Raw genomic sequence first — 122,510 nt, 5'->3', positions numbered from 1 at the left:
CAACATTTTGGTTCATCTGATATTATTAGCCAAAAATGAGACCAAGAATAAAAGACACAATCATAACAAACCCCAAGATGGCAATTTGTTTCATTGCGGGAGACTCCCTGCACTGGGCTCTGCTAAGAAAAGATACCTACCATGCTGTGGGTAATTTAAGGGATTTTTCAAGTGTAAATTTTACTATCTTCCAAACTCACCTTCCATTCTAACTTAGACTATCAACCCTGTGTAAGGGAAAGCTTCAAGGTACCTCAGGGTGGACAGTGCTGTCAGCATGACAATATTATTTTCTGGTCCTCTCCAGACACAGGTCTCTGATAATCTTAAGAGGACAATTAGCTCCCAAGGAACCTATTAGAAGAAGGTGAGCAGTATGCTAATAACTACCTCACAACAGGCTTACCGGGAAGGGGGAAAAAGCCCTGATTTGAAGCATTTTCCCATTTCCATGATGTAAATAGTCTCAGTATTTACTAATCATCACCAATTTCAACTGCCACCCTCAAATCACTGTACAGGACAATGGGAAAGACACTCCCAGTAAGCTCTTGCTAGCTGATGTGAGCTGATAATGGTGTGCGGACTCCAGAGCACAACCAGAAACCCGTCATAAATCTGTTAGTTCTAATCAGTTCCCATCCATTTCTTCCCCATTGAATTCCTTATTCCTATTCAATCAGACATGGGGATTCTGACCTGTTTATGAAATTGTCTAGCTCCGAAGAGCCTCGCTCACTCAGTCTCCCACCGTCCATCTGCCCATTTGTCACAGTGTAGTTAGAATGTGGAAAAATAAATCTATATCCAAATATTCTTTTTAAAATAAAAATAAAGGCTGTGTAGAATAACAGAATGGTAGCAGTAAAAAGGCAGGACAGAGCTCATCTAGAAAAACCCTCTCATTGAGATGAATAAACCCAAGCTGCAGTTAAGTGACTTGCTCAATGCCACACGGTTGATTAGAGGTGAAACTAGATCCCAGGAGACCCAGGACTCCCTGTATCCTGTTGCCTCCTCCCCAAGGCATTCATTCACATTTTCTGAGGTGTGTGAGGTGTGGAGAGGTGAGAACTACTGTCAGCAATTCCTGGCGTGGGGATCAGAAGTTCCCGCCCGAGGTGGCAGGACATGTCCAGAGCAGAAGATGTTGAGGATTTCACATGCTGTTATTCTGGCCATTCTCTTCTTGTGGGTATTTGGTTTGTTCCAAGGTTAGATTAGCTGGCCTTTTGTTAAAGTCCCTTTTTACTCTTAAAAGAAAAAAGCAAACAGTGCTTACTGTTGACATGAAAAAGAAAAGATGTAAGCTTTGAAATGATAGAATTAAGACCAACAAGTTAGAAAGAGGTGTGAACCAAGGACCTTCCCCTAAATGGAAACCTGATGCTAAGCTAAATTATGCATTGCAATTTTTTAAATCTTATACAGGGGGTAAAAAAGTGTCTTAAGTTTCCAAATTTTCTATTATGGATATGTGTATAATTAGAAAAAATTAGAAACGTTAAAAAAGATATGTTAAGGCTTTGCAAGTAAAGTCTGGCTGAAACATGCCATCATTTGCTGGGCTGGTGTTTAACCAGGGGTTACTTACTTTTCTCTGTTGAAAATTATGAACTCCTTCTGGACAGACTCAAGATGCTCTTGAAGAAGGCACATCTTCCAGGTGAACAGATGGGGGTGTGGTAGGGGAAGAGAGATGCAGTTAGCAGACCAACGAGGACCCTCAAACAACCAATAACCTACTGTCTCTTCACCGAATGACTCAAATCTAAGACGCACCAGTGTATCTTCAAAGTGAACGCGATCTGAAAGTGTGTGGCAGGAGTGAGACCCCAACCAGAGTAATAGGGGAGCAAATAAGGAAGAAACAGCAAAAGGATAAAACATGTCAACTACATTCCCCACAATGAGCCAGCAAGGAAGCCATGGGTTATGGTTTATGAGCTTGATGTCTTTGAGCCACTTAGCCCATGAAGAAATCAGGGCTTCGAAGTGGGTGGGGAAAAGGGTTTACTGAGCTGGTTGCCTAGTCGCCAGTCATCTCCTGGCTCTCTTATGAAAGGTCTGGAGGTTCTACTTGGATTTAATGAATAGCCTGGAAACATCTCTCCACATTGAGTTCTGGTGGAATCATTCCCTCAACAACTGTACTAGAGTTGATTATATCTCAGGTGCACTGAGCAGAATCTTCTTTGTGAGTCCCAGACAAGCAAAACATTTGCTTTGACTCAGTACTGTCCAGCTTTCAACATCTCTTGATGAGTTTTCCATCATACTGAGAAAATTTAACCTCAAAACAGTGATAATCATCAGATCCAGGGCACTGTAAGACCCAGATCAAATGTTTCAAAAGTCTGCAGTGAAATACTTCCAAATTACTTCTGATGGAAAAATATTCCCTGAGGGAAAATACTTATTTATTCATTCATTTTTTTAAATCTAGGAATTAGGAAATTCAAGTCTTCACATACTGGAGAATTTTGTTTCCTGTGTGAATGTTTAGGTGATAGAAGAGGAAAACAAAAAGGAGAGGAAATTTTGGAGAAGTGGGGAGGGGAGGAAGACAAAGGGAAAGAAGATTCTGCTAAACTTACTCTTGTTCTCAAAATGGGGGATTTGTAACCCTGAGGGTTTCTACTGTCAGTCATGGGGGACATGAAACTGTGGGATAAATATAACCTGATACAGCTTCTTGGAAGCAGCTTTACCCCAAGATTTTTATTTAAAAATTTGTATATGTTTATATAAACACATACTATTATACAGCTTATTCATAGTATTCTTAGAAGCATCTTTATTACAGTTGTTCGCTTTTCCCTAGTTTTATTGAGATATAATTGGTATATAGCCCTGTATCATTTTAAGGTGGACAGCATAATGTCTTGATTTTCATATATTGTGAAATGATTACCACAATAAGTTCAGAAAAATCTATCATCACATAGATTAAAAAAAGAAAAAAGAAGAAAATGGTTTTTCCTTGTGATAAGAACTCTTAGGATTTACTGTCTTAACATTTTTCTATAGATCATACAGCAACTTTAGCTACAGTCATCATGTTGTATATCATAACCCTGGTGCTTATTTTTCTTATAACTGTAAGTTTACACCTTTTGACCCCCTTCATCCAATTACCCAATCCCAGCCCCCTGCTTCTGGTCACTCCAAAGGTGTGTTTTCTATGAGGTTGTTGGTTGGATTGATACCACATACAATCATAGTATTTGTCATTCTGTTTGACTTATTTCACTTAGCATAACACCCTCAAGGTCCATCCATGTTGTTGCAAATGGCAAGATTTCTTTCTTCTTAAAGGCTGAATAATATTCTGGTGTGTGTGTGTGTGTGTGCGTGTGTGTGTGTGTGTGTGCATGTGTGTGTGTGTGTATGCATACTACAACATCATCCATTGCTGTTTCTTTATCTTTGCTATTGTAAACAATGCTGCAGTGAACACAGGGGTGTAGATGTCTCTTCAACACAGTATTTTTGTTTCCTTTCAATGTATCTCAGAAGTGGAATTGCTGGATCATATGGTAGTTCTATTTTTAATTTTTTGAGGAAACTTCATACTGTTTTCCATAGTGGCTGCAACAATTTACATACCCACTAACAATGTATAAGAGTTCCTTTTTCTCCATATCCTTGCCACAACTTGGTATTTCTTGTCTTTTTGGTGTGTGTGGTGACAATTTTTTGTGGTTTTGATTTGGATTTCACTGATTATTTGTAATGTCAAGCACCTTTTTTTGTGTACGTCTTGGTCTTCATATATCTCCTTTGGAAAAATGTCTAGTTAGGTCCTTTGCCCATTTTTGAGTTGGATTATTTGGGGGGTTTATTGCTGTTTTTGCTTTTGAGTTGTAGGAGTTTTACATATTTTGGATATTAACACCTTATCAGATAAATGATTTGCACATATTTTTTCCCATTTCATAACTTGTCTTTTTATTTTACTGGTAGTACTTCTTTTGTTGTGCAGAGGCTTTTTAGTCTGATGCAATCCTACTTGTTGATTTTCTATTTTGTTGTGAGTGCTTAAGGTGTTATATCCAAGAGCTCATCGTCAAGGCCCATGTCAAGCAGCTTTCGTCCTACTTTTTCTTCCAGGAGTTTTATAGTTTTTGGTCTTAAAGTCTTTAATCCATTTTGAGTTAATCTCGGGGAGTTAATTTTTTTTTTTTTAAATTTTTTTTTTTTTCAACGTTTATTTATTTTTGGGACAGAGAGAGACAGAGCATGAACGGGGGAGGGGCAGAGAGAGAGTGAGACACAGAATCGGAAACAGGCTCCAGGCTCCGAGCCATCAGCCCAGAGCCTGACGCGGGGCTCGAACTCCCGGACCGCGAGATCGTGACCTGGCTGAAGTCGGACGCTTAACCGACTGCGCCACCCAGGCGCCCCATCGGGGAGTTAATTTTTATAAGATCTAGGGGTCTAGTTTCATATTTTTTACATGTGTATGTCCAGTTTTCCCAGCACCATTTATTGAAGAGACTGTCTTTTGTCCACTGAATATTTTTGGCTCCCTTGTCAAGCATTAGTTGTATGTATTTGTATGGGTATATTTCTGGGCCCTTGATTCTATTCCATTGGTCTATGTGTATGTACCATACTGTTTTGATTACTACAGCTTTGTAGTATAGCTTGAAACAAGGAAATATGATGCTTCCTGCTTTGTTCTTCTTTCTCAAGATTGCTTTGCCTATTTGGGATCTTTGGTGGTGCCATATAGATAGGATTTTTTTTTTCTACTTCTGTACAAATCCTATTGGAATTTTGATAGCAATTGCATTGAATCTTTAGATGGCTTTGGGTAGTATGGACATTTAATAATGCTAATTCTTCCATTCCATGAACACAGGATTCCTTTCCATTTATTTGTGTTGTCTTTAATTTCTTTCATCAGTGTCTTATGGTTTTCAGTGTAAACATCTTTCACCTCCTTGGTTAAATTCATTCTTTAAGTATTTTATTGCTTGTTGATGCTGAAATAAATGGGATTGATTTTTTTTTTCAGATAATTCACCGTTAGGGTATAGAAATGCTACTGTATGTTAATTTTGTATTCTGCGATTTTACTGAATTTATTGATTAGATCTAACAGTTTCTTGGTGAAGTCTTTACAATTTTCTGTATATAAAATCATGTCATCTGCAAATAGGCAATTTTACTTCTTCCTTTCCAATTTTGATGGCTTTTACACCTTTTTGTTGCTTGATTGCTCTGGCTAGCACTTCTGTGCTATGTTGAATAGGAGTGATGAGAGTGGGCACCCATGACTTGTTCCTGATCTTAGAAGAAAAGCTTTCAATATCTCACCACTGAGTCTGATGTTAGCTGTGGCCTAGTCATTTATGGCTGTATTAAGTTGAGATATGTTCCCTTGATACCTAATTTGCTATGAGTTTTTATCACGAACAGATGTAGAATTTTGTCAAATCCTTTTTCTGTGTCTCTTGAGATGATGTGATTTTTCCTCTTTCAATTCAGTGTGATATCTCGCATTTATTGATTTGCATATGTTGAACCATCTATGCGTCCTAAGGATATATTCCACTTGACCATGGTGAATGATCCTTTTAATGTACTTCTGAATTTAGTTTGCTTGTATTTTATTGAGGAATTTTGTGTTTGTATTCATCAGGGATATTGTCCTGGAGTTTCCTTTTCTTTTAGTGTCTTTTTCTGGCTTTGGTATCAGGGTAATGCTAGTGTTATAAAATTGGATTAGGGGTGTCCCCTCCTCTTTGGTTTTTTGGAAGAATTTGAGAAGAATTGGTGTTTATTCTTCTTTAAATGTTTAGTAAAATTAACACCTGAAAGTATCTGTCCTGGGCTTTTCTTTGGTGGAAGAGCTTTGATTACTGATTCATTTTCCTTACCAATAATTGGCCTGTTCAGATCTTTAATTTCTTTCTGGTTCAGAATCTGCAGGTTGTATGTTACTAAGAGTTTTCCTTAGTAAAAAAAACCAAAACAAACATTTCTTTAGGTTGTCCAGTTTGTTTGTGTATAGTTGTTCATAGTGGCTTTCTATGCTCCTTAGCATTTCTGTGCTATCAGTTGTAATGTCTCCTCTCTCATTTATATTTTATTGATTTGGGTCCTTTCTCTTTTTTCCTTGGCTAGTTTAGCTTGTTTTTTTTAGGTTGGATTTTTTTTTCTTTGAATATAGTTGACCAAATTTTTTTTTTAGTATCAAAGTATTACATAAAATATAAATACATAGGCATACATAAATTATTACATAATATTTACACATATATGTTATATATGTATAAAACGTATACAATATTTTATATATGTTTATATATACATATATTATATATTAACAAAATATTTATATAAACATGCATAAAATATAAAATATATGTAAATATTATATAATAATATATTTCTATATTCCTATATAATATATAAACACATATATAAAGATATATGCATATATAAACATATAAAACGATACAAAAATATAACATTAAAAACTTTGAAATATTAACATTTAAAAATATTTTAACATTAAAAATCAAGACTGTAATCAAGTAAAACGCAGAAATGCGTGTGAATTTTTTTTTCTCTATCACATAAGTCTATTTAACTTAAAGATATAATAAGACAGATACTCAGAGGGGAGTTTGTGATATGGCAGTGCAGACCCCAACAGTCCCACCCCTGGCCCTTGAAGGGTTCACATTTAACGTGTTCTCTTTCCTCTGCTTTAGGTGAAAAAGTTTAAGATGTGTAGTGACATGGACGATTCAACAACAGTAGCCAAAAGGGGAAAATGAGGGGAAGGAGCGGGAGGTGAACAGACTGGGGGGATGAATGTTTGTCTTAAGTGGCTGAGAAGGAAAGGTTGGTTAAAGCGCTTAGAACTTACTTCTCAGGGATGAGCAGAACAAACTGCGAGCAGACCAGGATGCAAGGAGGGGGCACCAAAAAAAATCTGAGGGGTTTGGAGCACGTGGAAATCAGATGGTAAAAGAGGACTTAAATCATTTGCCTCAATAGCAGACCACCTACACAGTATGTCTACCTTTTTGGTTCTATACTTTATAGAACTATACTTCTATACTTTAAAGCTGTTGATGAGCAGAGAGGGATAAAATAGGGAACATTCTAGAAGCAAAGAAGCAGAGGCATCTGACATGAAGGAAAGTATGAACGTGGGAAAGAAAGAAGTTAGGAGTCAGGACGTAGAATGGAAAAGTAAAACATAATAACAAATCATTACATGCACTAATTGACTCAGAAGAAGTCTATGAAATGGGTGTAACAACATCAACTCCATTTTATAAATGAGAAAACAGGAGGAAAGGGAAAAATTTAATGCTTTTACTTTATTTAATCATATCCTGGATTCTATACCAGTGGATCGCAACCTTAGAACTTTTTAACTCAACCTGAAGAACTTCTTAAAATACTGATGCCCAAGCCACACTCCCAGATTCAAATGTAACCGATCTTGGGTGGGATCCAGACACCAGTATCCTAAAAGAAGTTTTCCCAAATGGGTTATATGTGATGCTAAGGTTGAGAAACACTGATATAGCGGGGGCCTAGAAGTCCAAGGGGTCATATGATAAGCTTTTGGCATTATTAAATCTACAACTTAACCCAGTTAGTGGGTACTATGCCTTACTAACATTATCTTACTTCCTTCTCAGATCAATTACAAGGTGTCCTGTTACTATTCCTATTTTTTATCCATATAATAAAGGCATCAATGCTTACAAAGATTACACAAGTTAATGTTAAATCATTACTCCAAAAAAACCACATAGCTGTTTACTCAGTAACCACTACAGCCACTGCCTCATCTGGACATGACAGGAGGTATTCACAAAAGATGACAGCTCTCACTGAAAGAAGGGATGTGTACCCTCTAACAGATTTCAAACACTCTATTGAAGATCAACAATACCCCTGCCCCTCTGCTAGTTGTATTAGCATTGAGTATTCAACATGTTGAAACCATCATTACAGATAGTTACACATTCCATCTTTTAACAAGATAACTCTACCCCTTTATTATCCTCATTACAAGTTTAGAACATTTCAAGGCTGCTGCTTTTCTGCTCAGTACTAAGACAATTCTACTTCTTAGTCTAGAAACACAAAGACCCTCCCAGCAGTCCGTGAAAGAAGTCTACAAAAGAAGAAAATGTTCCCTCTTCTTTAGAGCCACAGATAAGAGGTCTTCATCATTAAGGCAAAACAAAAACAAACAAAAACAACACAAAAAACATATTCTAGCAGATATTTCTAAAAAAGTCTCTTGTAAGATTTTTGGACATAAGAGGTTGGTAGTAAGCCCTGTGAAAATAAATCCTACCCTCTAGCATGTCTCGATGCTGAGTGGAACTCTTACTGAATAACACGTTGGCCTGGTGATAGTATTTACATTTATATCACTTTCTCCTAAGACATAAATATCTGCATAGATTACCTTTACACGTTCAGAAGGCATCTGAGGCATGACTCCCTTCACCCCTTTTCCCACATGAAAAAGTTAAAAAGAAAAGCAAAACAACTCTACTAGAGTTATACCTATTTTTGTGGGTATATACATAAATATATATTTATATTTATACAGTTATTCATTTAGATATGTGTATTTATATATCAAGTATTATATATTATTGTATAAATATAAAATATATATAAAATCAAATATATTAAAAAAATTACAATGTTTTATTTTCCTATACACAAAATACGCAATGTAGGGCTCTTCCCCTTAATAAAGGTTTTTAGGATATATATATATATCCAGAGGATATATATATAATGAAAATTATCTCTCTCTCTTTCCCTTGCATCTCTTAAAATAATTTAACCAAAACAAACAGACCAGATAAAACAACAGGTTAACAGGTTTGCAGGATATTTAAAGTACATCTTTAAATGGAAATGATGGCTCCATTAATAAAATTAGTTGGGCTAAAAATTATGTTAAAGATTTCCATTTTGATGAAATGCAAATGAGAAAATGGATGGAATGAGGAGAAGATAAGCTGATGGTTTTGTCGTGAACCTTTTTTCCCCAACTGGGAAGCAGGATTTAAAGACTGAGTGAGTAGTAGGAGACCATGAATTATCACTAAAAAGATCACAGCTGAATTCCTGACCTCTTTTCCAGGCTTGTGGCTTGAGTAGGGTTTTCTTGTCAATACACCTGAGTCTTTTCTAATATGGTGCCTAAGCAGTGATGAATCAGCTCCTAGAGCAGTACAGTGAGTTTGAGCTACAGTGGGACAGAAATGGAGACTGGGAGGGATACAGGTAAGCATTGATGTTGCTGTGGTAGGCATTCTTGTGAGATTTGGTTGGAGGAATACGATGCCTTGGGATATGTCTCTGGATGAGATTGAAGGGGCAGAGGGTGAGCAAACAGCACAGGCCTCTTGAACACAGCATGGGTATTTCCTACCAATGGCAACCATCTGTCATTTCATTTCTTTTAAAATAATGAAGGCATATCTATACTCTCAGGATATACCAGTTCTGAAATGCCCTTATTCTTTGTTTTCTGCTTGGCTACCCCTATTCAACCTAGAGGAACCAGATCAAATGCTTCCTCTTCTGGAAAGCCTTTCCTGGACCCTCATTTAGGATCCCTAAATAATTCCAGAGCACTTCGTACATCTAAGGGTAGCAATGACTAGCAAGACAGAGACATTTCCTGACATAGCAGGCACTTTATAATCATGTATTGAATGAATGAATGAATGAATGAACGAATGAATGAATAAAGGAACAGGGTAATACTGTAATGAGTGGCTAAGATTGATCCTCACATTTTTAAAAACTTGATGTCAAAGAGTAGAGATAGAGTACTCTTTTGAAATTCACGATCCTTCTGATTCTTCTTTGGGATAATACTAACCTTTATTTTGAAGCTAAATTTTATTTTTAAACATAGGGTACAAGATTAGGAGGAACTAAAACAAAAAATTAGAGTAGGCAGTGCCAAGCTCCCATCAACAGAAACATAAAAAACAAGCAGAAACTGTCAGAGCTAACTTTGTCAGAATTTTGGAATGCAATCAAAGGTTTTTTAACCAAGGAAACACTAAATCAAGAAAAAACGCAACTTAAAAAATGCTCCTGGTGTTCAAGGGAATCTCTGTCAAAATATTAGCTAAACACAAGCTAACATAACAGGAACTGCAGGGATGACACATGACAAGGAATACAGTGTTTGCAAAAGTAGTTTGCAAAAGTTACTTAAAAAGGGACAAATATAGCCTTCAACAATCGTAAAACAGCAAGCCCTATGGAAGGAGAGAATACTGCCTTACGATATTCAAATGTCAAGTGTTTGACAATGAAACCACAAGGCATGCAAAGAAACAGGAAAGTAGGGTCAATTCAGAAGAACACAATCAATTGACGGAAATCATCCCTGAGGAAGCCCAAACAGTGGATATACTAGACAGAGACTTTAAAACAACTATCTTTCTTTTTTTTAACTTTGTTTATATATTTTGAGAGAGAGAGAGATAGCAAGCGAGCACAGGGGAGGGGCAGAGAGAATGGGAGAGAGAATCCCAAGCAGGCTCCATGCTGTCAGTGCAGAGCCCAAGGTGGGGCTCCATCCCATGATCCTGGGGTCATTACCTGAGCTGAAATCAAGAGTCAGATGCTCAATTGACTGAACCACCCAGGCACCCTGAAAACAACTATCTTAAATATGCTCAAAGAGTTAAAAGAAATCATGGGAGGAAACCATATGTTAGGCCACAAAACATTCTCAATAAATTTTAAAAGATTAAAATGTTACAAGTTATCTTCTCTGACTACAACAAAATGAAGGTAGAAATCAACAACAGAAGTAAAACTGGAAAATTCACAAATATGTGGAAATTAAATACCACATTCTTAAACAACAATTGTGTCAAAAACGATCACAAGAAGTAGAAAATACTCCAAGATAAATAAATAAAAACAAACAAACAAACCCAAGATATTAGAACTTAGGGAATGCATTGAAGATAATGCTCAGAGGGTGTTTTATAGATTTAAATGTCTACATTAGAGAAGAAGAAATATCCCACATCAGTAACCTAACTTCATACTCTTATGAATTAGAAAAAGAAAAGCAAAATAAACCCAAATCTGGCAGAATGAAATAATAAAGATGAGAGCAAAGACAAATGAAATAGAGAATAAACATAATGGCATCAAAAGTCATTTCTTTGAAAAGATTGACAAGATTGGCAAATGTTTAGCCATATATAAAAAAGATGCAAATAACTGAGCTCTAGAAGAACACAAATTACCTACCTTGACTTCAGAAAAAATAAAATATCTCACAGACCTGTAACAAGTAAATGGTAACCTACAAGTAAGAATCCGAAATGCAAACTTTCTAACAAACAAAAGCCCAGAATCTGATGTCTTCAGCAGTAAATTCTACTGAATGTTTAAAGAAGAAATAACACCAATCTTTCTCAAACTCTTCTGAAAAGACAGAAGAGGGAACACTAACTCATTCTATGAGCCCAGCTTTACCCCAATAGCAAAACAGCTAAAGACATCAAAAGTAAAGAAAATTATAGGACAATTTTCATTATGAATATAGATGCAAGAATCTTCAACAATATACTAGTAATTGGAATCCAACAGCATATTGAAAGATTATACACGATGAGCAAGTGGGATTTATCCCAGGAGTGTGAGAATGGTTCACCATAAGACAACCAGCCAACATAACACATCACATTAATAGAACTAGGAAAAGACAAATGCACAAGATTATCTCATTTGACCCAGAAGAGGCATTTGACAAAATCCGAAGCCCTTCAAGAGAAAAACATTAAAAAACTAGGAGTTGAAGTATACTTCTTCAACAAGCTAAATGACATTTACAAAAAACTCACAGCTAACACAATTCTCAATGGTAAAAGATGAAAGTATTTCCCACTAAGATCAGAAAAAAGACAAAGATGCCTGCTCTTACCATTGCTATTCAATAATGTCCTAGAATTTCTAGCCAGAGCAGTTAGGAAAGAAAAGGAAAGATTAGGCATCCAAACTGCAAAGGCAGGAGTAAAGCTATGCTTATTTGCAGATGACATGGTCTTAGAGGTAGGAAGTCCCATAGAACCCACAAGGAAGCTGTAAAGCTGATAAATGAATTCAGTAAAATTGCAGTAAACAAATCAACACAGAATAATTGGTTGTGTTTCTATACACCGGTAATTAACAATCCAAAAAGGAAGTTAATAATTCAATTTCCATAGTGTTCAAAAGAATAAAATACTTAGGAATAAGTATAACCAAGGTGAAAACTTTGTACTCTCAAAAGTACAAAACATTGCTGAAAGAAATTAAAGAAAAAACAAATGGGGTTTAGGTAACAAAAACTTAGGGAAATAAATAGTGGTGGTGGCTGTACAACATCACGGATGTACTTAATGCCACTGAATTGTACACTTAAAAATGGTTAAAGTGGGAAATTTGATGTTATACATATTTTACCCCAATAAAAATTTAAAAACAAAAGAAAATGAAGGGGCACCTGGGTGGCTCAGTCTGTTAAGGACCTAACTCTTGATTTTAGCTGAGGTCACGATCTCAAGGTTTGTGACTTCAAGCCCTGTGTTGGGCTCTGTGCAGACCACGCAGAGCCTGCTTGGGATTCTCTCTCCCCCTCTCTCTCTGCCCCTCCCCAGATCGCACTGCCTCTTTCTCTCTCTCAAAATAAATAAACGTTAAAACAAAACAAAAAGACCAAGAGGATGTACACTTCTCTGATTAGAGATGGAAGAGCCTGTTTTTGTTATAGGCAAAGCCACTTCTTGGTAAATGATTTTGAGGTTGATGTGAAGCCTGGAAGAAAGAGGAAACAGTTTCCTTCTTTTGCATGGTTTTAGAAAATGCTAAGCTCTGTACTGTGGGTAAGTGGCTTATAGCCTTTCCCATCAGGACAGAGGCTTCCAGGGGCTGGGTGTGGGGAAGAACTAGGATAAGAGGTGGCTCCGGGAAGAATGTCTGGTGGGGTAGCATGACCTTGTAACTCTAAGAACAGCAGTGCCTAATTTTCACTGTCCAGTTATAAAGTTTTCTTTCCTTCCAGTATCCCGATGCTCTTATTTATTGAATCTATACTGTATTAATACTCTTTTAAGGCATTACCATGAAGACACTGGTGGGTAAGACCGGGTCTTCTCCCACAAGAAGAATTCATTTTAGTGGGACAGAAAAAGAAACACAAACACATAAATACTTATAAATTACGTTAATGTCATGAAGTGATTAGAAATAGGGGCTGAGAAAGACAGCAGTTGTGAAGGACCTTATCTTCAGAAACCTCCTATGTGAAGAGCTGAGAGTAGAGCACTGAAGGAAAAGGGAAGAGCAAGGGTCCTAAAGAAGGACAAAACCAGTAGTTATTGAGGGTCAGATACCTATAGGATCTTTGTGGTTAGAGGGTTTTGAGCGAAGACAAGAATGACATAGTACAAGGATGGATGGAAAGGTAGACATACCAGGTAGAACGTGTGAGGCACGGTCAAAGGTTATTCACAAACTGCTGCCATCACTGAAACTTTAGAATACTTGTAATAGATATGTTCTCTTGGTCTTGGCTACATTTGGCGGCCTGTTCACAGAGAAGCCTGTATAGGCAAGCTCTACAGGTGCATAGGCAGGAGCAAGTCTGGAGAAGCTAGTTGGTTATGATGTGAAGAACAGATCATTAGGAGGAAGGTGTGGCGAAGCAACAAGTAAGATGAATCTGACAGAGCTGAACATTCCTTGGAGGGCTGCAGAAAATATTTACAGGTGGGCGTTTGGCAAGAGGCCCATTCTGTGAACAGAAAGGATGTGGACTTTGGTAGATTGGCTGTTACAGGATATAGTGGCCCTGGATGACTGGAGACATTAAGGACATTGAGAATATTTATTTGTTTGCAGAGCTACCTTCGAGGACAGGGATGTCATTGAATGCAGGGATTCTGTCTCATTCATATAATCTTCAGTGCAATGGGCCTGGCAGATAATATATACTCAACAAAAGCAGCCTAAATGAATGGATGGATGAAAGGATGGATGACCATTAGGTGAGTGGTGGGTAGGCAGGGGGAAGAATGGATGGGTATATGGATAGATGGATGACCATTAGATGCAAAGGGAATGTTTACTACTTCACCATCATTATAATACACAGAACCACATGTGAGTCTCAAATTCTCCTAGTCCCTGCAAGTGACTGCATTGAAATCTGAGCTCCAACTAACAGAGAATAATATAGTCACAAAACAAATTTAACACAGCCTGAAATCCAGCCATAGCATCCATAAGAATTCAATTTTTTCTGTGAATAGACACTTTTCACTTCTGCTTGGCCGGATATAATGAAATTTTGCTTGTGACAAAGAACAAGCACCACCTCTAAGGTTGGAGGGGGGCCCCAAACAGCCACGTGTGTACTTTAGAACCAGCCCCTTGCCTGTAATTTTAGGAGGAGTCACCTCATTGAGGCTTGGCCAATTGGAGGCTCCCCAGGAAATTGTAAAATTTGAAATGAGAGTTTGAAGAGGTCAATGACCGAATACAGTTAATGACAGAGCTAGAGAATCTGCAGTGAAACATTGCTGCTTGGCTTGGGTCCCCACAGCTGCCCCTGCCTGCCATTTCAGAAGACCCAGGGCTCAGTGACTCTGTGCATTCACAAAGCAGAAACGGGGCGTGTTGAGGGGACCTCCCACCAGAAGCTCTCCCATAAACCATGGCCATCAGGAAGAGTCCCATGACTCTGAGTCTGGCGGGGACCTGCTTACCTGAGAGGATTCACATTTCCTCATCTCCTTCTCCTTCTTTGCCAGGCGCTTCTTTTTCTTGTGAAGAGGTTTGGACTCCAAAATCATTTCTTCAAGTTCAAAGGTGGGGTCGCAATTCAGCCTGCCTTTCTGCAAGAAAGACAAGTTGGCTCACTCCTTTGATTCCGTATCATTCTACAAATACACCAGGACAAACGGCAAGAATAACACCTAGTTTTGATGGAGCCGTCCAAGAATAAGGAGCTGTGATTCCTCCTTGGTTTCAGATAATTTATTGCCAGCATTGTTTTCCATACTCTTTTTTGATTTTCTATTTTGTATATTTTCTAAACTCCCCATGAGCCCTCAGTGAGTGAGAAAGGAGATCAAATAATAGTTATCTTCCTAAAGTTTGAGCTTGTAAATTAGGTTTCTCAAAGTGTGTTCTCATGATCACATAGATCAGAATCACCTGAGTTGTTTGCCCAGCTTCTCGTTTCCCCAACCAGACCTCCAGAGTCAGCGTTTCTGAACATGAGGCTGAGGAAAGTACATTTTTAACAACCTCCCCAGGTGATTCAGATTGACAATAAAGTCAGAGAATCATATGTAGAACCCCTCCTGAGGCAGCATCAATGGCTAATTGCTGTGGTGTGGCGTGTAGGAGGAAGAACGGAAGCAACAGGAGATGGGTCTAGATCTCCATGGTGTCATGCGTCCATCAGCCATGGTACACCTGCCCCTACCAGATTCTGCAACGTGGCCAACTGAGATCTAGACCTACCCTCTTGTTCCATGAGGTAGCAACTCCTTGCCCCAGAACTCCACCACACTGCCCACACGTGTCGCCCACCTTGCACCTTCAGCCGACCCACCCATCCATGCCTCTATTTGCACATGAAAGATCACACCCCCACAAGCCCACAGCTTGCGCCTCCCTTGGGCTGAACAGAAAACTCTGAACTGTCTCAACTGTCCCCTTTAGGAGTTCATTATCCTGCTGATCTACCTGATACTGAATGTGTAGAATTAGACTAGAAGAGGGAAGCTAGAGGCCTCATGTGGGCCCTGTGGCCGAAGCTTCTGGACTCCAGCTTTACCAGCAGTCTGCAGAAGGCCACAGATGTCCCTCAGCCAGGTAGTCATCCAGTGGGAATTATTTCCCTTTGGCTATTAGTGCTTACAGGTATGGCTCTGTGGCAGAGAACCACCTAAGGAAGAGGGGTGAATGGTAAAAATAAATCCAACATTTTCAATGCTGTGACCCACAGAACTCCATGGACACAAATTTCTATATCTTTGAAATCAGAGAAAACACTGTTTCCTCAACGAGAAAATTCCTGGGAATGACTATCTGGAGGACTAGAGCTTCCTTCCAGTAGAAGCATGCCACAAAAAATGGTTAGGAGCTGGGACTCCAGACACAGATAGACCTGGGTTAGAATCCCACTTGGCCACTTGCTAGCCACGTGAACTTTGGTGGCCCATTTACCATCTTCTCATCTGTAAGACAGGAGTGGGGCTGTCTTCGGACACCGGTGAGGTTATCTAATGAGACTCTGTGTGTAACTGAATGAGAGTTCTGATGGGTTGGTTAGGATTGACTCACATTAGGAATAAAACCTGGAATAAGCCTCTTCTGCAAAACTGCATCCCAGTTCATGTCATTCATATATGGGAAGTTCTGAACGTCGGACAAGTGAGAGAATCGTTGGTCTGGATTCAGCTCAAGTAGCTGCCAACGGAATACAAATACCAAGATCATCATGAAAGTCAAAGTGGGGCAAAAAATCATACAAATTCCTTCTAAAAAAGGTTTCAGGTGTAGAACTGAAGGAAACAAGGCAGCGTCCCCCTTCCTTCACCCTATAAACAAATAGTATAGGTAATACATACATAAATAATGCGATAATGCATGAATAGAATAAGATATAAGTTGGTTTTTGCAGTGTGGTGAGTGAAAATAGACTGTCCTACTGAGTCAATCATACCTTTGATTCCTGACTCCCCTACTTTATTTATTTATTTAAAAAAATTTTTTTACATTTATTTATTTTTGAGAAACAGAGACAAAGCATGAGCGGGGGAGGGGCAGAGAGAGAGGGAGACACAGAATCTGAAGCAGGCTCCAAGCTGTCAGCACAGAGCCCGGCGTGGGGCTCGAACCCACAAACTGTGAGATCATGACCTGAGCCCAAGTCGGGAGCTCAACCGACTGAGCCCCAGGTGCCCCTGACTCCCCTACTTAATTAACTATGGTCAAGTTTGTCCTCTCAATCTTCATTTAGTATATATTGAAGAGGATAATTGTCTATTTCATAAGGTTGTAGCTAGGATTAAATGAGCCATGTACACAAAGTACCTAAGAGAAGGTCTGTTCTTATTAGGTGGTGAATGCTCATGCATTTCTATAAATGAAATTCATTTCCTACTAAAAGTTTTAGCTGTTCATATTGCTAATTCATCATCAAATAATTAATAATTATTAATAATTAGTAGCGATTATTCTTGCTATTAATATTATAGCAACTGTTAATATTAATACTTAATAAAAATATACTGGGTGTGACAAAGATGCAACCAAGGTTACTGTTTACAATTTTGGGTTTTACTAACAGGGATTAAAGATTTTCCCCTCACATAACCACTTAGAGCCAGTATCACATCAGTCCTGTGGCGCAAATGGGAAATGTCAGTTCTCCTTGAGAACATTCCTGGAGACTATAGCTGTGGATCATCAGGGTGTAATTGTGGGGTGAGGAGGGCTCTCTTGGAACTGAGGAAAATCTGATTATGGAAAATTCCCCCACTATTCTTGACATTATCAATATCCCTATTCCAAAACAGGGAAGTTGACCCCAAAGACAAGAAGTCCAAGTGTGAATCTTCGGCCCTCAAAGCTCTTGTCCTTAACTGGCCATGACTTGTGTAATTTTCCCTCTTTGAAGAAAACCAAGCGCATCCTCTGGGGCTCCTCATTCTTTGTTCCATATAATCATTCAATACCTATGACTTAGCTGCTGCTACAATTGCTACTAATCTTTTCCGTGAACATGGAAAATCTGACGGACACTATGGACCTCATTTATTCAAGTACCAGATTTTCCCACCTGTCAGACTCTGTGCTAGATGCCGAGGACAACATGGTGAAGAAGCCTGACATGCTGCCTCCTCATGTGGCTTAGAGGACAATAATCATTAACCCAAGAATCACACACATGCAATGCATAGTTTCAAATTAAAAACAATGATATGAAGGAAAGACATTGCTATGTGAGCTTATAACAGAGGAAAGCTGCTTGAGGAAGTGATATTTAAGCTGAAGTCTAAAGCTGTGATTCTCAAACTGTATAGAAGGGCCAATTATTTCTGTTTGTTTTAATTTCCAATCCAGTGAGATCCATACATGGTCTTACTGTGCATGGCTAATATGCAGAGTTACACCATGCACAACTTGTGACTTGTGTTACACCCTGTTCAACGAGATGAGTCCACTGACCATGTACTCAGAGGCATCAGCAGTATCAAACTGATACAACAATCTCTAAAGGCTTCTCTCAATTTCTGGACTTCCTGTGGACCAGTAGGAAGCAATGCATGAGCTTGAACCAGTCAATGAATCCCAGTGAGTAGCACTGATTTTTATAAAGGAGGGAGCTGGTAGTGCTGGGGATGGAAGCACTGTTCCAGGCAGAGGGACTAGCAAATGCAAAGATCTGGTGGTGAGAAATTGACAGATGCTGGTGAGGAGGAGGAGGAAAAGGAGAAGAGAAAAAGAAGGCTGAAGCAGTTTATGTGTAGTCAAAAGGGGAATAAAAGTCCAAAATAAGGCTTGAGTGGCTTAAAGGCTTTAGAACCTTTATACCATACCAACGATTCTGATCTTTTTTCTGAGAACAATGAGAAGACAATTAATTTTGCTTTGAACAGATCGTTATGGGGCAGGGGGGAGAACAGACTGGAGTGTGAAAAAGTGTACAGGACAAACCAGTTATCAGGCAGGACGTGATGGCAGTAGGACTGGGGGGATAGCAGTAGAGATAAAGAGAAGTGACAGATTCAAGAGATATTTACGAAATCAGATTACAGAACTTAGCGATGAATTGGAAACGGGGGAGATGAGATGGACCATTTCTCGTTTCTGGCTTCCATAACTGGATGGATGCAGAGGCCGGTCACCGAGAAAGGGAACATCACACAAAGTCCAGGAGACAGAGGTCAGGGACTTCATCTTGGACATAGTTGAGTTTGAGATGGCTGAGCAAGAGGACACCTGTGTTGCCTTCATGAAACCATGTGTTTGAAAGCTGTTCGGTGCAAAGCCCACTCTAGAAATGTACATTGTCATGACCGCCTCCAGTATTGCAGACTAACTTCTTCCCTCCAACCAGAAAGCATGCTTCTTTTTACCACTTCCTTTTGTCATGCTGTCCTCCTTCTTACCTTCTTAAGTAGTGACACCATTTCCTGTGACCAGGCAGAAGGGTAAGTCACAATAGCCGTCTCAAACATGTGCGCGACTTCCTTGCTGGACGCACCGGAGCGAATATGGTATGGTCTCTTGGGGGAGAGAAGCAGTAAGAGTCTTCATTTTTATAGGGAAAGAAAAAAATGTTGCTTTGCAAATGTTTCTGAGCTAAATTTTCAAGGACTAAAATCTCAGTATCATTTTCTAATCCCTTCCAGCTGATTGTTGTTTTCATATGCAAATGTGATCTGTTGCCAGCTCTCTTAAAAAAAAAAAAAGACACCAGAAATCTATAGTTTCTTGTGAAATCTCAGAATTTTTAAAAGTAGCTAAGTCCAGGGGCGCCTGGGTGGCGCAGTCGGTTAAGCGTCCGACTTCAGCCAGGTCACGATCTCGCGGTCCGTGAGTTCGAGCCCCGCATCGGGCTCTGGACTGATGGCTCAGAGCCTGGAGCCTGTTTCCGATTCTGTGTCTCCCTCTCTCTCTGCCCCTCCCCCGTTCATGCTCTGTCTCTCTCTGTCCCAAAAATAAATAAATGTTGAAAAAAAAGTAGCTAAGTCCATTGGGCCAAATGAAACATTTCTATACGCTAAATCCACCTCTGAGATACCAATTTGGGACTGTTTTGTAAGGTAACTTATACAAGTATTTACATAAAACATGGGACAAGTGTTCAGTAAATGGAACTTAAAAAAAATTGTCCCTTACATGTTGATTATAAGGAGATCCAGCATTTTACTCTGCATCTCCTTGCACTTGTTTGAATCAATAATAAGTTCAAGATAGAATGTTACCCACAGAGCTTCATCCTCCGCCCATAGTGCTATAAGTTGCTAGTTCCAAGGAGAGGGGTAGGGAATTTTATGATAAGGCAAAGTACTTTCACTTCTGAGAGAACCAAGTTCTTCTATATACTTAACTTGGGGGAAAAGAAATCAAAACAGTGGCTTTGTCATATTTTTCACAGCTGTCCACTAGAGGGCAGTCTTTACCTATATTAATTTCTCTATTTCATAAACTAGATTTGTAGGATTTAATCTTTTATGCGAACTGTGAGCTACTTAGGGCCAGAGATTATCCCATACTCATATGTGTGTCCATTGGACCTAACAGGTGCTCATTACATGTTTGTTGAATGGACAAAATTGCCATATTAGATTAACCAACAATGGGACAGTTAATATGGACATGTATATTTATCAAGTGCCTGGCCCTTCAAGATACTTAATAAGTGATTGTGGGCCTATGAAACAAATTGGAAGAAATAGAAGTTTATTTTTTTCCTGTTATGAATCAGTATTTAAAGGTAATGTAATGGGGAGGGGGTGCCTAGGTGACTCAGTCAGTTGAGCATCCGACCCTTGATTTCGGCTTAGGTCATGATCCCAGGGTTGTAGGAGCGAGCCCCACATTGGGCTCCGCACAGAGCCATGGAGCCTGCTTAAGAAAGATTCTGTCTCTCTTTCCCCCTGTCTGCCCCTCCCCTTGCTCGTGTGCTCTTTCTTTCTCTCAAAAAAAAAAAAAGTAACATAATTATAGATGGCTAACAGACACATGAAAAGATACTCCATATCACTCATGATCAGGGAAACACAAATCAAAACTGCAATGAGATATACCTTCACACCAGTTAAAATGGCTAAAATTAACAATACAGGAAACAACAGGTGTTGGCAAGGATGCAGAGAAAGGGGAACCCTCTTACACTTTTGCTGGGAGTGGAAACTGGGGCAGCCACTCTGGAAAACAGTATGGAGGTTCCTCAAAAAGTTAAAAATAGAACTACCCTATGACTCAGCAATAGCACTATTAGGTATTTACCCCAAAGATACAAAAATACTAATTGGGAGGGATACATGCACCCACATATTTACAGCAGCATTATCAACAATAGCCAAAGTATGGAAACAGCCCAAATGTCCACAGACTGATGAATGGCTAAAGAAGTAGTATACACACACACACACACACACACACACACACACACACACAGGAATATTACTCAGCCATCAAAAAGAATGAAATCATGCCATTTGCAAAGATTTGGATGGAGCCAGAGAGTATCATGCTAAGTGAAATAAGTCAGAGAAAGACAAATACCATATGATTTCATTCATGTGGAATTTAAGAAACAAAACAAATGAAGATAATGGGTAAAAAAAGAATGGCAACCCCAGCAACAAACTCTCAACTACAGAGAACAAATTGGTGGTTACTGGAGGACAGGTGGGTGGGGAGATGGGTTAAATACGTGACGGATATTAAGGAGTGCACTCGTGATGAGCACTGGGTGTTGTATACAAGTGGTGATTCACTAAATTCTATACCCGAAGCTAATATTATGCTGTATGTTAACTAACTGGAATTTAAATAAAAACTTGGCAGAAAAAAAAAGGTAATGTAATTCAGTGTTTGAGCTTTGAAGGCAAAAAGGAATTGAGTGCTAAATTAAGGCACTCGATTGGAGTTTCAGTTCCTTCGTCTGTAAGATGAAGCTCCTTTATCTGTAAAATAAACCTCCACGTGAGATTGTTGGAAAAACTGAATCACATAACATGGGTAAAATTCTCCACAAAGCAGCTAACACATATCACACACAATGCAGGAGAGAGATTTTCATCACTCTTGAACATGGGGTAACAAGGGTGGATACCAATGTCAATAGTGAACACCAAGGTGAGTCATGGATAGAGGTGATGTGAAGAAAGGCTTAACTCTGCACATGGTATATCAACGTCAAGTTACTTGGGGAACCACAGACTGCTAGGAGTTGACCTCTAAAAAGGAGACTGGCCAGACTTTATTTCTTTTATCCAAGGTCTAAGCATACACAGTTGTATGTATTTTCTTCCCACAAGGCTGAATAAAGGGACTATAGGTAATTCATTTGTCTTGGTAACAATATAGTGGAAATAACCCATGGAACTCAATCTCAGAAAAGAAATGCTAGGTACCTGGTCACCATACTCAATGCTTATTGGCTGTTTGCTAGCCAAGGGCAATGTGGGTCACTACGTGTGACTCATTCCATGTACACCATTAAGAGCTGGGACACGTTCGGCACACTTCGGCTTCCAGGATTCTATGCATGCGCACATACATCGTTTCTTGTTTCTAATTTTCTTCATTTCTGCTTCTAAACTTACTGTTTCTCAGACAGCTAGAAACATAACATGATTTGATAAATGAATACATTAACTGATGAACGCCACAGGCAACTAACTGGTTTAAGTGGGCTTTTTTTCCATTTACTTTAGAAGGCCATGTGACTGAAGCTAGTATTAAAAAACATCCTCATGGTCTGTCCACTTATTAAAAATAGTCAATCACCATCTTTGCCTAAAAAATAACTTATTTTTCTAGTTCAAAAATTTAAAATCCATGTTCACTCATCAGCTACCAGAATTGTATATTTATTCATTTTCCAAATATTTATTGAATGCTCATGATGTTCCAGCACCTCTGTTGGGCACTGGGGATTCAATGAAGAATAAGACACATTATTTCTACATTGGTGAAGCCTATAGTCTATTTACAAAACCTGTAAATATTTATATTGACTGAACACCCCTAAATCAATGGAACATATACTATAAAGTAATACAGTATGCAATGACAGGATATATGAAATAATTCTTTGGCAGCATATAAAAGCAAGAATATGAAGAATGCATAAGGTGGCAATGGTAAAACATTACATGGGAGAAAATGAGGTGTGATTATAGTCATATTTCAGGAGTACAAAAGCAATAGAGTTAGTTGCACCTAAGGATGTACAATTAGTGTAAAACTGTGTGTGTACCCATCAGAACCTAACAAGGATAACACAAAGGCAGAAAAGGCAGACCAAGCAGGTTAATAGTTAAGAGACCCACCCATTCACCAAGACTGCAATGAAGTTCAGAAACCACGGAGATGTCAAGCATATCTTTGAGGCATGTATCTTTCTGTAAGTGAGAATTTGTAAATGTAGACAAATCATTGTTTAGCACCCTTCCTCTGTGGCTTAGTTGTGTTGATAGTTGCAATTAAATGTGATTAGCATTTTGAAACAAAATTACCTGTAGCCTACATGGCGATTCTTTCTGAGAATGTGGCAAGATTGATATGTAGTGGCTTATTCCCCCATTCATTCAATACACACTTGTTATGTATCTATCTAAAGTTAAATACTGGGAATAATACTAAACTGTATAAGGTACATGTTTCATCTTTCATGAATTTGTAATCTAGTAATATAGAAGAGATAAAAACATAAAAATAGATAGGCCTTGAAAAACTCACCAGAGCAATACTTGACAGAGTGGATTTAAATTCAACAATCTAATAGTAACTTTCCTTCAACTTTCCAAAACAAAAGAAAGGAAGAAAGAAAGAAAAGAAAAGAAAAGAAGAGAAAAGAAAAGAAAAGTGAATCTGACAGTGTTAATACAGCACATCACAGGGAAGTACCACAGAGGTAACATGATATGGGAGGGAGGTAAAAAATATTCTCTTGGCAAAATTCTCTCTAGGCATTTTCTTAGTTTAAGGAAAGTCTTCTTTAAAAGGAAACTACTCTCATTTTCCACTGAACTCAGAACCCAGGGGCCTGATGACAGAGAGGAACCAACAAGACAGGGCATGAATTGTGTTGTGTTAATAATTCACACTTGCCTTAGGGAAGCATGTCTATGTTAGAGTCCTGTACTGTCACACCAAATGATTTTCTTTAAACAAACAAATATATTTACACAAGCTATTTAGTGAGGTGCACTGATTTTCCCTCTCTGGCAGTTTATAATATCCATATTATTTCATTTTATCTGCGTTTAATACTAACTCACATGCTTGGCTCCATACGTGGGAGAGTGAATGTGCAGAAGTCCCAAGCATCACATGGCATAATGCTTTCAGCCTGCAAACAAACTGCTTGAGTTTAGCAAAAAAAAAAAAAAAAATCCATTCTTCCATTCTAAAAAGGAAACTTGACGGAAGAGGAACCAAAGAAAACTGCGATTCTCCCATACCCGGCCTCTGAGGAGCTCATATGCCGTCACTCCCAGGGACCACCAGTCAACAGCAAAGGCATAGCCCGTTTCTCTTCTGGAGTTGAACATCTCAGGTGCTGAAAACACAGAGAAGTCAGGTCAGTTTTATTCCCTGATCCATTAACGGATCCCTTTTCCCAACATGTTCCTCCTAAGGCACATTACCAGGGTAAATAAAGGAATAAACACTGTTTGGATGTTTATCATCCACTGCTAGATTGCTCACAGCAGGCAAAAATGTCTAATTTCCTAGTCTCAGTAGACTAATTCATCAACCCACATACGGGCAAGCACAGACCTTGATGGGCAAATTCTGCTCTTGTTTATATCATATACCTATTAAAAATTGGATCCCATAAGGCCTCAAATGTTCAGATGATGCTAAAATTCAAATGGCCAAGAAGATGGTATTTGTTGTCTTGATTTGGAAGGTTGGTACTAAAGGACCTTTATTTGTATTACTTCTGCAAACGCACTTAGAATTTGGTGCACCATACGTCGGATTACCTCTGCATCTTAGAGTCGTTACAAGACACAAGGACGGCATTTACAGCCTGCTATTACAGGTGATGAGGGAGCGGGAGAGAGGGGGCTGACATTCTGGATGATGTAAGGTTTTTCATTAGGTGTGAAACTCACACTTAGTAACATGGTTGTTTGAAAGGACTCTTTCAACAACAAAGCAAAGCTACAGTCAATTTTGGCCCCCATTGGTGACCCCCTAGTTATGCATTCTCCCATCCAAGTACTAACCAGGCCAGACCCTGCCTAGCTTCCGAGATCAGACGAGATCGGGCGCATTCAGGGTGGTATGGCCGTAGACTAGTTAGTTATGCATTCTCTAAGCGCTTTGACACACTGTGGACCTTCTCCATACTCTTCCAGGAACACACCTAACTCGTGAGGGATGAGGCACAAAGCAAGAGTGGCTTGCTCACCGTTACATTTCTAGTGTCATATTGAACGTGGCATGCAGAGTCACTCAACAAAACGTGTTGAAAAAATAATGACGAGTCAAGTAAACAAGCAATGGTGGCAATTATTAGCTCTGGAGCCATGCTGTCTGGGTTCAAAACCTGCCTTTACCACTTGTTCTGACCTTGAACGAGTCAGCTGCCTGAACTTGAGAAATCCTCATCAGCAAGGTCAGAATAATAAGCAGGAGATCTTTCTAGAGGTGAGAGATTAAATGAGATGCCAAAATCTCAGTTCAGTGCCTGGCACCTAGAAAGTGCTCCAAACATCAGTGCCCGTTCTGGAGACGCAAACGTTCGTAGGAATGGGCATTTTACTTGTCAAAAGCTATACACAGCTGACCCGAGCCTCTGGTAGTAAGGTGTTGCCTCTGGACAAAGGAAACCGGTGTGACATGGGGCCTGCACAGGGGCTGACCTACCCAGGTACTCAAGTCCCAAGCCAAATCCTGTGGACAGAATGTTGACGTCACAAGGCCCAGGACTGACCCTAATGGGAAGAGCCTGTGGTAGCAGAACTAGGCAGACCTCATTCCCTCGTACATTCATCTCCCACGCGTGAATGCATCCTTCCTGCAAGTCCTAGGTCTCCATGCAGTTCAGGAGACAATGACCCTGACCCCACAGTCTGCCCCCCGCCCCGACCCCGCCCCCGGATGGAATGGGCTTTATTTTCCCTTTCCCTTATCAGTACCTCATAGTTGTCATGTCAGATACTCCCCTGGGTGACAAGCCACAGGCATCTCTGAGAAGTAGCAGAGAACTCTGAGGGATAAATAGGCCATTGTGCTAAGAGAATACCTAACATCTGGGTGTCTTCAACTTGGGAGTGTTACAAACAACGCTGCCATGAACATCCCTATACGTGTAAGACTCCTTAAAGTCCACACATCTGTAGGGTACATTCCTGCAGGGGGAGATGCTGGGGGATAGGACGCGCATCTTCACATATTTAACCCGGTGGTAGTACCAATTAACACCATGACCAGCAGTGTATGAGAGGGTTTTTGTTTTGTTTTGTTTTGTTTTGTTTTTTTTCTCAGCGTCCTTACCCATACTTGGTGTTAGCTGACTTTTTGAATTCTGCTAGTCTACTAAGTGCGTACTGATCTTTCATTGTGGTTTAAATTGGCAACGTCCTGACTACTAACAAGCCTGAACACATTTTAATGTGTCTATTTGCTATCTGGATTTCCATTATTTGGTTTTCAGGTTTTAGAACACCTAGATATTAGATTCTCGGTCAAGAAATAAAGAAGAAGCAAGGGCCCAAAACCTAATCCATAAATGTAATGCAATAGAAATAATGAGTGAAACTTACAAAAGATAGTCTAAATTTCATCTACCAAAAAAATCTGTGAATAATAAAGGTTTTCTGAAAACAAAGATATAGACCTGCATCTCATGTATTCAATATTATTATAAAGCTACAATTAAGATTTGAAAACCACATAATGTAGACACTAGTATATAAGGATATTTAGTTCATGATGAACATACTATAAATCAATATGAAAGGGTCTTATTTGATATGTTGTCTCAAAACAATTATTTAATGTAATGATCTAACAAAAACCAAAGTCAGATCCTTATGACACATCTTTAGTCAGGATTATATGTAACTGGAATAAGGAAAAATATAACTGAATAAGTGAAAATATATAAATATATATAAATATATATTTATATATATTTATATATATATAAATATATAAATATAAAGTGAATATAAGTGAATAAGTGAAAATATAACAATAATAAAAATATTAGGTAATCATATCCAAAATCTGGAGGTAAGAAGGTCCCACTAAGAATAGCATCAAAGGTAAAAACTATAAAAAAGACCAATGGTATGATGATATTAGAAAATAGTTCTTTATATGAAAAATGTCATAATAATAATAGTAAATGGAAAATTAGGATATCATATTTATAACACATGGGATACCCTGTAATATTCTGAATATATAAGGGGCTAGAATTGTTATATAATTAATAACATATTATTTTATATAATTAATAAGAAATATCAGGATAGGATAAACATATTAACACCCTAATAGAAAATGAGCAAAGAGCATGCACAGACAATTTATAGAATAAGTCAGAGAAGTGTAGTATCAGTATCATAATGAGGGATCATTTTAAATCATCTTTTCAGGAAGATTAAAGATATTCATTGTTCAGCCCTGCTGAAAATGCAGGGAAGTGAATATCCTCAGACACTTCCAGAATGAATGAACAGAAATCAGTGTAAGTTTTCAGGAGGAAACACATTAACACATAAATAAATATCCAGTGACCAGGAATTCTTTGAGTGGTAATTTATCATAAAGATAAACAAACTACAGGACCTATTTCTGCTAATAGGAGTTTTATTACAAATTTACTTGTATTTTTTAAATTTAAATTTTAGTTAGCATACAGTGCAATATTGGTTTTAGGTTTACATTCAACACCAAGTGCTTATCACAACAAGTGTCTTCATTAATGCCCATCCACCATCTAGCCCCTCCCTCACCCGCCTCCCTCCATTAATCCTCAGTTTGTTCTGTATCTTTAAGAGTCACTTCTGGTTTGTTTCCCTCTCTCTCCTCCTGCCTCCATTCCCGTATGTTCATCTGTTTTGTTTCTTAAATTCCACATATGAGTGAAAGAATATGTATTTGTCTTTTTCTGACTGACTCATTTCACTTAGCATAATACCCTCTAGCTACATCCATGTCATTGCAAATTGCAAGATTTCATTCTTTTTGATGGCTAAGTAATATTCCACTGTATATGTATACCACATCTTCTTTATCCATCTATCAGTCGATGGACATCTGGGCTCTGTCAAATAGTTTGGGCTCTCTCCATAGCTTGGCTATTATTGATAATGACAATGTACCCTTTTGAATCTGTAGTTTTGTATCCTTTGTGTAAATACCTAATAGTGCAATTGCTGAATCATAGGGTAGTTCTATTTTTAACTTTTTTGAGGAACCTCCATAATGTTTTCCAGAGTGGCTGCACCAGTTTGCATTCCCACCAACAGTACAAGAGGGTTCCCCTTTCTCTACATCCTTGCCAACACCTATTGTCTCCTGTGTTGTTAATTTTAGCCATTCTGACAGGTGTGAGGTGGTATCTCATTGTGGTTTTAATTTGTATTTCCTTGATAATGATTGGTGTTGAGCATTTTTTCATGTGTCTGTTAGCCATCTGGATGCCTTCTTTGGAAAAGTGTCTATTCATGTCTTCTGCCCATTTCTTACCTGGGTTGTTTGTGTTTTGGGTGTTGAGTTTGAGAAATTCTTTATAGATTTTGGATACTAACCCTTTATCAGATGAATTAAACTGGACCACTTTCTTACACCATACACCAAATCATGAAAATAAATTCAAGTGGATGAAAGACCTACATGTGAGACAGGAAACCACCAAAATCCTAGAGAAGAACACAGACAGCAACCTCTTTGACCTCGGCTGGAGCAACTTACTAGGCATGTTATTGAAGGCAAGGGAAACAAAAGCAAACATGAACTATTGTGACTTTATCAAGATAAAAAGCTTCTGCACAGTGAAGGAACAAATCAACAAAACTATGGAATGAGAGAAGATATTTACAAACGACATATCTGATAAAGGGTCAGTATTCATATTTCAAAACAAAAAACAACCCAACATTCAATAACGAGGAATTGGTTAAATATGATGCAGCCCTCTAATTCTGAAGCACATGATCATTAAAAATGATAGTTATATATACACGGGCATGGGAGAATAAGCAGTATCATTCGTGAAGACCAGGTTCTGGAGTTGGAGAGAAACAAGTTGCATTTCTGGCTGAGGCAGGTTTATAGAATGGAGGCAGAGAGGTTGCACAGCATAGTAGAGTTGAGACTCTGAGCCTTACAGTTGTATCCCTAACTCCACCTTGAGAAAGTGCTTAATTTCTCAGCTTGCATGTTTCAAGTGGAAACAACCGGAGTATTGACCTCATGGAAGTTTTAGTTTAAACAATGTAATACACGCACTTGGAACAGTGCTTGGTACACAGGAAGACCTCAGTTAATGTCAGATATTGTATCTTAATCATCCTCACCATCATTATCACCATCAGTGCCATGGCTCAAGATTTGTTAGACGTGGGTTTAGCTTCATTAACTTTGTTACTTCCTGTGTGATACATTCTTGTCACTTTCTCACCTGGCCTGATTTTTTTTTTTTAATCTGTGGAATCAGAATAATGGTAAGCCTATTTCATAGGGTTGCTTTGAGAATGTAATGGTACAATAAATGTTAAAACCTTAGCAAGTGCTTGGGCCATGATAAATGCTCATTTTGTCTATTGCTATCACATTATAAAGTGAAAATTTAGGGTACAAAATTCAGTATGATCCAACTTTTAATAAAGAAAAACGTGTGTGTGTGTGTGTGTGTGTGTACACACAGATAAAAAGGTCTGGAAGGAAAGCATAAATATCTACAAGTAGATGGATTAATTTAACTGCCTTTTGCTTATCAGCATTTTACACATTTGCCATAGTGAATTTGCTTTGTTTTTAACTGGAAAGAGAAGAATGTTTTAATTGGTTAAGCTGTAAGTGATCTGGGTTATATTCACACAGAGGTAGGAGTGAGGGTGAGTAAGGAGGGAAGGGAACAAGAAGCTAAAATATTCTGAAGGGAAGGTGGTTCAGAACTGTCCGACTGTTCATCCTCGCCTTACCAGAGCCAGGAAACTGCTGTATACAGTAATGTGCCCAGCATCTCTTCTTAGTAGATGTCATATATTCCTATGATCATCAGTATTTCATCCTAGTTTTCTTTCTTTCTCCTTAGAATATTTTTTCTTTCTATAACTGCAAATTAGTACTATAAACGGGTACAATGCACTATAAAATGAGTACTCGTGTCTGTTACATAGATATTACCAAATTATTTGGAACATAGTTTTCAAAAAGAAAAAGCAGACTTCTACCTATGACACCTCTTAGAAGGACGCTTACCCCAAAATCAAAGGAAGGGCAGCCTTTGGATAAAGAGCTAAGGGATGACAGATCCTCATTTTTTTTAAATGTTTTATTCTTTTTTTTATTGTTTATTTTATTTTTGAGAGAGAGAGAGACAAAGCATGAACGGGGGAGGGCAGAGAGAGGGGGAGACACAGAATCTGAAGCAGGCTTCAGGCTCTGAGCTGTCAGCACAGAACCCGACTCAGGGTTCAAACTCAAGAACCCTGAGATCAGGGATATCTGACTCCAGCTGAAGTTGGACACTTAACCGACTGAGCCACCCAAGCATCCCTAAATGTTTTATTTATTCTTGAGACAGAGAGAGATAGAGCATGAGCAGGGAAGAGGCAGAGCAAGAGAGGGGCACAGAATCCCAAGCAGGCTCCAGGCTCTGAGCTGTCAGCACAGAGTCCGCTGTGGGGCTCAAATTCACAAGGTGTGAGATCATGACCTGAGCTGAAGTCAGACGCTTAACTGACTGAGCCACCCAGGCGCCCCAACAGATTCTCATTTTTAATGATACAGGAAACACTTCTACGAGTCTGGCTTCCCTAAATTGACTTACAACCTTTTAAGGACCACACTTTCTAAAAATAATTTCTCCCTTTATCTCTCTCTCTCAGGGAGAAGCTCGACTTTCTAAAGTCAGACAGAGCTTACTTTAAGTGTAGGCTTTTTTTTTTTTTAATGATTAGCCATGTGATATTGGGAAAATTACTTAGCTTCTTATTTCCTCATTGTAAAATGGTGATAATTATAGTCTGCCTCATAGAGTCATCAAGAAAAAATAAATGAGTAAATGAATGTTAAACGTTTAACACATTGTCTGGCCCATAGAAAGCTTTCAATAAATATTAGTAATTGTTAATTATAAGGGTGAAGGTGGAGAGGCGTAGAGAACCTTGAATGCATTCCAATTTCCTAGCTCTGGGTTGTAAAAGGACTCGAAATGCCAAATTTGAGGAGATTTAAATTATACGGATATTGTATTTAAAATCACTGGGAAGAGAAATGAAGGGTAGCCTCCCTTTACTCCTCTCACCATGGAAACCAGGCCTAGAAAACCCAGATGCACATTCTGATTTGGCTCCAAGAAAATAGCCCTTAATATGAAAACCCAGGAAACCTGCAGAATAAATTCATCAGACCAGCAGGCTCAGATATTCCCTTTTATCATCTGAGTACTGTGGGTTTTAAGCAGAAAATAGGCTGAATTATATGTGTCCATTATTTTAGAAGTGACAAAGGAGATTTATTCCCCCCACTGGTAATAGGAAGCCAGGACATTTCTAGTTGTTCAAATATCATCTAAAAGAAGGCTCATTTTTTCCCATAGAGGATTTCTTTCTCTTGGAAAGTGAGGTGGCCCTGCATGTGGGGGTTTTCTTTTCCTCTCTCTAGTTACATGAGGAAGAGAATGAGATATTAAAAGAAGTGGCTTTGCTCTTACCCTTGATTTCAAGTTCAGATTTTTTGCTCATAAATTACTCTGACCATATCTAGTCAGTACAGTTCGTTCTACCTCCTAATGCCACTGGTTTAACCAGGGTCATCATCTGTTCTAAGCATCTCAACTAATTAGGGTAGAAGCATAGTGTTTATCCTTTTATCAGTTGCCAAGAACTATGCAGTGTCTATCTTCCCATTTTTGTTGGGTAGGGGGCTCCCTCAAAGATAGTGCAGTCTGTGGCTTAAAACATTTAAATTCTGTTTGCTTATTAAAACATCTACTTCAGATACTTTAAAATGCAGTCCTACGAATTTAAAGACTAATGTCGTATCTGATCCAGAGCCTCCCCATGTCATGCAGCTGGATTCAGCCATCCTGATGTGGAGACAGCCAATCTGTCTCTCATATCCCTTCTCCCTTTTCCCAGAAAGTCCCATTTATTTTAGGACATGGAAGAAGGATACTGGAGGCACAGCAATCCTAACACAAATGCTGTGTCCCTGCCCCAGGGTGATCTCTCTTTAGTTGCTTCTAGTAGCCGACCTGGCTCACGATCCGTGACAGAGCTTCTCAAGTCTGGCTACACGGCAGCATTACCTGAAGAGCTTTTAAATGACCCTACCCTTGGGTGTCACCTCCAAGATTCTGGTATAATTGAGCACTACTAGAACTGGTGGTGTTTCTAGTAAGCCACGCTGACCGGAACCTCCCTCCCTCCAGTCTACTGGATCCCATCCTGTGGCTAATCCATATCCCTCACCCCAACACACACTCACACACTGCTACCTATCTGTCTCCTAATGTTATGGTCCCCAGGAAGACTGAACTCCAAACTTATCAACCCTCCAGGGATAGCTCAGGCTCCATTAGTACCAGGAGCAGTCAGCAAGTGCAGTGATGAACCAGACATTGACTAAGACTGGAAAACCAGGTCACTATTCTCACAGCTGCACAGAGACGTTACAGACAATTCTCTTGAGGTCTGACTCACCTGTCTTGGGAATAGTGGGAAGAAGGGAAAAGCCCCTCTTGCTGAACACTTTTGGGGAAAGGGCCATAGTTCTGTCTTTACATCTCTGGGGGTGGAGGGGAGAGACAAGGCTAATTCAGCCAGATTGGTGTCTACACACAGATGCCATCTCCAACAACAGCACTTACAATGTGCAGTAATTTGTGAGTGTTAACATAATTAAATGTGAGACCTTGTTGACAATTTCGGCACCTAACCTTAGCCTTTTAGTCTCCCTCTGGGTATATTTTGAATCTTCAGGAAAAATCCAGTTCTCCATCTTTCAAAAGGAGAACTCATGGGTTTGTCGTGGTGTTAAAACTAAAAGCAAAATAGCAAGCGGGAGGCACTGTGTGAACTTTACAGCCCTATGTATGTAATGTAGGGATATGCAAATGACGGGTAGAGTAATACTTACGTCGCTTATTACCATCTGATTTGTTACTGCATTTAACTTCTATTTGATTCTATTTGTTGAAACTCTTCTCACTAGAAAGTAAGCTCTATGAGCTGGAGATCTTGTGTGTTTTGCTCACTGCAGAGTCACCTGTACCCGATACCCTGCTAAGCACATAGAGGCAATTAGTAGACATTTATTCAATCCACTACTATTCTTTGTTAGGAAGTGGGTAGAAGCTGTCCTACATAACTCATAAAACGGTCTTTCGAAGTGTCATCACTGGCCCTCCCGAATCAAGATCAGATTGGGTGCTTGCTAAATGGAAAATCCTGAGGCTCATCTCCGACCCGGGAAATCAGAAGCTTCTCCGGTAAAGTCAGAGGGGTACTTGGCATTTCTAGCTGCAAATGCCTACGGATTATTGGACCCGGGCTAAATGTCTACCAAATTTAAAACAAAAGCCTTGCTCTTTAACCCCACCACTCGTGAAGCCCATACCCATGTAAGGCTTGGTGCCCGCCACGGTGGTGAGCCGCGTCTCCCTGGGCAGCATCGCCGCGATGTTGAAGTCTGTGATGTGCACGTGCCCTGGCGAGACAAAAGCACCACACAGAACGTTAAGTCCCATTCAACTCAGTGCCGCAACCACGCTTCTCCCTGAGAGCCTCTGGAAGCTTGGTCTGTCAGTTCTTGCACGCCTGTTGCCATTGGGTACAGGCAGTAGTGGCACAATTATTCTGTCCTCAAGACCAGCAGGGTCTTCAACCAGCAACTCTCTGGCGGCCAGAACACATATGCCAAACTGAGGATCTGATGGTAATCTGCAGCTCAATCTGTCTACCCTAGGTGGTTAAGAGCTCACACTCTGGTAGTCCCACTTACAACGTTTTGTTGGCAACGTTTTAAGTTGGTATCACCTGAGAGCATCAAGAGGGAGGCAGCCAAAAGCTATTCTAAGTATCGAATTTCCAAGCATTTTCCAAGTGTCTCCTATGGGATTTTTTTTTTCCAGAGCTAAATATCGTTACTATAAAGCTGACACGAACATGGACACATGTATTTATTTATTTATTTTTGCCAAGAAAGAGTCCTTTTTCCTCCTCATTTTTCTGAAATATTATTAGCATTTTTGTGTGATAGTTTAGGTTGTCCTCTCTCCGCTCCCAACAAAATGTTTGGGGGCGAAGGCAGGGGCAAAAAAAAGTCAAGTTTTATTCATAAAGAGGCTGTATAATGAGCCCTAGGCTGGGAGCCAAGACACCTGATTTCTGCCCTGAACTCTGCCCTTAATACATGATAGACTTCCCAGTCCCTTCCCTATGCTGAACTCGAGTTTCTTTTTGAAAAACAAAAGAGAAGAAAAAAAAAAGAAAAGAAAAGAAAAAAAAGAAAAGAGTGGACTAATCATCTCTAGAGTCTCTCCCAGCTCTGACACTCATGGCCACAGAGTGGGAGTCTAACACTTCATCCCTGCCATCAGCACACTCTGCAGAGAGTGTTAGTGTCCCTGCATTTCCAGCTGCAAGGAGGAAGAGGGCAGTAGCAGAAGCTCAGGCCAATAAGCCCGTTATGTTAGCTGTTGGCACAAAATTCATATGCTTTTGGAGGACCTTGAAGTGTTGGCATTTCCATTTACATGCTCTGTGGTTGTGATGCGACATGGCTGTAATCGGAGGAGATGTCATCTGCTCCTGTTTCCACGACTCACGGTCCACACTCCCCACTGCCGAACTTCTCGATCTGCTCCCTCATAGCACCCAGCCTCTGCTAAAGACAAATCTCACTGCCTTTCTTGCTGGGGTTTTGTTTTGTGCAAAATGGTGTTTTGTGTCGCTTGTGTGATGACATTTTAATAAAGTAAGAATAGCATGTGTCTAGCTGAAAGTGAACGTATTCTTGCCTGAATAGTACCAACAGATGATTTTTTTTAATTTTTACTATTTTTGAGAGAGAGAATGTGAGTGCAGGAGGGTCAGAGAGAGGGGGACACAGAATCCACGGGAGGCTCCAGGCTGTCAGCACAGAACCTGAGGTGGGGCTCGAGCTCAAGAACCAGGAGGCCATAACCTGAGCCAAAGTCACATGCCTAACCGACTGAGCCACCTAGGCAGCCCTACTAACAAATGATTCTGGTAGGTCTTCTATCACTGCCTAAATTGTCTCTGTTTGGTTCTTTCTTTCTTCCCACAGGTCATGTGCACGGGGCTCATTGATCCAAATCAGGTCAGCCTGGAGACATGGTAGTTACAAGCTTGTTCTGTGGAGTCAGAATGCCTGGTTTCAAGTCCACGTTCTACCACTAACTAGCCGTATTACCTTAAAAAGGTGACACCTTCTCTGTAAAGCTGGAATGATAACAGGGATTTTCTCACGAGTGTACTGGGGAAATCAGATAAAATAATACTGGGGCAGACTTAGGCCAGCCAGCATTTGGGAAGAAGAAAGTGTTCAACTGTTGCCATTTCTCATGATCAGAAACTTCAGTGCCATTTTGGCAAATGCATACGTCTGGAGCCCACTCTGTGGATACTCTGTTAGCAGTGGGATGGTAGGAAAGCCAGGAATCTGAGTGAAAAACAACCAGAAACTCCACAGGTGGTTCAGAAGAGCAGCCAGGCATGTGATCCTCTAGTCTGAGTGGATGTCCTAAGCCAGCTCCAATCCTGAGATTATCCATCTCATGTGGAAAAAAAAAAGATAGAGGCTGTTTTGGAGCCTCGTGGTTCTGAAAGTGTGGTCCTCAGACCAGCATCAACAGCAACACCTGGAAACATGTTAGAAATGCAAATTCTGGAGCACAACCCGCGCCCCCCCCCCCCCCGCCCCTGCTCCCACAGCCTACTGAATTAGAAACTGAGGATGGAGCCCAGAGTCTGAACAAGCCTCCCAGGTGATTCTGATACTCAGTAAATTGTGAGAACTCTTTTAGAACAGGACCTGGCTTCGTAGAAGATCCTGACCCGGTAAGTACGTGTTATATATTTCTTTTGAATTTGGTTGAAGGAATGTTGAATTTTATTTTTCAGTAGTATTTACATTTATTTGATTAATGGTCATTGTTCAAACAGGGCCGCCTAGTGAAATAGTCCCTATTTAATGGAAAAGTTGTTTGTGGTTAATTTCACAGGGCTCAGTGGCGCCTGGGTGGCTCAGTTGGTTGAGCGCCCGACTTCGGCTCAGGTCATGACCTCACAGTCTTTGAGTTCCAGCCCCACGTCGGGCTCTGTGCTGACAGCTCGGAGCCTGGAGTCTCTGTGTCTCCCTCTCTCTCTGTCCCTCAGAACTCGTGTTCTGTCTCTCTCTGTCTCAAAAATAAATAAAAACATTAAAAAAATTAATTTCACAGGCCTCAGAAGTAGCAGAGCTGGGATTAGAATCAAGAAGTTTGTCCAGGCCCCCTTTATTGGGTTACAAATCTCCCCAAAATGCCTTGTGCTTTATCACAAGACCAAAGAGCTGGATACACTGAAACAACCACTTCCCGGTTGGCTCAGAGTTTGTTTCCCTGCCACGGTGCACAAGGAAGGGTGGGGAGAAATTGTCTGAGGGCCAGGATCTCCTGGAATGTGGAGCCTGGTGGTCTTAGCCAAACAACGCAAGCAGAACTCCACAGAGCCCATGGACACTGGCCCGAAGCTACAGGGTCAGGCCCAGGATGCTGCCATACCTGGCAGGCTGTCTGCCGGGTTTCGACTGTGCTGTGAAAATGCATCTAAGTGCTGACACACAGGGGAAGGCTCAGGTGCCCACTGGTTGAGGGACGTGGGAATTGCCTTGGGAATGAGGGACCATAAGCCCAGGACCTTACTCAGAGTTTCTCAACCTCTTGGACCTGGTAATTCTTTGCTGTGAGGACTGTCCTATGCATTGCAGGAAGTTCACTATGGATGCCAACAGCACTTCCCACTCCTGGCTGGAATCCTGACAATCAAAAACGTCTCCAGGCACTGCCACGTGTCCTCTATGGGGACAGGAAGTAGAGCTAAACCATCCCCAGTTACAACCGCTACTTTAGGGTGAAGATTTTCAGGTACAGGACTCAGAAGGTCCTGATTGGGTGCCCCTAGAAAAGCAGTTTTGCCTGGTCTTCTCACCTCTGTACCTTGAGACAGAGGATCGCATTACAAATCTAAAATGATAGTAATGAGTCATTTGCTCCAGCTGTCATTATTGTCTTGACTTACACGTTTTTCTCACTGTGCCTGTGTTCCGCCTGGGGATCTGTCTCAACACAGGTCTCCAGGACACCATAACGGGTCAGCTGGTGTTCCCCAACTTTCAAACATGTCTGCCACCTGAAGACACTGAAAGTATGTGTGTCACATCATCCTGGGGTTCTTGTTAAAAATGCATATCCTTAGGCACTACCAGAGACTTAATGAATTTGATTATTTGAGACCTAATGAATTTGAATATAGGGCGCTATGATTCTCTCTCTCCATATATATAGATTGATATAGATATTTATAAAAATACATAATGTATATTATATAATGAGCATATAATGTATATTAGGATATGTATATTATATATAATATAATATATGTGTATATATACACATATATACATATATATGTGTATATATATTATATATATACACATATATATACACATATATATGTTATAATACATTGTATTATATGTTTATGAATATATAAATACACTTCTATGTAAATTTATACATTACATATAATTATAATGCATTAAATACAAATATAACAAACATCTTTTTCTTAAAAAGATGCTACCCGCTTGATATTTAGGCCCATTTTGGGACTCTGCAAGGACGAAGCTGTTCAAGCAGTAGGCTTAGTTCTTCATACCCCCCAAGTGAGTTTTTGCTTTTCTCTGTTCCCTGGGATTAGGGAGGATATTAAGGAAACTAAATTATAGATGATGCCATAATTGTCGTTTTCTCAGCTATGCCAGGCAGACATTATCGCTCCTCTGGATGTAGCATTTATTTCCTGAATAATTTAAGACAAACACAAAAATTTAGACACCATGGAATTGATAGAACTGGATGGGGTACTTTAGTTGGTAGGATACGAAAATATGTATCAGGACAACTGATGATAAGCCATCCAAGATCTAATGTCAAGCTTGGGCTCTGAGACAGCGAATGAGACGTGTGTGGGGGGAGGGCCGGGGGAGACAGTAACAGGTATGTTCTAAATTAAAAACATTTTTTCACTCAAATTCTGAATGTTCACTGACGTGGTGGAAAGATTATCCATTTTACAAAAGGATTTAGTTCCTTTAAATCGGTCTTTTCTGATGAATATGAACCAGTATGGATCAGGAAGAATAGAACAGAGTTTCTGCCTGTCACTGACGGGTGCTGAATTAAAATGTAAGCAGTGTGATGTGACACACAGCTTGCTTGGAGGAACAGGCATCGAAGGAATGTCAGAGACAGACGGTCAGCAGCCATGGCTGCTAAAATCCCAGTGCAAAAGGTGCATGTGATGGCCCATCAGGGGTGCCATTCTGTAACTGTGGATGCAGAGGACAAATTGAGGGCTTCATATATGAGACGTGGAAAATCACACCAGAAGACACTCAAAAAGGCAGGCATCGATTTGTGGGTCAGCTGATTCTCACAAGAGCAGCTCTACAAAATGAGCTGGGGGGTGGGAGTTACCAGGAATGTGTTCATTTAAGAGTGGTTAATTACGGTCCCCAAGCAATGCCTGAAAGCCTTAGGTTTTCAGAATCTGAGTAAACAGCGAATAACCTTAAAAAATTATTTTCTTCAGAAAGGGATCCCCAGGGCAGTGTTTTGGAAATAGCTCTCTTGTTTGCTTCTATCCCATTCACATATCCACTCCCTTCCAAAATGCTGTTTCTCTTACTAACTGTGGTTATTCTCCAGGTGAGTTCAGGATGAGAAATTAAGACAAAAAGTCCTCTTAAGTCATTGTTGAAACCCCAAAACTTATCAATGGGAGGGTCAGTACACTAGGTACTAGGTGTAGATTTGGATGGTCCCTCAGGTCCACTGAGATGGCCACTCCTACTCCCCTAAGCAACAGAGCCCCAGCCTTACCAACAGTAAAATGCCCTGATAAATGGTCTTAGCCTCCTGTGCACAGAAGGAAAAAGCAGAATAGACTATTGAAAGTGTTGCCTGAGAATCAGGGCTGAACAAAACTGTTTAAACGCAAGACATAACAAGTAGACGCACAGAAGATTTGGCATATCTCTTCTGAAATCAAAAGAATCTTTAGTAAAGACAGGTAAATGCCCAGCTTCACTGACCATCTAATACAGACACAGTCACATAAAACAAGATGCTAAGGCCTAAGTTTCCTTCTTTAGGGGAGAAAGCCACTATAACCTCATGGAATTATACTAATATTTAACATCTGAGTGATTTTCTTCTGGCAGGCACAGCAATCGAGCAGATTATAAATAGTATGCTCGTTTGTTTTTACAGCGGCTCTATGAATTACTCTTCTGGTTCCTCAAAGAACTAAGATTCAGAGAAAGTTTAGACAGTCTTTTGAAATTTCTCAGAGCTAGTCAGGGGGTGAACTAGGTTTTGAACTTAGGCAATTTGGCTCTGGAATCCACACTCTTAACTACAATATTACACAATTATACTTTCACAAAGGTAGTTTCTTTTTTTTTTTAATTTAATTTTCTTTATTTTAGAGGGGGGGCGGTGGACAGAGGAAGAGAGACAGAGAATCCCAAGCAGGCTTCATGCTCAGCATGGAGCCTGACACAAGGCTTGATCTCACGACCATGAGATCACGACCAAAATCCAGAGGTGGACACTTAACCGACTAAACCAATCAGGCGCCCCACAAGAGTAGTTTCTAAGGGCAGGTAAACTTGAAGATTAATTTATTTCTAGACCTTTCTCATAATCTACAATCACCAAGTTGACAAGAAAACGAGGAGGAGAAAGAAGTCAAAGGAGAGAGAATAGGATGGCTTGATGTTAGAAATAAGATGAAGCCATGTTTGAGGGCCAAGATGAAAACATTGTTCTCTGAATGGAAGGTAAATTTTGACAAGTCTTATAGGTCAACAGGACCTATATATCTCCCTTCAGAACCTCAACAAATGGTAAAGCAATCTGTTGTACATAAAGGCAATCGGATAAGGGAGCAAGTGGGGACAGAACCCCAAATTGTGTTCTGCTTGACCAGCCATGCGTCTTCATAAGGCTGTGATGGGCAGAGAACCTTTTTCTAAACTGTGCAACAGTGGCCTCATTGGGCGAGGGAAGGCCCCTCTCAAAATTGTGAAGCTCCACAGCGTTTATCTGCACCAGGGTGAGAGAGGCTCCTGGCTTCTTACTTGAGGCAGGGACAGCTGGTATTCTCAGGAAAGTCACCTTCATGCTAAGTCTCACTATTGCTCACATTTCTGAGATTCTGAGCATCTGCTCCCAAATGTCAGAAGTAGTAAAGGGAAGGAAGAAATTAGGCCCTGGAAGGAAGTGGAAAGAATCTTTTTAGACAGTCCATAAATAAATAATGACCCTGAGCTTTGAAATTAGAGGTCATACACAAAAGTGTTTCTTAGCCCTCGAGCACAGGTAGGGGCTGGCCACTCAGGTGTAAAATGCACCCAGGTAAATAAGTAATGAGCAATGGATGGTACTTGGGAGTTTCGGTCCTACCGTAAATCCCTTTTTTTTTTTTAATTTTTTTTTAACGTTTATTTATTTTTGAGACAGAGAGAGACAAAGCATGAACGGGGGAGGGGCAAAGAGAGAAGGAGGCACAGAATCGGAAGCAGGCTCCAGGCTTTGAGCCATCAGCCCAGAGCCCGACGTGGGGCTCGAACTCACGGACCGTGAGATCATGACCTGAGCCGAAGTCGGACGCTTAACCGACTGAGCCACCCAGGCACCCCCGTAAATCCCTTTTGTAAAAGTCAAATGAATAAGGAGCTGTGCAGTTTAGGACTCCCTCATCCAACAGCTTCCTAAACACACAAGAAAGAGCTTACTGCCACTGGAACATTTATATCATGCAGGCTGTGGGTCCTACAGGTCTGCCTTCGTGAACCAATATATCCAAACATACATTAAAATAAACATTGGGAAGAGATGACACACATTAATCATTGCTGGCAAAAGCTTGCTCTCAAGATACCTTTAATCAGTGTTGCTTGGGCTTTAGGCATCCACTGGTCACCTTCAAGGTCATTGCCATATCCCTGTAGCACTTTCACATCTGGGTGTGCCCCACACTGCTGTTTACTTTTTCTTTAAACTGGCTTTTTTTAACTTTTTAATTTTTAAAATTTAAAACATCTTATTTATTTTTATTTATTTAAAAAAAAATTTTTTTAACATTTATTTATTTTTGAGACAGAGAGAGACAGAGCATGAGCAGAGGAGGGTCAGAGAGAGAGGGAGACACAGAATCCAAAACAGGTTCCAGGCTCTGAGCTGTCAGCCCAGAGCCTGATGCGGGGCTCGAACTCATGGACCTTGAGGTCATGACCTGAGCCGAAGTCGGATGCCCAACCGACTGAGCCACCCAGGCACCCCTAAAACATCTTATTTAAATCCAAGCTAATATATTTCATTCTTTTTGATTACATAGTCATATTCCATTGTGTGTATATGTGTGTGTGTGTATATATGTATATATATATATACACACACATATACACACCACATTTTCTTTATCCATTTGTAAACTGATTGGTTTTCCTTGTAACTGAAAAATCTTTGAACAGAAAACTTGAGATCTCTTTTGCTAATGTGAAACCAAGTCTCCCTCATAAGAAGAAAAGCATAAAAGTAGATGCAAGAACAAAATGGTGTCATAATAATTCGGTAGATACTCTTGCCTGCCAAGGGCTCTAACCTTGAGGCCTTTTCTGTGTTTATAAAAACAGAGAGATGATTTTCATAAAGATATTAAGGCAAATTAGCACTAAAAAAAAAAAAACCTGTGATGGTTTTCTTGAAATCAATAGGAGAGGAAGAAAAGTGAAAAGAGAGGGACATTTTTCATTATATAATGTTCTTTAAGGGTATACTGGTGTCCTGTGCCACTGCTGTAAGAATAAAGTCCCCCCAGATTTTCCCTCCCACCCATCAAATATCCGCGCATAGAACTCAGCTAACTGAACCACCAAGGGTCTTTCCCACATGTAATGCTCCTTTGCTGAGGATGATCATTTTTGTCCCGTGTGCTTTGTTCTACATGCAAGTCACGTTGATTGCAAACAAATCATTTACTTACCATGTTCATCGAGCAAAATATTGTCAGGCTTCATATCCCTAGGAGAGTAAAAGGAAAAGAGAAAGTTGCTCATAATTAGACAAACAAATGAACAGAACTAAAGGGGAAAACTAGAAATGCACAAGAGTTCTCAGTGGGGTTGAAACAGTGAGCTCATCCAGTTCCCATGGTGCCTCCCTGACACGGTTACCAGTAATACCCCCAATTTCTAGATCAGAAAACTGTGGCTCAAAGAGGTTACGCAACTTAACTCCAGGCCACAGAGTAGGAAAATGGGCAAACTGGGCTTACAGCCTGAGTCTCTCTCCTTCGAAAGCTCAGACTCCGTAGTGTACTTTACTTTAAGCATGTAAGTAGAGCTCCTAGGGTCATGTGAACAATTAAATTGCCATAAGGTGGTAGTATTAATTATCGGTTTCATCTGTGTCACTCTGAAGTGAAAGTCAAGACTAGAAAACAAGGAAAAAAATGATCTATCATATGGTTATATTTTACACTTGCAGAGATCAGGATCTTTTTAAGGATGATGCTATGATGCCTCTAGTTACTTAATATTATTGCTGGGGTGGTTAATGGAGTTGGCCTAGTCTTCCACACATTAACGAGATCCTTAAATCCACGGGAGGGAACAGAACTCACCCTCTTCTGATGAAGGGAGTAGTGTGATGGTAAATACTTAGAGAAATGGCCTGTAGCGTTTTCAAAGTCCTCAGACGCGAGTATTACTGTAAGCAGCACTCCTCCATAAGAGGACAGCACTGGCGTGGGTAGGGGCCCTGGCTGCTGCCCTCTCAGGTTTTAACTGCCCTTCTCTAATGTTCCATTAAAGCCCTTCAACCTAAATTCACAAGAGCCATTAAAGATGAAATTCTGAAATAGGTTTTGGGGGCACGTTTTCAGCCTAGTCAAGTGGCTTCTATGTCACCAGAATAAGGTGACCTTGGCCTTTGACAGACAGACACTCTCAGGGTCCTCTTTTCTTGAAAATATTCATAAATGACAAGACCCTTGCCTACAAGCAGGACAAAGTATATGCCACACCACCATGCAGGTGCATGGGTAGTCTCATGAACTCTGAGTATCTTCTTATTTTGTTTGTTAGATTCTTAAAATTGATTCTGGATTCGTAAGTGATCATCTGTATCCGTGGCATATTTTCTTTGGTGCAGGGTACAGTTGGCTAGAAAGAGTGTCAGGGGGTTTTAAACAGTTTCTTTCTTTCTTTCTTTCTTTCTTTCTTTCTTTCTTTCTTTCTTTCTTATTTATTTATTTTTTTTTAATTTTTTTTTCAACGTTTATTTATTTTTGGGACAGAGAGAGACAGAGCATGAACGGGGGATGGGCAGAGAGAGAGGGAGACACAGAATCGGAAACAGGCTCCAGGCTCTGAGCCATCAGCCCAGAGCCTGACGCGGGGCTCGAACTCACGGACCGCGAGATCGTGACCTGGCTGAAGTCGGACGCTTAACCGACTGTGCCACCCAGGCGCCCCTTCCTTTCTTTTTTAGATTGTGTCTCAGAGGCCTAAGAACTAATTCTTTTTTTTTTTTAATTTAAAAATTTTCTTAATGTTTGTTTACTTTTGAGACACAGGGAGTGAGAGAGCATAAGCAGGGGAGGGGTAGAGAGAGAGGAAGACACAGAATCCGAAGCAGGCTCCAGGCTCTGAGCTGTCAGCACAAAATCTGATGCTGGCCCCAAACTCATGAGCTGTGAGACCATGACCTGAGCTGAAGTCGGATGCTTAACTGACTGAGCCCCCCAGCCACCTCTCAAACAGCATGTTTCTCTGGGTAAACTGTCAGTATTGCAAACTCAACCACAAGCACATGGATGGATTCCATTGTTTCAAGAATTGTCAAGAAACGTCCAAACTCACTTATATGAGACAAAGTCCCTTTTAGAATCTGGCTCCTGTGCTCCAGCCATATAGAAGCACATGGGGTCCCCCACATGCTCCCTGCACCGCCCCCCTCAGCCCCCGGCCGCTTTCTGCTGTTTACCTGAATCAGAGCTCTTTTACCACTGTACTCAGAAAAAGCAGATTCATCCCTCACCCCACAACTCCAATGTCACTTCTTGCAGGAAGCCTTCCCAGAATTTCCAATGCTGAGTCAATGGCCCCTCCTACATGCTTTGCATGGAATACTTCTTCCATCATACATTTGTCATGCTTACATTTATTTTTTCTCCAACTGGATCATAAACTCCTTGATGTCAGGGATGGTTTCTAGATTAATGTCAAATTCCATTCCATAGGCTCACAGGGCTTAATAGGCAGTAAATGAAAGTCTAAATGATACCAGGAGAATTTCTGGTGCATTCACGAAGGTTAATCCTAACAGTATATACTCAGAGCATTAATAGTGTACCATCACACACTCTTGGCAATCCAAAGCTCAAGGTAAATCAGGTAGCAGGCTCTTGCTCCTTCTTTCAGACTTGCATCCGTGAGCATCAATTATGTTTTGACAGGCAAAAAGGGGACAATGAGAAGCCCTGACAAAAGGCGAGACATTTGGGTGGTGGCAAGATAAGCAAAATGATTTCTTTGCCTGAATTTATGAGGGCTTGGTGAGAAAAAAAAATGATGTGGGTTGGACACTTCGGGCATCATTTTTCATATTTATCAAAGACACGTATCATTATATCCACCACCTTTCCCATGAACTACCTTGGAGCTTAAAGAATAATACTGAGATCAGAGATACTGATCTGTATCTGATAGATATGCCGTATACTGATATTGATACTGAGTATCAGAGATACTTTGATAGCCACTGTGCTAGAACATACAGAGTATAAAGATAAATGAGATATGGTTTTCTCTGGGATGGAGGGGATAAGAAAGGCTCATAAGGAATCAGGTCAGAAGGACTACAGTGGTAAAGGGGCATATTTACTACTAAATTCAGAGGACTATGAGGAAAATATAGGGCAAATTTTAAAAAGGGGGGATTTTGACATAAAAATAAAGTGTATAAATGAAGATTCTGAGTACATAGTTTCCCCAAAATGTGATGAGGTAACTTCATAAAGTAAGCTCTACACCCAACGTGGGGCTTGAACTCATAACTCTGAGATCAAAGTTGCATGCTCTACTGACTGAGCCAGCCAGGCGCCTGATGAGGTCACTTCTAAGTCACTACAGGGTAAACCACAGTATGATAACATTGTTTATTCATGTAGCAGAAGAGAATGAAAATAAGCCCTATGTACTCTATTAAAATTCCAGATAGAACAAGTTGATGTTTTTTAGTTCTGCAACTTAAGCACTACTTCCTTATCTCTTTAGCCTGCTCAAGTTATGCTAAACATGAAAGAAATTACTCTATTTCTTTCATTTTAGGCGACCTATACTAAGGTTAAATTCAGTGGTTATGCTCAGAATCACCCGGGGGGCTGTAAATACCTTGGGGCTCAGACCTGTGGTGCTCGGACTCCTGCAGGCAGGCCGAGGCCTCTGTCCAAAAACTAACAGAAACTTGTAGTACCTTCTGATGTACAGTCATGTTCAGAAATACCATGCTGGCACTGTCCACCTCCAAAGATGTCAAACTGATTTTAAACGATGAACCTCTTAAAAGCTTATTTATGAATGAAAAGTCTTTTGAAAAATACAACATTTACTACTTTTGACAAAATTCTTTGGTTAAAATATACATGGAGGACTCATACAACCTCCCTCTCGTTAGCAGGTCACTAATGAGTTCCTTCTCTCTTGTTCTTCATCATTCTTGATGATCACAGTGTCTATGTAGATGTGCCATCAAATCCCTTAGCACTCACTTCCCTGAATTACCTCCAATCATCTTTCCATCCATCCGCTCCCATTATTTCCTTAGTCCTATTTCCTGATTGTCCCTTTGCCATTACAACAGCCCGCCTTTGACCAACCTGACCTTCTCTCCAATCCAGTTCCCAAGCTGAGACATGTAGCACACTGACACCATCAATTACTGACTTTGTCACCTTGCATTTCTACATCAAAACTCTGACTCCTATCCTCACTTCCCTTCCACAGCCATTGTTAACATTCCTTGTACAAATCTTTAATTCTCTTATTCCCTTTGATTGTACTCATTAAAACCCCAGTATTGGGCCTTGTTGAGATGAGCACTGGGTGTTGTATATAAGCAATGAATCACGGGAATCTACCCCAAACCAAGAGCACACTGTATACACTGTATGTTAGTTAACTTGACAATAAATTATATGAAATAAATAAATAAATGAATGAATGAATATTCCTTCATATTACAAAACAAACAAAACGAAACCAGTATTGGTTAAACCCAATTCCCTGATGCTTCTCACCTACAGCCAAGCTCCTGAACTTTGCTAGAAACAGACATAAGTACTATTGACTTCTCATTTAAATTCATGGCTACAGAGACTCCTGGGTGGCTCAGTCAGTTACATGTCTGACTCCTGATTTCGGCTCAGGCCTTGATTTCACAGTTCGTGGGTTTGAGCCCCACACTGGGCTCTGCACTCATGGTGGGGAGCCTGCTGGGGATTCTCTCTCCCTCTCCCTCTCTCTCCCCTCCCCCACTTATGCTGTCTCTGTCACAAAATAAATAAATTAAGCTTTAAAAAAATTTAAATTCTTGGCTACTATCGCAAGCCAGCACCAGTGTGCCAAGCCATAGCATGATGCCTTCCCTAAGAGGACTACTTCGTGTTTCTTCATTGCCCCTCAGGTCTCTTCCACTTCCTCCCCGCTCCCCACTTTCAGTTGATTACTGAATCTCCTTACTTCACAAAGACAAGAGAACTATCTACTGCTAAGTCTACCAACCTCTCTATTTCTGTATCCATACTCCCGGCTTTCCCTCCAGTTATACTGGATGAAAAGTCCCCGCAGCTACCCCAGACAACTCTTCTCCTGAGGGCTCTGGATTTTATCTCCTCTCACCTTCTCGTGGATTTCTCTCAGCCAGGTATTTCCTTCCTTCTCCTACACTATCTCCTATACTCCTATCTCTTTCTACTCCTCTTGTATGAAGAATGTTATGATCGAGTCTCTTGGAAATACCTTCCTTGATAGACAGCCACCTCCGCTTATTGTCCCATTTTACTATTTTCCTTTGCAATAACACCTGTGGATTGGGTTGTTAATAGGTGAGAAATTAGAAACAGTGTCTCCATTCTCCTCTTCAGCCCATTCTAATGAGGCTTCCGTCCCCTCTACCTCCTGAAATTGCCTATGCCAAGTACATTGATGACCTCCAGCTTGCCAAATCCAGTGGGTGCACTTTTATTTGTCATGCTTCACTTCTCAGTGAATGGATCGTTCCTTCCCTTCTGACATACTTGGTTCTCATCGCTTGCAAAAATCCCCTTTCTCCTGGTTTTCCTTTTGCCACAGAGATTCCTCCTCAGTCTTGTTTGCTGGTATCTTCTTGGTTCCACCTCTAAATGCTGAGATTGCCCAAAGCTCAGTCATACATAAAACTACTTTGCACTTAAATGATTTCATTTAGTCCTGTGATTTTAAATATTATATACGTTTTTATATATAAATACATTTACATATTTATATTAATAAAATATAATAAATATATATTATATATATAAATACAATATATATACTATATATATCTGACATCCATCACTGACCCTGGAATTCTGGATTAATAATGTACCAAACTTGCTGCTTGATGTTTCCATCTGTATGTCTAACAGCCATGATAAATATAACATGTTTTAAAGAGAACCTCTGATATTTACGCACGTCCCACATAACCACCCAAACCCTCTTATTCCAGAATTCCTTACCCTAGTACCTAGTCCATAATTCTCCCATTGTAAAACTGAATATCTTTATATCACTCTTAATTCTTTTCTTTTTTTAACTCATAACACCAGTCCTTCAACAACTCTTGATAACTGTACCTTTGAAATGGAATGATTGAAAACAGTATGGTGGTTCCTTAAAAAATTAAACCTGGAAACTAACATATGATCCCACAATTCTCTTTCTATGGGTATATACCCCAAAGAATTGAAAAGCAGACTTGAACAGATAATTGTATATCTGTGTTTATAGCAGCACTATTCACAGTGGTCAAGATGTAGAAACAAACCAAATATCCATCTATGGGGGAATGGATTAACAAAATGTGGTGTATACATACAATGGAGTTCAGCTTTAAAAAGGAATGAAATTCTGATCATGCTACAACACAGATGAACCTTGAAGACATTATATGCTAAGTGAAATATGCCAGACACATAAGAAGAAACATGGTATGATTCCACTTACGTGAGGTGCTTAGAATAGTCCAATTGACAGAGACGGAAAAGACAACGGTGGTTACCAAGGGCTGGGGTGAAGAGGACATAAATGTTAACTTATGTTGAATGCATATGGAGTTTCAGTTTGGGATGATGAGGAAGTTCTAGAGATGGATGGTGATGGCCGTACAACAGTGTGAATGTACTCTGTCACTTGAAAATAGTTAAAATGATAGCTTTTACTTGATGTGTTTTTTGTGGACAATAAACTTAAATAAATAAATATTATCATTCCCATTTCCACTGCCACCATCATCATCTGTCATTTGAAGCAATGCAGCAGTACCTTCTTCTTGCTTCTCCTATTGTCTCCTGACGATCCACTGACCACATACCACCCAGAGTGGTGTTTTTCATTACACACATGTTCCCTGCACAACATTCTCTGGCTCCCAACCTCCATGGAATAAAATCCAAACCATTTACCTCTGGCATATATGCCCTTTACGTGTTCTAGCCCCGCACAGCCCTGAGCTACACGTAATAGCATCCTCTCCCTGCCACATACCATGCTCCAGCTGCACTGGTCTGGCCTGGTCTCCTTTGCACAGATGGCCCCCTCTGCCTGCAGTCCTGTTCTCCTAGACCTTCACTTGGCTTGGCGCTTCCTGTCATTTCAGATCTCTGGCAAAACATCATCTCCTCCAAGGTTCTTTCCTGACCACTCAATCTACAGTAGCCTTCCCTCCGTCCTTATCTCTTCACCTCCATCTTATGTTCAGCACAGTACTGTTTTCTTATTTATTTATGGTTTTTCTACCTCCCCTGGAATGCAAGTTCTCTGGGAAAGGATATCTTTTCTGTATTGTTCAATGCTATAGCTCCCAGGCACATAAAAGTGCTCAAAAGAAAGCAAGGGCTTAAGTAAATATTGGTCATAACAAGTCCCTTGCCTTCTCAAACTTCTGGAATAATAAACCATACATCTCTTTTCCCCTTAAGAAGAGAGAGAGGATGGGTGGCTGGGTGGCTCAGTTGGTTGAGCACCCCCTTCTTGATTTTGGCTCCGGTCATGATACCATGGTTTGTGGGATCTAGCTCCAAGTAGGGATTCTCTCTCTCCTCTCTCTCTGTCTCTCCCCTGCTTGTGTTCTCTCTCTCTCAAAATAAGTAAGTATTTTTTAAAGAATAAGAGAAAAAAGACCCTTTTCTTTATGCCCGATGCATCATAAATACAATGATCATTTTTGTATATTACAGTAAACAGAAGAAAGAAGTGATTTCTGCAGAGTCCATGATTTCAGAGAGGAGCTACAGAATTTGGGGGTGATAAAATTCAGGTCTAGGGACACACACATTCTGTAGAAATTCTTCTTTGTGTCTTGATTTGATGAAATAGAAAAGGCTGAATCAGCTGATGCCTACTGTGGGAACTATAAATAGTAATGTAGAAATACAATGCTCCCTGTGGCAGGGTCCAAGGCGGAACTGATAGATCTTCTGTTCTCACTTGAATGACTTTACAAGACATTAGTAGAGCTTAATAGGCTAATTACATCCCTTCACTGCACCTACCCTGGAATCAAGTTGTTCACCCTGCAATCCTATATGGGGTATTGTGAGAACAGGGAGCAAGAAAATCAGTGTATCCAAACCACAATCAACCCCTTCAGTGACCATGGCTTTCTGACAGGTCTACACTTCGGGTTTCATTCTTTGTTACATAATGAGCTCTTAGATTGAGTCCTCTCTAAGTTCTTGAGTGGGAAAAATATACATACGATTCTATAATATATTATTTAAGACATCACACAAAGCCTATTGATCACATAAACAGACCTATGTTAAGAAACAAGTGAGATGGGGATAGAAGGATGTAAGGGATGATTGTAAGCAGAAACATGTAGTTTAGAAGAGGCGGCAGAAGTGAAGAGTGCTGGAATGAGATTGTGGGTCAGGTACATCCTCCATTTCTTTCTTACTAACTGGTGGATTCTATTTTATTTTAATTTAAATTTCATGTTTTTTAGGGGCACCAGGGTGGCTTAGTCGGTTGAGTGTCAGACTTTGGCTCAGGTCATGATCTAGCAGTTTGTGAGTTCGAGCCCCATGTTGGGCTCTGTGCTGACAGCTCAGAGCCTGGAGCCTGCTTCAGATTCTGTGTCTCCCTCTCTCTCTGTCCCTCCCCCCTCATGCTCTGTCTCTCCCTCTCCCTCTCTCAAAAATAAACATTAAAAAAATTTAAATTTCATTTTTAAATTGAGATATAATTGACATACAACATTATATTAGTTTTAGGTATATAACATAATGATTCTATACTTAGATATATTGTGAAATGAACACCACAATAAGTCTAGTTAGTATCCATCACCGCACATAGTTACAGTGGTTTGTTTGTTTTCTTACTATGATGAGCATTTTTAAGATTTATTCTTTAGCAACTTTCTGCCTGCTTTTTTTTTGTTTTTGTTCAACTCCAGCATTTCCCACAGTTTGTTCGAGGGAATATGAGTTACAAATATATTCTGTAGTAATAAATATATGTGTATGTACATATACATTGTTTGCATATTCATTTTGGGTGTGCTGGTTTTTCATAGATAGCACCGCTGTTCCTTTATTCATTTCATTAATATATAATGCAATTATATATTAATCAGGAGCTGAGGGCAGTGATTTTACCATCCATAAAAATGTGATACAGGATCCCTTTTTGAATTTGTGTTTGTTTTCTCAAAGTGCCGTTCAGGATAATAGTACACTCACCATATCTTTCTTCTCTCATGTGTCTTCTCCCATGACTGCTGAACTTCTCCGTTGTCTGTAATAATTTAGCTTATATGTCCACTTGGCACAACACAAGCTAGAGCACTAGACCCCCATCCCAGCATCTGACTCTTCTCCAATCCCCACAACCTAACTGACTTGTCAAGGCATTCACCCAAGGAAGATAGGTTTCTCTGGTAATGGGGAAGGGCAGTAGGGACCAGATGTTAATGGACCCTTTGGTGAAAAAAGATGACAGTTCTTCACTAGAGACCAGTTGAGGGAGTTACAAATAAGCACTTAAGCCAGCCTCTCAGAAAGAACTTCTTAATAGTCAGACACTTCCAAAGTTGGCGTGAACTAACACGAAATCTTAAAATGTGATGTGGATATTGTCACGGAGGCTGGATAAGTGTTTGGCAGCAATACAGCAAGGGTGTAGTGCAGCAGAGGAACTAACCTTCCCACCTGACCTTTCAAAAACCTTTGAGCCCTGACCTTCTGTGAGCCACCCAAGCTTCTCACAGAGGTTCCCTAAAAGCCAGCTCCCTGACTTACCTACAGTCATACAGCTCATAAATGGCAGAGACTGCATTTAAATTTCATGGTTTTTCCACTATGGCTCACTCGGTTATTTTAACTAGGAGGGCAAATAGGTTCCGAGCATGAGGCCAACTCTTTAATTACAAGTGTCTGTGCTGTTGAAAAGGAGGGCCTTTGAGGAGGGTGTTTGAGAAGAGTTGAAAATAAAATTTGTCAAACTGCTCTACTTCCCATGAGTAATAGAATGGTTCTAGCTGCCATTTATTGTCCATGCTGCGGCAGCAACTTGATAGACAATGTATCTTAAAAAAATTTTTTTTAAATGTTTATTTATTTTTGAGAGAGAGAGAGAAAGAGAGAGCAAGTGGAGAGGGGCAAAGAGAGAGGGAGACACAGAATCCAAAGCAGGTTCCAGGCTCTGAGCTGTCAGCGTAGAGCCAGACACGGGGCTCCAGCTCATGAACCGAGAGATCACAACCTGAACCGAGATCAGAGGCTTAACCAATTGAGCCAGTCAGGTGTCCCTAGACAGAATATCTTTTATTGCTCACAACAGCCCCCTAACTTAGATATTACACCCATTTTTGCAGATGAAGAAGGGGTAGCTCAGAGAGTTTAAATTACTTGCCCAAGATTATATGCTAGAGCTGGGGTATGACCAGAGACTGTGACGTGCAATCTTGGTTTATATCTCAAATGTTTATATTTTACTCCTCCTAAGGAGAGAGAAGAATGTCCTCCTATACCTGGGGGTCTGTCATGTGGCTCAAATTAGCCTGCAGCAAGTTTAATTTTTTTTCATAGTTTCTATTGTATATTTGAAAATCATTTATCTTTTCCACCCTACTCTAGAAGTTACCCCTACCTCTTTTAATGTAAAAGTAAAGTTCTTCATGTCTTACTGTGGAGTAAATCTGTTGTTCTAGGAAGGTGAATCACGCTTATCCTGATGGTACAGACTCAACAGTACAGATCCTCCTGTTTGACAAGTATACCATCCCACTCACTGGAGATTTTTAGCCAACTTGCAGTCCTCACAGGCAGAATGTTTAATGACAAGGATTCTTGCCTTGCTGCTTAGCATTAGTCAATGCTCATTCACTGCCATTATTCAATTTGATTCACACAGATAGAAACCTAGGTCATATTTACCCATTCTACAACCAGGTAAGCTAGGACACAGTGTTAAGGACCTGAACAAAATCCCCCAACTATAGTGGCCGGCCTGAACTTGGGTCTCCTGGGTCTTTGCCTTAATCCAAAGAGATTTTAGGGAAAGAAATGTACTAGTAAGAGGAAGGGAAAAAGTGTACAAAAGTAAGAGAGACCAAAAAGTGTTCATCTATTGATCGTAACTGTCACGAAGGGTTTTTTCTTTTTTAATGCTTTTATTTATTTCTGAGAGAGACAGTTCATGAGCAGGGGAGGGACAGAGAGGGAGACACAGAATCTGAAGCAGGCTACAGGCTCTGAGCTATCAGCACAGAGCCTAGCGTGGGGCTCAAACCCACAAACTGTGAGATCATGACCTGAGCCAAAGTAGGATGCTTAACTGACTGAGCCACCCAGGCCCCCCGTTTGTGTTTAAGTTAAATAAAGTAAAGGAATATTCATTTCGAGGCAAAAAGCAATTTGCTCCATTTCAGCTCCAGAGCTGAAAATATCCTCTCTGGCCACAGTCATACATGACCGGGCTAGAATTCAGGCCCAGGCCACCTGGTGCCAACATCTCTGCTCTTTTCTACCCTGCCACGCTGCCTAGCTATAGGAGATAATGAAATTTGTCCCATCTTCTTCCTTGATAATCGAACCCCAATTTGGCAGTAACACACCCAGTCCCAGGTAGAGGGATGATTGGCATAAATAAATCATGAGAATCTAGTTCCCCTGTCACAGCTTCCCTTAATTTGGGGAGGGGCCAGTATGGTCAATGAGACCTAATACAGATACTACCGTAAGGGCCTTCAGGAAAACTTTAGCTTCTTCAGTAAAAGATTATAAACAGACTTCTGAGACTCAGATGCCTGAATCTGTAAATCGAGAACAGTAACAATTCTGTAGGGTTGCTGTGGAGATTTAATGAGATGAGGCACATAAGCACCAAGAACATTAGTCTGCACATAGTGATTATTCAACCGTCAGAAAACATTGAGCAAATGATTAGGAAACGTCCAGTGTAGGAAGGACTAGGTGGTCGGAAAGTGATGTTAAGCTGATGAATAGTTGTTTTCAACTATCACCAAACCAGCAGGACATACTGATGATGCTAGATTTCATGTAATGCAACACATGAGAAACCAGGATAAGCCCTTCAAGTGCTTTATCCTGTATTATCCTCAAACAACCTTGTCACGTGGGCACAATTATTATCCCTGTTTCATAGATGGGACCCCCAGAAGCACAGAGAGCTGACTAAGCTGCTATTATGAGAAGAGTCAGGACTCCAGTTCAGGTTACCTGACAACAGAGGTGAATATTCGAAATACTTCACAAGGAACAAACATTGGCTAATCAGAACAGGTCACTGACCAGTAAGAATCTTGAAGGCCACGATAAAGGACCAGTATTGCAGTACCAGCAAGTGATGACTAAACAGAAGCCCTGTCTGACTTAAGGCCTTAAAGATCCCATGGGCAGCAGCAGAATCACGAGGCTGTCAATCAATAGAAAGAAGAAGTTTTTGATAATCAGGTGTGTCTAAACATGAAACGAACTACTTTATGTAGCAGCGAGTATCCCATTTCTGAAATGGGACCAAATCCCATTTCTGGCTAGGAAGACAGTTTCTTGTTGGGGACGTTGCAGAAAAGTAGCTGCCTTTGCGTGGAGGTAGGACTTGATTTCTAAGCTAACCTTCGCCTCTAATATCCTATGGTTTGGCCTTGAGTTGTTGTACATCTGTCTGGAAAACAGTCTGGCTTCCCTTCATTAGCCACTTCTGTTTTCCCAAGCACTATAATAGGAGCTTTTCATATTTTTCTGGCCGTATTATACATGACATGATTCAAGCTATTTTACAAATTAGAAAAAATCTCAGAAAAAGTATGCCAATCCATTATCTACAGAGTGAGCAACTTGGACTCCTAATCTGCAGGCTCTTTCTTCCCTAATATCTAGAATAGTTAGTGTATCCCATTCTTTACCATTTCCATCCTGATTTTCTTACCACTCACTGTGAATGCTGTACTCGTATCTCCAACTGATAACAAATTCAAATATGTCCTCCTGCCTCACTGGCTTTGTATTTTCTCTAAAGTACAAATAAGAAGTAACAGTGAGCTATGGTGTTTTCTTGAACATGCTGAGCTGATCGGGCCTTGGCTCACCTGTCTTCTTGCTTCTTGAACCTCTCTCCCCTTTTCTCCCCTGTTCCAGTCACAACGACCACTGTTCCGCTCCAGGACAGAACAGATTTCCACCTTAGAGCTGCTTGTCCTGCAAGTATGGGTTCAGAGGCCACCTGTGGACTAGTCTTCTTTGAGCACCATGCTAATGCATAAGGCAGCCTCTATCCCGAAGGTGTACTCTCTTAGATCCATGGTTCATTTCCCATTGCACTAAAGGCAATCTGTAACTAACATGATTATTTACGTATTTGGTTCCTTGCTCTTTGTCTCCTCAACTAAACCCTGAGCTCTAGGAGGACAAAAAAATATATATTTTTATTTTCAAAGCTCTATTCAAGAGCTATGTGCCTGGCATACAGATAAGTGATGGATACTATGTGTTAAATGATGAAAGCTTCCAGAACGCTTTGCACCAACATGTGTGTAAGCAAAGTAAAATTTAATTTGGACCAAGTCACAGGTTGCATATTAACAAAACTCTTAACCTTATAGAAATTATTAAAAGCACAGTTCAGGCTAGTTAAATGTTAACCTGTAAATGAGCGGTTCTCTGCCTTTTTTACGTGGGTTTTCACAAATGGGTGGTCTTATGTGAGAAGGTTAGTTACAAAGCTCCTTTTGAAATTGCCTGATGCCTAATACAAAGAAGGCAGATTCTCCTGTTTTTGCAATGTGTTATTCATGCTCATTCATTATTTGTTAGCTCGGGAGCAGGTGCTGAGTAGAACATATCAACCTAATACCCTCATTACTTCACTGCCGTTTTGTTTTTGAGACTCAAGTGGCCCTTCTGCTGTGAGAGTTAGAAAAAGAGAACATTTGCAAGGCTTATGGTCTACTGAAGAGAAGATACACCAAAACAAAAAAAGAGGCATTTTCTTAACCATTCCACACAAAATGGCCAACTGAAACCAAAATCTGTGCTCCCAATGCAACATCAAATACACACACACACACACACACACACACACACACACACACACACATAGTTTTTAATGTTTATTTTTGAGAGAGACAGAGAGAGAGAGAGACAGAGAGAGAGAGAGAGAGCACGCATGAGTGGGATAGGGGAAAAGAGAGAGGGAGACACTGAATCTGAAGCAGACTCTGGGCTCTGTACTGTCAGCACAGAGCCTGACATGGAGCTCGAACTCATGAACCATGAGATCATGACCCAAGCTGAAGTCAGATGCTTAACTGACTGAGCTACCCAGGTGCCCCTTTAAAAAAATTTTTTAATGTTTATTTATTTTTGAGAGAGAGAGAGAGACAGCATGAGTTGGGGAGGTCAGAGAGGGAGTGCAACAGCAAATATCAATACACTGAAAAGAAAGCCAATATCAGGGGCAACATATAAAAGTATTCAGTTAAGCAATCATTTTTTCGACTTGTAATTTTCTCATACTGGACATACTACTTTGACAAATTGAAAAAGATTTAAGGGTGCCTGTATGGCTCAGTCATTTAAGTGTCTGACTCTTGAGAGTCAGGTCATGATCTCATGCTTGTGAGATCAAGCCCTGTGTCAGGCTCCATGCTCAATGTGGAGCCTGCTGAAGATTCTGTCTCTCCCTCTGCCTCTACACTGCCTGCACACCCATGTGCACTCTCTCTCTCTCTCTCAAAAAAAAAAAAAAGGAAAAGATTTACCATCCCTTATAGATGCTTAAAAAGCAAAACAAAACACCTTGGGTCAGAGAAACGTTATAAGAAAGCCACAGACAGTCTCTGGGCAACATAAAATAATTTACCATATACTAAAGCTAATGGATTTGACTTACTGAATATTCTCTTGGGTTACCCTAATTTCACAACCAATTTTAATAAGTTTCTTTTATCTTGTCTTCAATCCCGTGTGTGTCTGTGTGTGTGTGTGTGTGTGTGTGTGTGTGTGTGTGTGTCTGTTTAGAGAAAGAGCAAGCATGTGAGTGAAGGAGAGGGGCAGAGGGAGAGCAGAAAAGAATCTTAAGCTGGTTCTACGCTCGATCCCATGACCCTGGGTTTATAGCCTTAGCCGAAATCAAGTCAGACTCTGAATGGACTGAGCCACCCAGGTGCCCCAATCCCATTATATAGTTGAAGCAGTTTATCAAGAATGAGGATAGAAGCTGTTCTGAGAAGTACCTGCTACATGCGAAGACTGAAATTTGAACAGCTAAGAAAACTATAAAAACATACTTAGTTTGCTAAAGCTGCTACAACAAAGTACCACAAACTGGGTGGCTTAAAAAAAAACACCAGAAATATATTGTCTCAAGTTCTGGAGAATACAAGTTCAAAATCAAGGTGTTACCAGGCCCAAGCTCATCTGACACCTGTAGGTGAGAATCCTTCCTTGCTTCTCCATAGCTTCTATTGGTTTGCTGTTATTGGCAGTCTTGGGTCTTTCTTGGCTTACAGATGCACCACTCCAGTTCCCTATCTTGACATGGTGTTCTCCCTGTGTCCTTCACATCATCTTCCCTCTTTGCCCAGATTTCCTTTTTTGATGAGAACACCACTTACATTGGACGAGGGACACCCTAAAGAAATCAATGTTACTTGATTACCTCTGTACTCTATTCCCTAATAAGGTCACCTCTGGAGGTACTCAGATTTAGGATTTCAACATATCTTTCTGGGGGAGATACAACTTAACCCATAACCCATACCAACTAAAAATGTGTATCAAAACCAATGTTTGTTGCTACTGGGTAAATAGCAGTAAATAGCTCATCTGATCTTGAGGGTATCCTACTATTTTCATATGAGTGAAAATAAAGGAGCCTACATTAAGAGCAAGGTCTTCGGATCACATAGTCCTACTTTTGAATCTGGCCTTAGTACACTAACTATATGATATTAGGCAAGTTATTCAACTCCTTCATAGCACCGTTGACTATCCAATTAGACCAAGTATACAAAATGCTCATTATCACGGTGGCCAGTGGTATGTGAACAATAAATGACAGCTCTTCATAAGTCATTAAGAAGATGATACATGTACTTTGTAGTACACATTAAATGGTTAAAAACTGTCAGTGAACAGAAAGGAGTAGGCACCTTTTGAAATTAGAAAAACATCTCTCTAGTTGAGTCACTCCCATAGGTTTCAGAAAGCTGGGGGATGTCACTAAGTTGGCAAGTTCATTCATCTGTCACTCAGTGATCATTGACTAAAAGGATTAGCTTCAGAAAGATCTTAGTTTTTTTTTTCCTATGCACTATCATCTTAAGAAAATAAAATGTAACTTCCAAGATAGTACAGTGTGTGTGAGTCAGACAAAAAGGGGAAATCTCAGCCAAGAAAGCTCTGCCAGTAACAAACTAAAGACCTTGGTTAAGACAAATACTTTTGGTTCACAACTCAACTGCAAATAAGACCTTAATTGATGAGTATGCTAGTAGCTGTTTATCACTCCTCATTGTCACAGGCTCTTTAGACAGTGCATTTTGGTCATGCCACCTTCTTGGGGATAAATGAGTGTGTGGTAGAGAGCAAAGAAACAATGAGATCACACATTGAAGAGCATCCTACCAGGGCTAAGAGGAAAATCATCCTAGACCCTTAGGTGTGAAGGGACCATTCCTGATCATTTAGTCAAATCTCCCCACATCTTCCTTGACAAGGAAGTTTGGGGCTATGTTTAAGGTTATAGAAGAAATTGGTGTCAGAATCTGGTGCAGTACAACTTCTTTAGAGGAAGTAGGGTGGACAGGCTTTATTGTGATTCCCATGATCCCCACTTCCTGGTGTTTACGTCTTGTATCATCCCCAGCCCCTGAGTGTGGGCTGGTTGTATGGCTTGCTTCTAACCAACGTTATGTAGCAAAGATGATGAGATGTCAGTCCTGTGATTGTGTTCTATTATGTAATGGTCATTCAGTGTTATATGCCCTGCCTTTCTAGCAGACTCACTCTAGAGTTTTGCTCTCCTCACTGAATTTGAAGAAACAAGCTACCATGAGTCCTGCAGCCACAAGGAAATGAATTCTGCCAACATCCTGACTGAATTGGAAGTTGACCCTTCTTTTATTCCTACTTCAATATATCTGTAATCAGAGATGAAATGTTTGCAACTCTTTGCCCTTTTGTAGCTATCTATACAAATTGCCTAATTAGAGTTTTATTGCATTCCTATAGGATTCAGAAAGTAGGGAATATATATATAGAACTTGATTAGACTGGGTGGGATAATTTTTACAAAGAGGAAAAAACAATCAAATATTCCCTCACAAATGGTATTTTGATCCAAGATGACTTACTCTTGAATTTTCCTGTACAATTCACTTTATTAGTGTGGATGTGTATTTGAGTTGTCTTTAACATCTGACCAGGGAGTGAACACAAATTTGTCTTTGGACCCTAATAATTACTCTCCATCACATTATTCGTTGGAGAGACTGTGGCAATCAACAAATCAAATGGTACTATCTTCATAGGAAGGAATGTAATGAGTTTTATTTTCCATGGTTTCTTTTTTTTTTTATTTTATTTTATTTAAAAAAAATTTTTTTTTCAACGCTTATTTATTTTTGGGACAGAGAGAGACAGAGCATGAACGGGGGAGGGGCAGAGAGAGAGGGAGACACAGAATCGGAAACAGGCTCCAGGCTCTGAGCCATCAGCCCAGGGCCCGACGCGGGGCTCGAACTCCCGGACCGCGAGATCGTGACCTGGCTGAAGTCGGACGCTTAACCGACTGCGCCACCCAGGCGCCCCTCCATGGTTTCTTAATAAAAGCAAATAATCACTGTGTCTACATTTTAAAATCTTCATTCACTGATTTAATGTAAGTTAGGGAGAATACTGAACTAGAAATTGGCCATATTTGGAAACTAATGCTGATTTTCAAGCTATCCTCATGGAAAATGTTTGACTTCTTGCTAATAAGAAAATTATCTAATTACACAATTCAAAATTAATGGTTATTGTGCAATAGGTGTCTTTCGCAACAACTGCAGAAAAGAAAGTTTCTAAAATTGAGGACAAGTAGCTAAGTATTATACATACTTAGGAAACTACAAAAAATTAATGTGTGTGGATTTAAAAAAATCCACAAAATACAACAAAACCCCTTTATGTCTCTCTGGGAATTTATGAAAGAAACAGGATTAATGGTATTAAAAAAAAATAAACTAGACATTGCTGGCAGTAAAGTCAACATGAAGAAAAAATTAAAAACAGAGACCATGCTATGTAAATCAGGGAGATAAGAGTGCTTTTATTCAGCACAGTACAGTTCCACTTATGTGGACTGGACTCTTCTTTCTGCTTTGGTCATTAAAATCCCTTTAAAATCCTCTGAACTCTCAAAAAATATTGTTTTGAGGGCGCCCCAGTGGCTAGGTTGGTTGAGCATCCAGCTTCAGCTCAGGTCATAACCTTGTGGTTTGTGAGTTTGAGCCCCGGGTGGGGCTCTCAGCTGTCAATGCAGAGCCTGCTTCAGATCCTCTGTCCCCCTCTCTCTGCCCCTCCCCCTCTCATGCACTCATGCTCTGTCTCTCTCTTTCTCTCTCTCTCAAAAATAAATGTTTATTTAAACAAACAAACATTGTTTTGTAACCCAAAACATCATCTCGTCTGAAGTACTTCAGTCTTTCTCACACATTTTAGCTTCTAGTTGTATGCTGTTCTCTCGTCATTTGGTTCCCTGTGTCCCATCTTGGCCCATGCAGCCAGAGTGTAGACTTAAAGGCAGCGGCCATGCCTCACCTTGTACCATGCTCTCCTCAGAGCCACAATCATGCTTACCATCAGCAGTATGGAGAATGGTTAAGACCTCTGCATTTCCTTCAATAATGCCTACCTACACTTGCCAGCCATATGACTTTGGGCAAGTTACTTCGTCTGTCTTCCTAAACCACAGTCTCCTTGGCTGTAAAATGGGGACAATGACATCCTCAGCCTCCTGGTTGTGAGCAGATGAAGGAAAATAATTCACAACATGTGTTCTGCAGACCACCTGGTCCCCAGGAACCCCTAAGTAGATGGCAGCCCACTGCTACTCTTCCACACGTAGTTGCTGACTGCTGTAGATAATTCTAATCATCTACCATGTCCAGAAACAAAATGATGGTTCCAGTCTGAAATTAGGAAGTCACATATTTTATATATGCGGATGGGGTTTCCTTGTCTTAGGAATCTACTGAATTTCATTGATATTGTTTCCTTCATCCACACTGTAATAACTCGGAATTCAGGATGGGTCTTACAAACAATTTTCTAAGTAGCCGAAAGATGTTTTGCCTTGTGATCTTAGATTCCATCAAATCCAGTGTAAATTTTATGGATTCTTTTAAAGGAAGATTTTAAAAAGAGAATTGAAGTGCTCACAAGCCTTCTCTTCTTCTATGTTGCTTTCACGCTTTTAACTCTGCCCCATGAGCCCTTGCCTCAGAGTGCCATCATTATGATCCTTTTAACGCCTTAGACAAAGGAACACTGTTTCTCGGTCTTTCGTTGTTACAGACAAATGTTTTTCAAGCCACTTGACAACATTTCAACTTGATATTTGGTACTCTGGAGGCAGAACGCCACGGTTAGTAGAGCACTCTCATAATTAACATGTTTATTTGGTCACTACTGTCTTGAAAAGCCTTAATGATGTTGATGTATGTCCTAATTTTTTCCCAGAACATTTATGGATTTTGCCTGTTGCTCAAGCATAATTATTAATAATGACTCCTTTTATTCTCAGGAGTACCCTGGTTTGGATGACAAATGATGTGGATACCCCATGTGATGACTAAGGTAGGTCTGAAATTTTTGGCTTTAATACCTTGTATTTTAATTTTGTCTTTGTTATTCACAAACCTGGCTTTTAGTCAATCATTTGTATGGTCTTGGCAGTGTTCATTCCCTTCTATTTTTGCTGCATGCTGGTTATACAATGAAAAGCAAAACACACATGGCCTAGTTCATGAAGTTTACAGTGTAGTAGAGCCGCAGATATTCATTAATTATACATAAAAAAAATGTCACAGCTCCTCAGGAGAGGTACAAAATGCTACGGGTACCTATAAAATATAACACACGGGAGGTGGGGTGGAGCCTTACAGGCAATGGAAATACACCTGGATTATTTTCTGCCCCTAAGAGGATGTCATTTTAATATAGTGCTCACAATGTCACTGTGTTTGCCTTGCATTCGTTTACCATGGTGAGGGGACACTTCAGTACTAAGAGGCTCTTCTCAGGACAGGCATGAAGGAATAATTGTGTGTGTGTGTGTGTGTGTGTGTGTGTGTGTGTGTGTGTGTGTAAAGGGCAAAAGGCAGAAAGTTAATTCTTGGTTTCTATTTAAGTAGTAAAATGATGATGGGAGCAATAAAGAGCAATGGAGAGAAGTGAAAAATAGCAATGTTTGGGATTACATATAATTTTGACATTTCTGGTTTGTTTTCTCCTGGATTTCTTTTGGAACACTTTTTTAAGCATAGGGAAAAAATGCTCCAAGAATCTTGACTTGTGATGACAGAAAATGAAGCCCAGAGAAAGAAGGCACAGAACCCAGATTCAAACAGGGGAAGAAAAAAGTTAAAAGGTGCTCATAGCCATGCTGGCTCCCATAGTACCTGTCTCCTTCCTGAGATCTAGAATGTCAGCACCCCAAACAGATTGTGAGTTAGAAATTCTGGGTCTGCTCACCCAGTTCTGAATGAGCATAAATCCTCTGTGAGGGACACTTTAGACTACAAATATGAAAAATTTCTCCTCCGAAAGAACTGAGGGACCAGAAAGTCAGTATGGGAGAAAGTCTGCTTATGAACAGGGTTCCCAGTTACTGACAAAACACCAGGTGTCTTCATTTACTTCCAAGATCCTACATGATTAACTGGCCTGCTTTGTGTTTATCTGTTGCCTGAAGAGCCCATTTCCAGCACAAATAGGTCCTCAGAAAGACAGGAAATTAAACAATGGCTGTCTAAGTATACAGGGCCAAAGCCCCCCCCCCCCCAGACTGTTCCATAGTGCCTGCATAGAGAATGTATAAATTACGATGATACATCTTAATCCCCAGGCTCTGCACTAATCCAGATCAATTTTAGATAAACGTCAACTTAGTGGTTGGCAAATATTTTATCTAGCCAAAGTTTTGCTAAATTGTAAAGACATAATCCTACTTAAAAACTTAGCAAATTCACCAGAGATTAGAAGTAAGACAGTGGTGGTAACGTGTTGATTTTTCACTTAATGATGTGTACTTAACACATGTGTGTATTAATGTGTGTCTGATGTGTGTACACATCACATATGTAATTAATGCAAGTTGGTAGAGCAGACAGAGCTCTGACTTAGGGTTCAGAGACCAAGGTTTAAATCCTGGCAGTGCCATTTGTCACTGGTGTGTCCTTGGCAAATCTTTGAGCCACAGTTTTCTCATCTGTATAGTGGAGATACTGTGATGAAGTTTGGTATCTTCCCTGAGTTCTCAGAATTTAATAAGATAATACATGACAGTACTCAGTAATGCCTGGCATATAGTAAGTCATCTATAAATTGAAGTTGCATTGATTGTGTTTAGGTTCAAAATTCTCATAAATAATGGATGATATAATTGTGGGTTTATTGCTGGGTTTTCCATTCAGTTCCAGTGATCTTTGTGTCTATTTTTATGCCAGTACCATACTGTTTTGATTATTACAGCTTTCTATTCTAACTTGAAGTCTGGAATTGTGTTAGTTCAACTTTTGTTTTTCTTTTTTCAAGGTTGCTTTGGTTATTCAGGGTCTCTCGCCTATTTGGTTCCATACAAATTTTAGGACTGTTTGTTGTAGCTCTGTGAAAAATGCTGTTGGTATTTTGATAGGGATTGCACTTAATGTATAGATTGCTTTGGGTAGCATAGACATTTTAACAATATTTGTTCTTCCAACCCATGAGCGTGGAATGTCTTTCCGTTTCTTTGTGTAATCTTCAATCTCTTTCATCAATGTTTTATCGTTTTCAGAGTACAGGTCTTTCACCTCTTTGATTAAGCTTATTCCTAGATATTTTATTGTCCTGTTGTATTGTTTTTGTTTGTATTTGTAAATGGGATTATTTTCTTAATCTCACTTTCTCCTTCTTCATTATTGGTGTATAAAATGCAACAGATTTCTGTACATTGATTTTGTATCCTGCGACTTGACTGAATTAATTTATCAGTTCTATTAGTTTTTTTGGTAGAGTAATTAGGGTTTTATATATATAGTATCATGTCATCTTCAAATAGTGAAAGTTTTACTTCTTCCTTACCAATTTGGATTCCTTTTATTTCTTTTTGTTGTCTGATTACTGTGGCTAGGACTTCTAGTACTGTGAAATGGATGGAGGTAGAGAGTATAATGCTAAGTGAAGTAAGTCAGTCAGTGAAAGACAAATACCATATGATCTCTCTTGTATGTGGAATTTAAGAAACAAAACAACAAACAAAGGGGAAAAAAGGGAGGGAGAGAGAGAGAGAGAGAGAGAGGGACAGACAGACAGACCAAGAGACAGACCCTTAACTATAGAGAACAAACTGACGGTTATCTGAGGGGAAGTGTGTGTGTGTGGGGGGGGATGGGTGAAACAGGTAAAGGGGATTAAGGAGTGCACTTACGATGATGAACATGGAGTAATGTATGGAAGCCTTGAATCACTATACTGTATACCTGAAGCTAATATAACACTCTATATTAACTATCTAAGAATTAAAATTAAAAACTTAATAAAAAATTCTCATATATAAACCAGATGAAAACTTAATATCTCCACATCATGGTTTTCTCATATTGAATGTGGTCCAACTGCTCTGATCACTTATCACAAGTTATTATAGAGATCAAGTAAGATACTATATAAGAAATCATCATGAAAACTACCAATGTCTTTACATCACTAAATTCTATTCCTGAGACCAATATTACACTCTTTGTTAACTAAGTAGAATTCAAATAAAAACTTGAAACAAATAAACCAAGCTACCAATATCTTTACAAATATAAAGCATTACCCTTTTCTGTCCATTGTCTGTCTGAGTTTATAGCAACTTGTGTTATTTGCTTGTTTTCACTTAGCACAGATTCCCCAAATGAAGGAGATACATCCCTATATGTCACCTTTTGTCTAATGGCAATATTCATTGATTCTGGTATTATTGTTTACTAACTGTGACCTTGAGTGAATTAAGCTCAATGTGCTCATTTTTTTTTAACCTTCAAAATGGGGACAATAAACCTACCTCAAGGGACTGTTACAGGAGTTCAGTGAGGGTTACCTGTCATGTTCAACAAGGACTTTGTTGACGCACCAGGTTGTGCATTCTCTCCTGCACATTCAGTACATTCAAGGCTGTCCCCTTGGACCCAACTGACCTGTGGATGATGCGCTGGCTCTGCAGGTAGTCCAGGGCCATGGCCAGCTCACAGATGAAGAGCTTCACGGTGTCTTCCTGGAAGCGGACATTCTGCTGCAGGTGATAACGCAGGTCCCCGCCCAGCAGGAGGTCCACTACCATGAACATGTCCTCCTCATCTTGGAAGGAGTACCTGGAATAGAATTAGAAATGCAAGTGTATCGAATACATTTACACGCTAAAGAGGCCCAGAGGCAAATCACACCTCATAGGTCAGAACAGAGTGTTCTTGACCGAAGAGTTCAAGCTCTGGGAGCAGATGGTCTATCGCTAGCTCTGTGACCCTGGACCTTCAGTTTCCACAATGTAAAAAGGGGAATAATAACAATATCTACCACATTGATCATAGTAAGGAACAAATATAACATTTAATGTCTCCTGCCTGACATATAGTAAGCACTCAGTAACTATTAGCTTACAAAGCTATAAAGCCCAGGAAGTAAAGAAAACTCCACTCATCCACTTACCAGTAACAATCAGATCCTAACCACACTATTGCAGTAGGTCCATAAAATATGAATTACAAGGCGTCCTGGAACCATTCTCATTCCCATTTTTCCACACGATCAACTTCATTACCCAGCAACATAATAACAAATCATGTACCACATTAATGATAAGAAAAAGATATAAAAGGGCAATAAAAAAGTAAATGCATGGTACAAGGAAGTAATTCACTCAGTCTTTGGGATGGGGAGGTAAGGGAAAGCTTCTCAGCAGAAGTAAGACCTGAGTCACATTTTGAAGGATGGTGACAGTAATAACCACAAAATAAAGCCAGTGCCACTGATGTCTCCATTAAGTCACTTCCCTGGGGCAGGTGCTGAAGCCTTCTACAAGTGGTACCCCCAAAATGCTTCTACAAGTGGCACCCCCAAAATGGTCCCCAAAATGTTGGTCCTAAGCTCCTATTTTACAGATGAGGAAATCAAGGCCCAGTAATTTGCACAATGTCAAACACCTAATAATACCTGGTAGAGGTGAAGAGTTCTCCGGGTACAAAAGTAAAATTTGACAGAGAAAAATAGCCCATATTAAGCACAGGCATGGGAAGGAAATAGTGTGAGTGGGGAAAAGAAAATAGTTTGGGTTTGCTTTAACAGCAGGTATGATGGGGCAGCTTGAGCCTAGAGAGGAACACACCGGGCAGATCCCATGACAGGTGCCTGTAAATGAGGCTGTAGGCGTCAGGATGACATTGAAGAGTTTTAAGCAGGACATAGAATCAGGCATGGACTTCACACTTGAAAGAGCATGGGGTGGGGAGTTCGAAAGAGGAAATGAGACACAGGAGAGGGGAACCGGCCTCTGCTGTTTGCAAAGAGCCTCTTGTAAAAATGCGTTCCTGCTGCTATGATTTGTTTAGTTTCCTTCAAAGCACAGACATGGTTTCTAGGCACAATAAAGCTCTCTGTATCAGCACTGTTTTGACATGTTTCTTTTGACATAATGTCACTGAGATCACATTTCCAAGTTTTATTTGAATCAAAGAAGTGCCTGCTAGCAGTGCCCAGGGATGCGGACTAATTCCTAGTGACAAATTCTTTGCTTAGGAAAGAAATGTAGAATATCAATCACTTGAAGAACCGTACTTAGTATTTTTTATTCTTCATAACATAATGATCATTGTGCTAAAGAAGGAGGGAACGTGCAAGGAAAAGAAACAAGAGAAACTCAGTGAAGCATTAATCTGAGGCAGTAACAATTCTAATGGAGACTAAAAGTCCCTCATGCTTACTGGTCCAATGAACAAAATTTTGTTTACCACCAAAGACTGATTCACAAGGAAGATGACAGAAATTAAGCCCTTGGGGAGGGAGTTTAGACAGAAACACAGGAAGTGCTTTGTAAAAATCTGACAACGAATACTTTTTCATATTGTCTTTTGGAAATGATATTGTTTACCTCAGTGTCATGACTTGCTGGTCATCCCTGCTGTAGGTTTAATGAGCACCAGAAAAGATGCCTGGATCCCTGCCATCTGGTTCACACTGCTTCCCACTATACTACTACACATTGTATTTGTTGTGTTTTATAGGTCTTCCAGTAAGTAACGATGTGCTAATTAACATCTAATCGTGCCTGGGACCTGTTGCACCTTGGGCTGCTCTCAGTTAATGAAACAGAAATGATGATCCCTCATGGGATATGAGCAAGTCTGTTGGGTTAGGAGGCAAGTGGGGTAGGGGTGGTAAGATGGGTGAGGCCTGGGTATCAAAAAAAGGAGAAGAGAGCACTAGCCATAAACATAACTAGATGCCAAGGGAAACAGCCTATATGGACAGGCTAGCACACAGGTCAGCTGTTGACTGTTCGGCTCCCCATGGGAGGCAGGTGGAGGTGAGAAACCGAGCGACATACCTAAGGACTCCTCTCCCATCACTCCGCTTAACTCTAAGTAGGGGCGATGATATTATTAAATTCGCCCTGATGAACAAACTGCTTTTACGGAGACTTGAGTTATTTTTATTTCAAGAACAGACTGATAAAGGTGCCAGGCATGGCGAGTTAGCAACAGTGTTCTACTGTGCAAGGGATTATTAATCAAAGAAAGAAGAAGCCCAGGCAAGAGGCAACATGCTTCCTTTGTCCAGTATGAATATAAATTTATTTAATCATGGGGTCAGTTTGGCTGTTAAAAATCATCTTTCTCGGGGCGCCTGGGTGGCTCAGTCGGTTAAGCCTCCGACTTCGGCTCAGGTCATGATCTCACAGTTCGTGAGTTCAAGCCCCGTGTCGGACTCTGTGCTGACAGCTCAGAGCCTGGAGCCTGCTTCGGATTCTGTGTCTCCTTCCCTCTCTGCCTCTCTCCCACTTGCGCGTGCGCGCGCGTGCTCTCTCTCTCTCTCAAGAATAAAAATGTTAAAAAAATTTTTTTAAAAATCATGTTTCTCCTGCAGCATATGAGATCTGAAGCCCTTCAGACAGATCTTAAAAACTCTCAGAGAAAGGGAAGATAAGTATTTGATTTTCCAGAACCATATCCAGGAAAATAGGTGGGCATGATACAGTGGTGATAACTAGAATATGCAAGTTCATATCGTAGTCTGGTATTTATTAATAAAAGAGTGAGAGCTTTCTTATGCCTTGCCCATTTATCAGAGACTCGCTGTTGCATTTTTATGACTTTCATTTCTTAGCCGACAGCTCCAAAATTATTAAGTCTGGTCCCAATGAATGTGAAATGCATTGCAGGGCACTCACTGGAATAAGTGCAGGGCACTACACTGGAATATGTAGCAGAAGGCTACCACCTAGTCAGCCCTGTTCCATCATGTTTGACCCAGACAACTACAATAGCTCTTCCTAGGTCTCTCTGTACAACCTTGGACCTCCCCAATCCATTCTCTACACCCTAGTTCTATTTTTATGTCATGAGTCTTGCATCATCCCACCTCATAAAGCCCTTTCACCTCTTTCCATGGTCTCTAGGATCCTGCATGGTCTGTCTCGGTTTACTTTTTCAGACTTCTCTTTAGATCTTTCTCTTCCATTCCTCCCCTACTAGTTCATTCTCTCTTCAGCCTTAGAAGACTGTGATGTTGTGTGGCTCGCGCCTATCTTCATGATGTTGTCAGTGGCCTGGTTCTTTTCTCTTCATCTTTCACCCTCAGCCCAAGTGACACTTCTTGCAGAGACATTTCTGACACTCCATATTAAATCAGGTCCTCCTGTTATATACAATACCATATTCTTGTTCACAGAATTTAGCATAATTTGAAAATATTTTCTTGTATGCTTTTGAATTGAATGTCTTCATTCCCACAATGCCATCAGGATGCAGTCCTGCTTTTACCCATCCTTGACTCCTTAGTACCTGGACACTGCCTGAAATGTACCCTCTATAAATAGTTGTAGAGAAAAATAACAAGTTAATAAATGAACTGAAGAAAGGAAGGAGATAAGGTTAAAACACAAGTTTTGGGTGTGTCTGATATACATTCCCTAGGTTCTATTTTTAGAAATTAGCATGGTTACCAATTAAGTTCAAAGAAGTCACTCATATGCCTAAAGGTGTCTCATGGAAGCCATCTTGAGGTAAACTGGAATCTGAGCATTGGAAGAGATCTAAAATATTTCCAATGCAGTGTTTTTCAAATTGTGGCTTATAACCCATTAATGGGTTGTGAAATCAGTTCTGTGGGTTCTAACAAGCACTTTTTTTGAAGAAATAAAGTAGACTGTAAAGCATAGGAAAAAAATGTTGTTAACATGGACGACTAAACATTGTCTATGAAACTTTTGTTTTTGTGAATATAATGTGCGTCTCTGTGGGTATATCTACTGGGTTGTAATGAAAAATATATTTCTTTCTAGGGGTTGCAGTCAAAAAAGTTTGAAAAATGTGACCCTAGGAAACACTGCTGCTTAAGGCCAAATCCCTATTCAGACTCTACCTGAGCAAGGGTCAGTTCTGCTAGCATTATCTAGAAAAGCAAGGGAAGTGAATTCCTGACATTAGTTATCACTTCTAAAAGTTCTCAGGTTTTGGAGAAAAAAAGATAGCGATTTATTCATCAAAGGAAGAATTAATTAAAAAAACAAAGAATACAGTTAGAAAATATGTGTCATTATGGTTGGGCTTAAATATCACATGTGAATTTGGAGCAAATCTGTTAAACGAAACAAACTCAGAGAAGGTATCTGCACATTGGTAGTAATTTTACGTACCATGTGGCAAAGAGTATATTAGATATGATATTTGTAAAGTAATCAGCATAAAACATGGCACATAACATAGTAGTAAAGAACATGGCCCTGGGGCCAGACTGCTTGTGTCCAAATCCCAGGTCTTCCTCTTAATGTCTTTATAACTGGAACAAGTTAGGAAAGCCTTCACCATCCCCATGTATAATGGTACATACCTCATAGGGATATCGGGAAGATTAAGCGAGTTAATATATATTAAGTACTTAAAACAGTGCCTGGAAGATAGCTTGTAATGGGTAACTGTTAGCTCTTATTTTATTTACCTTTCTCTTTCCATCCATGAATATCAAATATAGCTCTGGTATGAAGCAGATTAATTTTATGCAGCTGTTTCCTCTTATTTTATAAGAGGCAATTATATGAAGACATTTACTGCCAATGGTCTAAGCAACATGGTTCCTGTTAACTGAACTTTTACTATGTGTCTGATACCATGTTAGGTACTTTGTGTGTTAATACATTTAATTGTTACTACAAACATATGAGGTAAATAGTATCATTTCCCCATTTTTATTGATCCTAAGGAGTCACATTTAATCCTCAAAAAAAAAAAAATAGCAAACCAAATCCATCAACATACTAAAAAAATTCTACACCATGGCCAAATGAGATTAACACCTGGAAATCAATTAATATAATACAACATATTAATAAAATAAAGGACAAAGCATATGATGATCCCAATAAATACAGGAAAAGCATTTCACAAGATACAACACTGATTCATGATAAAAAATTTTAATGAACTTGAAATAAAAGAGAGCTTCCTTAATCTGATATAGGGCATCTGTGATAAAACCTACAGTGACCATGATACTTATTGGGAAAGACTGAATGCTTTACCTCTAGCAACAGAGGGAAAGCAAAATCATCTGCTGTCACTTCTATTTAGTGTAGTACTGGAAATTCTAGCCAGTGTAACTAGCTAAAAGAAAATAATAATAATAATAATAATAATAATAATAATAATAAATCAGTAAAAGACATCCATATCAGAAAGGAGGAAACAAAACTACTTTTAATCACATACAACATGATTCTGCATAGAAAATCATAAGGAAACCATGAAAAACTATTAGAAAAAATAAAATATGTAAGGTTGCAGAATACTAGATTGATATGCAAAAATCAATTATATTTTTCTAAATAAGCAATAAACAGTATGAAAATGAAATTAAGTACAACTGCATTCACAAAAGTTTCAAAAACAATAAAATGCTTTGGAATAAATTTAGGAAATTTTGTACAAGACTTTGCTTAGGAAAATTAAAGAGTTCTAAATAACTAAATACTCCATGTTCATGGATTGAAAGACTCAAATATTGCTAAGATTTCAGTTATGCCCAAATTGATCTATAGAATCAAGGCAATTCCTATCAAATTGCCACAAGCTTTTTCTTTTTGCATAAATTGACAAGCAGTTCCTAAAATTTACAAGGAATGGCAAAATATCTAGGATAGCCAAGATAATTTTGAAGAGGAAAAATCCAGAAGACTTTACCTTTCCAATTTCTAAATGTCCTATAAAGCTATACTTGTTAAGACAGTGTGGTACTGCTGTAGGATAGACATATAGGTCAATGGAACAGAATTATGAGTCGAGAGATAAAGTTTCATAGTCCATTGATTTTTGGCAAAAGTACTGGGAAAGGAGAGTTGGTTTAACAAATGGTGCTGGGACATTAAAAAATTAAATAAATCCATCCATTAAAAAATTGATGAATTAGACATTACCACAGTTCAAAACTTTTGCACTTCAAAAGACACCATTAAGAAAATGAAAAGGCAAGCAACAGAGTAGGAGGAAAGATCTGCAAAATATATAACCAATAAAGAATTATATCCAGAATTTACAAAGGACTATTACAACTCAATAATAAGACAAGCCAATCAAAAAATGGGAAGAGACATGAACAGATATTTCACTAAGGAAAATACACATGAAAAGATGGTCAAAATCATTAGGAAGTAGAAAAATGGAAATTAAAATCACAAATGTCATGCCTATCTGAATGGCTACAATAAATAAGAGATGATAAGAAATGTTGGTTTAGGATGCAGAGAAAAGGGAACCCTCATATACCTCTGGTGAAATGTAAATGGTGCAATCACTTTGGAAGGCAGTTTGTGAGTCTCTCAAAAAGTTAAACATAGTACTACCATTTCACCTAGCAGCAATTCTACTCCAAGATATCTAAGCAAGAAAAGTAAAACATATTTCCATGAAAAGACCTGTACACAAATATTTGTTGCAGCCTTATTTGGAATTGCCAAGAACTAGAGAAAAGCTAACTACTCATTAACTGGTGAATGGACAGACAAAATGAGGCATATTCATCCAGCGGAATAGATTTCCGCACTAATGAGGAATGAGCCACTAGCACATTCTATAACACGGGTGAGCCTCATGAACATAATGCTTTGTGAAAAGGAGCCTGGCACAAGAGATTACTTATTTGTAATGTCACTTACATGAAATTGCCAGAATGGGCCAATGTATAGATACTGAGAACAGATTAGTAACTGCCTGGGGCTCAGGGTGGGGCATGGGATTAACTCTAAATGGGTACAAGCAATCCTACTGGGAGGATGAAAAGATTTAGAAATCAATTTATAGCAATTATTGTACTACTCCCTAAAATTGATAAAGATCACTGAATGGTTCCCTTGAAATGAGTGAATTTTATGACATGTAAAATATACCTCAATAAAATTGTTACTTTTAAAAAGGACAGCGAGTACAGGAAAAAAGGATGATGGTGTAGAGAAGTTATATATTTGTTCAAGAATCACACGTTAGGAAATTGTGGAGGCAGGATTGCATCCAAATCCACACAATTAACACACATACTGTGTGAACAAGAGCCAGTGAAGTTCACGAAACAAAAAGCAACCAAAGCTTACCATAAAATCCTGCCAGGGAATAGAATAATTATTTAAATGCCTTGAGGCGCCTGGGTGGCTCAGTCGGTTAAGCATCCAACTTCGGCTCAGGTCACGAGCTCTTGGTTTGTGAGTTCGAGACCCACATTGGGGCTATCTGTGCTGACAGCTTGGAGCCTGGAACCTGCTTCCGATTCTGTATCTCCCTCTCTCTCTGTCCCTCCCCTGCTCATGGTCAGTCTCTCTCTGTCTCTTAATAGTAAATAAACGTTAAAAAAAATGTAAATGCCCTTCGAGTCAACTTCCAGAATTCAATTTGTATGCCTCTTGGGTAGTCTCATTCCACTGGTGGGACGTTTGTGATCATTGGCCAGGCATCTCCATAGAAGAGTTTTTAAGAACCAATGTTGTCCTGTGCACCCAAATGATAGAACAATTAATCTGTGTTTTTTTAGACTCTGAAGGGAGTACTCACAGCAGGCTTTTCACAGTTTGGGAAGAGCATTAGCTTTTGTGAGAAGAGCTCCATCAGGAATGGGTCAAGTGGAGGTTAGGGTACACTGTCCCAGTCGTTAAGTATGGATCAGAATTTTAAAATGTGTCTTTGGAGCAATGGCCCATCCTATTTCTCCTCTTGTGGCTCTGTAGCAATTTTCCTAAGTGTATCTAGTGTGAAATTCAGGAAAAAAAATAAAACCAAACAGTATTATTTCACCTCATTCATTTGCCATGACAACACAGAAAGCCCAAAGTGTACACAAGCCTGATTTCAGTAGTTGACAGAAACCATACCCAGTTGTTGCTGTGTGTGTGTGTGTGTGTGTGTGTGTGTGTGTGTGTGTGTATGTGTGCAACTGAAATGCCACAGCATGGATGACAGGCCGGGGTCAAGAAAGATTAATGGTTTGGATAACACTGGAACCAACTCGAGACAACAATGTAAATTCTCTCTGCTATAGATTTAGAGGAAGTGAATTTACAATCCAAATAAGTACAGACAACTTTTAGTCATTAAAGTATCAGAGTGAGAACACTTCCATCAAGGTTTGAGGAGAATAATGGTGGGCAAGGACAGGAAAAATGGATGCTCTCTTATGCTCTGATGGAGGCCAATTTGGTGGAAGCTCCTGTGAAGACATCTTAGAAACATCTCTTCAAAACCAAAATGAAAAAAAAAACAAAAAAATCCCACATGGTTTTTGACCCTGTACTTTCATTGCCAGGAACTTTCACTGTGGATACACTTGAAAAATCATAACACGATTTACTTACAGGAACACTCATTACAGCATATAAAATAAAAAACAATTTGCATGCCTGTCAGTAGGGAAGCAAGTGAATAAATCACGGTAAACTCATACTACAGATGGCGCAACAATTTAAAAAATGAGGCAGATCTATATATTCTGATCTGAAAAGATTTCTAAGATGTATTATGGCGACAAAGTGGGGAAAAGAGCAATGTTATACTACCATATGCATTATAGGGCAGATGCTTAGTGAACAGAAAAAGGATATATTTAAAAAAGGATCGACACAACCACAAAAGGAAAATAAAGATATTATACACATATGCTGGTATATGCAACTTCAGAAAAACCTAGCAGTAGGGGAAGAAGATTTGAAATTCATTTATAAAGTGATTTTTCTCTGGCTCATAAGTAGTCTTCTAAAGTTCTTCAAGGAAAAACCCACACCTTCCACATCTTCATCAAAACATCCATAAATGACCTCATCCACTCTTTATATGTTGTGTGTACAGTGTATCCAGGTTAAACACTCATGTATCTTAAATTTATAAACATGGGTAATTGGGAGTTTATGTAGATCTTTTAGGCAGTAGTTAGAATGAATCTGAGGGAACTACCTTCAAATAGCTATAATAAATACTCATGGAAACTTCCTTTTTAGTCCCAAGAAACTTCTATGTACATCTCAGGAGACATAAAGACTCTGGGTTCAGGTTCATCTCCCCTCTACCTCAGAATTTCTTGACTTCTTCTTGCCAAACATAAACGTTACCCCTCTGTGTTCCCCTCTCTGGACTTCTGCAGCAGTCTGCCATTTCTTTATAGAACACTCCAGAAACCTAAGTATAAATGGTTTCATTGTGTTATACTGTATTCTAACCATCAATATATTTTTTGGCCTGAATTTGTTATTTGGCTGAATAATTTGAAGAATTTGTGTTCTGCTCATCTCAGCTTCCATCAGCGACCTCTGGAATACAACTTGGTACAGAAGGAGCACTTGTTTAGTTAGCGGCCATTTTACAAATATTTATTACATCTTTACTTACACAAAGTGCTGAGAGTAAAGAACGAAACCAAGGAACATGGTTTCCCTCTCCTTAAAGCTAATGATCTATAAGAGATAAATAATATTTGCACAACAAATATGTAGTCATAAAATGTGGTAGAGGCCATGAAAGAAAAGTGCAGGATACTAGGATAGATACTGACAGAGGACGTACTTTTGATTGATGGGCAGGGGGCGGGTGGGGTGTCAGGATAGCCTCAGACAATGTAACACACGTATTTGTCTGCTTGGAATCATAGATGACAGTCTCAAATAAAATGAGCAAAAATCAGCAAAAATCTACAATTTATACAATGAAAAACATGGTGGATGATTTTTAAAAATCACACCCAACAGCTTGCAGATTATTTTCCTGATATTCTGGTATACTCGTGAATGTTCCTCAAGCCCTGACCTTTCTCTGGATAGAGCTTTGAATGCTACTTTGTGATCTGTCAGCTCATTTGTACTAGCTCTGGAGATGTTATTTATGAAGTTTCCCTAGGGAAATTTTGGCTATTATTATTTTCTAGAGAATCTCTTGAGACAGTTACCTCAGAGAATGACATAGCCAGTAAACAGGCAAAGGGGAATAACACCATTTGCTACTTATGTAAAAAGAAAGGCCAAGACACAAGTTCAGATGATAATGAGGAACAATTAAATCAGACTCTTACCTATAGAATTTATCAGGGATCCAAAGGGAAAAAAAATGATGCAAATTAAAACTTTTTGTGCTTCATGCAACCGATTTCATAGACAGTCAAGTGGGATGAGTTTGGGTCATCGATGGGATCACAAATGGCCACTTGTGATTCAGAGAGTGGCTGCAGAGGTCCTAACTGTGCTGAGAGGTCTAGGATGTGCTGAGTCACACATTCTGACTGGCTGTTTCCCAGAGGGGATGAAGTGGAGAGATGAAAAGTTCATCTGGCACAAGTTATTGTCTCTGCCTGTCTAGCCAGAAAAGCAATGTCTCCTCACTGACCAGGTTCCCTTGCCTCATAACTGCAGGGCAAGAGGAGGGCTTCTCGGCACTGCCACCCAACATGGAAATTCTTATTTGTGCCCTTCATGCCCTCCTTCTAGCCTCTCCATTTTCTTAAAGTTTATTTATTTGAGAGAGAGTGAGTGGGGGAAGGGCAGAGAGAGGGGGAGAGATTCAATCCCAAGCAGGCTCCGCACCACCAGCCAAAAGCCCAATGCGAGGCTTGAACTCATGAACCACAAGATCATGACCTGAACTGAAACTAAGAGTTGGATGCTTAACCGACTAAGCCACCCAGGCTCCCCCAGCCTCTCCATTTTTACTACTGCCCACTTGCCTTCACCTGACTAGTGTTTATAGTCTAACCAGACCAACTGCATCTTCAGAAATGTTTGGATCTTTCTGCCTCTACCTTCATCTCATGGGGCTTTTCTATCCATCTCTATTCTGATATCCAGCGGCTGGAACTCTACCAGAGAAGCAGGGAGGGGCATTATGTTGTTTTTTTTTTCTCAAACTGGAGAATATTCAGTTATAATGGGTGATTTTGTTCCACATCACCCATACCATTTATCAGGTTAAATGGCTCTTTAAATTTTTTAAATTGGTTTTAGAGCGCTAGAAGTTGTGATGAATATATAAATAATATTCTAATAAAATATTCTATATAAATTATATAATCTAATATTCTAATAAATATAACAAATATTCCATTAAAATATATTCTTATAAAATATAAGTTAACACTGGAGGTCTTAGAGAATTTGGGGGGTGGGATTTGGAGCCCAGATTTACCATCACTTTCTAGTTTTTTGTTTTGGGCAAGAAATCAAGAAATCTACTTCCAAAAATATACTTTTCACTTTATCAAACTTTGGTCTAGTGAGGATACTGCCTTCAATTAAACTCCAATCTTGATTAAATATACCTGTATTAAAACAGCAGCAAGGGGCAACTGGGTGGCTCAGTCAGTTAAGCAACCAACTCATGATTTCGGCTCAGGTCATGATCTCCTGGTTCATGGGTTCGAGCCCCATGTTGGGCTCTGTGCTGTCAGTGTGGGATCCTCTATTTCCCTCTGCCCTCTCTCTACTCATGTTCTTTCTCTCAAAATAAATAAATACACTTTTGAAGACATAAAAGAAATGAAAAGAGCAGGGGGTCCAGAGGTTCTCGGGCCACATGGGGAAAAGTGGTTCCACTGCTGGAAGGACATTTGGTAGAGACTGTTGAAGCCACATGGTCCCAGCAGACCCCGGAAGGCAGCCACACTCGCTGGTGCTGGGGCAAGATTGTTAAGGGTGAAGCCTGGTGTCAGATGTGTGTTGTGATTTTCCATAATCCCTGAAATGCTGCTGCTACACTGTCTCACGATCTTGTTTTGGGGCAACCTGGCACCTAGCTGCAGTCTCGGGGCACCGGCAACAGCAGGGTCCAGCGGGTGTTCCTGGGTGCAGCCAACATTCGGCCATTGCTCAGTGAGGCCCTTCCACAGAGGGGCAGAACCAGTCAAAGCTGCAGTCCTTCGGAAGTAAGGGGCTGGGTAAAAAGCGACAGCTGAGACAAAACTTGGGAGAGAGGTACTGCCTGGGGCCTGGGCACAGAGAGTGGAAAAGCGGGGAGGGGATGAGAGTTGAAGATGGAGGACCAGTGCGCGATTGCTGATCCTGGAGAACAGACTGGGTAGCTGGGTGGCACCATTTTCACCGCTCACTTGCATGTGCACGTACTAGCACCACAACAATCCACCCCAGTAGGCTAGCAGCGCCATCTATGGGACAGCAGAGCTGTTACACCGAGCCCCACCCAACTGGGCCAACTTTGCTCTTCAAGAACACCATCTCACCGCCGGCTTAATTTATGGACTATAAAGAGCTACATGGACTGACCTCTAGGGGAAAATGAAGCAATTTCAGTCCTACTTCAATCTGTTAGCAGGTTCATCTATTCAACTTTTCTTTTTTCTTTTTTTTTCTCTTTATCCTTTTTCTCTTTTACAATTCTTTTCTTTTTCTTGAATACAGAAAGAGAAAAGACTCACTTTTATTTTCAATTTTTATTAAAAATATCTGTCTTTAATTTTTATTACTATATTTTTTACATTTTTGTAACTTTTTTTCAAATTCTACTTTACTTCCATCATTGTATTTTAATCTACTTCAGTATACTCACCTTTTCAAATTTTCACAGTTTCTTTTTTTCTTTATTTTTCTTTTTTTCTCTTTCATTTCTTTTTCTTCAATGCAGAAAGAGAAAAACTTCATTTTTACTTTCAATTTCTTTTAAAAATATTTTTATTTAATTTTTATTACTATATTTTTTGCTTTTATGTAATTTTTTTTCAAATTCTATCTTACTCTCATTTTATTTCAGTCTACTACAGTGTATTCACTTTTTCAAATTTTCCAATGATTTCTTTTTTCTTTTTTTCTCTTTTTCATTTCTTTTCTTTTTTCTTAAATACATAAAATGAAAAAATTCATACTTCTTTTTAATTTTTATTAAAAATATTTTTTGTTAATTTTTTTCTACTATATTCTCTACTTTTGTGTATATTTTTTCAAATTCTATTTTACCCACATCATCTCATTTTAGTCTACTTTAGTGTATTCATTTTTTCAAATTCTCAAACGATTTCCTTTTTTTTTCCCCTCCCCCTTTTATTTTTGTTTCTCTAATCTGTCAAACCACTTTCAACACCCAGATGAAAACACACCTAGGATCTAGCATCATCTCTTCAATTTTTGTGTGTGTGTGTTTTAATTTTTAATTTTAATATTTTTATTTTTATTTTTTTAATTTCAATTTTTCTACCTCATTAATTCCTTTTCTGCCTTCAAAATGACAAAATGAAGGAATTCACCCCAAAAGAAAGAGCACAAAGAAACGACAGCCAGGGATTTAACCAACACAAATGCAAGCAAGATGTCTGAACCAGAATTTAGAATCACGATAATAAGAATAGTAGCTGAAGTCAAAAATAGATTAGAATCCCTTTCTGCAGAGATAAAAGAAGTAAAAAATAGCCAGAATGAAATTAAAAATGCTATAACTGAGCTGCAATCACGGATGGATGCAGCGGTGGCAAGGATGGATGAGGCAGAACAGAGAATCAGCGATATAGAGGACAAACTTGTAGAGAATAAGGAATCAGAAGAAAATAGGGAGATTAAGGCAAAAGAGCATGATTTTGGAATTAGAGAAATCAGTGACTCATTAAAAAGGAACAACATTAGAATCATAAGGGTCCCAGAGGAGGAAGAGAGAGAAACAGGGGTAGAAGGGTTATGTGAGCAAATCATACCAGAAAACTTTCCTAACCTGGGGAAAGACACAGACCTCAAAATCCAGGAAGCACAGAGGACTCCCATTAGATTCAACAAAACCCGACCATCAACAAGGCATATCATAGTCAAATTCACAAAATACTCAGGCAAGGAGAGAATCATGAAAGCAGCAAGGGAAAAAAGTCCCTAACCTACGAGGGAAGACAGATCAGGTTTGCAGCAGACCTATCTACAGAAACTTGGCAGGCCAGAAAGGAGTGGCAGGATATATTCAGTGTGCTGAATCAGAAAAATATGCAGCCAAGAATTCTTTATCCAGCAAGGCTGTCATTCAAAATAGAAGGAGAGATAAAAAGTTTCCAAGACAAACAAAAATTAAAAGAGTTTGTGACCACTAAACCAGCCCTGCAAGAAATTTTAAGGGGAACTCTCTGAGGGGAGAAAAGATGAAAAAATATATATATAAATAAATAGGCACCAAAAGCAACAAAAGATTAGAAAGGACCAGAGAACACCACCAGAAACTCCAACTCTACAAGCATCATAATGGCAATAAATTCATATCTTTCAGTACTCACTCTAAATGTTAATGGACTCAATGCTCCAATCAAAAGACATAGGGTAACAGAATGGATAAGAAAACAAGATCCATCTATATGCTGTTTACAAGAGACCCACTTTAGACCTAAAGACACCTACAGATTGAAAATAAGGGCATCGAGAACCATCTATCATGCTAATGGTCAACAAAAGAAAGCCGGAGTAGCCATACTTGTATCAGACAATCTAGACTTTAAAACAAAGACTGTATCAAGAGATGCAGAAGGGCATTATATCACAATCAAGGAGTCTATAGACCAAGAATACCTAACAATTGTAAACATTTATGCGCCAAAAGTAGAAGTACCCAAATATATAAATCAATCACAAACATAAAGAAACTCATCGATAGTAATACCATAATAGTAGACTTCAACACCCCACTCACAGCAATGGACAGATCATGTAAGCAAAAAATCAACAAGGAAACAATGGCTTTGAATGACACATTGGACCAGATGGACTTAGCAGATATATTCAGAACATTTCATCCTAAAGCAGCAGAATATACATTCTTCTCCAGTGCACATGGAATGTTCTCCAGAATAGATCATATACTGGGACACAAATCAACCCTAAGTAAGTACAAAAATATTGAGATCATACCATGCATATTTTCAGACCACAATGCTATGAAACTTGAAATCAACCACAAGAAAAAATTTGGAAAGGTAACAAATACTTGGAGACTGAAGAACATCCTACCAAAGAATGAATGGGCTAACCAAGCAGTTAAAGAGAAAATTAAAAAGTATATGGAAGTTAATGAAAATGATAGCAACCACAACCCAAAACCTCTGGGACACAGCAAAGGCGGTCATAAGAGAAAAGTATATAGCAATCCAGGACTTCCTAAAGAAGGAAGAAAGATCTCAGATACACAACCTAACCTTATGCCTTAAGGAGCTGGAAAAAGAACAGGAAATAAAACCCAAAACCAGCACAAGACAGGAAATAACAAATATTAGAGCAGAAATTAATGCTATTGAAACCAAAAAAAAATACAGTAGAACAGATCAATGAAACCAGAAGCTGGTTCTTTGAAAGAATTAACAAAACTGATAAACCACTAGCCAGTTTGATCAAGAAGAAAAAGGAAAGGACCCAAATAAGTAAAATCAAGAATGAAAGAGGAGAGATCACAACCAACACAACAGAAATAAAAACAATAATAAGAGAATATTATGAGCAATTATATGCCAATAAAATGGGCAATCTAGAAGAAATGGACAAATTCCTAGAAACATATACACTACCAAAACTGAAACAAGAAGAAATAGAAAATTTGAACAGAACCAAAACCAGTAAGGAAATCGAATTAGTAATCAAAAATCTGCCAAAAAAACCAAGAGTCCAGGACCAGATGGCTTTCCAGGGGAATTCTACCAAACATTTAAAGAAGAGTTAATACCTATTCTCTCAAAACTGTTCCAAAAAATAGAAATGGAAGGAAAACTTCCAAATCTTTCTATGAAGCCAGCATTACCTTGATTCCAAAACCAGACAGAGACCCCACTAAAAAGGAGAACTATAGACCAATTTCCCTGATGAACATGGATGCAAAAATCCTCAACAAGATATTAGCCAACCGGATTCAACAATACATTAAAAAAATTATTCGCCACGACCAAGCAGGATTTATACCTGGGATACAGGGCTGGTTCATTATCTGCAAAACAATTCACGTGATTCATGACACCAATACAAGAAAGGACAAGAACCATATGGTCCTCTCGATAGATGCAGAGAAAGCGTTTGACAAAATACAGCACGCCTTCTTGATAAAAACCCTCAAGAAAGTAGATATAGAAGGATCATACCTCGAGATCATAAAAGCCATATATGAATGACCCAATGCTAATATCATCCTCAGTGGGGAAAAACTGAGAGCTTTCCCCCTAAGGTCAGGAACAAGACAGGGATGTCCACTCTCACCACTGTTAATCAACATAGTATTGGAAGTCTTAGCCTCTGCAATCAGACAACACAAAGAAATAAAAGGCATCCAAATCAGCCAGAAGGAGGTCAAACTTTCACTCGTCACAGATGACATGATACTCTACATGGAAAACCCTAAAGATTCCACCAAAAAACTGCTAGAACTGATTCATGAATTCAGCAAAGTTGCAGGATATAAAATCAATGCACAGAAATCGGTTGCATTCCTATACACCAACAATGAAGCAACAGAAAGAGAAGTCAAGGAATCGATCCCATTTATAGTTTCACAAAAAAACATAAAATACCTAGGAATAAATCTAACCAAAGAGGTGAAAAATCTATACACTCAAAACTGTAGAAAGCTTATGAAAGAAATTGAAGAAGACACAAAGAAATGGAAAAAGATTCCATGCTCCTGGATAGGAAGAACAAATATTGTTAAAATGTCGATAATACCCAAAGCAATCTACATATTCAATGCAGTCCCTATAACACCAGCATTCTTCACAGAGCTAGAACAAATAATCCTAAAATTTGTATGGAACCAGGAAAGACCCCGAATAGCCAAAGCAATCTTGAAAAAGAAAACCAAAGCAGGAGGCATCACAACCCCAGACTTCAAGCTATACTACAAAGCTGTAATCATCAGGACAGTATGGTAGTGGCACAAGAACAGACACTCAGATCAATGGAATAGAATAGAGATCCCAGAAATGGACCCACAATCGTATGGCCAACTAATCTTTGACAAAGCAGGAAAGAATATCCAGTGGAATAAAGACAGTCTCTTCAGCAAGTGGTGCTGGGAAAACTGGACAGCGACATGCAGAAAAATGAAACTGGACCACTTTCTTATACCATACACAAAAAGAAACGCAACATGAATGAAAGACCTCAATGTAAGACAGGAAGCCATCAAAAAACTCGAGGAGAAAGCAGGCAAAAACCTCTTTGATCTTGGCTGCAGCAACTTCTTACTCAACACGTCTCTGGAGGCAAGGGAAACAAAAGCAAAAAGGAACTACTGGGACCTCATCAAAATAAAAAGCTTCTGCACAGTGAAGGAAACAATCAGCAAAACTAAAAGGCAACTGACAGAATGGGAGAAGATATTTGCAAATGACATATCAGATAAAGGGTTAGTATCCAAAATCTATAAAGAATTTATCAAACTCAACACCCAAAAAACAAATAATCCAATGAAGAAATGGGCAGAAGACATGAATAGATACTTCTCTAAAGAAGACATCCAGGGGCGCCTGGGTGGCGCAGTCGGTTAAGCGTCCGACTTCAGCCAGGTCACGATCTCGCGGTCCGTGAGTTCGAGCCCCGCGTCGGGCTCTGGGCTGATGGCTCAGAGCCTGGAGCCTGTTTCCGATTCTGTGTCTCCCTCTCTCTCTGCCCCTCCCCCGTTCATGCTCTGTCTCTCTCTGTCCCAAAAATAAATAAATGTTGAAAAAAAAAATTTAAAAAAAAAAAAAAAGAAGACATCCAGATGGCCAACCAACACATGAAAAAATGCTCAACATCATTCATCATCAGGGAAATACAAATCAAAACCACAATGAGATACCACCTTACACCTGTCAGAATGGCTAACATGAACAACTCAGGCAACAACAGATGTTGGCAAGGATGCGGAGTCTTTTGCATTGTTGGTGGGAATGCAAGCTGGTGCAGCCACTCTGGATAACAGTATGGAGGTTCCTCAAAAAGCTAATAATAGAACTACCCTATGACCCAGCCATTGCACTACTAGGCATTTATCCAAGGGATACAGGGGTGCTGTTTTGAAGGGACACATGCACCCCCATGTTTATAGCAGCACTATCAACAATAGCCAAAGTATGGAAAGAGCCCAAATGTCCATTGATGGATGAATGGATAAAGAAGATGTGGTACATATATATGATGGAGTATTACTCGGCAATCAAAAAGAAGGAAATCTTGCCATTTGCAACTATGTGGATGGAACTGGAGGGTATTATGCTAAGTGAAATTAGTCTGTCAGAGAAAGACAAAAAACATATGATTTCACTCATATGAGGACTTTAAGAGACAAAACAGATGAACATAAGGGAAGGGAAACAAAATTAATATAAAAACAGGGAGGGGGACAAAATAGAAGAGACTCATAAATATGGAGAACAAACTGAGGGTTGCTGGAGGGGTGGTGGGAGGGGGGGGATGGGCTAAGTGAGTAAGGGGCATTAAGGAATCTACTCCTGAAATCATTGCTTCACTATATGCCAATTTGGATGTAAATTTTAAAAAATAAAAAATAAAGTTAAAAGAAAAGAAAAATCAACTGTATATTGCTAAACAAGCAACAAATTACTAGAAAATAAAATTTTGATAAGTAATTACCATTTGTAATCATATCAGAAATATGCATAGGCATAAATCTAAAGACAGATACGTTAGCTCTCTACAATAAAAAGTGAAACCCAGGAGAGAAATCAAGGGATACCTAAATATACAGGAAGATACATAGATATATATAAAATTTATGAAGGAAGGTTTAATTTTTTTTAATTTTTTTTCAATGTTTATTTAGAGTACTCTAAATATTTTAATTTTAATTATTTGTGTATTTAGAGAGAAACAGAGAGTGAGTAGAGAAGGGGCAGAGAGAGAGGGAGACAAAGAATCCAAAGCAGGCTCTAGGCTCTGAGCTGTCAACACAGAGACTGACGCGGGGCTGGAACCCACGAACCGTGAGATTGTGACTGGAGCCGAAGTCAGTCGCTTAACCAACTGAGCCACCCAGGCGCGTTTAATATTTTAAAAAGAACTTAATTCTCTCTGAATTAGATTCAATGTAACCTGCTACAAATACCAGTACTTTTAAAATACAAGTTGACAGGGGCCCCTGGGTGGCTCAGTCGGTTGAGCATCTGACTTCGGCTCAGGTCATGATCTCACGGTCTGTGAGTTCGAGCCCTGTGTCGGGCTCTGTGCTGACAGCTCAGAGCTTGAAGCCTGCTTCGGATTCTGTGTCTCCCTCTCTCTCTGCCCCTCCCCCACTCATGCTCTCTCTCTCTCTTTTTGTCAAAAATAAATAAACATTAAAAAAATAAAATGCAAGTTCACAAGCTGATTATGAAATTTACATTGAATTACAAAGGGCCAACTCCAGTCAAGATAATCCAGAAGAATTATGTTACTGAATTCTGCTCCTCGGAGAAAGTTACAGTAATTAAGGTAGTGTGATAAATGTGTAAGTGTACACACTTAGTGTATTGATTAGTAGTAGTGTAGTGTATTGTAGTGATTAGTGTAGTGTATTGATTAGTAGATCAATAGAACAAAGTCTAGAAATCCATACATATTTGGTGGCTTGACTAGCAACAAATGTGTTACTGCAGTGCAATAAGAAAAGGAGAAACTTTTCAGTAAATGGTGTTGGGTTAATTAGATTTCCTTATGGGGAAAAAGTGAATCTTGACCCTCGATGACAGATCTACATGTAAACGTTAAAACAACCATGCTACTACGAAACAGGGTAGAATATTGTCACCTTGGTATAGGCAAAGATTTCCTAAACAGGACACAGAAGGCACAACTGATGAGGAAAAGATGGATAAACTGTCTACACCACATTTAAATCCAAGCTTTTTGACTGCTAAAAAAAATAATATCCTGGGGCGCCTGGGTGGCTCAGTTGGTTGAGCATCTGACTTCAGCTCAGGTCATGATCTCGTGGTCTGTGACTTAGAGTCCCGCGTCAGGCTCTGTGCTGACAGCTCAGAGCCTGGAGTCTGCTTTGGATTCTGTGTCTCCCGCTCTCTGCTCCTGCCCTGCTTGTGCTCTGTCTCTCTCTCTGTCTCAAAAATAAATAAACATTAAAATTAAAAAAATAATAATAATATCCTTACAGAGTTAAAGGTAAGGCATAGATTGGACAAAGAAATTATATTCAAAAATGGGCCACTGAGAAGAAAAGGCAACCAAGAGATGTACAAGACTTAAGCACTTTATAAAAGAGGCTTCCAAATGGCCAACACTCATATAAAAATGTGCCCAAAGTCCCAAGTCACCAGGGAAGTTCAAACTAAAACCACAACCAGATGACAGTACACATTTACTAGAACACTGTAGAGCAACTGACAATACCAAATATTGGTAGGGTTTTATAGCAACCTGAATTACCATATATGGCTGATGTGTGTATAAATTGGAACTTCTTTTGAAAACCATTTGCCAGCAGAACCCCTATGAATCCTAGGATCCAATGATTTAATTCTTAGGTTTACATCCCCAAATATATGTACTTTTGCTTACCAAAAAATACAAACAAGAATGTTAATAGCAGGACTATTTGTAAAAGTCTCAAACTGGAAACCACTCAAATATCCATCACTAGTGAGATGGATAAGTAAATTATGGGATATTCATACAATGGAGTATGATAGAGAAATCACAATACATTATTGCTACCCATGACGATGTGGATGAATCTCAAAACACAACACAACCACTTTGCATCCCACCCTCCCCAAATAACATCACTCACTTCCTGTGTTCTCACCAAACCACTCCCTCTGATCTTTTGTCCAATCATTTGGACTTGGCGGTTATCAAAGTCACAATATCTGTATCTTCCCAAGTTTGCAGTCTCCTTCCTTCCCAAGTTCTTTGTCTCCTTATTTCTGACCTCTCCACGGCACTTGAAATAGTGTGCACTCCTTCCTTTGTGAAACAGTCTCTAGATTCTAGGATGCTGCACTCGCCCTAGCTTCCAGGCTGTTCCTTCTCTGTCCGGTTGCCTGAGTCTTCTTTCTCCATCAGAACTATAAGGATGCTCTGGGTCTTTACTCCTTGGCCCTTTTCTTTTAGCTATTTAATTTCTCTCCACATATACTCCCTTCAAGTCTTGGCTTAACTAGCATCTATAAGCCGATTTTCCCCATATTTGTGTTTTGTTGGACTTTTCCTTGGACCCTGGATGTCTCTTCTGAGCTTTGGACTTGCTGCCTGTTCTGCAGCTCTACTTGGATGACTAAAAGGCAACTCAAAATTAACACAGCTAAAAGAGGTTTCTTGATTTTCACAATGAGTCTGATTCTCCTCAGATCTCCCCATCTTAGTGGATGACACAATCATTCATCCAGTGGCTCAGGCCAACAATGTAGGAGTCATTATTTATTTTACTCTTTCTTTTAGCCAAGGATCAGGCATGTTTTCTGAGCAGGGCCAGTTGGACTCTCTCCCAGGACTTTGAACCTTGAGTGGGGGACACAAGGTTAGAAAATTGGTTGGAGCTGATTCATCTCAGCTGAGACAGCCTTGAGAGCCTGTCTGTTGGTTACTGCTGCCTAGCTTCCCAGAACTGCCTTTGTCCCTCATTTTCTGGAGACCTCTGCTTCTTCAGCTTTATGTCTGAGGCTGTAGACTACTCCATGTCCTCCCTCAAGTAAAATTTCTTTTTACTTGAAATTTTCTAATAGCTTCTTGTGTTGTCTGCAATAAACGAATCCTCTGCAATATTGATGAGTAAATGAGTAAGTGAATGTCTGCATTATAAAGACTCAGTTTCCTGCCTTTTGGTCCACCACTCAGTCATTCAACGACCATGTCTGCAACCATTACTGTGTACAGGCCACACAATTAACACTGTTCTCTGCTAAGCTCCTCTTCAGGGACTGCTGTCCCTTGTTCTCCAATTAGCCACGCTTGTCCGGGCCATACCCAAGGACACCTTTGTCCTGTGACAGCACCGGATAATACAGGGTAACCTCTCCTTTCTCAAGATCCTTAATTTAATCACATCCCTTCCTAAGATAACAAAGCTGGACACTAAGGTAAGTAGAGTTGATTTTAGCCAATGATAGACTATTGCAATTGGAATCCAATAGTGTGGACTGAACTCAACTCTGATGTGCACAGAAGTGACTGTGTTTGGAAGGGAGGATGAGGGCATGGAGAAGGGGTAAGCCAGGACCTGGTAGTCAGTGGAGTAACAGTTACAAAGAGCCAGGAACAGGGTTGGTCCATGTGAAACCCATCTGGGTTTGTTAACCTGCACTTATCAAAGTTAGGCTCCTCCCCTCCCACGGAGGCTGGGAGACAGGGGAGCCATCTTCTGGTGCTGGATGGAGCAAACTAAATTCTTGTGTCAGCTTTGCATTTTCTCAGGCAGACACTTTAAGGGGAGCTAATGCCATCCTAGGGATACAGTCCTGAGCTGTTAGAAATGGTGTTAGTGTTTTGTTCACGTCTTTATAGACCAAGGTCGAGGCCTAGTCAAGAAGATGGTGCAGAAGAGCCTGGCTAGAATTTGGTCAAGAGGGAACTATTGTCACCAGGTAGACCCAATGTGATCAGAGGAGTCCTTTCAAGATGGACCTGACAGGCAGAGAGTTGCCATTAGAGTGCGGAAGATGTTACGTGGCTGGCTTTGAAGGTGGAGGAAGGCGCCTGGAACCAATGAATTCAGGCAGCCTCAAAAAGCAGGAAAAGGGAAGAAAACACTCTTTTCTAGACCTCCAGAAGGAATATAGCTCTGCAGACAGCTTCATGCTAGTCTAATGAGACTGATTTTGCATTTCTGACCTCCTCCCGAATTGTAAGATACTGAGTTTGTGGTTTTTAAGCTTTTTCATTTTCTTCTGAAATAGCTAAAATTCATTTACAGTGAAATGCACAGATATTAAGTATAGAATTTAATGAATATTTACAAATCTACACCCTGATCTAAGCAGCACCACAATAACAAGAACAGAATATTTTAACCACTCCCCAAGTTTCCCACATGTGACCTTCTTGTTAATCTCTGCAACCCATAGGTAATCATTGTTCTGATTAGTTTTGTTGTTTGTGAGCTTTCAGTGCAAGCAATGCAGGGCAAAAGAAAATAATGTCTTAATTATATTGTGAAAATAGCTTTAAGTCCATTTACTCCAATTCATGTTGTTTTAGTCACTAAGTTTATGGTAATTTGCTCCAGCAGCATTAGGAACCTAATACAGCAGTTATTTCTGCATAATGAAATATAGGTATTTATTATTTTATTTAGAATATCTGTGTTCCCATATTTTATATAAAATATGTATTGTATATATTTTTTACTTAAATTTTTAATGTTTATTCTTTAAAAAAATTTTTTTAACGTTTTTATTTATTTTTGAGACAGAGAGAGACACAGCATGAACGGGGGAGGGGCAGAGAGAGAGCAAGACACAGAATCGGAAGCAGGCTCCAGGCTCTGAGCCATCAGCCCAGAGCCCGACGTGGGGCTCGAACTCGCGTACTGCGAGATCGTGACCTGAGTTGAAGTTAGACGCTTAACCGACTGAGCCACCCAGGCGCCCCTATGTTTATTTATTCTTGAGAGAGAAACCATGTGAGCAGGGGAGGGGGCAGAGAGGGAGGCAGAATCCAAAGCAGGTTCCAGGTTGTGAGCTGTCAGTGCAGAGCCCAACATGGGGCTTGAATTCTCGAACCACAAGATAATGACCTGAGCCGAAGTCGACGCTCAAGCAACTGAGCCACCCAGGCACCCTGTATTTTATATTTTTTTAAATTACTTAAATTTTTAAAAGTTTAGAACAAATCCAAAGACTTTCTAATGCCTAGGCTAGCTCACACTCAGGTACACATGTCTACTTAAATATCTTCTCTGGGGCACCTGGGTGGCTCAGTCAGTTGAGGGTCTGTCTGATCTGACTGTTGATCTCAGTTCAGGTCATGATCTCACAGTTCGTGAGTTTGGGCCCCACATTGGGCCCCGTGCTGATAGTGTGGAGCCTGCTTGGGATTCTCTCTCTCTCTCTCTCTCTCTCTCTCTCTCTCTCTCTGTCTCTCTCTCTCTCTCTGCCCCTCCCAGCTTGCACTCTTTCTCAAAAACAAACAAACAAACAAACAAACAAACAAACAAACAAAAACAGAATCTTCTCTGGCTATAGGGCTTGAGGGAACATTGCATTTGGGGTGGGACCTCACAGAGTTTTTGTTTGAAGTCCTCATTGTTTTTAAGTTTGTTTATTTATTTTTGAGAGAGAGCATGCACACCAAAGTATGAGCAGGGGAGGGGCAGAGAGAGGAAGAGAGGGAGAGAGAGAATCCCAAGCAGGCTCTGCCCTGTCAGTGTAGAGCCAGACGTGGGGCTTAAACTGTGAGATCATGACATGAGCCCAAATCAAGTGTAGGACACTTAACCAAATGAGCCACTCAGGAGCCCCTGAGTCCACATTTATGAAGCACCCATTATGTGTGAAGTGCTTTATAGACATCTTCATAGCAGTACCTTCTGCCATGGCAATTGCTGTTGTTCCCAATTATGAGTGAGGAACTGAGCAAAATACATACTCTAAATGGGTCAGTTCACAGAGTTACCAAGTGGCAAAGTGAGGATTCAAACCCACGTCCCTCTGACTTTAGGACCTGTGCAGAACTTGAGATGGCCCTGATTACATATTTGTAAGTGTGCAGGAACTGGCAGTGGCATCACGGGATAGGAGCAAGAACGAGAAGCCTGGTTCCACCACTAAACTTCATTCATTCATTCATTCATTCACTCATTTATTCACTCCACAGATATTTGTGGAACACTTACTCTGTGTGAGGCATTATCATAGGGGATGGGGAATGAAGCAGTGAGCAAAATACACAAACCTACCTGCCTCATGGAGTTTGTATTCTTGTGGGATATGAAAGACACTCAACAAAATAAATTCCATTTCCTTCATATTTTGTAAGAGAGTCCTACAAGATGCCCACAGGGCATGGTATAGTGTAGCAGAAAGGGCTGGGTTTTCAAAGCCGAATTCCTGGGTTTGAGTCCTGGCTCTGCTAGTTTCTGGCTGTGTGACTCTGGGAAAATGACTCACCCTCTCTGAGCCTCAGTTTCTCTGGTGTAAGATGGGACTAATAATTGCTATGAGCCTAACCTGTTAGGATGAATAAATCAGACAATATAGGTAAAACTCTGAGTAGGAGAATGCCATTGACCTGGAAGCTCCTCTTGGTTCTGTGGCTCTGTAGGCTACCCTGAATTCTCCTAGTTTACGATTCTGTGAAGAAACACTGGTGCACAGTCATAAATAATGGAGGTTGGTTCCAGGGTGTCTGTTCATCTGGCTGTGTCCAGCTACTCACAGGACCCTTTTCACACTCCCGATACAGGTGGTCCTTTCTGCTCAAAACAGACTATCTTGTCTTCTAATTTCCTGAACCCACACGTGGGTCCCTTCTGTTCCCAAAGAACAAGAGACAAGGCTGAGGGGAGATTGGAGCCCCGAGGGACTGTGTGCAGCTGCAGGCTTAATCTCAATTAACAAAAGCCACCTGGGGGACAGGGCTCTGCCGGGCAGCACTGGGGCCCATTTGTTCGAAGGCTGTGGGTTGCCGGGGCTTTGTTAGCGGCCCTCAGGGAGGGACTCGCAGGAAGATTTTCTTTGCTTTTCCTGGATGCCAGCCCCTCCAGGCTGCCTTTTCCTTTATAACATGGCCTACATCTGATGATTGTGTTCCTGAGCAGGGTCAGGTCCGTGGGGCTGGGAAGGTTGAATTTTAGTTCAAAATGTGTTTTCACCCTTAACTCTGCTGCCCCAGCCCAAGACACACACACACACACACACACACACACACACACACACACACACACACCCCTCTTCTACTTAGTCCTTCATGCACTTCTCACATTGACATATTTATGTGCCATGTGATTAATATCAGCCTTTCACAGTTACTGGGAATGTGGGGTCGATCAGGGGCTCTGTCCACGAGTACTCACCACTGCACCCTCACACTATGGGTCTGTGTTACCATTAGGGTTGCCGAATTTGGTGAATAAAAATTCAAGATGCCCATTTAAAGTAGAAATTCAGAACATGAGTAATTTTCAGATAAAACAGGCACCATGCAATATTTGGGACATAGACTAAAGATGACTGGTTATTTATCTGAACTTCAAATCTAAGTGTGCATCCTGTATTTCATCTGGCAAACTCTAATTATAACTTGTTTGTGCTGCTTGATAAATACACCCATGAATGAGGGAATGAACGGGGCTAATGCAAGATCAAAAGCAAAAAAACAAATATAGACATTTTATTGGCAAGAACATGTTAGACGTGGTTGTTTCAAGGTGATAGCAATACTGGGGAATTTTCATTTTTCCACGTGATTTTGCTTTCTTCTAGTTGACTACAATGTGCAAAGTTTTCACCTATCACATATGTATGTATTTATACCTCTATATACACACACACAAACATACTCACGCACGCACACACACACATATAGCCAACTTCTTAACATTAGTGTAAAGCCTGCTTAAAAGAAACAGCTTGTATTTTTCCTCAGCCTGAAAACCAGAATTTTCTGAACACATCCCAGAGGTTACAGGCACTTTGAGTATCCACTAGCAGATTTCTGAAAGCAATATTGAGTGGCCTACATAGCATATCAGTAAGATCGAGTACACGAGGGGTACGTAGGAATGAAAAAGTATTGCTGTTACATTATTAATCATACTGTGCTTTAGCCAATTTGCTCCTGAAGCTTTGGGGATGTAAAGATAAGTCTAGTTAAACCTAGGACACAAACTCTTGATTAAATTGCACATAATGGGGAATCTTTGGATATTTTTTTCCCTTTGATTTGCAGCAGAAAGGTGGAAAACGAAACAAACATAAGCTCTTACAGAGAATGAGACTTGTCCCTCCCTGACCACACACAGCTTCCTGTGATGTTTTGAGGCTGGGCACCTTTGAAATTTGCATGTTGGATGACCACAGTGGCCTGGCAGTGGTGGGCATGTCGCGAGTACTACACCTTAAGGGAGCAAGGATGGGGTGGGGGGACTCCCATTTGTGATGGGTCTACTCTTGTGCTGTGAATAGCCCTTTGTCTCCTTTTGTCCATAAAAACAACCCTAGTTACACACATTAACCCTGTCTCATAATTGACTTAAAAATGATAAAGATTACTCCCAGGTCACACCTCCAGAAGCACTGCAAAGTGTTTAATAGTTGGAGAAAGAGTCACTTACGTTGGCTATGCTGTACTTACCAAGGCAGAAAGCCTTTATTAGAAGAAATAAATATTCTTTCTGAATATTTTCATCTTAGGATTTGAATGATTAAAACTTTTTCTTCCATATTTTAAGGAAGCCCCCTCTAGGTTTCCAGTTCTGAAAGTGGTGGAATTAAGGTGGGGAGGGATTTCTTCTCTCCCCTATCACTATTTTTTTAAGTTTATTTATTTATTTTGAGAGAGAGAGTGCGCATGCGTGTGAGCTGGGGAGGAGGCAGAGAGAGAGAGAGAGAATGAGAGAGAATCCCCAGCAGGCTCTGTGTTGTGAGCCCAGAGACCAATGTGAGGCTTGATCCCACGAACCATGAAATCATGACCTGAGCTGAAATCAAGAGTTGAACATTCAACCGACTGAGCCACCCAGGCATCCCTCTCCTCTATCACTATTAATGGTACCTGATGTTCTGCAGAGATTCAGTGTGGCAAAAAGGGAAGACAAGGCTATACCCCATGTTATCCCCAAGCCAGCATGTGTGGAGATCAGAGTGTCTCCTGGAATGACACCATGTTAGTAAACAGCAAAATCTGTAAACCTTTCCCAGCTTCAAGTCTCCTAACACCCCTTATAAAAAAATTGGGAATAAACTGAAATCCATTTTGCCTACTCAGTGAGGAGAGATGGGCCTGAAAGGGAGAAATGCTAAGTATGTCCTTCTGAAGAGTTCCTGGTCTTAAAAGGAGAAAGTTAGTTGGCTGGACTTTGGAAGAAGGAAAATGTGACTTTGAACAAAGCAAGGATGTGAATTGAGAGCACCTCATCATTCTCAGGGAAGAGAGAGGGGGAGAAACAGGCAATCTGCTAATTGCTAAGGGTGGGGACGAAAGAGCTGTGTCCATGTGCCTCTGCGTGGCAGCGTTGTGAATAGGCCACTCTAAGCTACTGATTAAATCCACTGAGCGTGGGTCAAAATTCGACTCCACCACATCTGAGTACTGCATGAACTCAAGGGACCTATTTCCAATTCACACAAAACCATCTTCTTTGCAACTATGGTGTAGAGTCTTTGAGCAAATTGTATATCAAGTGAACTGTATCAATTAAAGATGGAGGGAGACAGGTTTTATTCCTCCAGAGAAATGTCCTTAAACACACAGTGACATTTCAATTATTCTCCCATTAGTATTCTCTGAATAAAGACTTTTTTTTTTTTGCTTTTGCTAGTAGAAACTGCTCGGTATGCATATTTAAATAACTGCCACACTGAATTAGCTTTAAGAACAGTTTCTTAACATAATGGATGCATTAAAATGTAGAGAAAAGTAAGAGAGCCACATACAGACCTCCACGCATAAGAAAAGAGCAGGGAGTAAGAGACACTGCCAGATTCTAGCCATTTTCTGAGCCTTGGATTAATGTCCTGGCTTTAGGATCACAGTCTAGCCACTGATCTAAGTTAGCTCTACCTCTGTTAAAAGCTATTTGGCAAGAATGGCAGTGCCTGTCCTGATTCTGCTCAGGAAGGATGCTCTAAGGAAACCATTTCTACTCCCAGTCATTGTAAAGAAAAAGTGGTTTTTGTCCAAGTTCTGAAGATCAACCTCACACCAGCCATTGATGACAGTTAGTAGCCACAGTCACTGCCCCACAATTAATGAAGGAAGAGTATCTACTGAATGACAAGACATCTGAACTCATTCTTTGTCCGCCTATTTAGCTACAGTGTTTTGAAAAGTATGCTATCCTCCAGGCCAAGGGGAACTGTGACAAATTAACCAAGCAGTATTTATTGGTGACAGTAAAACAACAATTTGTTTCATTATAGTGTCAAATAAGTCAAGGAGAACCAAAGCCCTCAAGGAAGAGCCTACCAAAGATTTTGCAAATGCACACCTAGAAATCAGGACGGGTTTCCAGAACAATGTTTGGGGTGAAGGTGGGAGTATCTCCATTGCAAGATCCCATACAAACACTTACCACAAATTAACCAGGAAAGGATGCTCCAGACCCTGCATGATCTGGAGCTCCTTGAAGACATTTCTCACTTCGTTGCGTTCCACACACTTTTGTTTGTTCATGTATTTCATTGCATACATCTTCTTGGTATCATTCTTCTGCACAATGCAGACCTAATGGTGCAAACCAGAGTGAGAAGGTGGTCAGGGCGTTGACAGATCATGGCTGCAAGAGACAGAACAAGACCTGTTGGGTGGCATGGCCTGGAGGCCTTATCACTTGCAAATACTCTGATGCTCAAGTTGCCACTGAGCTCTGATTTCGGAGTAAAAAAATTCATTTTCTTCCCCTATGCCAGGTCAATTCTTGAATCTCTGTTTTCTCAAAGGAGTCTGCCTGTTTTTGGCTCTTGGGGTTTTGTTTAGACAGGATTTTGGAGAAAACGGCCGCTTCTTTGCCAGGAATCTGCCAACAGCAAATGACATCCGCACTCTGCTTTGAGTGACTGTAATGGGCATGGCTAAACTACCAAGCTGAACAATACTGTGTGAAGAATTTCTCTTTAACCATACTTGATATAACCTAAAAGGACTTAAAGCACTTGGAAAATAGGGAACACGATATCCATATTTTCAAAATTCTTTTAGAGGTTCTGTATGTCTGGTAAAGTGGAGAGCAGATGATTTTAAAATGCAAGCTCAATATTAATAAGAAATATTCTCGAAGTATGTCTCCACCAAGAAACTAATGATCAGGACTTGAATCTAGAACATTCTTGCAAAAATAATTAGCTTGGTGGGGCGCCTGGGTGGGTCACTGCAGCATCTGACTTCAGCTCAGGTCATGATCTCATGGCATGTGGGTTTGAGCCCCGTGTCGGGCTCTGTGCTGATGGACAGCTTAGAGCCTTGAGCCTGTTTCAGATTCTGTGTCTCCCTCTCTCTGGCCGTCCCCTGCTCACACCCTGTGTCTCTCTCAAAAAAAAAATTAAATATTAAAAAAATTTTTTTTAATTAGACTAGATCTATCTTTCATGGTCTAATTTTGAGAATAAAAACATTGGATACCTGAGGAAAAAACAGAAACGGGACAGCTTCTTTTCCACATAAGATTTAACTCTTACATTGAGAAGATAACTATTACTGAAGATACTGATACAGTTGGCCACTGAGTCCAAAAGTTTACTGTCCTCCTTATCGTGGAGACAAAGTCTTAAAATCTAGTGAGAGTCAATGGGCATGACGATGAAATAATTCTAAGAACAACTGGTGTTCATTATATCACACACCTCAAACTGTAGTGACAATTTTATAACAACCTCTCTGAATTATCGTTCCTCAGGGTCCCAGTCACTGGATAATCTGAATATTCTCAGACTCTGTTCACTGAGGCATATAACCCTGCCAGTGGTTAATCATTATGGTTCTCACCTTTCCAAAACTGCCTTTCCCAATGGCTCGCAAAATTTCAAAGTGGTCAAAGTTGACTGTAAAACAAAAAGAAGAACAATGTGAGGGATTATTAGTTGCTTTTTGATCACTAATAAATAATAAAGATTTGGCGAAACTGAAGTATCTTGTTTCAACCAGCATTCCACATGATCTTAAAATGCCCATTCATTCAATAAATATTTCTTAAACAAGTATTATTTATTAATCACAGTGCTCAGTACTGGGGGATATAGTAATGGCAAAGTAAAAATCGAATCTCTACCTTTATGGAGCCTGTAGTCTAGTAAGGACTCCGTAGAGAGAGAGATGCTCGCAGCCTAAATAGTCATAAATTAATGGACAATTAAAACTCCCCCTGAACGTTAAGGAGAGGTGTGGTGGAGCTCTAAGAGCATGTAACAGTGGATTTCACATAGGGGGTAAGGTCAGGAGGAACACCGCTGAACACTGACGATTACAGAGAGATCTGGTCCTTTATGAAGGTGGCTCTCCTCAGCATCCACATTGTAAAAATCTCTTTGCCTATTTTCTCATAACAATCACTCTGTTGTACCTAAATGATTTCTTTTTTGCCAAGAAGGATACTATTACGAGTTTATAGAATGAGCCGATTCCCAAGGCACAAATATCTTAACAGATTCCCAAGAATATGTGTGCAGGGTTTCACTGAATGGTGCTTTAAAGTTGCCATTTGAGCTTCTAGAAGTCAGAAGCAGATGTTTGTTTACATGTAGTGTGGTCTCTTGGTCAGTGCTCATGAAATTTTCAGTGATAAGAACAGCAAAGTACAGGTTCTCTCAGAAAAGTGACAACCTTTGGTTCCCTGACCTGTCGATCTTCAGGAAACGTTCCACTATGTTTCATGGTTTTTGAAATAAGGATTTAGAGGAGTAAAATTCCAAATGAGGGATTTTAAGAGTTTATTCAGAGAAGATTGCAAAACTCTAGAAGTTACCACTCTTCTCTTTAAAAAGACTATTTTGTCTGTTTTTCCAAGAATAATTACATTAGCTACCCCTGAAGGAAAAAAATATGGGTAAGGGGGAACTCTTAAGGTCTTACCAAGCTTTCTGAGGGTTGAAATGTTTGAATGTGACTTAATCATTTCTTCTCCTGAACTCCCAAATCACTTTATTTCTACTGCACAACCCATTCAATCATGTGAGGCAGCATGTATTACAAATAACCTTGAATTCAAACACAAAATAACAATGTCATTTGTAGGGAGGGACTGAACTCTATTTTCTCAGCTATTGAAATGAGACTGATCCTCTTAGACAAGAAAAACATACCTTCTACCCAGAAAGTGTTAATAAAGTTGTTTACTTAAAGCTAGTCAAGTGAATGGCTTAATTTCCAAAATTCCTGTAGTTTGAATTTCTTTCATCCACTAGATTATAAACTCTATGAGAGCAGAGATGGTAGGTCCTTTTGTCCATCCTGGTTTCCTAGCAACTCAGAAAATTTCTGGCTTGAGGTAGTTGGAAGCCAAACTCTTTGCACTTCCCACAAAGCCTCACAAGGTGATGTGCACACGGTTGGTTCTCAGCAAATAAATCCAACGAAGTTGTAAAGGCACACAAGAACCTCAAAACAAGTGCTTCTTGTAAATAGAAGCAGCATGAGCATGAGGGTCTTCCAAGGAAGTGGTTTTTAATGGGGTCAAGCCCCATTAATGAGTTATGAAATAAATTTAGTCGTAATGAGAAGCATCCAAAATTTAAACAAAGTAAAACAGGTTAGAAATGTCTCCAACGCAGCAAGAGTAGTGTTGCTTTAGGGGCACCTGGGTGGCTCAGCCGTTTAAGCATCCAGCTTTGGCTCAGGTCATGATCTCACAGTTCGTGAGTTCGAGCCCCACATCTTAATCCCCATCACCTTTTTCACCCATTCACAACCTCCCCTCTGGTAACCATGAGTTTGTTCTCTATAGTTAAGAGTCTGTTTCTTGGTTTGTTTCTCTCTCTTTTTTTTTTCCCCTCTGTTCATTTGTTTTGTTTCTTAAATTCCACATATGAGTGAAATCATATGGTATTTATCTTTTTCTGACTTATTTTACTTAGCATTATGCTCTCTAGCCCCATCCACATCGTTGCAAATGGCAAGATTTCAGTCCTTTTCATGGCTGAATAATATTTTAATACACACACACACACACACACACACACACACCACATCTTCTTTATCCATTCATCTATCAATGGGCACTTGAGTTGCTTCCATAATTTAGGGATTGGAAATAAAGCTGTAATAAACATAGGGGTGCATGTATCCCTTTGAATTAGTGTTTTCATATTCTTTCACCTCTTTGGTTAATTTTTTTCTTACTATTTTGTTACAATTGTAGTGGGATTGTTGTTTCTTTTTCATATCTCTTTCTGCTGCTTCATTATTAGTGTACAGAAATGCAATGGATTTCTGTACATTGATTTTTGCATCCTGCGATCTTACTGAATTCATTTATCATTTCCAGTAGATTTTTTGGTGGAACCTTTAGGGTTTTCTATATATAGATAACATCATGTCATCTGCAAATAGTCCAAGTTTTACTTCCTTATTTTGGATGCCTTTTATTTCTCATTCTTTTCTGATTGCTGTGGCTAGGACTTCCAGTTCTACGTTGAATAAAAGTGGTGAGGGTGGACATCTGTGTTTTGTTCCTGACCTTCGAGGATAAGCTCTCGGTTTTTCCCCATTGAGGATGATATTTGCTGTGGGTTTCTCATAGAAGGCCTTGATTATGTTCAGGTATGTTCCCTGTAAACCTAATTTGTTGAGCGTGTTTTCATGAATGGATGTTGTGCTTGGTCAAATGTTTTTTTCTGCATCTGTTGAAATGACCATATGGATTTTATTCTTTCTCTTACGGATGTGATATATCACATTGATTTGTGAATACTGAACCCCCTTCGTATCCAGGTACTAAATCCTACTTGATTGTGGTGAATGATTTTCTTAAAGACATCGTTGGATTTGGTTTGCTAATATTTTGTTGAACACACATTACATCGGTGTTCATCAGCAATACTGGCCTGTAGTTCTCTTTTTTTTGTTGTGTTTTTATCTGGCTTTGGAATCAGGGTAATGCTGGAACTCACTTACTGCCCCTTCTTGAATGTCCAGCAATAGGAGGGAAGCTGATTGAAAAGGCAGTGAGACCTCATAAATTCAGGCAAAATGAGAAAGAGATGAAGTCAAAATTATGGATTATTTTGTCAACAGAAACCCATTTGTATTACAGGCATATAGGATGTGCCACAGGGACTGGGTATCAAGTACCACATCCACTGTATGCTTAAACCTTTGATCACCGTGTATAGTATCAACCAGCAGATTATTTATGACCACAGGACAAAATAGGCCTACAGCCTCTTTGTATTGCCTACGAGCTAAGATTGGTTTTATATTTTTAAAGGATGATAAAAAAAAACAATAAAGAATATGCAACCACATAAAAATCTGTAACATTTACTAGATGGCCCTTTGCAGAAAAGTGTGCCAGCCCCTGAGAAGAAGAATATGGTCTCTGGAAACGGACTGCCTGCGTTCAAATCCTACCTCCTATGTTTCATAGTTGTATAATCTTGGCGGTTTACTTCTGTGTTCTGTTTCTTCATCTGTGAAATGGGTATGAAAATAATGTGCGTCTCATCGGGTTTAGAGGAAGATGAAATGAGTTCCCATACACAAAGTACTTAGACTATCAATTTGAATTAATCACTTTGACTAGTATTTCTACTACTACTTCTTAGGGGCGAGCATAATTCAGACTCCCAACCAACGCTACCTTACATTGCTGTCATAGCACATGGATATTATGAGTCAGCATGAAAAAACTGGCAACTGTCAGTGTCATTTCTACATATTTTGGGTTTTTGTAGTCAGTAGTGTGGTATTCCTGCAGTGTTTCCTCAGTTGCCACAGTTAACCTTTGCTGTCACGTTGTTGTGTGTTGTCCTTGTATCACGTTTTACAACTTTGTTCCTGATTCAGAAGGAGATCTCGTGCCAAGAAGACAGAGAGGTGCTCTAGGGGTACTGTTAGACCCTGGGTCTCTGTGGGGCCTTGAAGGCAGCCGTTGGGTGTGGAGAGAGGCAGAGCCTGGTTCTCACTTCACTCACAGACCTGGCCTATGGGATGTGGCCTGTGGAAGAACAGACAGGCAGAAGAGCTGGAACCTTCAATACCTTTCTTATCTGCTTCCAAGTTGTGTGTTCACACATGAATGCTCACCCTGGTCTTAGCAAACATCTTGACAGTGCAGTGTCCTTGATGTTGTCTGGAGGGGTGTCACATTAACCGATAGAGTTGAATGGGCCCTCATGTTATGATATCACTTCAAATAGTTTTAAAAATACCAAGTATCGTAAAAAGGCTCATTCTCGAGTTTTTCTCTGGGGTAGGTGCACATACTCCACAAATCAACCAGATACAGAAATTCTCTATGCATGAGGGATCTGTTTATGTATGGCTTGGTATGCATGTCATTTTTATGTCTCATTTTAGCCTCATAGCGACTTTTCAACCTACAGAGCTAGAGATGCTTCGGCTCAGAGAGATGAAATACCTTGCAACTGTAACTAGTGTAGTGACTAATGATCCTGGGATTAGGTTCTCAAGACAGAAAGTAGGATGGAACCTTGTTTAGCCAAAACTACACACAGAGCACCTGTGTGGCTCAGTTGGTTAAGTGTCAGACTCTTCATTTCAGCTTGGGTCATTATCTCATGAGTTTGTGAGTTTGAGATCCACATTGGGCTCTGTGCTGACAGTGTGGAGCCTGCTTGGGATTCTCTCTCTCCCTCTTTCTCTGCCCCTCCCCTGCTCCCACTCTTTCTCTTTCTCAAAATATAAATAAACTTAAAAAAAAAACTACACATGAAAATCCTCTAGAAAGGTATCACTTTAAAAACCAAGGGAGTCTTTCAAAAAGTCCAACACAGTTTTGTTTCTCTTGTGTGAGCACTGAATGAAGTTGATGAATTGCCTTCAGGGGCTCTTGTATGGAAAACATTTAAACACTAAAATCACATTCCGTTCATTGGCAGACTCACACTTACTAAAGTCATGTAGAAAGTAAGACCAGTTGAGGGGACAGCTGGTTGACTGTTGTCACAAAGCCACACCCGATGGTTGAGTGCAGGAATGGGCAGAATCGACCACCTGAGTCTGCCCAGTGGCTGTCACATACACTACATAGATGCCTTTCTGATCCTGGACCTGGGCTCTCGGCTACTATTTCTATAGTTATCTTGTGTTGTTGCTGTTACTGTGGCTCGACCCATCCAGAGGCAGAGTCGGGGGAGCAAGGTGAGATTTCTTTGTCTCTGCTTTTAGAATCACGTAGGTCAAGTCAGCTTGCCCCAAATCTTCCCCTAAACATAAGGGGAAACTCTGCTCACTGCAGAGTCCAGTGCCTGACGCTTTTTCTTTTCTTTGTTCTACTTCTCTTACCATTCCCCAGCCTCAACATTCTGTGCGGTAAACAGTGTTGAAGCAAAGCAAAGGGGAAGCTCTTTTTGGAGTTTGTTATACAGGCCTGACACTGGGAATTTGGGAGAATAGAAGGTAAAGCAGAAACCCCTCCTTTTTTTTTTTTTTTTAATTTAGGTAAAACTATTTGGAAACTTTTTTACTTTTGCCATTAAAAAAGTGTTTACAGCCTAAGTAAACACCAAATCATGAACATATGTACAACTATTGAGAACTGCACTTGTTGGTGTTTATGTAGATCTTTCTATTGATGAGGGAACAAGGACACCAGCTATGGGTTCCCATCTGTAAAATGGTCCTAATTACACTTGACTCACAGGTGGTTTTGGAGATGAGCTGCTATAAACCAGAAATTTAATGTCCAGCTCCCTGAAAACTAAAAATTACAAATGATAAAGTACAATTTTTCAAAGAAAATTGAGACTTCTTCCTATTCTGAATTTTTAGTTGCATTCCCAGAAGGCAGCCTCTTTTAACGAATTCAATGTATCCTTTAAGAGAGTTTTTCTTCATATATGTGTTCCCTTTTGACAGCTATAGCAACATACTATCATTCCTATAGGAGCATAGATTATAAACTCTTTCTGTATAATTATATTCTTTCTGTTCATTCATCCATCACACAGAGATCTATATCTAATTATTTTAAACAGCTCTTTTGTATGACATTGTGTAGAATGTCCCATGAAATATTTAGCCTTTTGATGGCAATTCGAAGATGGTTTAATTCTCAGCTGTTACCTACAATACTACCGCAAACATCCTTGGTCAGCTTTTGAGCGAAGGTTTGTAAGCTTGCTTCATGAAAGCATAAATGGTGTAACAAAAAGTATGTGAATTTTCCAATTTAATAGACACTGTAAACTGGCCCTTCAAAGCTGTTGCACCATAATATGTAAGAATGCCATTCTGTCCACTGCCTCCCAGTGCTATCACACCCACAGTCTTTGACCTGATGAGTGAAAGGAAGCTGAATTATTGATCGACTTTATGTTTCTTTAATGATCAGGAAAGCCCTGTATCTTTGTATTTTTTCAGAGGACTGTCTATTCATAGATTTTTGCCAATTTTTAATAAGTCATTAGTCTTTTTGCTTTGCAAGTTATGCTTAAAATGTTACATAAAGTATCTCATTAGCAAATGGAGGTAGTCAAAGGCTCATGCCTACCCTTTTAAGACAGTCCCAGCAAAGTGGGAAAGAAGTTAAAGTCTCTTCTCCAGAAGCTATAGTTTTGTTAGCAGGTCAAACTGACAAATCTCAATTGAGCATCTGGGTACCCAGGGCTCCGCTAAGCCCTCAGAAAAACAAAAGGAGCTTGAGAGTAAGTCACAGTCTCAGGAAACAGAGTATGGCTCGCTCAGCAGCATTCATGAAAACACAAAACCTGTGTAATCAAACGCCCCTTGCCTCATTTGTAATTTATCTTACTATAGTATCTTTGAAAAAAATTTTTTAATGTTTATTTATTTCTAGAAAGAGACAGAGCATGAGTGGGATAGAGGCAGAGAGAGAGGGAGACAGAATCAGAAGCAGGCTCCAGGCTTTGAGCTGTCAGCACAGAGCCTGACGTGGGGCTTGATCCCACAAACTGCAGGATCGTGACCTGAGCTGAAGTCAGATGCCCAACCGACTGAGCCACCCAGGCGCCCCCTTCTATGGTACCTTTGGAACTCACTCTTTGATCTTCCTGGAATTAGATGGGTATAAATAAATAAATATATAGGCAAATAGGTAGACAAATGAAAGCAATCCAGTGTTGATGTTTGGTGTAGAAAGAGACTCTGTGGACCTTGAGAGAGGGAGAGAATATTGTGGCAGTTTTGCTGCTTGGTTTTTAATGGATACTTTGATCAAAGATTTAAAAAAAATGATGTGATGGGGCCCCTGGGTAGCTCAGTTGGTTAGGTGTCTGACTCTTGATTTTGGCTTAGGTCATGATCTCATGATTTGTGGGATCAAGCCCCTGCCTGGGATTCTCTCTCTGCCTCTCCCTCTACCCCTGCCCTTGCTCATGCTCTGTGTTTCTCAAAATAAAGAAGTAAACAGTTAAAAAAAATGATTGGAGTCAGAACTGCACTGGAATCTAGCTCTACCACTTACAGGATGAATGGAATTAGGACATTTACCAGACATTTCTGAACTTCAATTTTTTGTTGACAGATTATTTTGTATTTAAAAAAATTTTTTTAAAGTTTATTTCTTTTGAGAGAGAGAGTGAGTGCAAGTGGGAAGGGGGAAAGAGAGAGAGGAAGAGAGAATCCCAAGCAGGACCTGCACCACCAGCACAGAGCCCTCAAACTCATGATCTATGATGAGATCCTGACCTGAACCAAAGTTGGACACTTAACCGACTGAGCCACCCAGGTGCCCCAAGAAGATTATTTTAAAACATTTTTTTTTTACATTTTTTATTTTTTGAGAGAGAGAGAAAGAGAGTGTGAGCGGGGTAGGGGCAGAGAGAGAGAGGGAGACACAGAATCCAAAGCAGGCTCTAGGCTTCGAGCTGTCAGCACAGGGCCCGATGCGGGGCTCAAACCCACGAACTGTGAGATCATGACCTGAGCCGAAGTTGGACCCTCAACCAACTGAGCCACCCAGGTACCCTGAAGAAGATTATGTTTTATAGAAAGTGAATATGCTTTTGGTATCAAAAAATATAGGATTAAGTAGACAGAAGTAAGTAGAAAGAAGAAAAACAATTTAAAGATAACCTTGATTGATATTTTGATTCATTTTTCTATCTTTTGAGAACGTTTACTTTTATCAAAGTTAGGCATCTCTATATATTTTTTTCTACACAGTTTGAACAGTCCCACAGTCTAAAGGTTTATTATAAAACATGGGTTATATTCTATTTTTTTAACGTTTATTTTTGAGAGAGAGAGAGAGAGAGAGAGAGAGAGAGAGAGACAGCATGAGCAGGGAAAGGGGCAGAGAGAGAGGGAGAGAGGGAATCCCAAGCAGAGTCATGCTCAGTGCAGAGCCCAGCACAGGGTTCCATCCCACCACCCTGCAATCATGACCTGGGCCAAAAATCAAGAGATGCCTGACTCGCTGAGCCACTCAGGTGACCCTAAAACACTGATTTTAGTCCTATGACACCCTTGTCTCACTTTCTAATTTCTCCTGGCCAAGAAGCTAACACTCACACCTCTTGTAGCTAATAAATTTGCTAGTTCCTACCATATATTCTAAATAGTATGATTTTTTTGTCTTTTCAGTTTTAGCCATTACTTATTAAATCTCCAAGATTTAGCTCACTTTTCTACTCTTAGGGTCTCATCCCAACATGAGCCCATCTTTCCAATGTAGCTCTATTTGATAGAATAATTTTTTTTCAACGTTTATTTATTTTGGGGACAGAGAGAGACAGAGCATGAACGGGGGAGGGGCAGAGAGAAAGGGAGACACAGAATCGGAAACAGGCTCCAGGCTCTGAGCCATCAGCCCAGAGCCTGACGCGGGGCTCGAACTCACGGACCGCGAGATCGTGACCTGGCTGAAGTCGGACGCTTAACCGACTGCACCACCCAGGCGCCCCTAGAATAATTTCAATTAAATCAGCATTCAGTATTCCATTATTATGAGTCTGGCAATGGCATAGGTCCTTGCATCATAGAGTAAACTATGATTAGTTTTCCTTTCTCGTACAATTTTTATGTTCGCTGCAGTTAATAACAGTCTTGTGGAAACATGTGCTCAATTTCCTGTATCCTTTTTCCTAATTCAATTTTGAACTCTTCTCTAATTGTCTTAAATTCCCCTTCCTGAAAATGTGCCTCCCAGAGCCCTCTGGCCCAATTGCTTCTGGATCTTTTTTGCTTTATACTTTTCACCCTGGATTCCCCTTGACCATCACCCAGGGATGGATTTGATTCACTCCTTTTTAGTGATGGATTCCCTGCTTCTTTCCTGCACTGTCTTCCTTGTTTTACTTCTTTGTGTTTGTGGAATACATCCCCCAATAGCTTTGTAAGAAAGATTGCAGGGAGGTTAATTTTTGAAGACTAGAATACATGAAAACTATTTTTATTCTGCTTATACTCAATTGAGAGTTTGAGCATTGAATTCTAGGTTGGAAATTATCCTCCTTTAGAATTTTGAAGGCATTGCTCTCCTTAATTTCTAGCTTTATGTGTCACTGCTGAAAAGTCTAAAGTTATTTTGATGCCTGATCCTTTGATGCAACAGTTTTCTTTCTGGAAACTTACAGGATTGTGTATTCGTGTTGAATGTTTTGAAAGTTCATGATGATACAGCTTTTTTTTATCCATTGTGCTGGGTATTGAATTGGCTCATTCATTCTTGACACATGTGTCCTTAAATTTGGGGCTTTTCTTTTTTTCTTTAAATTAAGTAGGATGGTATCCTCCCTTCTTTCCCTCTTTTTGAACCTTCTATTATTTAGAAACTAGAACTCCTAGACTGGCCTTTAAATTTTCTTTTGTTTACCCTGCTTTTTTCTAGCTCTGTCTGTTGACTCATTCTGGAAAATTTCCTTAAATTTATCTTCTAAACCTCCTTTGAATCTCTCCACTCATGCTGTAAGTTTTTTTCCCCTAAAGCTAGTTTTTGCTCTCTGAATGTTGCTTCTTTGGTATCCTATTTTTTTCTATTAAAAAAATAGTTGTTATATTTTAACATCTCTCTGACACTTTTCCTTAAGTTGGGTTTTTATCTCTCCTATTAGAAGTCTTTCTCGTGTGTTTGAAAACCCTTGGTTATCTGCTCGTATTTAAGTGTGGAGACTTAAACTCCTGTTTGGAAATGCTGAGCATGTGAGTGGGTCTTGTCAACAGTAAGCTTCACTCTAGAGAGCTCTGGCTAGGATGCTGAGTTAAAAAACCCCTATGTTGATAACTGTAGATCTTCTTTCTTAGGTTGGCCAAAATCTCCGGGCGGGGTGGGGGAGGGACAAAAATCCTCTATTATCCTCTTGTCTGGAAGGTGAGCCCCCAGCTGCCAGTGTTATCAGAGCCAATGCTGAGGACCTGAGCACGCAGTATGTGGTCATGTACCTGCCTATTCCCTCCATTTTCCACAAGGCACCCCTGCCCTGGGTATTCTGGGTCTCCCCAGTTAGGAGACCCTCTTTCCCAGAGGATAAACCACAGTGTGGCATGGAGAGAACTAGTATTTTTCTTTTTCTTTTCCTTTTGACAAAGTGGTAGAAGGGACAGGATTGATTTTTATACAGCTATCCAAACATCTTCCTTATTTTAGTCTTCCTGCTTCACTTGTCCTTCCAGAGGCACACAGCACTTCCGGTTCTTGGGGGATGGAAGGAATGTGCTTGACTCATCATCTTACCCTGGAAGCCTTGCTTGTGTTTGTTTCTCATCCATAAGGTAGATTTAATGACAACTACCACACAGGGCTACCATGGGGATTAAATGAGAGAATGTATACTGGGAATATATCAAGACTATAGTAGGCACTCAATAAACAAGAGCACTCCTCCCTTCCCCCACCCTCCCTCCAAAAAAAGAACTTAACATTAGCAGCCAGAGACAGCCATCTCTCCTTACCACTTACTGGCTTGGTGACTTTGGCTAGTGTTTTTTTTAAAACCATTTTTAGACTCGTATTCTTATCCAAATAAGGGGATGATGATTGCTTTCTCACGCACATCTCAAAATTACTTTGAGAGTCAACTTACAAGAGGATGAGCAAGTACTGTGCAAATGCCAAACATGGTTCTTGGGCTTTGGAGGCAGAGAGAGCAGGGTGAGGATTCAGCTGTGCCTCTTCCTAGATATGCGAACATGGGCAGGTTTTCTAACCTTGCTGAGTTTCACTTCTTTGCTCTGCACATCATGGTGGTGATACTTTGCCCTCAATCTGTGATAAGCTAAGACAAGTACCACACTGGGAAAGCACTCAAGCACTGGTCTCTCTAACCCACCTGGCAGTTGCCTGTCTCTCTGACTTTGCTCTAAGTTTCCTGTACTCAAAGTTCCCTATGAACCTTCTACCCCAAGAGCATTATGAGTTGCTGAATACGAAAGTAACCACATTCTTAGATGTGAGGGGATGGCATGGGCTCCTTTGGTGAATACATGGGCCCTTTCCCAGGAAAGAAAATAATGAAAATATACAAACTAATCTTGGTATAAATTACAGGGTTCCTCAGAATGCTATTTGTAGATCCCATGTTAACAGGTCTCTTTAAAATTAAAGAGTTTATCATATTGTAAACCAGAATCCTAAGATAAAATGCTACCTAGAAACCCCCGTCACAAATCTAATGATAATCTGCTAGCACTTTCCAACGCTTAGTATATGAAGCAATATAGACATTTTACCTGCCTTCTTTCATATAATCCTTATGAGCCCCAAAACTCAAATAAAGCACTGAGACTTCAGGAGAGTAGGTAACTTGCTCAGGCTCATAGAGCTAGTGACAAATCATGGTTATTGGTTAGAAATTGAGGAATCCCAAAATGATAGATTGAAGTTATTACCTTAGTACCTCAGAACATGACCTTATTTGAGAATGCTGTTGTTGTAAATATAATTGATTAAGTTAAGATGAGGTTATATGGAATTCAGTAAGGATTCAGTGGGCCCTTAATCCAATATGACTGGTGTCCTCGTAAGAAGAGAGAAGTTTGCACAGAGACAGAGAGATCACATGAGGTAGAGATTGGAGTGATGCTACTGGAAACATGAACTAGGCAGGAAGTATGCTCCCCTGGACAATTCAGTGGGCCGTGGCCCTGCCAGTACCTTGACTTAAGACTTCTAGCATCTAGAACTGTGGGAATGTCTTCTGTTTGTAGCACTTGTTACAGTAGTCCTGGAAACTAGTAATGGGAAACTAATTTGGAGCTTATGACTCCAAAATTGAAGCTCGTTAACACTAGACAGCGGCACGTGATTTCCATGTGCATCTCAAAACACAGGAAGAGAAAATGTGATGACATGTTAAGACCGGATAAAGACTGGCTAATTCTAACTCCAATTACATATTCCAAGAACATGATGAATAGATGGAAGTGTGCTCTGACTATTCAAGAAGTAAATTTGAGAAGTTCGTTGAGCAGAGCCAGAGAACAGTTGTTGAGATCCTTGAAGAGAGAGTTCTGTAATGCCCTGGGGGCTCCCCGGTGCACAGGGCTCGAACTCATGAACCATGAGATCATGACCTGAGCGGAAATCAAGGGTTGTACACTAAACCGACTGAGCCACCCAGGTGCCCCAAATGATCCTGGTCTTTAAAACCACCCACTCCTTCAGTATGGATAAGCAAAAGCTTTGCCATGTCCAGCAGTGATGTATGGGTTAAGGACACAGGCTCATAGTTGTGAGATGACTACAGGGCTCCTTCTCAAAAGTATTCTGAAGAGAACAGAAGGCTCATTCTCTACCATCATGTAAGGGTAAATGCGACCGCATGTGGTAGATACCTGTAATGGTTGAACTCAAAGAGTTATCTCTGAGCCAATCCACTCCTAGATATATACACCAAAGAACTGAAAGTAGGGACTTATACACCAGTGTTCTTGCAGCATTATCCACAGTAACCCAGAGGTGGAAATAACCTAAGTGCGCATCAACACAAAAATGGATAAGCAAAATGCGGTATACATGTACCATGGAAAACAGCCACAAAAAGTGACAGATGATGTTCTAACATATGCTACAAGACAGATGAAGACCTTATGCTAAGTGAAATGAGCCAGGTTCAAAATGACAAATATTGCATGAGAGGGAGGGGGCATGGTGGGAATTACTATTTGATGGGTACAGAGTTTCCATTTGGGATAATTTAAAAAATTCTGTGATAGCGGTGATGGCTGCACATACTGTGAATGTACTTAATGCCACCAAATTCTATACTTAAAAATGTTTAGAATGACAAATTTTATGTAACATATATTTTTCCACAGTTAAAAAATGCTAATGGGCACCTGGGTGGCTCAGTTGGTTGGGTATCTAACTCCTGATTTTGGCTCAGGTCATGATCTCACAGTCATGAGACTGAACTCCACTTCTGGCTCTGCACCCTACCACAGGGCAGGCCTACCCCTCTGTGGTAGGGTGCAGAGCCTGCCTGGGATTCTCTCTCTCCTTCTCTCTCTGCCTCTCCCTTGCTCATGCGCTCTCTCTCTCTCTCTCTCTCTCTCTCAAAAAAAAAAAAAGATGAATAAACCTAAAAAAAAATGTTTTAAAAAGTCAGCTTTCAGCAAATGGTGCAGAATCCTCCACACTTCATTCAAGTGACTATTTATTACATAATATTCATACTTAATGTTAATACTGTCTAAACAGAACAAAACTGGTTACCGTATTATTTTATATAATGACTTAATACTCCAAAATAAGGAATATGTTTCTTTATTACTACCACCCAAATAATTTTCAAGATTGAAAAATTATTCAACATGACATGGAGGGCCTGGGTGGCTCAGTAGTTTAAGCGTCTGGCTTCAGCTCAGGTCATGATCTGACAGTCTGTGAGTTCGAGCCCCGCATTGGGCTCTGTGCTGACAGGTCAGAGCCTGGAGCCTGCTTCGAATTCTGTGTCTCCCTCTCTCTGCCCCTCCCCTGCTCATGTTCTCTCTTTCTCTCTCAAAAATAAACATTAAAAATTTTTTTTAAATTATTCAGCATCACAAAAAAAGCTACTGAACTCTAAGAGAATTCCTTTCTATGTTAGTACTTCACTATGTTTAAAACTGTACATTTAAATAAATTATAATATGCCCATGTTGTAGGATTTCATGTATACTAAATTACACTTTAAAGAAATCAACAAATTTTATGAAACTGGGATAAACTACTCATGATGTAAGTGAAAATGAAGGTACAGAACTATATAGTACATCATCCCAAATATATCAGAAGTAAGAAAGACAAGACTATTACAATGTATTCATTCATTCAACAGGGAGGTACTGAGTATATAAAAGTGAACAAAACAGACAAAAATCCCTATCCTCATGAAGTTTGTGTGTGTGTGTGTGTGTGTGTGTGTGTGTGTGTGTGTGTGTTTTAAGTGAGAGGAAAAAACAATTAAGAAAGCAAATAAGTCAATGAAAATAAGAAGTATGAAGGAAAGTGTAGTGGCCAAGAGGAATTGAGGGATACTAGAAAGGATGCAGGATGGAGATTGCCAAGGGAAAGTCCCCCAAAATATTAGCAGTGGTTATCAATGGGCTGAGGCATTGTAGGTAATTTTTTCTTCCTAATTTTATTTTCCAAGATTTCTGTACCTCAGATGTGCTAATTTTATAGCTATAAAACTCACTATTAAACATACATTTCCTAAGAATAGCTGCAGTTAAGTTCATCTACCTTTATAGAAGATAATCCCCACAAACTGTTAACCATGAGGATTATTGGGACCATAGTCTCGAGTGTAAACCCACCAAGAAAAGGAAGCAAGCCAGTTCTAGATCCCAATTAGGAACATGGGAATTAAACAAATTCTTCCTAATGCTTAACCAAGCCTTAGTTTACAATATTTTTCCTGGTAATTGGGGCACCTGGGTGGCTCAGTCAGTTGAGCGTCCGACTTTGGCTCAGGGCATGATCTCACGGTTTGAGTTCAAGCCCCACATCGGGCTCTGTGCGGATAGCTCAGAGCCTGGAGCCTGCTTCGGATTCTGTGTCTCCTTCTCTCTCTGCCCCTACCCCCCTTGGGCTCTGTCTCTCTCTGTCTATCAAAAATAAATAAATGTAAAAAAAATTTAGAATATTTTTCCTGGTAACTTATGCATACCCTGGACAGAAAATGAAGAAGTTATCAAAGTGGCAGGGACTTCAATATTTTGTAAAAGTATGTCAAAATTATCCCTCAAGGTGTCAAACAAATTAGGTTGATATAAAAAGGTTGAAGAATGAGTGATGATGATGGTGAAATGTATAGCAAAAGGCATGAATGTTATTGCAGTTTTTGTCTTTGATGGAGGAAGATGAGAAAAGCTCAGGAGTAGTGATGAACTGCAATAATTAATTCCAGATGAGAAAAGATGTAACATACGGAACCCCTAACCATTCCGTAACCATGTCATCTAAGGGGTCAGCATGGGAGTTACAGCAGAAGCGAAGACAGATGTCACTGAGAAATGCAGTGATTCCGCTCTGTGAGAGCAGGATGCAGCAGTAATCGTAGATGCATTATGGACATTTGATTTTTTTTTTTATTAAAAAGCAGCCCCCTATCTTTACTTATTTGATTTTATACATTCATTCTGATTGGGCGTCCTAAGTGGATATTTATAACTGAACAAATTAGACTGGCTTGACATCAAGATTCAGAATCTAGGGGCTCCTCCTGGTTGGCTCAATCAGTACAGCATGTGACTCTTGATCTCGGGGTTGTGAGTTCAAGCCCCACACTGGGCCTAGAGCATACTGAAAAAAAAAAAAAAGATTCAGGATCTAGCCACGTGGCTATCTGATTTCAGGACAGTGGTTTAATCATCCTGTGCCTCAGTGCAGCCATGGGTAAACTGCGCCCTGATCCAGTGATAAAGTGCATTATGGTTGCTGGTCTCCGCTGTTGCTCCTAACGAGAATGTCACTGGTTGCTGAGCGCGTTTCGCATCACTTGCTTCCACAACGAACTCTATGACACACTCAGTATCTGGATGGGAGGATGGGACGAGTGAGAGTCCAGGAGAGAGTTTCAGGCTGGCCACCTCCCAGAAAAACCACCAGCCTGGGACAATGACGGTCACCACCATGCCCCATCTGGGTATGTCACGGAGGTGCTCACCCCCACCATGTCCTCATCAACACCCAAACTTCTGTCATAGATGGAGGGTGGCAGGGATGAGGGCAGCATGGGGATCGACCGACCTAGAGCACTTCCTAGGGAGGGAGCAGCATGTGAGCCAAGCCTCCAAATCCCCACAGTATTATCCATTGTCCCATCAGACCTCACAAATACAAATTCAGAGATAGAGTTAGTAAGAGTTTAGAGACGGCAACTGCAGGGCATTAGAGCCCAAGTGTGCCACTTGGATGCAGCCAGCCCTGGTAACTGCTCACATGATCTCCTAGTTTCTTCCCCTTATATTGGTAGACAGCTTAGACTTGGAGCCTCAGTCTAGTATCTCCTCTTAAAAAAATATTTCTGCCTTAACATCATATCCTGCTTCAGCTATTGGCTCATTGCTCTGCTCCCCTTTAGACAACCTTGTTGAAAGACTTGATGACACTTTCTTTGTCTATATCCTCACCTCTCATACACCCCAGCTCCCCAGAGTCTGCCTACTGCCTGCCTGTCCCTACCAAACAGCTGTTGCCTATGTCCCCAGTCTCCTCCTGGTTGCCTGATACCACAGGTATTTCTTACTTTCCTCAACCCCACATTCACCAGACCATTCAACAGAAGTGAGTACTCCCTCTTTCTTGAAATACCCTTCTCTCTTATTTAAAATTTTTTTTTCTTTAATGCCTAGTTTTGAGAGAGACAGACAGAGAGAAAGGGAGACACAGAATCCGAAGCAGGCTCCAGGCTCTGAGTTGTCAGCACAGAGCCCAATGCGGGGCTCAAACTCATGGACTGTGAGATCCTGACCTGGACTGAAGTCGGATCCTTAACCAACTGAGCCACCCAGGTGCCAGGAATTACTCTTCTGTCTTAAATTTCAGAACAAATGGTTTTTCATTCCTCACTAGCTCCTGCTTCTCATTTTTCTTAGCTGGATAGCTTTCCTCTGCCTGACTCTGAGTAATGGGATTCCTCTCTTCTTTTCTTTCCACCCTCTCCCAGTCCAGACTCATCAGTCCCCAGAGAACTAGGAACCACATCTTGAGATCGCTAGGCCAGACTTTCCCACTCACCTCTGACTGGTCAGTCCCAGTGTCCTACCTAACATCACCATTTAGTCTCCTGTCACTTTATGCACACAGACAAGAGCTTTCCCCCCCCCCCCTAAAAGTGTTTATTAATTTATTTTTGAAAGAGAGGGGGAGAGAGAGAGAGAGAGAGAGCGAGTAGGGGAGGGGCACGGAGAGAGGGAGAGAGAATCCCAAGCAGGCTCCGTGCTGTCAGCTCAGAGCCCAGCTCAACACGGGGCTCAATCTCATGAACCTTAGATCATGACCTGAGCTGAAAGCATGAGTCAGACACTTAACCGACTGAGCCACCCAAGCACCCCCAAACAAGAACTCCTGACTATGCCTAAGCATGTCCCAATGGCTCAGTGCCCTACCTTCATTTCAGCAGTGTCCTAGCCATCTTCCTGCCTACTTACATGAACACCTAGAATTCTTTATTTTGTTCTTCCCTCTTATTCCACATTCAAACCATCAGTGAGTCTCAATTATTTTATATGGAAAATAAATGTTGAATAAATTCGCAGCTTTCCATCTACATTCCCACTCTGCTGGCCCAGGTGTCCTTATCTTTCACTGAAAAATCCTTGTCCTAATTAAAATAGGTTATTTGGTTTTTATTTTTTCATTTTAGCCATGTAAGTTATCTACATAGAACTTACTGACAATTATAATTATACATTTGAATTTCACAGAAAATCCCATCACCCTAAAAAGACATTAGAGGAGAAAAGAAAACCAACACTGGGTAGCTTTTATTTATTTATTTGCCACGTAAGAACATTTAAAACCTCATGATTATGATAATGGTATTAATAAGATTTACTGAACGACTACTACGTGGCAGGCATTATGCCAAATACTCTTTATGGATAATCTCTTTTTATTCCCACAAAAATTGTATGAGGCAGATATAATTTATTAGCCCCTATTTACAGATAAGAACACAGGACTGGAGGGGCGCCTGGGTGGCGCAGTCGGTTAAGCGTCCGACTTCAGCCAGGTCGCGATCTCGCGGTCCGTGAGTTCGAGCCCCGCGTCAGGCTCTGGGCTGATGGCTCGGAGCCTGGAGCCTGTTTCCGATTCTGTGTCTCCCTCTCTCTCTGCCCCTCCCCCGTTCATGCTCTGTCTCTCTCTGTCCCAAAAATAAATAAAAAACGTTGAAAAAAAAATAAAAAATAAAATAAATTAAAAAAAAGAACACAGGATTGGAGAGGCAAGTCATTTCAGTGTGACTTGTGAAAAGAGTCTCACTGTGAAAAAAGTTCTATTTCTAAAATCCTTAAATACTAAACACACACAAGAAAGAATGTAATCTTATAATTGGATATTTTTTTAATTTGAGAGAGACATGTAGCATGTGAGCATATGAATGGGGCAGAGGTGGGGAGAGAGAGAAAGAATCTTAAGCAGGCTCCACACTCAGCATGGAGCCCACTGCGGGGCTGGATCCCACAACCCTGGGATCACAACCTGAGCTGAAATCAAGAATCTGACACTTGGGCACCTGGGTGGCTCAGCTGGTTAAGCATCTGACTTCAGCTCAGGTCACGATCTCATAGCTTTCGAGTTTAAGCTCCACGTTGGGCTTTGTGCTGGTAGCTCAGGGACTGGAGCCTGCTTCAGATTCTCTCTCTCTCTCTCTCTCTCTCTCTCTCTCTCTGCCCCCTCCCCACCCTGCTCATGCTCTGTCTCTTAAAAATAAATTAAAAAAAATTTTAAAGAGTCTGACACTCAACTGACTGAGCCACCCAGGCACCCCAGAACTGAGATTTTTAATAGTATTAGCTTTATGAGAAGTTTACTACACGGCCCCCATTTTTCTCCTTTTACCACAGATAAAGAAAAGCACTGCCATAGGTTGGCATTTGTCCACAGAGGGTGTCTGGGAGTCACTGGGTTAGCCTGTAATTCTCTGACACCATGAAACTAGTTAAAGTTGAAGGACAGCTCTAGAGCATATCACTTGTGATCCCCTGATGAAAAGTTACTTAGCGGGCTCACTAGCCCTTTATCATCCCAAATGGTTGGCAGCAAATGGTTGCCACTAATACATGTGGAGCTTGGCAGGTTCTTTAAGGATATATTTGAACTTTCTCCAGAGAAGCAGCCTCCAAGGCCAATTGATGGCATCTGTTTGCATAGTCAGCACTTCCTTTTTATGAAACTCTGTGCCCCAGGGAGTCTGGGATTTACTGACACCCATTAGTGGTGCCAAAACCAAGCAATGGGCACCAACAGCTTCTTTTCCTGCTGCCTGAACCCCAATTCATGAATATGCTCGGAAGTCAAAAATATGTTGGCTATTTCCTTAGAACAAATTGGAAAGTAGAACAGTGGGGTAGAATGGGGGTGATCAATTGTTAGATGCCCCCTAGTTGAATAAATGTCCCTAGTAGAAAATAAATTCTACTTAGTGTTATTTCAGATGAATTACAGACTGGTACCCATTTATTTGAACCCAGTCCGTATGGCTATCAGATAATGTATATTATAAGAGTAATATATTTTATCCACTAAAACAGTAGATTTATTGGCCCAAGTATTTCCATTGGCACACGATGACCAACCAGAAGAGAGATGGTGAAGAATGGCTTTAAGCATCAACAGAGAACAGATATCAATATCCTTGCCTGGCCTCTCAGCTAAGGCTAGAGGGCTGTAGGTGGATACTTGGGGGTCCCCAGCATATATGAATATATGTCTGCCAGATGCTTTGGATTAGGGGTTAGCATAATATGGCCTGCAGGCCAAATCCAACCCACCATCTATTTACATGGCTCATAAGCTAAGAATGCCTTTTGTATTTTTAAATGCTTAGAAAAGAAATAAAAAGAATATTTTGTGACAAGTGAAAATCATGTGAAATTCAAATTACAGGGCCCATAAATAAAATTTTACTGGAAGGGAGCCACCTTCATTTGTTTTCTCATTATCTGTGGCTACTTTCATGCTACAATGGCAGAGTTGACTAGTTATGACAGAGACTGTCTGAACTGCAAAGTGTAAAATATTTACTATTTGGCCCATCACACAAAAAGTATGCCAACCCCTACGTGAAGTAATTCTCAGAAATAAAAAATACGGGCTACTCGAGCATAAAACAAGGTTCACATGACTTATTTTACTGTAAAGAGGACTCCAGAAAGGAAAGAAGAAATAGTGTAAGAGGAAGAAAATAAAGCATGTGCTGGTCTATTGAATTCAAAATCTGTCACCATACATTTTTTCAGTTTTTCCACCATAGAAACAGGGCTCCCTGTCCTAATGTAACAAGAATATCATTAAATTATTGGCTTTTTTGTGTCTGTTTCCAGATGAAATTTCCATGACTGGTCACATAGCCATGTGTGGTTGAAGCCCCTATATAATTCATAGAACCTGAACTGGTGAATTGATGACTACCACTGGTTACTTTAATTGAATAGGCATCTGCCAGGCCATACAGCAGATGCCGGATGCTCCTTCACTGCCTTGGTCATTAAAGACATTAGGCTTGGGAAAAAAAAAAAAAAGACATTAGGCTTGGAGTTCACATGGTCTGAACACTGAAGCCAGCTTACAGATTTAGTTTTCAAACCTAGGTAGATGCAAGAAGAAAACTAAAAATGTCTATAACTTTGGATAACGTAAAAAGTTAGTCTACTTTGAGTGTTGCTTAATACTAAGTAATTCCTTCACCACAATTTATTCATAAGACACTTTGAGCTAAAATATTCTTTACTTCAAAAGAGGAACAGGGGCGCCTGGGTGGCTCTTTCGGTTAGGCGTCTGACATCGGCTCAGGTCATGATCTCACGGTTTGTGAGTTCGAGCCCCGCGTCGGGCTCTGTGCTGACAGCTCAGAGCCTGGAGCCTGCTTCAGATTATGCGTCTCCCTCTCTCTCTGCTCCTTCTCCACTTGTGCGCACACTCACTCTCTCTCTCTCAAATATAAATGTAAAAAAAAAAAAAGCAATAAAGAAGAAATGAACTATCTCCAAATCTCATTCCTACTTGGACCAGAAACATCCACCATCCCAGAGCTAAACAGAGCTACCTCATGTTTAACTCATTGACCTGAGTAAACCTGAATTGTGTTACATGAAGAACTCAGGGTGAGTAAACTTTACAGAACATAATCACTCTTCAGCCATAGAGATTTCACATATCATCGTCTGCTGCCATTAAACCAAGGGAGGAAATCAACGGCCAGAAATCATGTTTCCAAAAGACAAAAGAGTAGATAGGATCATGACCTTTCATTTCCCAAATTGACATCCACAGAATATTATGTGTCACAACACATTAAAAGATTTTCTACAAAATAATTTCATTTTGAATTAAGTTTAAAAAATATAATAATACTGAGATTTCATTATTGTAGGACTTTTCAGAGTCTTTAACATGCCCATAAGCATTGTGAATCTCTGAAGGCCTGATGTAACTTGGCTACATTTGTTTGAGTGGATCCTCTCAAACATGTATTCATAACTCACCACTCAGTAAACATGCAAATTGGAAGCACTAGCTCCACCTTGGAGGTCTTTTTTCTTGGCTAATTTCTCCCTTACTCTTTTTTTTTAAGTTTATTTATTTATTTTTAGAGAGGGAGAAGGAGGGTGGGTGGCAGAGAGAAAGAATCTCAAGCAGGCTCCACACTGTCAGCTTGGAGCCCAACGCTGGTCTTGAACTCAAGAATTGTGAGATCATGACCGAAGCTGCAATCAAGAGTCAGATGCTTAAGCCAGTGAGCCACCCAGGCTCGCCTCTCCCTGACTCTTCCAATGTCTTGGAATGGGGGAAATAAAGCCCTCATAAGTGCCTGTTCTTACAAACTGTTGGAGCCGAGGTTATTTATGACAAATGCTTTAACTAAAGGGTAGACTGTCCAAGATGCCTTTATGTTTTTAAGAAGCCAATTCTCACTAGAGAAATTTTCCTTCTACTTTCCCAGTCATTTTGATACAAAATAGTAAATAATGTAAGACAACACCCACGTTTGAGAGAGGGAAGTCTGAAATTCATTTGCCTATCCAATTGGGCACAGAACGCAATGCATAGACATTACAATAACAAAGGAGATTTTCATAGTCCTTCTTGCTGGAATCAATTCAGTAACCTCCCATTTCTTTTGGATTGCAAATCTGTGGTCAATTTTTTTGGCCCAACATTTTGAAGGACCCACTGCCTCTGCCACCAAAGAAGATGTAGGAAAACCGGAACCAGTCACATATCCTAGGAGACCAGTGTTGCCAACTGAAAGTAGAACACTGAGTTTTCAGCAAGTCCTAAGAAGAATGCAATAATTTGGCTTTCCCTGCAAACTCAGGGCACTGATGAACTCTTTGTAGCAGCTTTTAATCTAAAGCCAACTTTTCTTAGTTACAGCACTGCAGAAGAAAGTGGTCTCCCAGCTTCACTAACCAATTTCATCACCTCTGCATTCTTTGTACATGCTTAGAAACACATACTACTTACAATGATTGCAAGACCCTCTCCTGTTGCCTAGACTCTGATTAGAAACCAGTCTACTTTCGCCTGTTGTTAAAGAGTTCCTTTTTCTAAATCACCTTGAAAACCTCAACGACTGGACTTTTTAAATGTTAGTATTTTTAATAAAATAAACAAGCAAAAAAACCCCAAGAAACAAAACCTGAAACAAATCAAAACAAAAACCACTGTATTCAGACAGAGGAAACAAAACAGATTTAAAGAAAAAGAGGTTATAAACATTAAAAAGTATCACTTGCAAACTTCTTCTTAACTTTCAGAAAAGTTACCATGTCTTTTTGTATCGTTAATTATTTCTCAGAGTTTCCATATGGTAGTTGGGGGGGGGGGGGTGGGAAGGGAGACATTTGCCACTGTGTCTGTTGATCAAATGGGATTACTTAAGTAACTTTGGGTTTAAATCAGAAAAAGTAATTGATTTTTCAGCCGATTGAGTTTTTGATTTTGCCTTAAATGAAAAGACAATCACCCCAGGGGAGGGATGAAAGAGAAACCAGAGGAGATTTGTGTGTGTGTGTGTGAAGTCAGTAACTTGGCTTCTTTTTAAAGGACTTTTATATAGGTTTGCACAACATCCGTAAAATCTGCCATTATGTCAGTCCAACTGCATTGACAAAATTATGAATAGGTCGTATTCACTATGGCATCTACACAGAGCTGCATTTAATCAATTTTGGTTCTTTCAGAAGCGGAAGTACCGTAAAGAGCTCATGCTAAGTGCCTCTGTGCTAATATATAATAGTATAACTAGCATCAATCAGGTGCTTACTTTATATGAGACACCTCACTAAGTGTTTTACTTGCATTATTTTATTGTAACCTGACAATGACCCCAATGAAGGATCCCCAATCATTACTTACATTTTACATATGAAGAAACTGAGGTTTCCAGGGGTTCATTAACTTGAAGAATAGAAGGGTTTGGTTTTTTTTCCCCCACATGAATTCACTAATAATTATTTAGGTTTGGGGACTTTTCTCCATGGTATTTCAAGTCCCCTTAGAACACTTTATAATTAGTCAAACTGACTCTTGTGTTTGATGATGGCAATCAGACCACATCTCCTTTGAGTTTTCTCATAGAAACACCTAGAATGCTAGTCTGTGGCACTGCTGAGATTTAAACCGTGTAAATGTCCTTCCACCAATGGAGCCCATGCTTTCTCCCACTATGCCAGGTGGCCTCCTCTCACAAAATGCAAAACATAATTAGGTGGACGCCAATGTAGTGCCTCCTCTAAAATTGAAGAATTACCATATGACCCAGCAATTCCACTGCTAAGTACATACCTGGAAGAATTGAAAACAGGGACTCAGACAGATAATTTGTACACCTATGTAAATAGCAGTGTCAGTTATAAGAGTCAAAGGCAGAAAAAAGCAAATGTCCACTGACAAAACAAAAATGAACAAAATGTGATATATACATGCCATGGAATATTATTCAGCCTTCAAAAGGAATGGGATTCTGATAAATGCTGGAATATGGATAAACCTTGAAAACATGATGCTAAGTGAAATAAGCCAGACACAAAAGGACAAATCTTATATGGTCCCACTTATATAAGGTACCTAGAATAGTCAAATTCTTAGAGACATAAAGTAGAATGATGGCTGCCAAGGACTGGGGTGCTGGGGGATCAGGGTAGAGGACAAAGGGTGTTACTGTTTAATGGCTACCAGATTTCAGTTTGTGGAGATGAAAAAATTCTCCAGATAGCTGATGGTGATGGTTGCCCAAAAATGTGAATATACTTAATGTTACTAACTATACATTTAAAAATAGTTAAAATGGTACATATTTTATTTTAAATAATTTTTTTGATGTTTATTGATTTTTGAGAGAGACAGAGACAGAGCTTGAGCTGGGGAGGGGCAGAGAGGGAAGGAGACACAGAATCCAAAGCAGGCTCCAGGCTCTGAACTGTCAGCACAGAGCCCGATATGGGGCTCAAACCCATGAACAGTGAGATCATGACCTGAGCCAAAGTCGAAGTCGGATGCTTAACTGACTGAGCCACCCAGGTGCTCCATTATTATGCATATTTTAAAACCAAAAAAGAAGTTAGGGCTTAGATTTGCATCAAATATAAAAGGTGGGCCACAAAACAAAACAAAAAAATAGTACAATCTGAGATCTACTTTGCAGAAGGTAACAGGAATGAGATAAGCAGGTTTTATGCTATTCGACAGCACTATAAACCTTGTACTTTGTCTTCACAAAACAAAGATCAACATAAATAACTAATAGAATGATTCTCTCAAGATCACCATCATATGGAGCAACATGAAATACAAAGTGTCAGGACGAATTCCTGCAAGAACAGCTTGTTTCAGTAGACAGGATCTCAGGTAACATCTGAGTCCTTCATTACCTTCAGAGTGAACCAAAACACTTCAGCAGGAGAAATCTTGAAATATTATTTGGGAAAACTGATTCAAATTTTCTTCTCAAATCTATACATTGGGAACAGCAAACACTTTGAAGGAAATATTAAACACTTTTTCATCGCAGATTGGGATTCTTTGGCGCAGTATTTTTAAAATAATTAAATTGGCTCATTTAAGTGCCCTACATTCTGGCCCAGTTTGGTTATTTATGTAAAAATCAGGAGAAAAAAAAATGAGGTAGGCATGAATGTTCTTTGATTAGTCAGTGCTTTTTGTTGTTTTTCTTTTCTGGTCAGAAGCTTTATAGCAGTCAAATAAAATTTTATCTTGTGCTCAGTATAGAGCTATGAAAAGAGCCAAATCGAATTTATAGGATTTACTGATAAAAACAAAAACAAAAAGCTAAATGCTCAGAATGTCCTACTTTCCCTCCCAAAAGTCAGTGTCTTAAAAACAAACAAGTGAATATGGCAATTAAATACAGTCCGTTTGCATTACATAAAAAACTCCTGCTCATCAGAATGTTAGGATATAGGCAACTACTCACTTCTGATTTTGTCATTATTCGGACCCTGGACTTGGTTTTCCTGTGCTTGAATTATTCTTCTCATGTCATTGCATGAGTGGCTTCTTCTCATCTTTCAGGCTTCACCTCAGATGTCAC

General features: G+C 40.0%; 1 protein-coding gene across 1 annotated transcript; it reads right to left on the bottom strand.

The window, feature by feature from the left end:
• Positions 1 to 857: 857 nt before the first annotated feature.
• On the bottom strand, positions 858 to 96,705 carry STK32A (serine/threonine kinase 32A). Its single transcript, XM_047864374.1, has 11 exons — positions 96,655 to 96,705; positions 95,246 to 95,397; positions 65,543 to 65,716; positions 42,324 to 42,361; positions 33,604 to 33,693; positions 24,252 to 24,349; positions 19,218 to 19,334; positions 16,384 to 16,509; positions 14,796 to 14,924; positions 1,595 to 1,659; positions 858 to 1,253 (listed from the first exon to the last, which is right to left on the bottom strand). Exons 2-11 carry the CDS (start codon positions 95,362 to 95,364, stop codon positions 1,160 to 1,162), a joined length of 1,050 nt encoding a protein of 349 aa, XP_047720330.1. The 5' UTR covers positions 95,365 to 95,397; positions 96,655 to 96,705; the 3' UTR covers positions 858 to 1,159.
• Positions 96,706 to 122,510: the final 25,805 nt, after the last annotated feature.

Source organism: Prionailurus viverrinus, chromosome A1 (assembly GCF_022837055.1).
Source record: "Prionailurus viverrinus isolate Anna chromosome A1, UM_Priviv_1.0, whole genome shotgun sequence".
Taxonomy (NCBI): domain Eukaryota; kingdom Metazoa; phylum Chordata; class Mammalia; order Carnivora; family Felidae; genus Prionailurus; species Prionailurus viverrinus.
Note: the sequence above shows the minus strand (reverse complement) of the source record. Positions and strands in the feature narration are given on the sequence as shown.

Coding starts and splice junctions, on each gene's coding strand:
- STK32A (XM_047864374.1), bottom strand. CDS start 95,364: ATGTATGCAATGAAATACATGAACAAACAAAAGTGTGTGGAACGCAAC. Junction 19,335..24,251: donor ATGAGCTCCTCAGAGGCCGG/GTATGGGAGAAT, acceptor CTCTCCCCCAAG/AGACCATACCATATTCGCTC. Junction 1,254..1,594: donor ATAATTTTCAACAGAGAAAA/GTAAGTAACCCC, acceptor TTTTCTTTTAAG/AGTAAAAAGGGACTTTAACA.